This window comes from Argopecten irradians, chromosome 2 (assembly GCF_041381155.1).
Source record: "Argopecten irradians isolate NY chromosome 2, Ai_NY, whole genome shotgun sequence".
In the NCBI taxonomy this organism is placed as follows: domain Eukaryota; kingdom Metazoa; phylum Mollusca; class Bivalvia; order Pectinida; family Pectinidae; genus Argopecten; species Argopecten irradians.
In genome coordinates, this window is record NC_091135.1 from 69,613,146 (window position 1) to 69,757,324 (window position 144,179).

The window sequence follows — 144,179 nt, forward strand, 5'->3', positions numbered from 1 at the left end:
CTTATGAGAAACCATGGCAATAATGTTAGCAATATTTTGTACGTTCTTTCCTCGTCTACCTAGTGAAACGACACTACTTCTATTTAGATAATCACTCGACTTTTAATCTGTTTGTAGTGAAATGTGACTACCTTCATCTTTTCAGTCAAGTTCATTACATGTATTTCCATTTCCTTAAACCATGTAGGGATTGAGTGTATTGTCTAAAGTTCATCGCGTCTATTCTAGTAGAAGCTATATACATATCACGTAGAGCCCGTTAGCGCTCTAATCCAGTAAAAATACGAAAATAGAGGCCTAACCTCCAAATAATTGCAACAGAATTTGTTTTCTGCTTTTTCGGTTGGAGGATCTTAGTATTTTACCATGAAAAAGTCGCCAAAAATCATATGTTCGGAAAGTCGTTTTTTCAACACCTGAAAAATAAGAAAATATAAAGAAATCACACTTTTGACCTCTTTTAAAGTATAATATCTGCTATTTTTGCAAAACTTGAAATATGAAATCCGGTTTATAGTAAGACAACTATAGGTTAGTATTAATTAGTTGAAGTGATACAATAATTACAGTCATTCTAAGAAATAATGAAGGATGAAAACGAACTTAAAACCTTTTGAATTTAGCCAGCATTACCATTTTTGCTTTTTCTAGATGCAAAAAATTACAAAATCGTACCTTGAACAATATCAGTTTATGTTTTATGTCTTAAATGAATTACTTTTTCTTTGATATTAATGCATGATCGGTAATACATTAGCCAGAAAAAAAAGATGTTAACCTGTCGAGTTGACTAATATTGCCAATTTGAAGTGTTTTTTATATCTAGATTTTGGGCAAAACACCCATTGTAGTAGCTAATATTTCGGAGAAAAGAAAAGCAACTGCTTCCAAATATGATAATTTTTTTCTATATATTGTTCTTGTTATTTTGAGCATTTGTTGTAAAAACGGTATAAACATGCACATAACATTTAGAAGTAAAACAATCCCTATCATGAAAATTTGGCGTAGCGGACTCTCACAAAAGTTTGCAAACAGAATTTATTTCATAGTCCTATGAAGTTAAAAAAAATAGTTACAATGTACATCGATGCTTATAATTAATTTTTCAGACTATTTGATAACATGAAATACGTTTAAGCGTACGAATCTATTGATTTTCGAATAGATTATTTTTTTCTAAATCAACACGCAACGTCCACGTCTCTATTGTGACGTCATGATTACGTGGGAATTTCGCACCATTCTCGGATTTTTTCTTCATAGTATATGAAGGAAAAGAATCTGCAAATCAGAGGTTGGATTTAGTAGGAAACCAAATAAAAATTAATTATTCCATTATCTCATTGAAACAGTTTCGGTTAATGTAACAGTTGTACGGTTCAGCAAAATAATGTACAGGCTTTGGCTGAACTTTTAGTTTGGCTGAAAACAGGCATAAAGCCTGTCTTGGCTTGTAAAGATGCCTCTTATCTGTGGTGGGTCCCCTTAGTGGTACAGTTAGATTTGTTAACGTATATATACATTAAAAAAACAAATCAGCAAAATAAAGTACACTTGGCTTGTTAGAGCGTCATTGTTGATTCAAAAAACGTATTGGATAATCAGGACTTGCATGGAAATTAATAAAGTCACCACACCATCTACTAAGGCTTTAATTTGTACACTCTGGAAGTAGGTTTGATTCGCTTTTTTTAACCTTAAATAACACCTATATAAAAGTATATATCGAATTTTTTAATCTACAAAACATGGGTCGTATGCATTTTGCTTAATGTGCAGAGTTCATTTTTGGACAGGATCCCTTTTAAAATCTACTGTTTTTGTGGTGACTTTTGTGAGGGGTTGCCTGCAGTATAAAAACCACGGTAACCAGCTTTTTTTTTTTTAACAATGCAAAAAAATTGGATTTTAAAGCAGTTTTCCTGGACAGTCCTTGTCAACATTAGATTTCTCCCAGTGGGAAGTTTTTAAATTACACCCCCTCATATTTTATATGGAGGTCTAAAGAGTTGTTTTTTCTCTTGTATTTATTGAAGATTGTATGAACACACTTTTGTTTGCGAATTTAAAATTGCTTCCAAGCATCACTGTTACATGTACCTGTTATAATAAGGACAGCAAGAGTGATAGCAGTTAATGCGCTGAAATATCTTTATAATCACCTTTATAAAAGTTGTAACTGAGCCTATGGTCCCTTAGAATTTTTAAGATAGGTTGTTATGTATACTGTACCTGGTCGGTTCTAACATTAAAAAAAAGTCTCTTATCGATTGAGCAATGTACAACTCAAATTTTTTAATAACACCTTGTAGATTTAATCACAAACCGGCAGTTTCATCAACTTTTTGGTGGTGTTTTTGAGCCTTAACCATTTTCTAAACTGCTACAGTATTGAGCATCATTTTCCATCTTAGACGCACATTCGGATACGCTCTTAACCATTAATCTCGAACCCATTCTGTTGAATTTATTTATTCAAATGTGAAGCCTGCAAATAATTCTCTACTAGATTGAAATCACCAATTTTAGGACATACACCTTTTTTAATTTTTTATGCATATAATAAAACAGGGGCTTTCTGCTTAACAAAAATCTCCATGGCCATTCGGTCTAACTGTACTGTACACTGCTATGGCCATTCGGTCTAACTGTACACTGCTAGGCTATGTGGCCATTCGGTCTAACTGTACACCGCTACCTCTCTGTGTTGATAGTGACTGAAATCGTCTTAGAGTGATCTCCCTTCCAAAAGTCACTTCCACCGTAAACACCGTCACCTGAGTGGAGATCACATCCTACTTGAAACAGTCAGCTGACCGGTCTCTTCTCCACACAGCAAAAATGCAGCTTTGTATTCTCGGTTTGGTAAGTATTTATAACATAAAATGATATACTTCCTAACCGTTACGTATAAATGGTAGTCAGTACGTATCGTCACTCTTGTATCTGAGATCAACCGTGGTAACGTTAACGTTACAATATTATACGTTTTAGGCCTACTGACAGACTGTTTTATGTTTATTAATTATTTTAGGACCTACGTTTATATAGAGTCCAATCTAGTCCAACAGTTTACAGTATGAGGGTTCATCTCGTGATCAGCACCCGGTGTGATACATTATTCACATCAGACCAGCTGGCTTACGTCTATGAACATGTGTTATTCCTACTAGTTGGGCGACACCTGAAGGAGTGTCGCGGATGAAATGAAGAGAAGAGAAAGGGAAGATAACTCTTGTTGTTACTCTTAAAGGCCCACTACCTTTCCGAAACAAATTTTTTAATTTTCTTAAAAACATCAATAGCATCAGAAAATATGCATTGATGGCCTAAGATGAGGTTACAAAACCAAGTAAATGCAAGATTTACTCCGTAATCTATGCTAAAAACATTTTATTTACTTTAATTATTTTTTGTAGAAGATGATGATGATGATTATAGTATTAACGGAAATTTAACAACTTTTGCGACTCTACAAAATTATTGATCAAGTTTTACATTCCCATTTAAAAAAAATAGAAGCCGTTTCGGAAAGGAAGTGGGCCTTTAAACACGACCAATTCCATTAGGTTATGAACAAGAGGCCGATGGGCCTTAACGGTCACCTGACTATTGGCACAATACAACACCTCAAAGAATAAAGTAGTGGCACACAGTTAAGGCAATCCAAAAAAAAAACCTCTTTTATTAGAAGAAGTCCTGGTCCTGATATATTTAATGAATTAGACCATGAATGAAGGTCCCTTGATCCCCATCATGCTGCAAATCCGATATCCAGTCTCAAGGTAGTCATTCATGTTACAGGCTCAATATCAGGTCTCTATAGGCCTGTAAGTTATTCACAAGAAGTTATTTAAAAGATTTTAGCCTATTTGACCTGAATGAAGGTCAAGATAATTTATTTGAACAAACTTGGTAGTCTTTCATCCAAGCATGCCGCAGACCCAATATGAGTATCCTGGGCCTTTTGGTTCTTGAGAAGAAGTCGCTTAAAGATTTTAGCCTTTTTGACCCCTTTGACCTTGAGTGAAGGTCAAGGTCCTTCATTTGAACAAACTTGGTAGCCATTCATTATAGCATGCCACAGACCCAATATCAGATCTCTAGGCCTCTTAATTATTCACAAGAGGTCGTTTAAAGATTTTACCCTATTTGACCCCTGTGACCTTGAATAATGGTCATTGTCCTTCATTTGAACGAAGTTGGTAGCCATTCATCTCTGCATGTCACAGGCCCAATATCAGGTCTCTAGGCTACAAAGTACTTATTCATATGAAGTCGTTTAAAGATTTTAGCCTATTTGACCCCTGTGACCTTGAATGAAGTTCAAGGTCATTTATTTGAACGAACTTGGCAGCCCTTCATCCAAGCATGCCGCAGACCCAATATGTGTACCCTGGGCCATTTGGTTCTTGATAACAATTCGTTTGAAGATTTTAGCCTTTTTGACCACTGTGACCTTGAATGAAGGTCAAGGTCATTCATTTGAACAAACTTGGTTGTCCTTCATCCCAGCATGCTACATGCCAAATATCATTACTCTGGGCCTTTTGTTTGAATGAAAAAGTTTCGCACTGCAGACTGCGGATGACGGACGATGCATGATGACAATAGATCTTCCTGATCCTTCGGGTCAGATGACCTAAAAATATACCAGAGCTTGAAGTCATTTAAGGGTTTTAGTCTATTTGACCCCTGTGATCTTGAATAAAGGTCAAGGTTATTTATTTAAACAACCTTGGTAGTTCATTGTATAATATATACTGGCAGTTAACCTGAAAGATACAATTTAATTGATTGTCTAGGTAAAAACACCAATAAAGGAATGTAATTAAAAAAATGAAAAAATCCTTTAAGCTACATCCTCAAGACTCCATGGGTTACTATCACTGACGTAATATCCACTCTTGGACTATTTCATAGTAAAATTGGAGCGACTTCAGAGGAAACAAACTGACCAATCACAGGCTTGCAGAAATCATTTTTGGCTACATACTCAATACCCCAGGGGTTACTATCACTGACTTAATATCCACCCATGGACTATGGCCTCTGGGGGTCAGTCATTGAAAATTTGCTAATAGGATTCAATGGCCATATCATACTGATAATTCTGACAACATTTGACTCATTTTCTATTACAAATGACCAAATAATGTTCAAAAATGTGTTTTCCCTATAAAAACTATAGTAAACTTGACCCCCTCCCTCCCCACGGTTCATATATAATTCATTATTATTGTAAAGGACCTTAAGACCTTTCCATCTATGAAGAGTATTTGATTCTACCATTTCCACAATTTTAGATGAAGGTTTTTGAAGTTTAAGCCTATCCTATTTGACCCATTTTAGCCCCACCCCTCAGGCCCCTGGGGGTCAGTTATGGAAAATATGCTTATATGATTCAATGACCATTTCATACTGATAATTCTGATTCATTTTCTATAACAAATGACCAAATAATGTTCAAAAATGTGTTTTACCTAAATAAACTATAGTAAACTTGACCCCCTCCCCACGTGATTCCATCTATGAAGAATATTTGATTCGACAATTTCCGGAATTTTAGAAAAAGGTTGTCGAAGTTTTAGCCTAGTTGACCCCTTTTGGCCCAACCCTCAGGTCCCTAGGGGACCATATAATTCACAATTTTGATTGACCTTTGGCCATGAAAGGTCTCTGCAAAATTAGATTAGGTCACTGGAGACTTCATCTCAGGTGACCTCAAAACTGAGTCCTGCATAGACTTCCTTTCAAGATTACAGAGAAAGTGACACCCAACTTCAAACCAACACATATGTACATTGAACTACATTATACAATTCCTTTGATGTAGTTAAATGATCTAGTTATACTGTGCCTGCAGTTTCATTGACCGATTTGCCAGGTGTAATATAGCCATGCCTCTACCCCCAAACACATGTGTTTGTATTCAATGTCGGAACAAACAATGCGGTTTGATTGACAGCTGGCGATCAGTTAATTATGAAATAGTGCAGGGGTAGATATTATGTCAGTGATAGTAATCCCTGGCGTATGGAGAAGGATTAGGCTATTACTCTGCTATTTTCTGAAATAAAGGGAGAGACTTAAAACTTGAATGTGGCATTTTATAATTGTCCCTATGACATACAATTAAGCAAGGAGTTCATCATAATTGCTATTGCTGCCTGGAATATGCATTTTCATGAATAATCATGCAAAAGTCTCTGCTAGCTACCCCCATTTCATCGAAAAATAAGTAAAAAAATTGGTAATAACAGACAATATCGACTGGCTGGCACTCAATTTCTTACAAATACATACATTTTAGAGAACAAGAAATGTTAAACAGTTTTTTTACAGAGAAAAAAATCCAAAATAAAACTACTGCTATAATCAAGTTAAATTAACCAGAATTCATTTAATTTGGATTATATTGTTTCATAATGACACGGCATCAAAGATTTGAAAAAATATCGTACTTATAATATACCTTAAAAAATAATAAGCCAATTACCTCCCTATATTCAATCCCAATGAAAACTGTTCATATGTGAACATTTAAAGAATATAAAGTTTTTGATTTAAAACCCACGTACCCTTTTACAAGTAAGTCAGTTGTCATTTTCAACCCTTGATGGTATACATGCATTTAATCATACTTACATAAGATATTTAACAATATAAATGCTTTAATTAAGAAATGCCATGGAAATGTATAATGCTAATTGGAATTTCATGTTGGGCAATTAGGGTAATGGGTTATATTAGGTGCCAATCTTTCTAATTATCATAACATTTATGAGACCTTTTATGAGAACTCTATTCGTGGGGCCACAGTGGCCGAGTGGTAAAGATGTCCTGACATATTACCACAAGCCTTCCACCTCTGGGTCACAAGTTTGAATCCTATGTGGAGAACTTGCCAGGTACTGACAGTTGGTTGATGATTTTTCTCCGGGTTCTCCTGCTATCCTCCACCATCAAACCCGGCACGTCCTTAAATGATCCTGGCTGTTAATAGGACGTTAAATTAATAAAAAAAAAGAGAACTCTATACTTCATCCGAATTGTACATCTGAATCGGAACACATATGGTACCAGGTAATTAAATTATTTTAAACCTTGATACTGCTGAAGGATATGAAAATCAGTTAAATAAATCATCACATTAAAGGATCTATGTGTAGGTTTTATACATACGCAAAAATGAATTACTTGGTACATCTGTACATCTTTCATGCTCCTCTTTTGTTTTATTAATCATATTTAATTTTTATATTGAGGAAGATTACCGATATATATATATATATAGGTACTTGTATTTAAAATAGTTACCGTTTCCAAGTGTTATTCGTCACAGAGGAAAAAAATGTCAACAGCCAGCAAATCATAATTTAAAAGTCTATACCTTAACCAAAATGGCTTTTCAATTTATCAATTTTTGTTTAAATTTTTTTTTGATTTAGAAAATTTTTGAAAACATTTTCTCAAATTCAAATTTATTTGGTTTCTCTAAAGCTGATGAAGCTGTTACAAGTTTGACATTCATTACTTTATTGTGAGTGTTATAACTAGGTCTCTTTTACCTCGATACTGTATGATATTTAAAAAAAAACCCAGAAAACTGTTGTTATTTTGGAAATAAAATGTCAAAATATCCTTAAAGGCTCGTGGTACTTCAAATTTTATAAATTTAAGTTTAATAAATTTCAAATGATGTAGCCATGAGTGTAAGAATTCTATTTATCACATAACTAGTATTAATCAAAACATAGTCAAAACTTCAGTGATTCTGACAGGACAGTGGCGTAGGAAGATGAAACATAATGAGGGGGCAAAGGTCCTCAATATTTCATACCCTCCCCCAACGCCCCACAACCACAGGAGATACTCGATATACTTTTTTCATATATCGTAACATATAATCATTGTACACATCTATAGACAGTGGCGTTGCTAACAGGAAATTAATTTGGGGGGGGGGGGGGGGGGGGGGGGGGGGGGGGGGGGGGGGGGGGGGGGGGGGGGGGGGGTCTCCCCCAGCAACAAAATTTATTATTTAGAATGGCAGAGATCAGTTTTACAATGTATTTTGTTGAATTTGCGAGCACCTTAGACACGAGAGTTTCGTGTTTGGGGGTCCGAGGGTTTTCCCCGGGAAAAAAAATTACGATTTAGAATGGATGAGATGAGTTTTACAATGTATTTTGTTGAATTTGCGAGCACGTTAGGCACGAGATTTTGATGTTTGAGGGGGTCCAGGGGTCTCCCCCGGGAAAAAGTTTTACTATTTAGATTGGCTGAGATGAGTTTTACGATGCATTTTGTTGAATTTGCCGTAGGCGCAAGATTTTGGTTTTTGTCCGGGGTCCGGGGGTACGATTTTGTATTTTTGATAATTTCTAAGCGTTCTTAACATGGTAATTTTTCAATTTAAAGTTACTTGCATTTAGAAATGATAATTGTGAGTGTCGTCTTACCATTATGCAACCCAGCTCGATCTGAACATACCGGATTCAATCGACACATTGTTGTGTAACTCAAAATAATAATCAACTGGTTGTCTTGCTTTAGACATATAAACAAATAAATCTTTTAAGAAGCATTTTTTTTAAATAGTATAATCCCTTGATGGACATTTTTAGTCTAGTTCGTGTGTATTGAATTTTCATTATTAAAGGTTTGAACATTACATGCTTGAACGTTTTAGGAAACATTTCTCTAAAAAGTTCAAAAATGTGTAGGAGGACACTTTTTTTCTTTCAAATGTGAATTTTTATAACATTTCACTCCTCGAAAATGGGGGGGGGGCAAAAAGACATGTTAACCACCCCGTCCTGGGGGAATGGGGGGGGGGGCAAATTTCCCCCCTGCCCCCCCACTCTAGCCCTACGCCCCTGCAGGAAAAAAAGGGTCTCTCGGGGGGGGGGGGGGGGGGGGGGGGGGGGGGGGGGGGGGGGGAAGGGGGGGGGTCTCCCCCAGCAACAAAATTTATTATTTAGAATGGCAGCAGAGAGATCAGTTTTACAATGTATTTTGTTGAATTTGCGAGCACCTTAGACACGAGAGTTTCGTGTTTGGGGGTCCGAGGGTTTTCCCCGGGAAAAAAAATTACGATTTAGAATGGATGAGATGAGTTTTACAATGTATTTTGTTGAATTTGCGAGCACGTTAGGCACGAGATTTTGATGTTTGAGGGGGTCCAGGGGTCTCCCCCGGGAAAAAGTTTTACTATTTAGATTGGCTGAGATGAGTTTTACGATGCATTTTGTTGAATTTGCCGTAGGCGCAAGATTTTGGTTTTTGTGGGGTCCGGGGGTACGATTTTGTATTGTGGGGTCCGGGGGTACGATTTTGTATTTTGATAATTTCTAAGCGTTCTTAACATGGTAATTTTTCAATTTAAAGTTACTTGCATTTAGAAATGATAATTGTGAGTGTCGTCTTACCATTATGCAACCCAGCTCGATCTGAACATACCGGATTCATCGACACATTGTTGTGTAACTCAAAATAATAATCAACTGGTTGTCTTGCTTAGACATATAAACAAATAAATCTTTTAAGAAGCATTTTTTTAAATAGTATAATCCCTTGATGGACATTTTTAGTCTAGTTCGTGTGTATTGAATTTTCATTATTAAAGGGTTTGAACATTACATGCTTGAACGTTTTAGGAAACATTTCTCTAAAAAGTTCAAAAATGTGTAGGAGGACACTTTTTTCTTTCAAATGTGAATTTTTATAACATTTCACTCCTCGAAAATGGGGGGGGGGGGGGGGGGCAAAAAGACATGTTAACCACCCCGTCCTGGGGAATGGGGGGGGGGGGCAATTTCCCCCCCTGCCCCCCCACTGGCCTACGCCCCTGCAGGAAAAAAGGGTCTCCATGGTGCTTAGTTTTTAAAGCGCACCTTGACCTCAATAAATGACCACCAGATCAGAGTCCAGGGGCACCAAGAAGATATCAACAACTTCTTTTTACAAGGAAAAATCTTACAAATTTTCTTGAACAATTGTTTATTTAATTCTAGACCTACTATTGAATCCTTGAGAGAATAGCCAGGGCTTAAGCTCTGGGTCAAAATTGGGATTACTTTGTTTAGTTTCAATTCTGTTTTATGTAAGAGTGGCGAAATCAGGCTTGGATTCGACGTGTCAACCGAGATAATCATACAACATCACAGACGTCATTAATATCTACGACACCACAATAACGTTCGTCTTACAACATTTATGACATGACCGTATATAACATTGCTAAATGGGTCAGAGTGATATTATACATGTATGCTAATTTTCACAACACGGGTCAATCTGATGATTCCTGTCGGCATCCTAATTATTACGCAGTAGTTGTCTATCACTATACACAACACAGCAAAATTGTGAAATGAATTTTCATTAACATTATTGACCTCACCCACCCAGTCTGTACAGTAACTTAAGCCTAAGCAATTATTATGTGTCATGTAAAACTGCAGTGCATACAAATGTCCATATCTACATGTAATAATGTTGATCATATCCATTGTCAAACTACATTGTTACCATTTTTTTTTGTTTTTTGTTTTCTTTAGTTGTCTAATATTCAGATTACTTAAAGTCGTTTCGGTACCTTCTGAAAGTCATTTCGCCATGTTAACTTTATGATACCGAAAACACTTCCGCATGTACCAAAATGACATGTAACGAAGCTGCGTATGTGAGAGCCTACGGACTACCGAAACGACATGTGCATTACTTAATGGTTTTAACTACTAGCAATTTAATCATATGATCAAACAATATATTAGGGAGATACATATATCCAAAACGGCAGCTGCCTTTATATTCAAACGGCAGCTGCCTCAAAGGATCTCTCATGCCCCGAAACGTTATATATAGCGCCACGGTACGTAAAACTCTTCACTTTCACTTCGCCTCAAAGGCAGTACAATTGTCAGTTTACGTGCTGTTAAGCCACGATTTAGAACGCATGCATGGTTCTGTTGTCAGACAGTCACTCGCGATGATGATGATCATAAACAGACTGTAAAACAGTACCTTAACATTATATTTGCAGGCCTACCAAAAAACAATCAAATATATCTGATAATACTAATAACCACCGTTAATGATATTGATGTCTATCACAAGTAAAATGAACAATTACTTACCTGAGAATGCCGGATTTAACTTGAACATCAAGGCGGCTTCATCGTTTTACTCAACCGGATACAAACAAATACACATTCCTCATAGGGGGCGCAATAGTCTGCGCCATGATTTTGTGTGTGTTCGAGACAGTACAAACAGATCCATTTCACTGTTGCACTTTTTGGGCGCATTTTGTAACATAAATGTGATGATTAGTGCATAAATTGTTTTACTCATTTTAATGATGTTTATTCACTTCTACAGAAAATTTCAAAAATATCACTCATTTTTAAATGGTACATTTGCCGGTCCAATCGTTCAGGAATAGTTTCCGAATGAAGGCGCCGGGGACCACCGCAGAATATCTCGTCTGTTGTGGAATTTTACAGAGAATCTGCGAAATACCATCAATATTCAAGGCTGTATTGTGGCTGTTTGTATGTAACATTTCCAAAAAAACAGAAATACCTTTTTTGTTCAGAAGTTGTCTTATATTCAGATTACTTAAAGTCGTTTCGGTACCTTCTGAAAGTCATTTCGCCATGTTAACTTTATGATACCGAAAAACACTTCCGCATGTACCAAAATGACATGTAACGAAGCTGCGTATGTGAGCCTACGGACTACCGAAACGACATGTGCATTACTTAATGGTTTAACTTACTAGCAATTTAATCATATGATCAAACAATATATTAGGAGATACATATATCCAAACGGCAAGCTGCCTTTATATTCAAACGGCAGCTGCCTCAAAGGATCTCATGCCCCGAAACGTTATATATAGCGCCACGGTACGTAAAACTCTTCACTTCACTTCGCCTCAAAGGCAGTACAATTGTCAGTTTACGTGCTGTTAAGCCACGATTTAGAACGCATGCATGGTTCTGTTGTCAGACAGTCACTCGCGATGATGATCATAAACAGACTGTAAACAGTACCTTAACATTATATTTGCAGGCCTACCAAAACAATCAAATATATCTGATAATACTAATAACCACCGTTAATGATATTGATGTCTATCACAAGTAAAATGAACAACTACTTACCTGAGAATGCCGGATTTAACTTGAACATCAAGGCGGCTTCATCGTTTTTACTCAACCGGATACAAACAAATACACATTCCTCATAGGGGGCGCAATAGTCTGCGCCATGATTTTGTGTGTTCGAGACAGTACAAACAGATCCATTTCACTGTTGCACTTTTTGGGCGCATTTTGTAACATAAATGTGATGATTAGTGCATAAATTGTTTACTCATTTTATGATGTTTATTCACTTCTACAGAAAATTTCAAAAATATCACTCATTTTTAAATGGTACATTTGCCGGTCCAATCGTTCAGAATAGTTCCGAATGAAGGCGCCGGGACCGCAGAATATCTCGTCTGTTGTGGAATTTTACAGAGAATCTGCGAAATACCATCAATATTCAAGGCTGTATTGTGGCTGTTGTATGTAACATTTCCAAAAAACAGAAATACCGTTTTGTTCAGAAATGCAAGGACCTTTTATATGTAAAGTTCTAGCATGTCAGCTTTATTAGTTAATTTCCTAGGACGAATTAAACAGAAACCAGTGGTCAAAATGTCGATTTGGAGGTTTTACACCAAAATATCTCATCATTTTGAATTTTCACAGCTAAGGTCATTATTTCAATCGATAGATCACGCCGAGTTTAGCTTACATTCAAAATTTCAGCAAAAAATATTGTTGGGTTTCCTTATTACTCAAATCGCGAAAATAAGCAGGTTGATTGGTTTATTTAGCCGTGTTAACATTTCGTTCTAGAACGAAAACTCTGTTATAACAGAGTTGTCGTTCTTTCTCTTCATTTCATATTGCACGATGACAATATGTGATAATATTATTTCCATGTAAGAGTTTTTCAGTTAGTATAAATCTATCCTATACATGTATAATATATGTATGTAGCAGGTTTTAATTGTGCATAGCGTTACAGTCAAGTTGCAGTTCAAGTTTCTTGAAAAACGTACATATTTTGGACAAATACTAAATTCTCATCAAATAAATATTTTAAGTTTCCTTTTGTATCATTTTCCTGTAAACGACTGTCAGTTCTGACATAATATAGATTTGATCCTCCAATATCAAACCACAATAAATTGAGCTTGCAGACACCAAACATGTAATTTTAATGTACGTAAATAGTCATTCAATTTTCAAACCAAATTTGTGACGTCATCTTTTGCCAGTTATCCACTATGAGGTACTCAATTTAGGAATTTCACTGCTGACGTCATTTAATGACACAAATTCACAGAGTGACAAATTTTTTGGTCTCTGGAATCAGACTGCGTATCTGGTCCGTTGTGTGTTCGTAAACAATATTAATTTACGTTTTCGACTTCTTCTCCAAAATTGATGAAGCAGTGTCAATGAAATTCTCCACAAATCTTCTAAGGCATTTTTAAGGCCAATCTAAACTTTGAATTATTATATGACCCCAACACCGCAGAGGACTGTGGGAGGGGCCAGATGGGGGTAAAATTGACTAAAATTTCAGAAGTCGTCTTCTAAATTCACAGACTGGATCAAATACTCCTCATAGATTAAAAAGTCATATTTATAAAACCACTGACTGACTGATTGGCCAATATATAGTGTTTATATGTCCTTGTTTCATTCTGTATCCAAACTCAGGTGACCGTTAAGGCCCATGGGCCTCTTGTTTTTCACATTTACATGTATGCATCAATTACTTTATTATATAAACAGCAATTTATTTGCATATATTTTTGTTATGACAGGTTGCAGTACCAAATATGATGAGATTGTCAAGGAGGCCGAACTTAATGAAGAAGATGTACGCCACAATCTTAAAGGATCACAGCCAATCATCAGTCTGGGTTCATTGATTAAAGATAATCTTATTGCTGGAACCAGGCTAGATAGTGTTGTACGTCTAAGAGCTCCTATGGGAGATGAAGAATTTGCATATTTGGAGGAAAGTTTGACTGTCTTAAAACAAACAAAGACCAAAACAGTGTATGGTGTGAATTCTAGATTCAGTCTATGGCATATTTTTGGTAAAATACAGAATTATAAACAAAGAAGGAGACTGTGTTTATGTTAAACCAGGAACATTGAAGATTTATCATCGGAATCATCGGGAATGTAAATATTTTGTTGTACCAAATATTTTGATTATTGAATCTTCAAGGGTCAGGGCAAAACAAGTCGTGTGTACATTCGTAAAATGTACAGGAAACTACAGGTTATTACCTAACTTGCTCTTTAAGTTTTTCACTGAGCTCAGCTGTATCTACAATGTAAAATGTAAATGTTGTGAATATGGTATATATCAGGGGTTTCATTATCTTTCAAGAGAGGCTGTACAATTGCACCTTTCAAGGGGTGCCTTTCTATACTATCTGTATGGTATCTAATGAAATTTAACACAAATCAGGCGGTACCACCTGATACTGAAACCCCTGATAAAGTGAACTGCGTTCAAGTGTCCGGATTAGACTCCTCCCTCAAATGTTGTAACATTTTGTTACGACAGCCAATGAAAACTCTGGGAAGTTGCCTCAATAGGTTAGACGCATGTGGTGTAGCGCAAACAATGTTGACTTCAAAGAAATCTACTGATTTGACTTGGTCACACCTTTTTACCAAAGCTTTGTTAGCATACACTTGGCGATAAAAAGGTTTCAAACATGTTTTTTAATTCAATCGTACCATATAACCATCGAAAGACTACAACACTATAACTTGATAGCTTCGTATATATGAGGCCAAAAAATATGACTGGTTATGGTTACATGGGGTCAGTAGGTAGGGATTTTTTTTATTGGAGATTTGACTAAGAAAGAAGATATAAACAGCGCACTAGCTCTGATTGAGTAAAACTATATATATATAGTAGTATCATTTTAGATACAGAAAATAATAGGGTCATGGCTAAAAAAACTAGGGTAGGTCTTGTAACCTAAACAGACATTTTTTTTTTGCCTTATGGAGATGTTTCATGTGGAAGCAGACATCCCACGTCTAATTGTTATAGTTGTTTGAATTGTAATAGTAATTTTTAACAGTATGCATGTAAATTTCTATTCAAACCTATGATAATTTGTGCTAAAAACACTCTATTGTAGTTCAAGAAAGCATAATTTGACGTTTGGAATATACATGTACATGTATTAAGTAACGACTCTAGCTCATGTGATTTCAAATAAAATAGTATTGTAAAGTTGAGATACTGAAATACCAAATTTACACTCACTTTAACCTGTGACTGTACATGTGGCTTTGTATATTTTGTACATGTAGGTCATGAATATATACATGCATGTATTTTATTTTACGATTTTGTGTGCCAAATTGTTGCGGTATTAATTGTGTAACAACTATAACAGGTAAACCCCGCCCTCAGTTAGATTATCGCTGTTACTAAACTCCGCCCACAGTTTGACTGATGCTATTCCGGAGCGATGAACGCGCATACGACTGGTTGAAAACTATTCACGTGATTTGTGGTTTGAGACGAACGCATTTCACTGTACATATATAACAGTTTAACATTGTATTTTTAACTTAAATTTTATTTTTATATCATCTTTTTTTCAGACACAATTTAAACATGGACGGTTACATTTCACGCAGAAAGCGTATTGGCATTCCCCCAAAGAAATGCAAGTACAGAATACTCGAACAAAATGAATCCTATACTTGTGGTGACTCTATGCCCAGTATCAAGCAAGAGAACATTAGTCCTTTATTTGAGGAAAAAGTTGTAGAAGATGGTCATCAGCAGCAGGATCATAAACTGTTGTGCTCTGGACCTGGTAGTGATCCCACCGCTGCCACCACTGTGACAAAAACTGAACCCGGATACGGTATTCCTAAGAGACTTGAAAATGAATCGGATACTTTGGAAGACGTTTGTGAAACTATGGATACCTTGTCGTTTTATGACGGCTTCCGATCAGCATTATCAAGTGTTGTGACTTTCCCATACCAAATGAACTCCTGTTCGGAGAATATTCAAATACTGGAACTCTACCCTTCCGTCAGTCAACCTACAGTGAAGTTGTCAGTGACAATAGGTCGAAATTTAAAGGCTAGACTTTTCGTTCATCAGATTGAGTTATCCAGAGATCACGAATTTTGGATTGGACTTCCAGATGTGTTCGATACTCCGATGAAAGTAACTGCTCTTTTGGGAAAACTGAATGACTATAGTGTTTGTATAGGAAGTCCGGATGAGTGCTTCCAAAGCATGGTAGAAATTGGAGATCATATAAAAAATAACGCAGGAGATACCACAGCCTATAGAGAAGGAGACTTTAAAGCAGTGAAGGGGGTTGTCGCCTACTCTTCCACGATTCGTCACATTGTATGCAAGTTTTTAGTACAGGGTGCAAGATGTCAACCATGTTCAAAGGTAAGGCACATGTTGGATGGAAGAAAAAGACGTCAAGACGAAAAATTACGTCAGCTTGAAAACAGTCCTGTAACCGATATTGATTACATAGAAAAGAAATCGAGACACGTCGACATGGATCGAAAGGCACTCATCGATAAACTCAAGCAACAGAAAAGAATGATAACAAGAATTCAAGATGAGTTAAAAAGACAGCAAAAGTATTGCGGGCAAGAGGTCGAACCCCAGGATCATGATCATGAATCAACACTCATCGATAAAAAGAAGCAACGGAAAAGAAAGACTAGAAGAATTCAAAATGAGTTAAAAAGACAGCAACATCAATTCGGGCAAGAAGTCAAACCTCGGGATCCAGATCATGAAACAACAGACATCGATAAATTGGACCAACAAATAGGAAAGATTACAAGAATCCAAGATGAATTAAATGGAGAGCAAAAGCATTTCGGACAAATGGTCAAACCCCAGGATCCTGATCATGAAGCACCCTTAGACCTAAGATTTTGCTTAGTCAATAAAAAGTAGTGTAACTTTTTGTAACGCCATCTGTGATTGGCTAATTAAGTGTGAACTTATTACTGTTTCAGACCAATGGCCGTTTTTGTAACGCCGTCTTGATTGGCTAATTAAGTGTGAACATGTGACTGTTTCAGACTTATGACCGTAACAGGATCTTGGGGTCAGGATTGGATCATAAAACAATATTAAGTCCAAAACTGTACGTCAATAGTTTAGACTTAATTAATTAGCCAATCAAGGATGATGTTACCAAACGTTACATCATTTCAGTCTGGCTAATTCGTAAGCTTAAGTCTAAGATTGTGTCATGATCATGGAGCAAGGAGTAAAGGAGAACTGGGGAAAAAGTCTCTTTCAAACAAAAATAAATGAGAAAAAAATATTAATAGGATTTTCTGAAAAAGTATGATTGTCATTTTATAATTTTTATACCCCATGCAACTACAAGCTTTTAATGTTGTTTGTGTCCAAAGCTTTAATATAGTATCCATCTTACGATATGAATGCCATTCTGACTTTTATTTAAGTACAACTATTACAATAATCAAAAATCAATGAGAAAAAATATGATTTTCGTTTTATATTTTTAGCTCACCTGGCCCGCAGGGCCAGTGAGCTTATGTCATGGCGCGACGTCCGTCGTCCGTCCGTCCGTCCACATTTCCTTTAAATCGCTACTAGTCATAGTTCTGCATGGATTGTAACCAAATTTAGCTACAGACATCCTTGGGTGAAAGGGAACAGAACTTGTATAAATTTTGGCTCTGACCCCCCGAGGGCAGGAGGGGCGGGCCCAATAGGGGAAATAGAGGTTAAATCCTATAAATCGCTACTTGTCCTAGAGTTCTGCATGGATTGTAACCAAATTTGGATACAAACATCCTTGGGTGAAAGGGAACAGAACTTGTATGAATTTTGGCTCTGACCCCCCGGGGGCAGGAGGGGCGGAATTAGAGGAAAATCCTTTAAATCGCTACTTGTCCTAGAGTTTTGCATGGATTGTGGCCAAATTTGAAAATTTGGCCACAAACATCATTGGGGGAAGGGAAACAGAACTTTTGGCTCTTACCCCCCTCTGATAGGTGGGGACATCGCTAACAAACTCTTTTTAACTTCAAAAATGTTGTGACTTTTGTTAAAGTTTTACTGTATTAAACTTTTTTTGTAGGTCCTGTCATGTTTCGAATCAAGGGGTCATTTTTACTAACATTTATAGTTAACATGGTCTCCCGTGCAGGGGGAGGGGAACCTAATTTTTAAAGGGTCTGGATATTGGTTTCACAAACACCTTGGGATGTTTACAAGTTTGTTTTGTTTTTGGAATGAACTATAGATCTTATTTGTTTTGCATTTGTCATTTACCTTTATTTCCTTCTGTAATTTATCCAATTAGGAATATAAACATTTGTTTAACTTTTAAAACAAGAAACTAATTGGGCTTTTGTTTTCTCATATCGTGGTGATTGCGCCACACTTAAAGTTTTTGGGAAAAACCACAAGGGCGGCAAACAGTTAAATAAGGGCATTGCTGTTGTAATATTAGGGGGGACGGGTTTTTACAAGGTAGGGGGGGGCCGAGGAGGGCCTGTATCGGCTCAACCTGGTTTTGTAATGGTGCCAATAAGTATAATGTTCTGGAATTTACAGGTTACATTGTTTCTTTTTTCTGAGAAGGAATATATTGGGGAATCATTTATTATTTCTAATTCCCCTTATTAGGGGTGGCCCACCCCAACCCCTACCTGCCCCCTCAGGGGGGGGTCAAGAGCCAAAATTTTATTACAAGTTCAACTGTTTCACCCCTTCCGTCTCGTTCTGGTTCCCGGATTTCTCAAAAGATAGATTATGTGGCATTCCAAAAATTTTGGTTTACAATTTTTCCATGCAGAACTTTAACATAGGACAATAAGTAGGCGATTTATAGGATTTACTTCTCTAATTTTTCCCCTATGTTATGGTTACCGGCACACCCCCCATCACTTAATCCCACCTGGGTGAGGCGTTTGCATAGAGCCAAAATTTATTCCCACTAGTTTTTCATTTTCATCCCTATCCACCCTGAACCCAAGGATGTGTTGATGTATTGCGCCAAATAGTATTGCCAAAATAATGAATCATCTCAATCCATTGCAGAAGAAATTAAAACTCGTGGGAACAAAGTAAGCGATTTTATAGGATTTACCTCTTATTTTTTCCCCTAGTTGTGGGTCACCGCCCCTCCCTCGACTGTTTGGGGGGTACTCAGTAGCGCCACTAAATTTATAACAAGACTTCATGTTTCCCTTTACCACCCAAGGGGGATTTTGTTTTGTGGGCCACAATATTTGGGTCTTAACAAAATCGCATGGCAGAACCTCCAGGGGGGGGAGGGGCTAACGTTAGCGGGAAAATTTCATGTAGGATTTTACCCCCTATTATTTACGGGGGATAATACATATCAACGAGGCCATTTGATTTGATTTATACCAAACAAACGCAGCTTTTACTAATATAAACATTCAGATTGTATTTCAGGGTAATAGGAAAGGCGGGAAATTAACTCCCTCGTTAGTTTCACTTCCTGTTCTATTATCTTTCACTCAACTTTTTTTGCTTTTTCTTTACTATTTCCCTTTAAAACATAAACATTACGCACCTCGATCCCCCCAGTGCCAATTTTAAGTACTATTGGCCCATTGTCGTTTTAGATTTTATCCCCCGAGATAAATAAATTTACTACACCTTGTTGTTAAACAAAATGGTGGGTTTTGGGGTTTATTAATTTAAAAAACGGTCATATTAAGAACTAGGCAATCAAGATGCAGGGTTTCAATAAGGAAGGAAACGTTGTAGTTCCAGGTTTTGTGTGGTTGGGGATAGGAAGAAGGTGTCGGAGAGAGTAGCCGGAAGGAAAATAATATAAAAAATAAACCATCGGAACCAGTGGGTTCAGTTAAAAATACTTTCACTTAAACTTTAGTTACGGTGATAAAAAAAGTGCACTGAATTATGGGACCACAGGAGTATAGAATTGGAACAGGGGCGGATTAAATGCTCCCCACCTGTAATAACAAGTTCGTTCCCACTCAATCTGCTTTAATTGTAAAAAAGAGATTTATCACAAAGGGAACCCCCAACAAATTTTGTTTTTTTGATTTTGGGAGATTATAATTTTTTGTATTAATTGTTTTACAAGCTCGATATATTACACGATTAATACAACCATAGTTTTGCTATTTGTTTTGTATAACCCGTAAAAATGTATCTTAATGGGAAAAATAATGGGCCTTTGGTTTAACCGTTATTTTTTTTTGTATTTATCCTACTAACACTAGTGGTGAACAATGGAATAAGTTCGATTGGACCTAAATGACCTGTTTCGTCGCGGCAGCCGTAATTTTTACATTTTTATCTTTTACGTTTTTGATTGTACAAATGTTAAACAGTGGGGGGAGGGGACGCGCCGGTCCCCGGTTAACAGTGGGATGATAAAACATTTTTATACAGTTAGTTTGATTCGTATAACATATAGGCTTACTGTCCCCCCTTTCCCTGAGGACCCGAAATGGTTATTTGTTTTCTTCTAGGTCACAACTATTTCGAGAGCAGCTGGGGAGAAATAGAAGATGTTATTTTCTTCATGTCTACCTTTTACAGCACATAATATAACCATGAAAAACAATTTACAGAAGCGATTCTTATTCTTTAATGATACAAGCAAAGGATGACATTATATTAAAAAAATAATATCATTATTAGCCGTCCCTTTACTGAAAATAAATCCCACGGCACTAATGCTCTATAATAGGAAAAAGTGAAGTACTATATGTACTTCGTATTTGGGGCGGTGACACATCTCAAATGACAAAAATAAATTTAATTTATATAATGGCCTTTTTTATTTTTTGTAGTAAGTTTAGGGACCCTACATAAAACCTTGGTATTACATCGGATTTTATACAATAAGCAGCCTAATGGTAACATGAACAGTTTAGATGGATTGGTAAGCTAATCTAGTGCTTAATAATGGGGCTACTAGTTCGGTTGAGTTTGAGGACCAATCAAGCTTAAAATATATCCAATTAAAACGCATGACGTTTTTTGAATAAAATCTAAGTTATGTTTGTATACCCAATTTATAGTTACTACATTGTAACTAGAAATGAATACTTATAACACACTATTGTTTAGGCTTTATAGTATTGGACGAATCGAAAAACCCAAAGTAATAAAACACTTATAGATTCAAATTGAGATGGGAGTATACAGTTGGTTGTTACATTATTGTACAACCAAGAGTAACTTGGGGACTATGTGTTAATCATAGACAAATTTTTTTTTATTTTTTTTATATGCGGATTAAATTTCAATTCAGTGATTGTGGGGAAAAGCACCATAAGTCGCGAACATAAAATTCCCTGGTGATGGCACACACTATCACTATAACTAACAGCTCGGAGTATAAAACCTTATGCCGGAATACACCTTTTTTTCATCGAATCCGAGGTTTTCAAAGGAGGATAACAAACCTATTGAGTAAAATATTAAATTAAATAAAACGAGTAAGGGCTGTCATTATAATTCGGTTTACAACAAACCCCACCACATAATTGTTGCTATGTTGAAAACACAAACAAACAGGAGAAAAGGGGGTTCGGGAAAAATATTAACCACAAGGGGGGCTTCGCTGCTCTTTTTTAAAACATAGAAACAAGCTAAACACCTGATGTAAAATACAAAATATCATGAAGTTTGGTGTTATGGATTATCACGATTGTTGAGATGATCTAGTATTGAATTTCCGGTTGTAGTTGTTGGCCAATGTTTCCGTGGATGTTTTTGTTTGTCCGTTTATAATATGTAACTCCTAGGGAGATACTTACCAAGGTGACAGTTTACATTATGTTATTCCAACTGTAAGATTTGGAGCAACCAGGAAACGCTTACACTGAATATTGATAAAGACTTTCCTGGCAAGCAGAGGAATCTTCAACTAATAAATTATCGTCCACCCTAAGCCTATAAGACATGAAACCCACGCTATAGGAAGCCTAAATAGTAGTTGTTGTTAACGATCTTTTCTTCTCAGTAAAGAGGTATCTTCGTCTAAAAAATATTAAATCGTGACACCAGCTAGGGGACTTGACCAAACCAAATGGAGCCATTACAGATTAGTGATTTAGAAACGACGAGGACAGGAAAAATACACACTCTAAATAATATACGGGTGCAATCTACATTGTATTTAGCTATCGAGGCAATGGATAGGTGGGGTCATCAGTAATTGGCGAGATGGTCGGGCCAGACTGGTTCAAAATGCATACTGGCTGTGTTAACCGGCGACATGGTTTCAATCTTTTGCACGGGCGGTTTTTGGAAGGTGTACCAAAGGGGTGGGAAGCGAAAAACAATTTCGGTTTGATAATCAAATTATTAGTTTTCCTGGGGGGGCCCTGTTTGGTATGGTGCGCGATTTTTTACCAAGGAAAGAATTTCGAACTGAATTGGGGGGGCCTGTAGTTCAACATGTTTGAGCAACGTGGGTAAATGGGGGACGTAGAGATATGTAGTGAGTAGGTGTTTTTGTAGTAAAGTAAGGGCTAAATTAACCACCTCTTGCAACTTGGGCCGTATTAATAAGTGGGAGGTGTTTTAAAGTTTAGCAGGGGACGCTGCCTTAAAAAAAATGCCTTTTGTAAGGAAAAACACATCTTCGGGCCAACAATGTTCAGGTTAGATGTTTCTGAGGGTTTATCCTCTAACCTATTACCATCTTTTCCATGTTATAGTAGGTATATAGCTGAGGCATACATTAATAGGATGATTGGGTTTTTGGTCACCGGTAATCGTAATGATATAAGGGAAGGAATAAAAAAAAATTCTTAATAAAAACCATGGGGAATTATTAATATTTGAAATTCTGGGACGAAATTATAAGGATGCTAATATCTGTTATATTTACGAGTACATGGCAACTCAAGGGGAAAGGCTCCAAGATCTGTCCACTGACGAAAAACCATCAGTGACGGAGTTATCATGTTCAGGTTGTTAGGGGAAGCAGAAAGGAACTTCGGGCTCTTATACACGTTATCTTGTATGATAACAGATAATCCATAACAACAGGTCAATGCTCGCACATTACCCAGAGGCATCTAATGGTCAGAATACGTCCGTCCAGATCCCACAACAGGCGCTTTAAAAGCATTACGGTCCTACGCGCTATCACTGTTCTTCTGTGATTTGTACAGGATAGGAAAGAAAATAAAACAACTTACAATTACACATCAACACTCATGAATATGCCATTTACAGTCGCAAACAATCTTATATTTACATATTCATCGATGAACAAACAATCTTATATTTACATATTCATCGATGAAGACCCACGACTGATTGCACTACGTACGCTACTATGCTACAGTTAATAAGTCAATCGCGACATTTCGTAGTAATTTCCGTCAATCTTCGGATATATACATGTATTTCCGAAGACTGCCGGAAACTTCTCCGAGGTGTGCTCCGATTGTTAATAAGTGTAACGAAATGCAACCAACCACGAGAATCCGACGATGTTACAGATTGTGACATAATAATAACATTACAAAAATAAAAATTAAAAAGTCTAAAAATAAACAAAAACATCAAAACTCAAATGCCAAGATAAAACAACCATCCCTTTGGTATTTCTAAATGAATGACAATATCGTTTGGTCGATACATTTTCGCGAATTTACTTTTCATTGATACTGTCGTAAAAATGGATCAGTGAAAACATCTAAACAAGAATGTGTAAATTATGTATAATACCCTTGACCTGGAAATTAAGAATACGTAAAATCTAATTTGCCTCAAAGAAATGAAAACGCTAAATATTGACCCGCAAAAATTATCAGCATCACGATATATTTACATTCTGAGTGTTTCGCCACTAAATTAACCAACCAACTGACGAAAACAAAACATTTGCCTATGAAAACACTATGAATACACTATGAATACAACGATTCTCGTGCATCGATCAGCTGATTTCAAACAATACGCCAGTTTCATATCTAAAAAAATAATCCCCACAATATTTTAATGCATAATCTCTAACGTGTTGTTTCTTGATATAGAATCAACTAACGTTTACTGTAGTAAGTCAACCAAATCTTATTTTAACTATATTTCTTGTTTATCTTTTGTCATTTGCAAAAATAGGTCGACCGGAAGGCGGAAGCTTGAAAACGCGACGTTGTGGAACGACTTTGTCATCCAGCTGTTCCATTAATCTCGTTTCTCGTCGTATATGGGTGTCATAGTTTTAAATATAATATAATAGCTTTTCAATAATTTTTATTTCAATAAATTATTCTAATGTAAATATATAGATTGAATGTATTTTTCTAATTTTCATAGCGGCTATGAATATCAGAAGCTATTCTACATATCTTCCGAGGAGCGCTAACGCGTGTATATGAATGCCACTTGTATTAGTCCGAATTATTCAGCATTGCTTGTATACACAGGCATTAGATTATATATATAATTAGCAGAAGAATTCGGGCATTAACACAAAATGACAGCTTTCACCAGGAAAAAACTCTAAACCACGCAGTGGCATGCAAACCAAACCTTTATAAAAATAAAAACCATTTTTAAATAACTAAATTTAGATAATTCATATAAAAATTGCATTCGACAAAGTTGGAACATGAAACATGCATCTTTAAAATGTCCAAACAAGTTTGAATATGGCTATCAAAACAACAAGCATATACTTCAAATTATCATACTAGATTTACTATATACAATATGCAATATAATCTACGTTAGAATTAAATGTTCGATGTCGGTGCACACAATTTCCAGTCACGCTTCACCAAGTTCTCACATAAAGAAATAATGACGATGATTTCAAATGCGATTGTCTCCCTTTCCACCACGATTGTCTCCCTTACATAAAAGTTATAAAACTACACGTGCATTACGTCTGACTTGTGGTCAGTTTCCATTGTTGTCCTCCATTATTTGATCCCATTGTCCGTCACGAGTATTGGTCAGTAACGACATGTAATATATATATGACCCTACAACCATCCCGTTCATCAGCTTCCCTCCTAGGGGGAGATAACCCACCCGAGTGAATCCCCCGACAATGCCTAATATCTTCATCATAGCCTCGTTGTTGCAGAATGGGGGATCAGAGCCAAAATTTTATACAAGTTCTGTTTCCCCTTCCACCAAGGATGTTTGTGGCCAAATTTGGTTACATTTCATTCAGAACTCTATGACAAGTAGCGATTTAAAGGATTTACCTCTATTTCCCCTATTGGGCCCCGCCCCTCCTGCCCCCGGGGGGCCAGAGCCAAAATTTATACAAGTTCTGTTCCCCTTCCCCCAAGGATGTTTGTGGCCAAATTTGGTTCTAATCCATGCAGGACTCTATGACTAGTAGCGATTTAAAGGATTTACACCTCTACTTCCCCTATTGGGCCCCGCCCCTCCTGCCCCTGGGGGATCAGAGCCAAAAATTTATACAAGTTCTGTTACCCCCTTCCCCCAAGGATGTTTGTGTGCCAAATTTGGTTACATTTCATTCAGAACTCTATGACAAGTAGCGATTTAAAGGATTTACCTCTATTTCCCCTATTGGGCCCCGCCCCTCCTGCCCCCGGGGGGCCAGAGCCAAAATTTATACAAGTTCTGTTCCCCCTCCCCAAGGATGTTTGTGGCCAAATTTGGTTCCAATCCATGCAGAACTCTATGACTAGTAAGCGATTTAAAGGATTTACCTCTATTTCCCCTATTGGGCCCCACCCCTCCTGCCCCTGGGGGATCAGAGCCAAAATTTATACAAGTTCTGTTCCCCTTCCCCCAAGGATGTTTGTGGCTGATTTTGGTTACAATCCATGCCAAACTCTAGGACAAGTAGCGATTTAAAGGATTTACCTCTATTTCCCCTATTGGGCCCCGCCCCTCCTGCCCCTGGGGGGTCAGAGCCAAAATTTATACAAGTTCTGTTCCCCCTCCCCAAAGGATGTTTGTGGCCAAATTTGGTTCCAATCCATGCAGAACTCTATGACTAGTAGCGATTTAAAGGATTTACCTCTATTTCCCCTATTGGGCCCCGCCCCTCCTGCCCCTGGGGGATCAGAGCCAAAATTTATACAAGTTCTGTTCCCCTTCCCCCAAGGATGTATGTGGCTGATTTTGGTTACAATCCATGCCAAACTCTAGGACAAGTAGCGATTTAAAGGATTTACCTTTATTTCCCCTATTGGGCCCCGTCCCTCCTGCCCCTGGGGGGTCAGAGCCAAAATTTATACAAGTTCTGTTCCCCCTCCCCCAAGGATGTTTGTGGCCAAATTTGGTTACAATCCATGCAGAACTCTAGGACAAGTAGCGATTTATAGGAAATGTTGACGGACGGACGGACGGACGGACGGACGGACGACGGACGACGGACGACGGACGACGGACGCCGCGCCCATGACATAAGCTCACCGGCCCTTCGGGCCAGGTGAGCTAAAAATTGCATTCGACAAAGTTGGAACATGAAACATGCATCTTTAAAATGTCCAAACAAGTTTGAATATGGCTATCAAAACAACAAGCATATACTTCAAATTATCATACTAGATTTACTATATACAATATGCAATATAATCTACGTTAGAATTAAATGTTCGATGTCGGTGCACACAATTTCCAGTCACGCTTCACCAAGTTCTCACATAAAGAAATAATGACGATGATTTCAAATGCGATTGTCTCCCTTTCCACCACGATTGTCTCCCTTACATAAAAGTTATAAAACTACACGTGCATTACGTCTGACTTGTGGTCAGTTTCCATTGTTGTCCTCCATTATTTGATCCCATTGTCCGTCACGAGTATTGGTCAGTAACGACATATAATATATATATGACCCTACAACCATCCCGTTCATCAGCTTCCCTCCTAGGGGGAGATAACCCACCCGAGTGAATCCCCCGACAATGCCTAATATCTTCATCATAGCCTCGTTGTTGCAGAATGTGTCTATGTACATGGCATCAAAGCCTAGTCTTTGAGAAAATTCTATGATGGTCCGGAGACAGAAAAGTCCTATACCTTTCCGCCTTTCCGACGGGTGCACCAGGATGTAGGGGTCAACAGCGCCACTTGACCCTCGGTAAAATTTACTAACGGTCAAGATAAAGGCTGCCAACATTGTCCCCGATTCCTTACTAACAATCGCGAAACAGTCCGAATCACCCACCTCATTTCGGAACTCATCTTCATTTCGGAATTCATCGAGTCCAAATCCATCACTTTGCTCTGCGCATGCCTGAATTATATTATACGTTTCCGTTAGTTGGTGTCCAGTCATATAACTGACCATCACGTGACGTCCGTCAGGCAGGCGAGTCGGGAAGTGGTAACATAGCGGCAAGCTGCGCGCGACGGGCATCTTTGTCATTCAGCATGCCGATTCTCAGTGGTCTTCAAGAGCATCAAAATGCTTTAAATGGTCGACTTCCTTGCCTGCAAAATAAAAAAAAAAAAATGAAAAAAATTACTACTTAGTGTAAACGTCATGATCGAACGACATTGGTTATTAAAGAAAGAAAATAACTGAGAAAAGTCTGCTAGAAATTAAAATGTGAAAACCCTAATCACCTACGTTTGCTGATCGTCCCAGAAACTGGTTTTACCAACTCAATGCACAATCAAATCGCTTACCAATTGCCCATTGTCAAGGCCCAATGGAGTACAGAGAAGTTAAGTCGAGAGGGAAGATGCTGTATATTAGCCTTGGGAAGTCCGACAAGAAGATGCTATACTGTATATTAGCCTTGGGAAGTCCGACAAGAAGATGCTATACTGTATATTAGCCTTGGGAAGTCCGACAAGGTACCTACCCACTCAATGTACACCAATGTACATACATCGTAACAGTTATACGTAAAGGCGAGTGTGTTAGTCGTGGAATAATTGTGGAAAATGGCAGGAGGGCAGTGTTCGGGAAACATCACGGGACAAATGATGCGTGTGTTTAACATGATCGTTATCTACAGTTGTCCTGTCTACATACCAATTTGGATGGAGACTTCGGTTGCTACTCTATCGGTCAGCGCCACCTAGTAGAGACGTGGGCTATTAGCCTACCAATCAACGCCACCTATTGGCGACGTTGGTTAATTTCCTAATGTGATCTTTATGTTTTCTACGCAACCTTGGGTCGATAATCAGCATGTACTACTAAAAACGACATTTGTGGTGTAATAGGAACATGTTCAATCTCTTCCAGAGTGCATTGCGGTCCCCACATTTCACGAATGTAGGGACCGCAATGAACTCTATTGGAACATAAATGGGGTCTGTAACATAAAACAACATCACATGAACACGAGAATTGGTAACAGCATTAACGTGCATTTCTGCCCTATTTACTAGTCTTTGTAGAATAACTTTACAAAACTGTTAAACAAAATCAAATTCCATGGAACATTTCTCCTGGAATATGTAATATTACTGTCAGGTCATTGTGAAAGGTTACATCTGATCTTGGTTGACACGAGAGCTTTTCAATGCATAGTTACTTCGTGTTTGATACAAGTACATGTATATACTAAATCCGTTTTCGGGTCTCTTTATAGCTTGAAATTTTGACCACACTTTTGCCGTCAGTTAATGGCATGAAAATCTAATATTCGTTGTTCTTATAATTACTTAATAGTATTTTACTGTTAACATATTTGATTGTAAACATAAAAGGATCAGGCACAAGTTATTCCGTCCCCTAACATTATAATACAATTAACATATTCATGAGGATTAAGAGATCTAATACAGATTTAACAATTCAAATATTATTACTGTAATTAAATATAAAATTCTGTGGTATGTTTAAAGCTGACAAGTATGTACTGAATATTGGCCATGTTTATTATTTACTCCGTAAACAAGTTCAATGAACAATTAAGTTTACTTATATTGTCGGCATAGTCAACAAAGCAGGATCAACTTCCCCGAATTTCCGTGTGTGAAGATTTTTTCTAAATTAAAACTTATTAATGCTTTTTTATGACGAATTTTAAGTTCACGAGTTTTTAACTTAGATGGAATGTTCAATGTTCATGAAATTGGGCCCATCAAACCTACATGTAACTTATGCCTGAGGACAATCAGCAGTACTAAAGGTATTTTGAAGTAGCAGAGAAACCTAATTAAAAAGCAAAGCAAGAAACTGAAAGTTGTTTCTATAATATATAAATGGTAGCGATGTTTAATTAAACAATTCAACACTAGCGAAAAAGATTTTGTCGAACTTGATAGTCAAAGAGTTATGAACATGGCAGGTAATTAGGTTTATTTAAATGCAGCAGACAAACACCTGATTTGAGCACAAGAGGTTATCAACACTAAAGGCAGACAAGGTCCATTTAAGCAATAGAAGCAAGCGGACGGTTTTAGACAAAAAAGAAAACAGAAAAAAAAAAGAATTGAATTTCCATATCCCAATTAATCTATTTTCAAACAATCGGCTATTTATATTTTCATAAAGGCTGGCGCGAAATGGGCATAGAATACATGAATACATTGACAAAATTGGCGAGGATTTAACCTGAAATGCATACTTTCATACATATGTAATATTATATATCGTTAAAATTTATACACATGCACAGATCAGCACCACTAAAACAAGAGGCCCAGAGGGCCTGTATCGCTCACCTGGTTTGTAATGCCAAGTCATGTTCTGAATACAAGTTCATTGTTTCTTTTCTGAAGGAATTTGAATATTTACCTCCGATTTCCCATATTGGGCCACACCTCTCCTGCCCCTGGGGGGTAAGAGCCAAAATTTATACAAGTTCTGTTTCCCTTCCAAAAAGAATGTTTGTGGCCAAATTTGGTTACAATCCATGCAAAACTCTAGGACAAGTAGCGATTTATAGGATTTACCTCTATTTCCCCTATTGGGCCCCGCCCCTCCTGCCCCCGGGGGGTCAGAGCCAAAATTTATACAAGCTCTGTTCCCCTTCCCCCAAGGATGTTTGTGGCCAAATTTGGTTACAATCCATGCAGAACTCTAGGACAAGTAGCGATTTATAGGATTTACCTCTATTTCCCCTATTGGGCCCCGCCCCTCCTGCCCCCGGGGGGGTCAGAGCCAAAATTTATACAAGTTCTGTTCCCCCTCCCCCAAGGATGTTTGTGGCCAAATTTGGTTACAATCCATGCAGAACTCTATGACTAGTAGCGATTTAAAGGATTTACCTCTATTTCCCCTATTGGGCCCCGCCCCTCCTGCCCCGGGGGGTCAGAGCCAAAATTTATACAAGTTCTGTTCCCCCTTCCCCAAGGATGTTTGTGGCCAAATTTGGTTACAATCCATGCAGAACTCTATGACTAGTAGCGATTTAAAGGATTTACCTCTATTTCCCCTATTGGGCCCCGCCCCTCCTGCCCCTGGGGGGTCAGAGCCAAAATTTATACAAGTTCTGTTCCCCCTCCCCCAAGGATGTTTGTGGCCAAATTTGGTTACAATCCATGCAGAACTCTATGACTAGTAGCCATTTAAAGGAATTGTTGACGGACAGACGGACGACGGACGGACGGACGGACGGACGGACGGACGACGGACGACGGACGACGGACGCCGCACCATGACATAAGCTCACCGGCCCTTTGGGCCAGGTGAGCTAAAAATGTGCACTTTATATATGTTAGAGATAGATGAAGTAGTGCCGAGGACATGGGGAATCTTGCCACGTGAGATTGGCGCTTTAGAGGTGTGCCGAGGACATGGGGAATCTTGCCACGTGAGAGTGGCGCTTTAGAGGTGTGCCGAGGACATGGGGAATCTTGCCACGTGAGAGTGGCGCTTTAGAGGTGTGCCGAGGACATGGGGAATCTTGCCACGTGAGAGTGGCGCTTTAGAGGTGTGCCGAGGACATGGGGAATCTTGCCACGTGAGAGTGGCGCTTTAGAGGTGTGCCGAGGACATGGGGAATCTTGCCACGTGAGAGTGGCGCTTTAGAGGTGTGCCGATTGTTAACATACATACTATTTCATACTTATAAACATCTCTATTCTGACGTCACGGGTAGGATATCGTTTCATACCAGATGATGGTAGAATTTCTGTGTCAAATAATAATAATTCATACTTATGTAATATTCTATCCATCTCTAATCTTACTGGCGTCACGGTAGAATATCCGTTCATACAAGATGAAAGTAGAATTTCTGTGTCAAATGAAACATTATATTTTTCCATTTAAATTCTCCTTTCACGCAAATAATTGGTTTAGTGGAGACAGTATATCCCGTATTTTATGCGAGGTTTTGAGAACTCATATACACCATCCAAACTTCTTACGAACGCTACATCAGGACTCATATATCAACGTCAACAAAAGAATGACGTAACACGGTCGGAATCGTGACATTTTTAACGTGTCCTATATTAGAGTTGCATTGTCTATGACTTGCTCTTGTCATAAAAAATAAAAACATTTAAAGTGTTCTACATATCTTAAACATTCCATATTTACCGACTTTTGTCAAGTTCGTATTCACGAAGTTATTAAATAATTCACTATATAGATTGCTTTTGCTTGTGTACACGTTGAAAATAGCTCGGAAATGTCCGAGCTGTTCCGGTCTTTTCCGATTTGGGATTCCGATATTACCCGAAAGTTTTTAAAATGTCAGACATTGATCTGGAGCCGTTAACAAAATGTATTATATTTCTATTTCATCCAACATGTCCTCTTATCTCAATATAGTCTGTTGGTACTTTTATGGATTTGAAACATACATGCATATATGCTTCCATATTCACACATTACATATTTTTACACTAGTTTGTTAGAGTGCAAATTACATGAAAGATAACATAGAGAAGTAATTCAGTTGACACCAAGTATTACCGAAAAAGACCAAAGTTGGATATCTTGCACCTTTATACAAAGTTGTTGTGCTTACTGTATACATGTACCCCATGGATGTTTATCCAAATATTACGTTGAATAGATCTTTATAACATGGAGATACATATCCGATAATAACCTTATAGTTCTAACTTCATTTCAATGAAATTTTTAAAAAAAAAAATCATACAGTTTAAGGAACCATTTTTTCTAGAAAACATCAGGCCGATATACATGGACATTGTATATGGGAATCAGTGCATGCCCAAATGGTGATACGATGATGATGATGATATCCTGATGATGATGATGATTTAAAAACAAGTTAAAACGAGACATACATTAATGCATTTGGTAAGCCTCAGCTATATATTTATATCCTCTATATTGATAATAATTGATAGTTTTCGGAAATCCCAGAATTTTCATGCAAAATATTAAGCAAAATTATGAAACTTTCAATGTAAATAAATAACTAAACTCTCAGTCACATTTTCTCAACATTAAACAAAGAATTAATACATACCCTGATTTATAACATCAAAACTATTTCCCTGCAGTGTTTCACTAAGCTGCCTTTTTCAGAGAAGCATGTCATCCCGAAATCCCCATTTAATATAATACCGCTAATACACGTGTTTCCCCGTAATTTATTTTACCTTTCGGAAGCTAAGTATGAGAATCCTTTAACAGTATACATGTGTATAGAAAACACGTGTCCCCACAACACGTGTCACTCTATCAGTTCTGGCAATATTCCAAAATATTCACATAGCCTTCACGTTAAATCTAGACAGTATACAGATGCGGGCTATGATATCTAACTATGCACATTAATGGAGATTAAAAAGGGTTGTTTAAAGGTTGAAACTTTGCTTAGTAAACAATACGCTGTGTTTTTAGTTAGTTCCACTGTTATGTATGACACTAAATACATGTAGTTATGAGATAAGGGAGACAACTCCTATAGCTTTTTTTATCAATACATCCTATGAAGGTCATATCATTGATTTAGGTTATAGAACTTTCTAGAATATAATCATGTATAAACAAATATGTTTGTAAACATGTTGATTTTAAGTAGATATCTAGAATGATCTATTTCCAGAAAGTTATGTGTGTGTTTACTTGTTTACTGTTTTTAGTTAGATATTTCTAGAAGTAGGAGGTTCTCCAATATTCTTGAATTACGGTTTAGCTATATATACTCCAGCTGCCCAAGGCTAATCAGAACTGTAATGAGACCTGTGATAAGACATATCAAGAATTGTACAGCGCCATATAAGATTCTATTGGGAGAGCTATTGTGACTTTATCTGTGGATTATTACAACACTTTGTGTGGATTTATTCATATTGCCTGGAACTTTACAAATCATCGGTGGACATTCAATTTCCTTGTGGATTTTGTGATTATTGTTAATTTGAAACCCGGAAGGATCAAGGATTATACCAGGACATTCGCATACAGATAAGTAACACTTTAAATCATCGTACTACTCTTGTACCACCACCAATTACTTTAGACATTGTAAACCATCTCTGTATAATATTGTATATATAATTAAATTGTGTTTTGAATTTAGCTGCTGGTTTCTCATTTCTGTTATTCGTTCATGTAACAGGAATTGGGGGCTCGTCCGGGATCGATATTCAATTTGTGAAATCTAACTTTGAAAAATTAATTAAGAAATTTTCAAAATTTGTGTACAAACTTTGAGTTTACATTTGAAACCAACAGCTAGATAAATATGACTACTATGCAGGTAGAACAGTTTGTTAAAGCGCCATCCCTGGAAGTTCTTTTGCAAGTTAGTAAGAAGGATTTACTGTTATTGGGTAAACATTTAGGCCTAACTATCAAAACTAATTTGAGGAAAGCTGAAATTAGGAATGTAATTATAAGATATTTTGTTGACAATGGCAAATTTGACTCTAGTGCATTAGATAGTATAGAGGAAACAGTCAGTTCAGAAATTCAAATTAGACAAATGGAACTTGAACATGAAATGAAACTAAGACAAATGGAAATAGAGAAGGAAATGAAAGAGATGGAGTTAAGAGAAAAAGAAAAAGACAAAGAAAGAGAGTTAAGAGCAAAAGAAATTGAAAGAGAATTAAAAGAAAAAGAGATCGAGAGAGATCAGATGTTAGAACTAGAGAAGCAGAAAATTCAAGCTGAAACAGAACTTAGAATGAAAGAATTAGAGCTAGCTTCTCAAGACAGTTCAAGTAATCTAACTTTTAGGGGTTTACAAGGAAACCGAGGTTTTGATGTCAGTAGAAACATTAGGTTAGTTCCTCCTTTTCAAGAGAAAGAAGTTGACAAGTATTTTCTGCATTTTGAGAAAATAGCTGATAGTATGAAATGGCCTGAAGATAAGCTTACAATGCTTCTTCAGAGTGTCTTGATTGGTAAAGCTAGAGACATTTATTCTTCTTTATCTGTAGATGAGATTTCAAATTACCAAGTAGTCAAGAAAGCTATTTTGAAAGCTTATGAGTTAGTTCCTGAGGCTTACCGCCAGAAATTTCGAAACTCGAGAAAGAGAGATGAACAAACTCATGTAGAATTTGCCAGAGAAAAGGAACAATTATTTAATAGGTGGTGTGATTCTAAAGAAATTGATGAGGATTTCGGTAAATTGAGGCAATTATTGTTGATAGAGGAGTTTAAACGTTGTGTCCACTCAAACATAAAAACTCATTTAGATGAGAGAAAAGTTGAAACACTTAGTGAAGCAGCTACAATGGCTGATGATTACGCTCTCACCCACAAAGGCTCATTTGTTAAAAACAGTTCTCAAGACAAAAACAGTACCACAGGTACTAGTAAATTTGGTCAGCCTAGGAACCCAACCTTTAGTGGCCCTTCTAACGACAAACCTAAATTAGGTGATAAGACTAAGTCTGATTCTAAAACAGATCATAGGGCAGGTGTGGGGTCTCCTTCTGGTCCTGTTTGTAATTACTGCAAGAAAGTAGGGCATACTATGTCTGAATGTTATTCTCTCCAGCGTAAGGAGCAAAGGCGTAAACAGTCAGTTCCTTCTGTGTTAGCTATGTCAAAGCCTAGTCAGAAACTTAGTGATATTGTGGAAGATTCTAAAGTGTCTGTTGAGATTAAGAGCTCAGAGTCTGATAGCGTCTTGGAGAAGTACTCTCCCTTCATTTCTGAAGGTTTTGTTTCACTTACTAGTGATATTACCAACTTGAAACCTGTGAAGATTTTGCGAGATACTGGGGCTTCTCATTCTTTGATATTAGATGGCGTAGTGCCTTTGTCTGAGGAGACCTCATCTGGTAGTAGTGTTTTGCTTCAAGGTGTAGAGTTAGGTTTTGTTAATGTGCCTCTCCATTGTGTTTATTTAAAGTCAGACTTGGTTACTGGGCCTGTCACCCATTGGTGTTAGACCGGAACTTCCGATAGAGGGCGTGTCGCTCATTTTAGGCAATGACTTGGCTGGAGAGAAAGTTAGGGTAGATCCCTTAGTGTCCAGTATTCCAGATAAAACAGATGATGCTGAGACTATTCAACAGGAATTTCCTGGTATTTTCCCTTCTTGTGCTGTAACTCGTTCAATGAGTAAGAAGGTTTCTGATGTTGCAGTAGTTGAGGATCATTATAGTCCAGGGTTAGGTGACACTTTCTTGGCTCATGATATAGAGGATGTCGGGAGCAAGTGTGATCTTTTGAGCAATCCTGTAGACTTTGATAGTGATAGAGTTGTTCCTAACAAGGGTACTTCTTTGTCTGACATGATGAGCAAATCATCTTTGTCTAGAGAGGAGCTTATAGTAGAACAGGAAAAAGATCCTGAAATCTCCTTACTGTGTAATCGGGCCTTTGAGTGAGGAAGAGGCGGAGAAAGTCCCGGTTTGTTACTTCCGTAAGTCAGGCGTGTTGATGCGCAAGTGGCGCCCCCCTGATGTGTCTCCCGAGGAAGACTGGAAAGTTGTCAATCAAATAGTTGTCCCACCGAGGTATAGGCAAGATATTCTGAGTTTGTCTCATGACGTACCTATGGCAGGGCATTTAGGTGTGACCAAGACTTATAACAGGATCTTAGATCACTTCTTTTGGCCCAAGTTGAAACGGGATGTGGCTGATTTTTGTAGGTCTTGTCATACTTGTCAGGTGGTAGGGAAACCTAATCAGAAAATCCCTGTTGCACCTTTGCACCCCATTCCAGCATTTGAGGAACCATTTAGTAGAGTCATTATAGACTGTGTAGGTCCTCTACCCAAAACTAAGTCTGGGAATGAGTATCTTTTAACTATTATGTGTGCTTCCACACGCTTTCCTGAAGCCATTCCACTCAGAAATATTAAGGCCCCTAACATAGTCAAGGCTTTGGTTAAATTCTTTACATTGGTTGGTCTTCCAAAAGCTGTCCAATCGGACCAAGGTTCGAATTTCATGTCTGGTATTTTTCAACAAGTCATGTACCAGCTCCAGATCAAGCAGTATAAGTCTAGTGCTTATCATCCAGAGTCTCAGGGTGAGAGACGTTTTCGTCAGACATTGAAGAATATGATGAGATCTTATTGTTTTGAAAACAAAAGAGATTGAGACGAAGGTATACACATGTTGTTGTTTGGCGTCAGAGAATCTGTACAAGAATCTCTTGGCTTCAGTCCCTTTGAACTTGTGTTTGGACATACTGTACGTGGTCCTTTGAAAATTTTGAAAGACAAAATTTTGGACGAAGATTCTAAAGTTAATCTCTTAGAGTATGTGTCTAACTTTAAGCAAAGGTTGACAAGGGCATGTGGACTGGCAAAAGAAAATTTGGCCGTTACTCAAACCAAAATGAAAACATGGTATGATAAAGATGCCCGTGCAAGAAGTTTTGATCCAGGTGACAAAATTTTGGCTCTATTACCAATACCGGGTCAGCCTTTGCAAGCTAGATATTTTGGACCTTATATTGTTGAGAAAAAGGTTGATGATGTTAACTACATTGTACAAACTCCAGGGAGGCGCAAGAAAACTCAATCATGTCATGTTAATATGCTTAAGAAATATGTAGATAGAGAAGGGAGCAAGATCTCTCAACCTATTGCTACTTTGGCCTCTGTACCATCACAAAGTGAAAGTACAGCTGATATTTGTAAATTAGACTTAGATGGTGGTGTACAAGATGTAGGTTTAGACTGTGGTGTTAAGTTACGGAATTCAGATGTGCTCGCGAACTTGGACAAGAAACTGTGTCATCTATCAGAAAAGGAACGCAATGAACTGAAAGATTTGATACTTGAGTTTAATCATTTGTTTCCGGATACACCAGGCAAAACGGATGCTATCTATCATGACGTGGATGTAGGCGATGCGCCACCTGTCAAGCAACATCCTTACCGTGTCAATCCTTTGAAAGAAGAACACTTAAAGAAAGAAATTCAATACATGTTGGACAATGATATTATTGAACCAAGCAAAAGTGAATGGAGCTCTCCATGTGTTCTGGTACCAAAGCCAGACAAGACATACCGGTTCTGTACTGACTTCAGAAAAGTAAACTCTGTCAGTAAAACAGACTCTTATCCAATTCCAAGGATTGACTCATGTATTGACAAAGTTGGCAAAGCCAAGTACGTAAGCAAGTTTGACCTGTTGAAAGGATATTGGCAGGTGCCATTAACAGAAAGAGCTAAAGAAGTGTCGGCATTTGTAACCTCACAAGGTTTGTACCAGTACAAAGTTATGCCGTTTGGTATGAAGAATGCCCCGGCAACATTTCAACGTCTTCTTAACAGCGTAATATCAGACCTGGAAGGCTGTGGTGGATACATCGATGACGTCATCAACTACCACGACACGTGGGAAGACCATCTACGCGGGATTCGTGAATTCTTCGAAAGACTCACTACCATGAAATTGACTGGTAAACTTATTGAAATGTGAATTTTGTCATGCAACTGTTGAATTTTTAGGCCATGTTGTAGGACAGGGGCAGGTTAAACCTGTTCAGGCCAAAGTAGAATCAATTATAGATTTTCCATCTCCTGGAAGCAAGAGAGAGCTGATGAGATTTCTTGGTATGGCTGGATACTACAGAAAATTTTGTCAAAATTTCTCTGTTATAGCAGCTCCACTTACTGCTTTGTTAAAGAAAAATGTCAAATTTGTTTGGTCAGACGAATGTAAGTCTGCATTTGAGAAATTGAAAGCCATACTATCAAACTCACCAGTTCTGACTGCTCCAGATTTTAATAAACAGTTTAAACTGTTTGTTGACGCCAGTGATGTAGGTGTTGGTGCTGTTTTGATGCAAGAAGGTACTGAACAAATTGACCATCCAATTTGTTATTTCTCGAAAAAGTTTGACAAACACCAGAGAAATTATTCCACCATTGAGAAAGAATGTTTAGCATTGATTTTGGCCTTAAACCAATTTGATGTGTATCTATGCACTACAGTTGTGCCTGTGTTGGTCTTCACCGACCACAACCCTTTGACATTCATTGGGAAAATGAAAAACAAAAATCAAAGAATTCTCAGGTGGAGTTTGACTTTGCAAGAGTACAATCTTGACATCAAACACATCAAAGGGAAAGACAATATTCTAGCAGATGCTTTATCAAGGATTTAAATATGACTTAATATTTGAAGAAAGTTTCCTTTTCAAGAAAACTTTCTTTTCTTTAAGGAGGGGTGTGTTATGTATGACACTAAATACATGTAGTTATGAGATAAGGGAGATAACTCCTATAGCTTTTTTATCAATACATCCTATGAAGGTCATATCATTGATTTAGGTTATAGAACTTTCTAGAATATAATCATGTATAAACAAATATGTTTGTAAACATGTTGATTTTAAGTAGATATCTAGAATGATCTATTTCCAGAAAGTTATGTGTGTTTACTTGTTTACTGTTTTTAGTTAGATATTTCTAGAAGTAGGAGGTTCTCCAATATTCTTGAATTACGGTTTAGCTATATATACTCCAGCTGCCCAAGGCTAATCAGAACTGTAATGAGGCCTGTGATAAGACATATCAAGAATTGTACAGCGCCATATAAGATTCTATTGGGAGAGCTATTGTGACTTTATCTGTGGATTATTACAACACTTTGTGTGGATTTATTCATATTGCCTGGAACTTTACAAATCATCGGTGGACATTCAATTTCCTTGTGGATTTGTGATTATTGTTAATTTGAAACCTGGAAGGATCAAGGATTATACCAGGACATTCGCATACAGATAAGTAACACTTTAAATCATCGTACTACTCTTGTACCACCACCAATTACTTTAGACATTGTAAACCATCTCTGTATAATATTGTATATATAATTAAATTGTGTTTTGAATTTAGCTGCTGGTTTCTCATTTCTGTTATTCGTTCATGTAACAATTTATCCTTGAAGTAGAAACACAAGCCTACTTAGCTTAATTGACAATCGATTACTGACTTCAATGACACTTCCTGGATGGATGCTGTATAGGAAGATAATGGAGCACCAAATTGGATGCCTTCTGATTATGACAAAACTGCTGTCTATAAGAAGGAATCGGATCAAAAGTTGGGAAACACCATCCTCGATACTCCAGGGGTTACTGTCACTGTCGTTATATTCTCGATACTCCAGGGGTTACTATCACTGTCGTTATATCCTCGATACTCCAGGGGTTACTATCACTGTCGTTATATCCTCGATACTCCAGGGGTTACTATCACTGTCGTTATATCCTCGATACTCCAGGGGTTACTATCACTGTCGTTATATCCTCGATACTCCAGGGGTTACTGTCACTGTCGTTATATCCTCGATACTCCAGGGGTTACTATCACTGTCGTTATATCCTCTATACTCCAGGGGTTACTATCACTGTCGTTAAAGCCTCGATACTCCAGGGGTTACTATCACTGTTGTTATATCCTCTATACTCCAGGGGTTACTATCACTGTCGTTATATCCTCGATACTCCAGGGGTTACTGTTACTGTCGTGATATCCTCGATACTCCAGGGGTTACTATCACTGTTGTTATATCCTCTATACTCCAGGGGTTACTATCACTGTCGTGATATCCTCGATACTCCAGGGGTTACTATCACTGTCGTTATATCCTCGATACTCCAGGGGTTACTGTCGCTGTCGTTACATCCTCGATACTCCAGGGGTTACTGTCACTGTCGTGATATCCTCGATACTCCAGGGGTTACTATCACTGTTGTTATATCCTCTATACTCCAGGGGTTACTATCACTGTCGTTATATCCTCGATACTCCAGGGGTTACTGTCACTGTCATTATATCATTGATAATTCAGGGGTTACTATCACTGTTGTTATATCCTCGATACTCGAGGGGTTACTATCACTGTCGTTATATCCTCGATACTCCAGGGGTTACTGTCACTGTTGTTATATCCTCGATACTCCAGGGGTTACTATCACTGTCATTATATCCTCGATACTCCAGGGGTTACTATCACTGTCGTTATATCCTCGATACTCCAGGGGTTACTGTCGCTGTCGTTACATCCTCGATACTCCAGGGGTTACTATCACTGTCGTGATATCCTCGATACTCCAGGGTTACTGTCACTGTTGTTATATCCTCGATACTCCAGGGGTTACTATCACTGTCATTATATCCTCGATACTCCAGGGGTTACTATCACTGTCGTTATATCCTCGATACTCCAGGGGTTACTGTCGCTGTCGTTACATCCTCGATACTCCAGGGGTTACTATCACTGTCGTGATATCCTCGATACTCCAGGGTTACTGTCACTGTTGATATATCCTCGATACTCCAGGGGTTACTATCACTGTCATTATATCCTCGATACTCCAGGGGTTACTATCACTGTCGTTATATCCTCGATACTCCAGGGGTTACTATCACTGTCGTTATATCCTCGATACTCCAGGGGTTTCACTGTCACTGTCGTTATATCCTCTATACTCCAGGGGTTACTATCACTGTCGTGATATCCTCGATACTCCAGGGGTTATTTTCACTGTCGTTATATCCTCGATACTCCAGGGGTTATTATCACTGTCGTTATATCCTCGATACTCCAGGGGTTACTATCACTGTCGTTATATCCTCGATACTCCAGGGGTTACTATCACTGTCGTTATATCCTCGATACTCCAGGGGTTATTTTCACTGTCGTTATATCCTCGATACTCCAGGGGTTACTATCACTGTCGTGATATCCTCGATACTCCAGGGTTACTGTCACTGTCATTATATCATTGATAATTCAGGGGTTACTATCACTGTTGTTATATCCTCGATACTCCAGGGGTTACTATCACTGTCGTTATATCCTCGATACTCCAGGGGTTACTATCACTGTCGTTATATCCTCGATACTCCAGGGGTTACTATCACTGTCGTTATATCCTCGATACTCCAGGGGTTACTATCACTGTCGTGATATCCTCGATACTCCAGGGGTTACTATCACTGTCGTTATATCCTCGATACTCCAGGGGTTACTATCACTGTCGTTATATCCTCGATACTCCAGGGGTTACTATCACTGTCGTTATATCCTCGATACTCCAGGGGTTACTATCACTGTCGTTATATCCTCGATACTCCAGGGGTTACTATCACTGTCGTTATATCCTCGATACTCCAGGGGTTACTATCACTGTCGTTATATCCTCGATACTCCAGGGGTTACTATCACTGTCGTTATATCCTCGATACTCCAGGGGTTACTATCACTGTCGTTATATCCTCGATACTCCAGGGGTTACTATCACTGTCGTTATATCCTCGATACTCCAGGGGTTACTATCACTGTCGTTATATCCTCGATACTCCAGGGTTACTATCACTGTCGTTATCCTATCACTCACTGTCGTTATATCCTCGATACTCCAGGGGTTACTATCACTGTCGTTATATCCTCGATACTCCAAGGGTTACTATCACTGTCGTTATATCCTCGATACTCCAGGGGTTACTATCACTGTCGTTATATCCTCGATACTCCAGGGGTTACTATCACTGTCGTTATATCCTTGATACTCCAGGGGTTACTATCACTGTCGTTATATCCTCGATACTCCAGGGGTTACTATCACTGTTGTTATATCCTCGATACTCCAGGGTTACTTCTACTGTCGTATATCCTCGATACTCCAGGGGTTACTATCACTGTCGTTATATCCTCGATACTCCAGGGGTTACTATCACTGTCGTTATATCCTCGATACTCCAGGGGTTACTATCACTGTCGTTATATCCTCGATACTCCAGGGGTTACTATCACTGTCGTTATATCCTCGATACTCCAGGGGTTACTATCACTGTCTTTATATCCTCGATACTCCAGGGGTTACTATCACTGTCGTTATATCCTCGATACTCCAAGGGTTACTATCACTGTCGTTATATCCTCGATACTCCAGGGGTTACTATCACTGTCGTTATATCCTCGATACTCCAGGGGTTACTATCACTGTCGTTATATCCTCGATACTCCAGGGGTTACTATCACTGTCGTTATATCCTCGATACTCCAAGGGTTACTATCACTGTCGTTATATCCTCGATACTCCAGGGGTTACTATCACTGTCGGTATATCCTCGATACCCCAGGGGTTACTATCACTGTCGTTATATCCTCGATACTCCAGGGGTTACTATCACTGTCGTTATATCCTCGATACTCCAGGGTTATCATCCTCGATACTCAGGTTATATCATGTCGTTATATACCGTTATCATCCTCGATACTCCAGGGGTTACTATCACTGTCGTTATATCCTCGATACTCCAGGGGTTACTATCACTGTCGGTATATCCTCGATACTCCAAGGGTTACTATCACTGTCGTTATATCCTCGATACTCCAAGGGTTACTATCACTGTCGGTATATCCTCGATACTCCAAGGGTTACTATCACTGTCGTTATATCCTCGATACTCCAAGGGTTACTATCACTGTCGTTATATCCTCGATACTCCAGGGGTTACTATCACTGTCGTTATATCCTCGATACTCCAAGGGTTACTATCACTGTCGGTATATCCTCGATACTCCAAGGGTTACTGTCACTGTCGTTATATCCTCGATACTCCAGGGGTTACTATCACTGTCGTTATATCCTCGATACTCCAGAGGCTACTATCACTGTCGAGGATATAACGACAGTGATAGTAACCCCTGGAGTATCGAGGATGGGATTACAGTAAGAACATCTAAAGAAGGATAATTCTGGATGTTTGTTTCTTTTTGTTTTTCGTCATATTCAATTATTCAAATAGAGTGACATTTCAGGACGCACAAGGTTTTGGAGGCGAAGAATAGCAGGAAAACAAGGAAAAAAATCCTGATCACTATGTTGTAACTGTTGGGATTCCAATTCGAAACCCTAACCAGCGTTTATAATACACAATGGTAGTTTACGAGAATTCCTCTATCGCAAGGCGACACGGACACACGAACTCTTCTGACGCCAACACGGATTATACTCAAGTTTTGTTAGTTTAACTTCAAGGGTCATATAAGAACGTGCCGGGTTTGGTGATGGAGGAAAGCCAGAGTACCCGGAGAAAAAACACTGACCAGTGGTCAGTTCAGACGTGGGAAACTTACTTTTAAAATGGTGATGTAAACATAACATTCCAAACAAATCTCAAGTAGACTCTGTCATATTTGACAAACATAAACATCATGTATACGGACGCATATAGTATATACATATTCATATTCAATAAGATAAACCACAGCTGTGCCATCTCCGATCCCGTTGACAAACCCGCCATTCACATAGTATTAGTAACCGTATAATGTTTAAACTACGATATAAAAGGTTTTGTGGAAAATTTGAAAAAATAATAGAATGAATTGCAGTAAGCAAACTTCAAACAAAACTTTGTTATTTTGAGTTTAACGTCACTGGGGTAGCGCTGAAAAAACTCTATTTTTTCTGATAAATGAATGAATTGAAATGTTTATATTTTTAGTTTTGTTGTTTAATTTATCTGTTATGCATTGTGTGTTTATGGGAACTAAAGTCTGGTAATCAAATTGTATGGTTTTTTCCGACCTCTTTTCTTTGAGATTGAATAAAAAGTTACGCTGACATGCATCCGTCTGACAAACTCAATACGCATTGACCTACTGTACTAGACAAGTAGCTCTAGATCTTAGCCTCTTATAGAAATACTGTAACAGATGTTAAGTACTCAAGACCAGGGACCGATGATTTAAATAGCACGAAAAGAAATTTAATACGTGTGTCCTTGTTAAGTTTGATTTCTTCACGGATAACGATATCTTTTCACCACGCCTCCCCATTGACGAATATATCCGTTTATAAGTATAATCGAAATAAGCATAAGTCTACTGCAGTTAGTGTGTAGACTGTCGGTCGATATCAATAAATGACTCATTCGCACGTGCGTCATTCGTGCATATCTCGAGTTCAGTTACTCAGTTACTATATTTACAAAACAGATACAATATAATATTTACAAAACAGATACAGTATGATATTTACAAAACAGATACAGTATAATATTTACAAAACAGATACAGTATGGTATTTACAAAACAGATACAGTATAATATTTACAAAACAGATACAGTATAATATTTACAAAACAGATACAGTATGATATTTACAAAACAGGTACAGTATAATAATTTACAAAACAGATACAGTATAATATTTACAAAACAGATACAGTACAATATTTACAAAACAGATACAGTATGATATTTACAAAACAGATACAGTATAATATTTACAAAACAGATACAGTATAATATTTACAAAATGTTTTAATCAATAGCCATGCAGAAAACCATATGCATTGAATGGGCCTACAGATAGAGGTTACAAAACGCAAGTATAATGCAAGATTTACCTCAGTAATCTATTCTAAAAACCAATTTTATTTTATCTTTAATTTTTATTTTATTGTAGAAGATGATAGATGATGATTATAGTATAGACCGAGAATTTATCAAGCTTTTTCGACTCTACAAAATTATATGGATCAAGGATTAAAAAATTGCCTAATTAATAAAAACTAGAAAGCGTTTCGTAAAGGAAGTGGTGCCTTTAAAACACTGCGGTAAGACGTCGCCCTCATGCACCTCCGCAGTATAGGACCCAATTCCATTAGTTATGAACAAAGAGGCCGATGGGCCTTAACGGTCACCCGAACATATTGGCACAGATACAAACACCTCAAAGATTAAAGTAGTGGCACAACAGTTAAGGCAATCAAAAAAAAAAACCCTCTTTTATTAGAAGAAGTCCTGGTCTCTGATATAATTTAATGAACTTAGAGCCCATGAATTGTAGGTCCGCTTTGTTCCCATTCCAATAAATTGCTGCAAATCCGATATCCAGTCTCAAGGGTAGTCATCTCATTGTTTACAGTGCTCAATAACAGGTCTCTATATGGCCTGCTAAGTTAATCACAAGAAGTTATTAAAAGCATTTTAGCCTATTTGACCTGGAGATGAAGGTCAAGATAATTTATTTGAACGAAAATTGGTAGTCCTTTCATCTCCAAGCATGCCGCAGACCCATATATGAGTATCCTTGGGCCCTTCTGGTTCTTGGAGCAGAAGTCGCGTTAAAAGAATTTTAAGCCTTTTTGGGGGACAGCCCTTTGGACCTTGAGTGAAGGTCAAAGTCCTTCATTTGAACAAACATTGGTAGCCAATTCATTATAGCATGCCACAGACGCCAATATTCAGCAACCTCTAGGCATCTTAATTATTCACAAGAGGTCGTTTAAAGATTTTACCACTATTTGACCCCTGTGACCTTGACAAAAGGTCATTGTCCTTCATTTGAACGAAGTTGGTAGCCATTCATGCTCTGCTTGTCACAGGACCAATATCAGGTCGTCTAGGCTACAAAGTACTTATTCATATGAAGATCGTTTAAAGATTTTTAGCCTCAGTTTGACCCCTGTGACCTATGGAATGAAGTTCAAGGGTCATTTATTTGAACGAACTTGGCAGCCCTTGCATCCAAGCATGCCGCAGACCCAATATGTGTACCCTGGGCCATTTGGTTCTTGATAACAATTCGTTTGAAGATTTTAGCCTTTTTGACCACTGTGACCTTGAATGAAGGTCAAGGTCATTCATTTGAACAAACTTGGTTGATCCTTCATCCCAGCATGCTTACATGCCAAATATCATTACTCTGGGCCTTTTGTTTGAATGAAAAAGTTTCGCACTTGCAGACTTCTGGATGACGAGAAGACGATTGCATGATGACAAGTGTAGATCTGTCCCTGATTGCACTGTCGGGTCAGAATGGGACTTAAAAATATACCAGAGCTTGAAGTCATTTAAGGGTTTTAGATCTATTTGACCCTGTGATCTTGAATAAAGGTCCAAGGTTATTTATTTAAACAACCTTGGTAGTTCATTGTATAATATAAACTGGGTGTCAGTTAACCTGAAAATATACAATTTAATTGATTGTCTAAGTAAAAACCACCATAAAGTAATGTAATTAAAAAATGAAAAAATCCTTTAAAGCTTACATCCTCAAGGACTCCATTGGGTTACTATCACTGAAGTAATATCCACTCCATGGGACTATTTAATAGTAAAAATTGGATACGGACTTCAGAAGAAAACAAACTGGGGACCCATCACCAGGCTTGAAGGAAATCATTTTTGGCTATCAGTACACAATACCCATGGTGTTACTATCACAGACTTAATATCTCACCAATGGACAATGGCCTCTGGGGTCAGTCATCTGAAAATTTGATAATAGGATTTCGAGATGGCCGATATAATACAGAAAATTTCTGACAACATTGTGACGTCATTTTTTATACAAAATGACCACATTCTGTTCAAAAAAGTGTTTTCCCCTATAAAAACTATAGTAAACTTGACCCCTCCCGAGGGGAAAACTTGAGACCCCACGTTTCATATATAATTTCAAGTAATTATTTGTTAAAGAACCTTATGATCTTTCTATCTATGAAGAGTAGATTTGATTCTACCATTTCCAGAATTTTTAGATGAAGGTTTGTTGAAGTTTAAGCCTATCCTATTTGACCCATTTTTAGCCCCACCCCTCAGGCCCCTGGGGGTCAGTTATGGAAAATATGCTTATATGATTCCAATGACCATTTCATACTGATAATTCTGATTCATTTTCTATAACAAATGACCAAATAATGTTCAAAAATGTGTTTTACCTAAATAAACTATAGTAAACTTGACCCCCCCTCACCCACGTGATTCCATCTATGAAGAATATTTGATTCGACAATTTCCGGATTTTTTAGAAAAATGTTGTCGATGGTTTTAGCCTAGTTGACCCCTTTTGGCCCAAACCCTCAGGTCCCTAGGGGACCATATAATTCACAATTTTTTTTGACCTTTGGCCATGAAAGGTCCGCTGCAAAATTAGATTAGTGGTCACTGGAGACTTCATCTCAGGTGGACCTCAAAACTGAGTCCTGCATAGACTTCCTTTCAAGAATTACAGAGAAAGTGACACCTCCAACTTTCAAACCAAACAGCATATGTAACATTTGAACTACATTATATCAATTCCCAATTGATGTAGTTAAATTATCGTAGGTTATCCTGTGCCTGCAGTTTCATTGAGACCGATTTGCCAGGGTGTAAATAATAGCCATGCCTCTAACCCCCAAACACAATGTGTTTGTATTTCAATGTCGGAACAAACAACTGGCCGGTTTGATTGACAAGCTGTGCGATCCATTAATTATGAAATAGTACAGGGGTAATGATATTATGTCAGTGATAAGTATATCCCTGGCGTTATGGAGAAGGATTAGGCTATTTACTCTCGCTATTTTCATGAAATAAAGGGAGAGACTTAAAACTAGAATGGGTGGCACTTTTTATAATGTCCCTATGACATACAATTAAGCAAGGAGTTCATCATAATTGCTATTGCTGCCTGGAATATCGCATTTTCATGAATAATCATGCAAAAGTCTCTGCTAGCTACCCCCATTTTCATCGAAAAAATAAGTAAAAAAATTGGTAATAACAGACAATATCGAATGGCTTGGCACTCAATTTCTTACAAATACATACATTTTAGAGAACAAGAAATGTTAAACAGTTTTTTTACAGAGAAAAAAAATCCAAAATAAAACTTCTTGCTATAATCAAGTTAAATTAACCAGAATTCATTTAATTTGGATTATATTGTTTCATAATGACACGGCATCAAAGATTTGAAAAATATCGTACTTTATAATATACCATGTAAAAAATAATAAAGCCAATTACCTCCCTATATTCAATCCCAATGAAAACTGTTCATGAGATGTGAACATTTAAAGAATATAAAGTTTTTTGATTTAATAAAAACCCATCGTACCCTTTTACAAGTAAGTCAGTTGTCATTTTCAAACCCTTGATGGTATACATGCATTTAATCATACTTACATAAGATATTTAACAATATAATGCTTTAATTAAGAAATGCCATGGAAATGTATAATGCTAATTGGAATTTCATGTTGGGCAATTAGGGGTAATGGTTTATATTAGGTGCCAATCTATTTTATTTATCATAACATTTATGAGACCTTTTATGAGAACTCTATTCGTGGGGCCACAGTGGCCGAGTGGTTTAAAGATGTCCTGACATATTTACCACAAGCTCTTCCACCTCTGGGTCACAAGTTTGAATCCTATGTGGAGAACTTTGCCATGTACTGACAGTGTGGGTTGATGATTTTTTCCTCTACGGATTCTCCTGCTATTCCTCCACCATCAAACCCGGCACAGGTCCTTTAAATGAACCTGGCTGTGTAATAGGACGTTAAAATTAAATAAAAAAAAGAGAACTCTATAACTTCATCCGATTTGCTACATCTGAATCGGAACACATATGGTACCAGTGTAATTAAATTGAATTATTAAACCCTATGATACTGCTGAAGGAATATGAAAATCAGCTTAAAATAATAATCATCTACATTAAAGGATCTATTTGTATGTTTGTATTACATGACGCAAAAAAATGAATTACTTGGATACATCTGTAACATCATTTCATGCTCCTCTTTTGTTTTAATTAATCCATATTTAATTTTATATATTGAGGAAGGAGATATCCGTATATCATGTCTAATATATATAGTTATATAGTGTACCTTGTATTTAAAATAGTTACCGATTCCAAAGTGTTATTCGTCACCGAGGAACAAAAAGTCAACAGCCAGCAAATCATATATTTAAAAGGTCTATACCTTAACCCAAAATGGCTTTCAATTGTAATACATTATTTGTTTAAATTATTTGTTTTGATTTAGATAATTTTTTGAAAACAATTATCTCAAATTCATAATTTATTTGTTTTCTTAAAGCTTGATGAAGCTGTTACACAAGTTTGACAATCATTACTTAATTGTTATTGTTAATAACTAGGTCTCCTTTTACCTCTATACCTGTAAGATTATTTAATAAAAAACCCAGAAAACTGTTGTTTATTTTGGAATAAAAATGTGCAAAAAATCCCTTAAAGGATCGTGGAACTTCAAATTAACTATAAATTTAAGTTTTAATAAATTTCAAATGATGTAGCCATGAGTGTAAGATTCTATTTATCACATAACTAGTATTATCAAAACATAGTCAAAACTTCAGTGATTCTGACAGGAACAGTGGCGTAGGAAGATGAAACATAATGAGGGGGCAAAGGTCCTTCAATATTCATACCCTCGCGTCCCCAACGCCCCACAACCACAGGAGATACTCGATATACTTTTTTCATTAATCGATAACATGATAATCATTGTACAGCATCTATAGACAGTGGCGTTGCTAACATGGAAATTAATTTGGCGGGGTCTGGGGGCGGGGGGGGGGGGGACAGGGGGGGGGTCTCCCCCATGCAACAAAATTTATTATTTAGAATGGCAGAGTATCAGTTTTACAATGTATTTTGTTGAATTTGCGAGCAACTTTGACACGAGAGTTCTTTTTTTTTTTATTTTTTTTCGTGTTTTTTTCTCTTTCGTTTTTTTATTTATGTTATCTTTTTTTTTTTTTAGTGTTTTGGGGGTCCGAGGGTTTTCCCCGGGAAAAAAAATTACAGATTTAGAATGGATGAGATGAGTTTTACAATGTATTTTGTTGAATTTGCGAGCAACGTTAGGCACGAGATTTGATGTTTGAGGGGGTCCGAGGGGTCTCCCCCGGGAAAAAGTTTTACTATTTAGATTGGCTGAGGATGAGTTTATACGATTGCATTTTGTTGAATTTGCCGTAGGCGCAAGATTTTGGTTTTTGTGGGTCAGGGGTACGAATTTTGTATTTTGATAATTTCTAAGCGTTCTTAACATGGTTAATTTTTCAATTTAAAGTTACTTGCATTTAGAAATGAGTAATTGTGAGTGTCCGTCTTACCATTATGCAACCCAGTGCTCCGATCTGAACATACCGGAATCATCGACACATTGTTGTTTAACTCAAAATATAATCAACTGGTTGTCTTGATTAGACATATAAAACAAAATAAATCTTTTAAGAAGCATTTTTTTTAAATAGTATAATCCCTTGATGACATTTTAGTCTAGTTCGTGTGTATTGAATTTTCATTATTAAAGGTTTTGAACATTACATGCTTGAACGTTTTAGGAAACATTTCTCTAAAAAGTTCAAAAATGTGTAGGGAGGACACTTTTTTCTTTCAAATGTGAATTTTTATAACATTTCACTCCTCGAAAATGGGGGGGGGGGGGGGCAAAAAGACATGTTAACCACCCCGTCCTGGGGAATGGGGGGGGGGGGGGGCAATTTCCCCCCCTGCCCCCCCACTGCCTACGCCCCTGCAGGAAAAAAGGGTCTGGGGGGGGGGGGGGGGGGGGGGGGGAAAAGGGGGGGGGTCTCCCCCCAGCAACAAAATTTATTATTTAGAATGGCAGAGATCAGTTTTACAATGTATTTTGTTGAATTTGCGAGCACCTTAGACACGAGAGTTTCGTGTTTTTGGGGGTCCGAGGGTTTTCCCGGGGGAAAAAAAAATTACGATTTAGAATGGATGAGATGAGTTTTACAATGTATTTTGTTGAATTTGCGAGCACGTTAGGCACGAGATTTTGATGTTTGAGGGGGTCCAGGGGTCTCCCCCGGGAAAAAAGTTTTACTATTTAGATTGGCTGAGATGAGTTTTACGATGCATTTTGTTGAATTTTGCCGTAGGCGCAAGATTTTTGGTTTTTTGTGGGGTCCGGGGGTACGATTTTGTATTTTGATAATTTCTAAGCGTTCTTAACATGGTAATTTTTCAATTTAAAGTTACTTGCATTTAGAAATGATAATTGTGAGTGTCGTCTTACCATTATGCACCCAGCTCGATCTGAACATACCGGATTCATCGACACATTGTTGTGTAACTCAAAATAATAATCAACTGGTTGTCTTGCTTAGACATATAAACAAATAAATCTTTTAAGAAGCATTTTTTTAAATAGTATAATCCCTTGATGGACATTTTTAGTCTAGTTCGTGTGTATTGAATTTTCATTATTAAAGGTTTGAACATTACATGCTTGAACGTTTTAGGAAACATTTCTCTAAAAAGTTCAAAAATGTGTAGGAGGACACTTTTTTCTTTCAAATGTGAATTTTTATAACATTTCACTCCTCGAAAATGGGGGGGGGGGGGGGCAAAAAAGACATGTTAACCACCCCCGTCCTGGGGAATGGGGGGGGGGGGGGCAATTTCCCCCCCTGCCCCCCCACTGCCTACGCCCCTGCAGGAAAAAAAAGGGTCTCCATGGTGCTTAGTTTAAAGCGCACCTTGACCTCAATAAATGACCACCAGATCAGAGTCCAGGGGCACCAAGAAGATATCAACAAACTTCTTTTACAAGGAAAAATCTTACAAATTTTCTTGAACATGGTTTATTTAATTCTAGACCTATTGAATCCTTGAGAGAATAGCCAGGGCCTAAGCTCTAGGTCAAAATTGGGATTACTTTGTTTAGTTTTAATTCTGTTTTATGTAAGGTAAGAGTGGCGAAATCAGGCTTGGATTTGACGTGTCAACAGATATAATCATACAACATCACAGAAGTCATTAATATCTACGACACCCACAATAACGTTCGTCTTACAACATTTATGACATGACCGTATATAACATTGCTAAATGGGTCAGTGATATTATACATGTATGCTAATTTTCACAACACGGGTCAATCTGATGATTCCTGTCGGCATCCTAATTATTACGCAGTAGTTGTCTATCACTATACACAACACAGCAAAATTGTGAAATGAATTTTCATTATCATTATTGACCTCACCCACCCAGTCTGTACAGTAACTGAAGCCTAAGCAATAATTATGTGTCATGTAAAACTGCAGTGCATACAAATGTCCATATCTACATGTAGATGTAATAATGTTGATCATATCATTGTCAAACTTCATTGTTACCATTTTTTCTGGCTTGTTTTCTTTAGTTGTCTTATATTCAGATTACTTAAAGTCGTTTCGGTACCTTCTGAAAGTCATTTCGCCATGTTAACTTTATGATACCGAAAACACTTCCGCATGTACCAAAATGACATGTAACGAAGCTGCGTATGTGAGCCTACGGACTACCGAAAACGACATGTGCATTACTTAATGGTTTAACTACTAGCAATTTAATCATATGATCAAACAATATATTAGGAGATACATATATCCAAACGGCAGCTGCCTTTATATTCAAACGGCAGCTGCCTCAAAGGATCTCATGCCCCGAAACGTTATATATAGCGCCACGGTACGTAAAACTCTTCACTTCACTTCGCCTCAAAGGCAGTACAATTGTCAGTTTACGTGCTGTTAAGCCACGATTTAGAACGCATGCATGGTTCTGTTGTCAGACAGTCACTCGCGATGATGATCATAAACAGACTGTAAACAGTACCTTAACATTATATTTGCAGGCCTACCAAAACAATCAAATATATCTGATAATACTAATAACCACCGTTAATGATATTGATGTCTATCACAAGTAAAATGAACAACTACTTACCTGAGAATGCCGGATTTAACTTGAACATCAAGGCGGCTTCATCGTTTTTACTCAACCGGATACAAACAAATACACATTCCTCATAGGGGGCGCAATAGTCTGCGCCATGATTTTGTGTGTTCGAGACAGTACAAACAGATCCATTTCACTGTTGCACTTTTTGGGCGCATTTTGTAACATAAATGTGATGATTAGTGCATAAATTGTTTACTCATTTTATGATGTTTATTCACTTCTACAGAAAATTTCAAAAATATCACTCATTTTTAAATGGTACATTTGCCGGTCCAATCGTTCAGAATAGTTCCGAATGAAGGCGCCGGGACCGCAGAATATCTCGTCTGTTGTGGAATTTTACAGAGAATCTGCGAAATACCATCAATATTCAAGGCTGTATTGTGGCTGTTGTATGTAACATTTCCAAAAAACAGAAATACCGTTTTGTTCAGAAGTTGTCTTATATTCAGATTACTTAAAGTCGTTTCGGTACCTTCTGAAAGTCATTTCGCCATGTTAACTTTATGATACCGAAAACACTTCCGCATGTACCAAAATGACATGTAACGAAGCTGCGTATGTGAGCCTACGGACTACCGAAACGACATGTGCATTACTTAATGGTTTAACTACTAGCAATTTAATCATATGATCAAACAATATATTAGGAGATACATATATCCAAACGGCAGCTGCCTTTATATTCAAACGGCAGCTGCCTCAAAGGATCTCATGCCCCGAAACGTTATATATAGCGCCACGGTACGTAAAACTCTTCACTTCACTTCGCCTCAAAGGCAGTACAATTGTCAGTTTACGTGCTGTTAAGCCACGATTTAGAACGCATGCATGGTTCTGTTGTCAGACAGTCACTCGCGATGATGATCATAAACAGACTGTAAACAGTACCTTAACATTATATTTGCAGGCCTACCAAAACAATCAAATATATCTGATAATACTAATAACCACCGTTAATGATATTGATGTCTATCACAAGTAAAATGAACAACTACTTACCTGAGAATGCCGGATTTAACTTGAACATCAAGGCGGCTTCATCGTTTTTACTCAACCGGATACAAACAAATACACATTCCTCATAGGGGGCGCAATAGTCTGCGCCATGATTTTGTGTGTTCGAGACAGTACAAACAGATCCATTTCACTGTTGCACTTTTTGGGCGCATTTTGTAACATAAATGTGATGATTAGTGCATAAATTGTTTACTCATTTTATGATGTTTATTCACTTCTACAGAAAATTTCAAAAATATCACTCATTTTTAAATGGTACATTTGCCGGTCCAATCGTTCAGAATAGTTCCGAATGAAGGCGCCGGGACCGCAGAATATCTCGTCTGTTGTGGAATTTTACAGAGAATCTGCGAAATACCATCAATATTCAAGGCTGTATTGTGGCTGTTGTATGTAACATTTCCAAAAAACAGAAATACCGTTTTGTTCAGAAATGCAAGGACCTTTTATATGTAAAGTTCTAGCATGTCAGCTTTATTAGTTAATTTCCTAGGACGAATTAAACAGAAACCAGTGGTCAAAATGTCGATTTTGGAGGTTTTACACCAAAATATCTCATCATTTTGAATTTTCACAGCTAAGGTCATTATTTCAATCGATAGATCACGCCGAGTTTAGCTTACATTCAAAATTTCAGCAAAAAATATTGTTGGGTTTCCTTATTACTCAAATCGCGAAAATAAGCAGGTTGATTGGTTTATTTAGCCGTGTTAACATTTCGTTCTAGAACGAAAACTCTGTTATAACAGAGTTGTCGTTCTTTCTCTTCATTTCATATTGCACGATGACAATATGTGATATATTATTTCCATGTAAGAGTTTTTCAGTTAGTATAAATCTATCCTATACATGTATAATATATGTATGTAGCAGGTTTTAATTGTGCATAGCGTTACAGTCAAGTTGCAGTTCAAGTTTCTTGAAAAACGTACATATTTTGGACAAATACTAAATTCTCAAATAAATATTTTAAGTTTCCTTTTGTATCATTTTCCTGTAAACGACTGTCAGTTCTGACATAATATAATTTGATCCTCCAATATCAAACCAAACAATAATGGATTGTTTTGCAGACACCCACTAGATTTACATGTAAGTAAATAGTCACAATTTGTATACAACGTCCGCTTTTTCAAAAACAATTACTGTGACGTCATATAAAAGGGGGCGCAGTGTATTAAACGATGGTCATGACTCAATATTCTGTGACCCGAGGTCAACAGACAGCCAGTTTGTGAGCTGTTTACAGAGGTGAATGTGGGAACCGCAATGAACCCTGGAAGAGATTGGCTACATGTACATATCATATATTCGACCCCAAATAGCAACATGCAAGGGCGCTTAGAAATTGAAACAAAATAAGAGAGTGCTTAATAGAACCAAATTTTGATTAGCTAGCATATAGCCTTTAATAAAATTATTACACAAGATAAGCCATTAATTAATTTGCAAAAGAAATCAATAGAGAAAACCACACAGTTTTCATATTTTCAATCTGTGTTTATAATTAATTCAATGTAATTAAAATTAATGTCTAAAGTGGGTGAGGGTGGGGTGCTAATATATATAGGGATGGGGCACTTATTGCATAAAATATGGTAGTATGAAATAAACTGGTGATAGATGCTCTCACACTCAATTTGCTTTTATGACAAATGTAATAGATTATGGCCGGGTTATATTTGTACTTATTGAATGACAACTTTTAGTTTAAAACTTAAAATGGCAATTACAATTGCAATGTGTACTATAGAAAAGATTTGACTTAAGACCTATAGGGTACAAACATACTGATGATATATATATATAAATTTCAGTTCTTTGTTTTCTTTGTAAATCTGTCATTTTACACTGCAGATGCAAACCCAATTTGACCTTGAGAGTACAGTGTTTCCATATCACTGTAGTACTATAACATATGTGTTGTTGATTCTTGTTTTTTAAAAGCCATGTTTATGTAATCTCTCTACTGTACATTGTATATCATTTGGCTATGAACATTTCAAATAAATATCAAAGACTAACCTAAAATGTTGCGTGAAATTATGATTAGAAATTCAAACAATATGGTATTTACCGGTATATATTGCAATTAATTCAACACTTACATTTTTGATCATTTACCAATTTATATAATTCAATTTCATATAATCAATTTTCAATTTGATAATTTTAGTTATCTGTTAAGGAAATAAAGACTTGTGCCAATAGCTATAGCCATAAATGTATTGTTTATTCAAAATATTTCTTATGACTTTATTTCTTACAATCCCATTTGTTGTAAATAAAAATAAGTTACTAAAATCTTTTTGCCGAACATCAATGCAAATTCTTGCAAAACAATGAAAAACTAAAATTCATCCTTTCTTTTTGAAGGTGCTTCTGTTTGGTTTTGTACAAGTTGCCAAGTTACAACAAGACCAACCAATAAAACATGTTCACATGATCTTTATGAACCACCTAGGTAAGTACATATTACATGTGAACCACCTAGGTAAGTACATATTACATGATTGTGAACCACCTAAATAAGTACAAATTACATGATTGTGAACCACCTAGGTAAGTACATATTACATGATTGTGAACCACCTAGGTAAGTACATATTACATGATTGTGAACCACCTAGGTAAGTACATATTACATGATTGTGAACCACCTAGGTAAGTACATATTACATGATTGTGAACCACCTAGGTAAGTACATATTACATGATTGTGAACCACCTAAATAAGTACAAATTACATGATTGTGAACCACCTAGGTAAGTACATATTACATGATTGTGAACCACCTAGGTAAGTACATATTACATGATTGTGAACCACCTAGGTAAGTACATATTACATGATTGTGAACCACCTAGGTAAGTACATATTACATGATTGTGAACCACCTAGGTAAGTACATATTACATGATTGTGAACCACCTAGGTAAGTACATATTAATGATTGTGAACCACCTAGGTAAGTACATATTACATGATTGTGAACCACCTAGGTAAGTACATATTACATGATTGTGAACCACCTAGGTAAGTACATATTACATGATTTTATGAACCACCTAGGTAAGTACATATTACATGATTGTGAACCACCTAGGTAAGTTACATATTAAATGATTATGAACCACCTAGGTAAGTACATATTACATGATTGTGAACCACCTAGGTAAGTACATATTACATGATTGTGAACCACCTAGGTAAGTACATATTACATGATCTTTATGAACCACCTAGGTAAGTACATATTACATTATTGTTTACCTTGGTAAGTACATATTACATTATTGTGAACCACCTAGGTAAGTACATATTACATGATTGTGAACCACCTAGGGTACATATGTACATGAGAACATATAAGTACATGATACATGATTATGAACCACCTAGGTAAGTACATATTACATTATTGTTTACCTAGGTAAGTACATATTACATGATTGTGAATCACCTAGGTAAGTACATATTACATGATTATGAACCACCTAGGTACAGTAAGATTACATATTACATGATCTTTGTGAACACCTAGGTAAGTACAATGTTACATGATTATGAACCACCTAGGTAAGTACATATTACATGATTGTGAACACCTAGGTAAGTACATATTACATGATTGTGAACCACCTAGGTAAGTACATATTACATGATTGTGAACCACCTAGGTAAGTACATATTACATGATTGTGAACCACCTAGGTAAGTACATATTACATGATTGTGAACCACCTAGGTAAGTACATATTACATGATTGTGAACCACCTAGGTAAGTACATATTACATGATTATGAACCACCTAGGTAAGTACATATTACATGATTGTGAACCACCTAGGTAAGTACATATTACATGATTGTGAACCACCTAGGTAAGTACATATTACATGATTATGAACCACCTAGGTAAGTACATATTACATGATTGTGAACCACCTAGGTAAGTACATATTACATGATTGTGAACCACCTAGGTAAGTAACATATTACATGATTGTGAACACCTAGGTAAGTACATATTACATGATTGTGAACCACCTAGGTAAGTACATATTACATGATTGTGAACCACCTAGGTAAGTACATATTACATGATTGTGAACCACCTAGGTAAGTACATATTACATGATTGTGAACCACCTAGGGTAAGTACATATTACATGATTATGAACCACCTAGGTAAGTACACCTAGGTAAGATTACATGATTGTGAACCACCTAGGTAAGTACATATTACATGATTGTGAACCACCTAGGTAAGTACATATTACATGATTGTGAACCACCTAGGTAAGTACATATTACATGATTGTGAACCACCTAGGTAAGTACATATTACATGATTGTGAACCACCTAGGTAAGTACATATTACATGATTGTGAACCACCTAGGTAAGTACATATTACATATTTGAACCACCTATAAGTACATATTACATGATTGTGAACCACCTAGGTAAGTACATATTACATGATTGTGAACCACCTAGGTAATGATTACATATTGTGAACAGGTAAGTACATATTACATGATTGTGAACCACCTAGGTAAGTACATATTACATGATTGTGAACCACCTAGGTAATTACATATTACATGATTGTGAACCACCTAGGTAAGTACATATTACATGATTGTGAACCACCTAGGTAAGTGCATATTACATGATTATGAACCACCTAGGTAAGTACATATTACATGATTGTGAACCACCTAGGTAAGTACATATTACATGATTGTGAACCACCTAGGTGAGTACATATTACATGATTGTGAACCACCTAGGTAAGTACATATTACATGATTATGAACCACCTAGGTAAGTACATATTACATGATCTTTATGAACCACCTAGGTAATTACATATTACATGATTGTGAACTACCTAGGTAAGTACATATTACATGATTGTGAACCACCTAGGTAAGTACATATTACATGATTGTGAACCACCTAGGTAAGTACATATTACATGATTGTGAACCACCTAGGTAAGTACATATTACATGATTGTGAACCACCTAGGTAAGTACATATTACATGATTGTGAACCACCTAGGTAAGTACATATTACATGATTGTTTACACTTCCATACAGTATACTCACAGGGCACCTGTTGTTGGAGTATAACGTATGTAAATTTTACTACAAAGAACCCCACCATTAATGGATCCCACATTGATGCACAACCAATACTGGTAATATGATTGTAAGAACAATAACAGTACAGTTAATTGATAAACTGTGCATTTGTTTTGTTTTGTTTGTTTTAGATGTTGGATATGATGGCCTCCTGCCTGAACAGATTGGCTTTATTAACAATATCCTCAACAAGTATTTCAATGTGTACTTCCCACGCGCCATTCAAGTGGCCACAGAACTGCTCGGCCTTGGGTACTATGAGAAGCTTATTCTACATGACGCAACCCTGGCTTATCTACATGGATTTGTCCGCACCCCTGGCATGGTCCAGTACCTGTACAGTCTGGAATTATAGATGTGTTATGTCATGGAGTATCTCACACTGGCCGGCATGACTTGTCTATCTCTGTCAGGTTGTATACCTAGGACCATGTCTGTCTATCTTGATGTTATCAGATGTTGTTATCATGATGTCAGAAGGGTTTATGAATCTCTTGTCAGAAGTTGTTTACAGCATGTCTTGTCTATCTCTGTCAGAAGTTGTTTACAGCATGTCTTGTCTATCTCTGTCAGAAGTGGTTTACTGAGCATGTCTTGTCTATCTCTGTCAGAAGTGGTTTACGAGCATGTCTTGTCTATCTCTGTCAGAAGTGGTTTACTGAGCATGTCTTGTCTATCTCTGTCAGAAGTGGTTTACTGAGCATGTCTTGTCTATCTCTGTCAGAAGTGGTTTACAGCATGTCTTGTCTATCTCTGTCAGAAGTGGTTTACAGCATGTCTTGTCTATTTCTGTCAGAAGTGGTTTACTGAGCATGTCTTGTCTATCTCTGTCAGAAGTGGTTTACTGAGCATGTCTTGTCTATCTCTGTCAGAAGTTGTTTACAGCATGTCTTGTCTATCTCTGTCAGAAGTGGTTTACTGAGCATGTCTAGTCTATCTCTGTCAGAAGTGGTTTACTGAGCATGTCTAGTCTATCTCTGTCAGAAGTGGTTTACTGAGCATGTCTAGTCTATCTCTGTCAGAAGTGGTTTACTGAGCATGTCTAGTCTATCTCTGTCAGAAGTGGTTTACTGAGCATGTCTAGTCTATCTCTGTCAGAAGTGGTTTACTGAGCATGTCTAGTCTATCTCTGTCAGAAGTGGTTTACAGCATGTCTTGTCTATCTCTGTTCAGAAGTGGTTTACACATTGTCTATTCTGTAGAAGTGTTTAGTCTTGTCTATCTCTGTCAGAAGTGTTTTACAGCATGTCTTGTCTATTGTCTGTCAGAAGTGGTTTACTGAGCATGTCTAGTCTATCTCTGTCAGAAGTGGTTTACTGAGCATGTCTAGTCTATCTCTGTCAGAAGTGGTTTACTGAGCATGTCTAGTCTATCTCTGTCAGAAGTGGTTTACAGCATGTCTTGTCTATCTCTGTCAGAAGTGGTTTACAGCATGTCTTGTCTATCTCTGTTAGAAGTGGTTTACATCATGTCTTGTCTATCTCTGTCAGAAGTGGTTTACAGCATGTCTTGTCTATCTCTGTCAGAAGTGGTTTACAGCATGTCTTGTCTATCTCTGTCAGAAGTGGTTTACAGCATGTCTTGTCTATCTCTGTCAGAAGTGGTTTACAGCATGTCTTGTCTATTTCTGTCAGAAGTGGTTTACAGCATGTCTTGTCTATCTCTGTCAGAAGTGGTTTACAGCATGTCTTGTCTATCTCTGTCAGAAGTGGTTTACAGCATGTCTAGTCTATCTCTGTCAGAAGTGGTTTACAGCATGTCTTGTCTATCTCTGTTAGAAGTGGTTTACAGCATGTCTGTCTATTCTGTCAGAAGTGGTTTACAGCATGTCTTGTCTATCTCTGTCAGAAGTGGTTTACAGCATGTCTTGTCTATCTCTGTCAGAAGTGGTTTACAGCATGTCTTGTCTATCTCTGTCAGAAGTGGTTTACATCATGTCTTGTCTATCTCTGTTAGAAGTGGTTTACAGCATGTCTTGTCTATCTCTGTTAGAAGTGGTTTACAGCATGTCTTGTCTATCTCTGTTAGAAGTGGTTTACAGTCATGTCTTGTCTATTTCTGTCAGAAGTGGTTTACAGCATGTCTTGTCTATCTCTGTCAGAAGTGGTTTACAGCATGTCTTGTCTATTTCTGTCAGAAGTGGTTTACAGCATGTCTTGTCTATCTCTGTCAGAAGTGGTTTACAGCATGTCTTGTCTATCTCTGTCAGAAGTGGTTTACAGCATGTCTTGTCTATCTCTGTCAGAAGTGGTTTACAGCATGTCTTGTCTATCTCTGTTAGAAGTGGTTTACAGCATGTCTTGTCTATTTCTGTCAGAAGTGGTTTACAGCATGTCTTGTCTATCTCTGTCAGAAGTGGTTTACAGCATGTCTTGTCTATTTCTGTCAGAAGTGGTTTACAGCATGTCTTGTCTATCTCTGTTAGAAGTGGTTTACAGCATGTCTTGTCTATTTTCTGTCAGAAGTGGTTTACAGCATGTCTTGTCTATTTCTGTCAGAAGTGGTTTACAGCATGTCTTGTCTATCTCTGTCAGAAGTGGTTTACAGCATGTCTTGTCTATCTCTGTCAGAAGTGGTTTACAGCATGTCTTGTCTATCTCTGTCAGAAGTGGTTTACAGCATGTCTAGTCTATCTCTGTCAGAAGTGGTTTACAGCATGTCTTGTCTATCTCTGTCAGAAGTGGTTTACAGCATGTCTTGTCTATCTCTGTCAGAAGTGGTTTACAGCATGTCTTGTCTATCTCTGTTAGAAGTGGTTTACAGCATGTCTTGTCTATCTCTGTAGAAGTGGTTTACAGCATGTCTTGTCTATCTCTGTTAGAAGTGGTTTACAGCATGTCTTGTCTATCTCTGTCAGAAGTGGTTTACAGCATGTCTTGTCTATCTCTGTTAGAAGTGGTTTACAGCATGTCTTGTCTATTTCTGTCAGAAGTGGTTTACAGCATGTCTTGTCTATCTCTGTTAGAAGTGGTTTACAGCATGTCTTGTCTATCTCTGTTAGAAGTGGTTTACAGCATGTCTTGTCTATCTCTGTCAGAAGTGGTTTACAGCATGTCTTGTCTATCTCTGTTAGAAGTGGTTTACATCATGTCTTGTCTATCTCTGTTAGAAGTGGTTTACATCATGTCTTGTCTATTTCTGTCAGAAGTGGTTTACAGCATGTCTTGTCTATCTCGTTAGAATGGTTTACATCATGTCTTGTCTATTTCTGTCAGAAGTGGTTTACAGCATGTCTTGTCTATTTCTGTCAGAAGTGGTTTACAGCATGTCTAGTCTATCTCTGTCAGAAGTGGTTTACAGCATGTCTTGTCTATCTCTGTCAGAAGTGGTTTACAGCATGTCTTGTCTATCTCTGTCAGAAGTGGTTTCATGTCTTGTCTATCTCTGTCAGAAGTGGTTTACAGCATGTCTTGTCTATCTCTGTCAGAAGTGGTTTACAGCATGTCTTGTCTATCTCTGTCAGAAGTGGTTTACAGCATGTCTTGTCTATCTCTGTTAGAAGTGGTTTACAGCATGTCTTGTCTATCTCTGTCAGAAGTGGTTTACAGCATGTCTTGTCTATCTCTGTCAGAAGTGGTTTACAGCATGTCTAGTCTATCTCTGTCAGAAGTGGTTTACAGCATGTCTTGTCTATCTCTGTCAGAAGTGGTTTACAGCATGTCTTGTCTATCTCTGTCAGAAGTGGTTTACAGCATGTCTTGTCTATCTCTGTTAGAAGTGGTTTACAGCATGTCTTGTCTATCTCTGTCAGAAGTGGTTTACAGCATGTCTTGTCTATCTCTGTCAGAAGTGGTTTACAGCATGTCTTGTCTATCTCTGTCAGAAGTGGTTTACAGCATGTCTTGTCTATCTCTGTCAGAAGTGGTTTACAGCATGTCTTGTCTATCTCTGTTAGAAGTGGTTTACAGCATGTCTTGTCTATCTCTGTTAGAAGTGGTTTACAGCATGTCTTGTCTATTTCTGTCAGAAGTGGTTTACAGCATGTCTTGTCTATTTCTGTCAGAAGTGGTTTACAGCATGTCTTGTCTATCTCTGTCAGAAGTGGTTTACAGCATGTCTTGTCTATCTCTGTCAGAAGTGGTTTACAGCATGTCTAGTCTATCTCTGTTAGAAGTGGTTTACAGCATGTCTTGTCTATCTCTGTCAGAAGTGGTTTACAGCATGTCTTGTCTATCTCTGTCAGAAGTGGTTTACAGCATGTCTTGTCTATCTCTGTCAGAAGTGGTTTACAGCTTGTCTAGTCTATCTCTGTCAGAAGTGGTTTACAGCATGTCTTGTCTATTTCTGTCAGAAGTGGTTTACAGCATGTCTAGTCTATCTCTGTCAGAAGTGGTTTACAATGTCTTGTCTATCTCTGTTAGAAGTGGTTTACATCATGTCTTGTCTATTTCTGTCTGAAGTGGTTTACAGCATGTCTTGTCTATTTCTGTCAGAAGTGGTTTACAGCATGTCTTGTCTATTTCTGTCAGAAGTGGTTTACAGCATGTCTTGTCTATCTCTGTCAGAAGTGGTTTACAGCATGTCTTGTCTATCTCTGTTCAGAAGTGGTTTACAGCATGTCTTGTCTATCTCTGTCAGAAGTGGTTTACAGCATGTCTTGTCTATCTCTGTTAGAAGTGGTTTACAGCATGTCTAGTCTATCTCTGTTAGAAGTGGTTTACAGCATGTCTTGTCTATCTCTGTTAGAAGTGGTTTACAGCATGTCTTGTCTATCTCTGTTAGAAGTGGTTTACAGCATGTCTTGTCTATCTCTGTCAGAAGTGGTTTACAGCATGTCTTGTCTATCTCTGTTAGAAGTGGTTTACATCATGTCTTGTCTATCTCTGTTAGAAGTGGTTTACAGCATGTCTTGTCTATTTCTGTTAGAAGTGGTTTACAGCATGTCTTGTCTATCTCTGTTAGAAGTGGTTTACAGCATGTCTTGTCTATCTCTGTTAGAAGTGGTTTACAGCATGTCTTGTCTATCTCTGTCAGAAGTGGTTTACAGCATGTCTTGTCTATCTCTGTCAGAAGTGGTTTACAGCATGTCTTGTCTATCTCTGTCAGAAGTGGTTTACAGCATGTCTTGTCTATCTCTGTTAGAAGTGGTTTACATCATGTCTTGTCTATCTCTGTCAGAAGTGGTTTACAGCATGTCTTGTCTATCTCTGTTAGAAGTGGTTTACAGCTTGTCTTGTCTATCTCTGTTAGAAGTGGTTTACATCATGTCTTGTCTATTTCTGTCAGAAGTGGTTTACAGCATGTCTTGTCTATCTCTGTTAGAAGTGGTTTACATCATGTCTTGTCTATTTCTGTCAGAAGTGGTTTAAGGCATATCTTGTCTATCTCTGTTAGAAGTGGTTTACATCATGTCTAGTCTATCTCTGTCAGAAGTGGTTTACAGCATGTCTTGTCTATCTCTGTCAGAAGTGGTTTACATCATGTCTTGTCTATTTCTGTCAGAAGTGGTTTACAGCATGTCTTGTCTATCTCTGTCAGAAGTGGTTTACAGCATGTCTTGTCTATCTCTGTCAGAAGTGGTTTACATCATGTCTTGTCTATTTCTGTCAGAAGTGGTTTACATCATGTTTTGTCTATTTCTGTCAATTGTTCGTTATTATACCCCTGCAACAAAGTTAAGGGTGGGGGGTGGTGGGTACTGGAATCGGGTTGTCTGTCTGTCCTTCCATTTGTCTATCCTTCTGTCTGTCTGCCTGTCTGTAGACAGGAATTTGTCTGGTGAACTCATCTTAAACTACCTGACAGATTTTGATGAAATTTGGTACACAGATACCTGGCATAAAGGGGAGTTTTAAAGTAAACAATAAAGGGTTCTGAATCTGCAATGTTCCCTATTAATGGAGTTATTACTTTATTTGTGCAGTGGTGTATATTAGTCGTCCTGTCGGGTGACAGTTCTAGTTTTTAGTTTGCTGTAGTACATCTAAAGATTATGTAATTGAGAACTTTAGAGATAATTTTTAGGACTCACAAACGGTGTATGTATACAAGTACAAAAGCTGCAATTGTACTGTTTCACTCATAGGAACTTTAAGAACCTGATACAATGTATATCAGTTATGATTATGAAACATTAGAAATGGAACTGACTAGAAATCAGTAATTTGAAATAAACATTAATTGTACCAAACAATCTTAAAGTGTACACGGAATGGTTTGGTATATAAGGCTAAATAAATGTGTCATTGTATAAAATTTAGAATGGAGAAAGTACGAGTTTCATAGCGAATACGGTATTAGAGATAATGCGACTTTTCTCTAGAACACACCTGAAGCCCAAAGCCATTGACCCCGATTCGGGACCCCTGACCTGTGATGTCACGAGGACAACGGGACCTACTCTACTCGCATAAGATAAAGTGGCGATTTTCTGTGTCTGCCATCTAATATAAACAATCTGTTTGTAAATATCGATTTTTACAGACACAAGTACCTGTGTACATGTTCGATACCTATTTAATATTATCCTCAATCACAGATATGAGTTTGGAATACGCTTAAAAATAGGGATTTATACCATGCATGTACCTGTCGTAGATAAATGAACATTTCTGCGCGATTTCTGCACAATATTATACAACATAATGTGTATAATAATCCACGTACGTTGTAAATCTACGGTTTTAGGAACCACATATACATGAATATTATGTAAAGGATTCTTGACTATGTTATCCAAAACCCGACTCGGGTCGTTGTACTGGTCAAACCCGCTTCACAAATTTCTGACTTTTTCATATAACCTACCCATACGAATTAAGTTATGATTCTAAACAGAATTTTTTGCATATATGTAAATGCATCTACTAATTGCCTTATATCTGAAATCGATCCATTTTTTTTGACGAATTTATACATTCAGCTTTCATATAGTACAATACATCCGACGACTTGTTGATATTTCGCTCAAATTCATTTATTAGTGTCTTCAATTGAAAAAATAAATCATGCACGAGTCAGACAAAAAAAAGACTGAAGATGTCTATGTATAATCCAAGTTGCAGATATCAAGTACAGAACAAAATCAGAACTGTACTTCCGAATAGCCAATGTCGTGCTGCGTTTATCTCTTTACCTGTATACTGCAGTAACTAAAACGCGTGGTCAACCGAGACTAATGAGGGGGCTAATAACCAGATTACGTAAGAAAGGTGTTTAGTGACCTGTCACGCTTCGTTGATTAGCTCACGTCAGGTGTCAAAAGTAAGATCACAGGTAAGTTAGCGATGGACCATCATTTAATTGTTGTATAATGTCATATTTGTTTACACTTATAGATCCTTGGTTTACAGTAAAATATACCGTTCGAACATAACATATAACAAGAGTATAAATCACTAGATGTATACATAATTGTATATTTCAGAATGACCAATGTATACATTTGTCTCGTATATATATTTCTAGTTATGTATATGTATTCTTATAACAGAAACTACAAAATTATTTACAAATGGCATGTCGAGAAAGAACAATGCAAATATGATGCACAATGTCAGAATTTTGATATTTCTGGTAGTTGCTAGATTTTGGATATCCAATTCTTTGTGAATTTTGGTCAATATCGATCATTATATAATACTAATAATGATAATCTATATGACCAATAAATGTACTGTTGAATATTGTTAAAATAACACATGTTCTCATACATGTACTCGTACATGTAGCTATAAAAGGAAGATAGACTCGTTACAGCTATAAATGAATTATGTATTTTAAATTCAATTTCTCAAATGGTTTATTTTTTTACCCCCTCCCAATTTATGTCTATGATATTTACGTGTATTGAACTATGAAATACATTTAACACCTTTTCTTTTCGTTATGCTGATTCTTGAAATCCATAGGCCAAGTGAATTTTTATTTATACAGAAACATATTCAAATGGATAATTATATGACCATCATTTTTCAAATTCGTCTCTTTTTATATGACATTATGAAAATTGAATATTCCCCAGGTTTGAAAATTTAGTAAGCTGTTAAAACAGAGATAAGATCTCTACTTAAAAGTTTTTACACAAGGTACACCTGGCTTATACCAGAAACATAAATAACTTATAATTTCCGCTAATCTGCTTATGTATTTGGCATGATTTCAGTTGCAATATTTCCTATTTTATATATAATTAAATTTTCACCATAACTGTATACTGTATATATATCTGTAAAATTCTCGTAACCCCATTTTAGGAATACATATGTCCACCTTTGTGCTATAACCCCACTACCAAACACCTCACTGCCGTTGTCCTCGTGACGTCACATCCGGTTATTCCCCAAATCAGCGTGAGCGGCCGATTCCCTGATTAGCAGTTGATATACAGGTAAAAATCGAGCACTTCAGAGGGCGGTATCTCGGTACTGAAGCGGCCGATTTTGATGCGGTTTTCAACATTCTTGTCAGGAGATCAAACAGAATAACATATCTAAATATCATTTTCCATTCCGTGTACACTTTAAAACACTTTGTCTAGCATAAATGTACATTTTTGTTTTATTGACATAATTTGAAACGTTGTGATTCACATTCAACATTAAGCAAGTTGACCACTAAATATGATTTATGTTTTTCTTACCTACTCTTTCATCTAAAATGTTCTTCACAATATATCATATACTATTTTATCGGTGCTTACAACATTGTTAGATTGTGAGAAATAGAAGTGGATAAAATTTGTCTTACTGCTTTATTATTATATATGAACTGTACTGTACTTGAATCTATAACTTCTGCTTTTAATGTGTCACTTATAATACAAAAAACTTATCAGCTACATGTTTACTGAAAGCAAAACAAACTAAATAACTTTATTGTTACAGTGTCCGAACAATACCATGAAGGCAAGGTTTATAGATGCAGTGAAGAGTGGAGTTATCACGTGGCATGCTGGTCCAATGAATATGCAGTTTGAGACATTAGAGCCCTCAATAGTCAAGTTTGGTTTACAACTCAGTTCAGACCTGGATAAACGCTTCAACATCACCAGGAAACATCGCACACTTAGCCAGAGGGATGTCCCAGGTAGGTGTCAGTCTTAGTCAGATCCCAGGTAGGTGTCAGTATTGGTCAGAGGGATGTCTCAGGTAGGTGTCAGTCTTAGTCAGAGGGATGTCCCAGGTAGGTGTCAGTATTGGTCAGAGGGATGTCCCAGGTAGGTGTCAGTATTTGTCAGAGGGACTTCCCAGGTAGGTGACAGTCTTAGTCCTAGGGACATCCCACATAGATGTCAGTCTTAGTCAGAGGGACGTCACATATAGGTGTCAGTCTTATTGTCAGAGGGACATCCCAGGTAGGTGTCAGTCTTAGTCCGAGGATGTCCCAAGTAGGTGTCAGTCTTAGTCCTAGGGATATCCCATGAAGGTGTAAGCCTTAGTATGAGGGATGTCCCAGTTAAGTGTCAGCCTTAGTCAGAGGGACGTCCTTGGTAATTGTCAGTATAGTCAGAGGGACATCAGAGGAGGTGTCAGTCTAGTCAGGGAATCAGAGCAACGTGCAGGTCCAGATCGTAGTGTCAGTCTTAGTCACAGCGTAGTTTAAGGGAGTCCAGTAGTGTCAGTCTTAGTCAAGGGACGTCCTAGGTCAGTTTAGGGTCCAGGTAGGTGTCAGTCTTAGTCAGAGGGACGTCCCAGGTAGGTGTCAGTCTTAGTCAGAGGGACGTCCCAGGTAGGTGTCAGTCTTAGTCAGAGGGACGTCCCAGGTAGGTGTCAGTCTTAGTCAGAGGGACGTCCCAGGTAGGTGTCAGTCTTAGTCAGAGGGACGTCCCAGGTAGGTGTCAGTCTTAGTCAGAGGGACGTCCCGGGTAGGTGTCAGTCTTAGCCAGAGGGACGTCCCAGGTAGGTGTCAATCTTAGTCAGAGGGACGTCACATGTAGGTGTCAGTCTTAGTCCTAGGGACATCCCATGTCAGTGTCAGTCTTAATCCTAGGGATATCCCATGTAGGTGTCAGCCTTAGTATGAGGGATGTCCCAGTTAAGTGTCTGTATTAGTCAGAGGGACGTTCTTGGTAGGTGTCAGTATAAGTCAGAGGGACATCAGAGGCAGGTGTCAGTCTTAATCAGAGGGACGTGCCAGGTAGGTGTCAGTCTTAGTCAGAGGGACGTCCCAGGTAGGTGTCAATCTTAGTCAGAGGGACGTCCCAGGTAGGTGTCAGTCTTAGTCAGAGGGACGTCCCAGGTAGGTGTCAGTCTTAGTTAGAGGACGTCCCAGGCAGGTGTAAGTCTTAGTCAGAGGGACGTCCCGGGTAGGTGTCAGTCTTAGTTAGAGGACGTCCCAGGTAGGTGTCAGTCTTAGTCAGAGGCACTTCCCAGGTAGGTGACAATTTTAGTCAGAAAGACGTCCCAGGTAGGTGTCAGTCTAAATCAGACGGACGTCCCAGGAAGGTGTCAGTCTTAGTCCTAGCGACATCCCAGGAAGGTGTCAGTCTTAGTCAAAGGGACATCCCATGTAGGTGTCAGACTTAGTCAGAGGGACATTCCACATAGGTGTCAGACTTAGTCAGAGGGACATCCCAGGTAGGTGTCAGTCTTAGTCAGAGGGACATCCCAGGTAGGTGTCAGACTTAGTCAGAGGGACATTCCACATAGGTGTCAGACTTAGTCAGAGGGACATCCCAGGTAGGTGTCAGACTTAGTCAGAGGGACATCCCAGGTAGGTGTCAGACTTAGTCAGAGGGACATCCCAGGTAGGTGTCAGACTTAGTCAGAGGGACATCCCAGGTAGGTGTCAGACTTAGTCAGAGGGACATCCCAGGTAGGTGTCAGTCTTAGTCAGAGGGACATCCCAGGTAGGTGTCAGACTTAGTCAGAGGGACATCCCAGGTAGGTGTCAGACTTAGTCAGAGGGACATCCCAGGTAGGTGTCAGACTTAGTCAGAGGGACGTCCCAGGTAGGTGTCAGACTTAGTCAGAGGGACATCCCAGGTAGGTGTCAGTCTTAGTCAGAGGGACATCCCAGGTAGGTGTCAGACTTAGTCAGAGGGACATCCCAGGTAGGTGTCAGACTTAGTCAGAGGGACTTAGTCAGAGGGACATCCCAGGTAGGTGTCAGACTTAGTCAGAGGGACATCCCAGGTAGGTGTCAGACTTAGTCAGAGGGACGTCCCAGGTAGGTGTCAGACTTAGTCAGAGGGACGTCCCAGGTAGGTGTCAGTCTTAGTCAGAGGGACATCCCAGGTAGGTGTCAGTCTTAGTTAGAGGACGTCCCAGGTAGGTGTCAGACTTAGTCAGAGGGACATCCCAGGTAGGTGTCAGACTTAGTCAGAGGGACATCCCAGGTAGGTGTCAGACTTAGTCAGAGGGACATCCCAGGTAGGTGTCAGACTTAGTCAGAGGGACATCCCAGGTAGGTGTCAGACTTAGTCAGAGGGACGTCACAGGTAGATTTCAGTCTTAGTCAGAGGGACATTCCACATAGGTGTCAGTCTTAGTTAGAGGACGTCCCAGGTAGGTGTCAGTCTTAGTTAGAGGACGTCCCAGGTAGGTGTCAGACTTAGTCAGAGGCACTTACCAGGTAGATTTCAGTCTTAGTCAGAGGGACATTCCACATAGGTGTCAGTCTTAGTCAGAGGGACATCCCAGGTAGGTGTCAGTCTTAGTCAGAGGGACGTCCCAGGTAGGTGTCAGTCTTAGTCAGAGGGACATCCCAGGTAGGTGTCAGACTTAGTCAGAGGGACATCCCAGGTAGGTGTCAGTCTTAGTCAGAGGGATGTCCCAGGTAGATGGCAGTCTTATAGTGGGAGGAACGTCAAAGATAGGTGTCAGTTTACCATTTTATATTTAAACTTGCCTGCTTGATTTGTTTACTCTTAACCCCAGGTATGAGCCAGGCCCTAATATACCTCTTTTTGATTTGTTTACTGTTTACCCCCAGGTATGAGCCAGGCCTTCATACCTCTGTTTGATTTGTTTACTATTTACCCCCAGGTATGAGCCAGGCCCTAATATACCTCTGTTTGATTTGTTTACTTTTTACCCCCAGGTATGAGCCAGGCCTTCATACCTCTGTTTGATTTGTTCACTATTTACCCCCAGATATGAATCAGGCCCTTATACCACTGTTTGATTTGTTTACTATTTACCCCCAGGTATGATCCAGGCCCTAATAACTCTGTTTCATTTGTTCACTATTTACCCCCAGGTATGAGCCAGGCTCTAATACCTCGATTTGATTTGCTTACTATTTACCCCCAGGTATGAGCCAGGCCCTAATACTTCTGTTTAATTTGTTCACTATTTACCCCCAGGAATGAGCCAGGCCCTAATACCTCTGTTTGATTTGTTCACTATTTACCCCCAGGTATGAGTCAGGCCCTAATACCTCTGTTTGATTTGTTCACTATTTACCCCCAGGTATGAGTCAGGCCCTTATACCTCTGTTTGATTTGTTTACTATTTACCCCCAGGTATGAATCAGGCCCTAATACCTCTGTTTGATTTGTTCACTATTTACCCCCAGGTATGAGCCTGGCCCTAATACCTCTGTTTAATTTGTTCACTATCTACCCCCAGGTATGAGTAAGGCCCTAATACCTCTGTTTGATTTGTTTACTATTTACCCCCAGGTGTGAGCCAGGCCTTCATACCTCTGTTTGATTTGTTTACTATTTACCCCCAGGTATGAATCAGGCCCTAATACCTTTGTTTGATTTGTTCACTATTTACCCTCAGGTATGAGTCAGGCCCTAATACATCCTCGATATTCCAGGGCTTCCGATCACTTACGATCTCTACACCCCTGGACTATCTCATAGTGAAATTGAAGGCAGTTCAGCCGAAAACATTTGACCAATCACAGGCCAGCAAAGATTTCCTTTGAAGACTACAGAGAGAGCGATGACTAATATCAAAGCCACACAGTCGACCACAGTGTACCGTTATACGCTCTTTTGATGTACATCAAATGACTAAATTACATGTTCTATTCTGTTGCCTCCAGTTTTACTATGAGATGATCCAGGGGTGTAGAGATCGCTAGTGATCGGAAGCCCTAGAGTATCGAGGATAGCCCTAATACCACTGTTTGATTTGTTTACTATTTACCCCCAGGTATAAGTCAGGCCCTAATACCTCTGTTTGATTTGTTTACTATTTACCCCCAGGTATGAGCCAGGCCTTCATATCTCTGTTTGATTTGTTTACTATTTACCCCCAGGTATGAGTCAGGCCCTAATACCTCTGTTTGATTTGTTTACTATTTACCCCCAGGTATGAGTCAGGCCCTAATACCTCTGTTTAATTTGTTCACTATTTACCCCCAGGTATGAATCAGGCCCTTATACCACTGTTTGATTTGTTCACTATCTACCCCCAGGTATGAGCCAGGCCCTAATAGCTCTGTTTGATTTGTTCACTATTTACCCCCAGGTATGAGTCAGGCCCTAATACCACTGTTTGATTTGTTCACTATTTACCCCAGGTATGAGCCAGGCCCTTATAGCTCTGTTTGATTTGTTCACTATTTACCCCCAGGTATGAGCCTGGCCCTAATACCTCTGTTTGATTTGTTTACTATTTACCCCCAGGTATGAGCCAGGCCTTCATATCTCTGTTTGATTTGTTTACTATTTACCCCCAGGTATAAGTCAGGCCCTAATACCTCTGTTTGATTTGTTCACTATTTACCCCCAGGTATGAATCAGGCCCTAATACCTCTGTTTGATTTGGTCACTATTTACCCCCAGGAATGAGGCAGGCCTTAATACCTCTGTTTGATTTGTTTACTATTTACCCCCAGGTGTGAGTCAGGCCCTAATACCTCTGTTTGATTTGTTCACTATTTACCCCCAGGTATGAATCAGGCCCTTATACCACTGTTTGATTTGTTCACTATCTACCCCCAGGTATGAGCCAGGCCCTAATACTTCTGTTGAATTTTTGTTTACTATTTACCCCCAGGTATGAGCCAGGCCCTAATAGCTCTGTTTGATTTGTTTACTATTTACCCCCAGGTATGAGCCAGGCCCTAATACCACTGTTTGATTTGTTCACTATTTACCCCCAGGTATGAGCCAGGCCCTAATAGCTCTGTTTGATTTGTTCACTATTTACCCCTAGGTATGAGCCAGGCCTTCATATCTCTGTTTGATTTGTTTACTATTTACCCCCAGGTATGAATCAGGCCCTAATACCTCTGTTTGATTTGTTTACTATTTACCCCCAGGTATGAGCCAGGCCCTAATACCTCTGTTTGATTTGTTCACTATTTGCCCCCAGGAATAAGCCAGGCCCTAATACCTCTGTTTGATTTGTTTACTATTTACCCCCAGGTATGATCCAGGCCCTAATAACTCTGTTTCATTTGTTCACTATTTACCCCCAGGTATGAGCCAGGCCCTAATACCTCTGTTCGAAGAGATGGGAGTGGAGGCTGTTAGTGTGGGTGTCAACACAGTTACCTCCCCTCCTGCTGTTCCACCTATCTTCCGATGGATGTTTAAGAACTCAAGTGTCATTGGATTGTGGCACCCAGGTAAGTTGTTTTTATATTTTATACACATATGTTCTGTGTTGAGCAAACTTGTACATATCTAAGATATGCCAAAGCTTATATGTATAGCTGCTGTTGGAAAAATATTTTTTAACTTTTTGTTGATGCTGTGAAACAGCATTCTTAGGTTTGCTCGGCGAGCCTGTGCACATCAAAACAATGAAACCACTCTGCGATGAAAATTAAAAGTTGTTTTGTTCATTTCACGTAATACTTGATGGTATGAAAAAATAAAACCCCAATATTCAAAACCACAGACATAGAATTTGTACATACATATACACCATGGATGGAGTGTTTTAAGTGTTCAGTTGAGACTCTATGATATTTGTATTAGTCCGAGATCAGTAGTCTCCCGAAAATCACGAACAACGCGTTAACGCCTTCTTCGCTGTCTTCCACCGCGGCAGACTTTCGGTGGATTTTTGATTGTTGATATGTTTATATAAATTTTATGTAATTCATGCTACTGATCGATTATTGTAATCAAATGTTAGTAAGGTAACTGCAAAAGACAGTTCTTATAATGCTTATAAAAAATGTTTGTGTTGGTTGCATTGACGAACTATATCTGATGATACTATTACGCTGTAAAAGTTAATAGTTTTGAGTATGTGTTTCCTCCCTTGATCTGTCACTGGGAGTTGTGTCTTTTGTTTATCGACAACTGCGTTATATAAAGGGAAAAGTACAAAAACTTACAAAATATAATGATAATATAGATCTATATATGTACGAGCAACTTAAAGTGACAAATGAACTTATATTGCCGTGTAATGTACGGTAACCTTATGAAGACTTGCTAAAGTCCGATGTATTGCATGAAGTTTTCTTGATGTCAGCGTTCTTATGAGTTCAAAAAAAATTTGAGTGTTATAAGTAACCAAATAATGTACCTTTTACTTGGCAAAAGTATATAGCCATGTTTTGTTATAAGTCCAAAGTCAGCAAACCAAAACTCACCATAAAATGTTATAATATCTCGCCAACCAGGTGCTGTTAGGCTTGGGCTTACAAAGACTTGCTATCTGGCCACGATTTATTAGTCAAAAGTCGTCAAAGCAACCCATGTTAGTTTTCTAAAAAGGAAACCAAAACATATTCGGAAATGGTAATATTTCTAATATTATATTTTTCTGAAAATATTCTGAAATGTTAAGTGGATATCAAGATACGGATATGTTAGCTTATTTTTTTTTTGTCTTTGAAGAGACATTGATGAAGTTGATAATTTAGTAATAAATAAAGAATTATAAAAAATGATACTCAGATTCTGAACGGTTTCATTTGTGTTGAAATCATTATTTCAGAAATAATTTAAATATAAAATTTATTGCAGTTATTTCAGGAAAATAAGTTATTCAACTTATTGTTCTTGAAAATTTTAAAATATCCAAAAAAAAATACGGTATACCGTTAATATATTTTGTTAAATTCCAAAATTCAACACTGCACACTTAGCATGTACTAAATTCAATATTAAAATGAAAAACCAATTTCTTTATTCCTTTGTTTGAGTCTTTCATTCACAGCATCTATGAGTGGCCTTTGAACTTTGATTATCTCCTGATATGGTTGTTGAAGGTGCTGGATACCCAGAGAACCCCGGTCCTTTCCCCTTGTATGTATTTTTGTTGTAGATGGGTACCCAGAGAACCCCAGTCATTTCCCCTTGTATGTATTTTTGTTGTAGGTGGGTACCCAGAGATCCCAGGTCCTTACCCTTGTATGTATTTTTGCTGTAGGTGGGTACCCAGAGATCCCAGGTCCTTACCCTTGTATGTATTTTTGTTGTAGATGGGTACCCAGAGAACCCAGGTCCTTTCCCCTTGTATGTATTTTTGTTGTAGGTGGGTACCCAGAGAACCCAGGTCCTTTCCCCTTGTATGTATTTTTGTTGTAGGTGGGTACCCAGAGATCCCAGGTCCTTACCCTTGTATGTATTTTTGTTGTAGGTGGGTACCCAGAGATCCCAGGTCCTTACCCTTGTATGTATTTTTGTTGTAGATGGGTACCCAGAGAACCCAGGTCCTTTCCCCTTGTATGTATTTTTGTTGTAGATGGGTACCCAGAGAACCCAGGTCCTTTCCCCTTGTATTTATTTTTGTTGTAGATGGGTACCCAGAGAACCTGGGTCCTTTCCCCTTGTATGTATTTTTGTTGTAGGTGGGTACCCAGAGATCCCAGGTCCTTACACCTTGTGTGTACTTTTGTTGTAGGTGGGTACCCAGAGATACCAGGTCCTTATCCTTTTGCCCCTGGAGGACTTTCTCGACATGATTGTGCTACCTTCCCTGGTTTTGACCACGCTCTGTGTTTTGGATTCCGCACTGATAACAGTGGACCACCCATGGATATCGCTGTAAGTCACACAAAAAAAAAAGATAATGATTCTAACAGAATTTAATTAATATATTAAAATGGACAGCTGGCAATTGTCATAAATAGATTACTTTTCAGATTATTTATAGAATAGTTAACTTAAAAGTGTCAAAGTCCCACTTTTGCTGTAAGGGCATATTTATAAGTTACTGGCTCAAATTGACAGACTATACCAGTTGGTATTTTCTTTTGTTTCTGCAAAAATGTTATCCATCCTCAAAAATCATCTTGACTACACAATGTCTGTTGTTTTTTTCAACACATTTTTTTTTTCATCTTCAGGAAGTTTTAAGATTGTATGAGATTGCAAGATCACAGTTTCCTGGAGCGGATGTGCAAGCATCAACATTTGAAGACTTTGTTGCAAGTTTAGAACCAATCAAATCCAAGCTGCCAGTGGTAACTAAGGAGCTGGGAGACACCTGGATACAAGGATCAGCGTCCGATCCTAGGAAAGTCGCTGAGATGAGAGCCTTGATGAGAGTCAGAGCTGCATGTCTGGAAAATACTGGTAAGGCAGTGATAAATCTTAGTGAAATAGAAAATCACCGGAACTGCATATTATATCGTGTTAATATAGATGAACTAGAAAATCCTTACTACAAATAAATCAGCTAGCAATAGTCTCCCTCCCCTATCTAGATATAAATCAGTATTTTAGTGGGAAATATATGTAGCTAGGATGGAAAGATTTGACTAACCTATTCTTTCTCCGGGGATAGACATCGGCTATAGACATCGCTAACCTATTCTTTCTCCGGGGGTAGACATCGGCAAGCAAATTATTTCCTTAAGGAAACTGTCAGAATGGGACAGAAATGTATAAAGAAGTGCAATTTGATTCTCTCCTCTAATGATCTTATATGTGTATCTTTTGCAGGCTGTTCCTTGTCAGATGACCGACTGTACAACTCGAGCCGTTTCCTGCTGAAGCTCGGTGAGCACACCTGGGGATTGGACAGTGTGTTTGACCGTATACACTGGACAAATGAACAGTTCTATAAAATGCTGGATAATGGCAGTAAGTATACTAATATATATTCAAAATTATATGACATAAAAATCCATTATTTAAGTATTTGTGATAATAAAATCAGATTTTTTTTTTAAATGAAATTGTTCAAGTATTAATACATATTGAAGAGTTCAAATAATTTCATTTTCGTTCCAGTTTCCACAAGTCAAATATAAAAAACCACTTTAATACCCAGTAACTATAAGAGACCTAGGAAATTGAGCTGGTAAGCAGCTGACATTTTAACAATTCAGGATAGTCAAGTATCCTGTAATGGATGTTGTTTGATTTAGCCCAGAACTTTGTGAATGGAGTGTTGTCCTGGCAGGAACAGAGAGCCTTCTCCTACATCGGAGTAGAGGCCCTGGGAAATCAGCCCCTCGCCAAAAACATGATGGCCGAACTCTCTCAGATTCCTGCAACCAGACCAGATATGAAAGGTAAGTTATGTTAATATAGCTCCTAAACATGGCAGATCTGAATATAACTCCTTAACAACAGCCACAAACACAAGTCCTAAACATCAGTCCTAAATATAACTCCTAAACATCAGTCCTAAATATAACTCCTAAACATGGCAGTCCTAAATATAACTTCTTAACAACAGCCACAGACACAAGTCCTAAACATCAGTCCTAAATATAACTCCTAAACATGGCAGTCCTAAATATAACTCCTAAACATGGCAGTCCTGAATATAACTCCTAAACATCAGTCCTAAATATAACTCCTAAACATGGCAGTCCTAAATATAACTTCTTAACAACAGCCACAAACACAAGTCCTAAACATCAGTCCTAAATATAAGTACTAAACATAATATATTTATTAATTCCAGTATGAAGCTTCAATATGCTTCTGGAGGTTTGATGGCAGATATAAAGTAAAGGGAGGTAACCCCTCAAGTAAAGTGATTAAAATATTTGATTAATCTTCAATCTACTGTTTATGTTGTAGACTACGATGTGGTCAGTTCCATGCTGGACATACAGAGTTGTAACAATGGATTCCAGTTCCAGTTTGACAGAGAGGGATCCTTGACAAGACTTGTACTACCAGGCAATACTGAAGAGGTAATATTGTGATTATATACTGTTTAAGTAGGTCCTTTTCATTCTGTGTTTGCAACATTATTTTCTCCATTCATCTGATATCATTTCATATACCAGAATAAGGCATGCTTTTTAATAAATATGTCTTTTGAACATAAGTATGTTGCTATTCATTGCATTGTGGCAGGGACAAATAGACTGTAACATTGCATGGTATTTTATTGAACTAAACCTATTTCAGTGTGTATTCTTGATCTGTGCCTCTAAAAAGCATACTTGAAATAAATATTTACAAAGATAGTTTTATTTTGCCTTGGGTTCCCTAGACTTGGGCCACACCTACAAATCCACTGGGCAAGTTTATCTACCAGACTCTCAATCAATCAGACTTCGACTACTTCAATCTGAATTATCCCTATGGCAAGAAGTTTGACCTTGGCATTGGCAAGTTCAATATCTCCAAAAATGCTAATGCCTCTAGTCAGCTATGGGAAGTGAGGCTTGTACAGTTATACAAATCAAAGCGTAAGTAAGAAACTCATTATAGCTTAACTGACATATGTATTTACTCCTTTATGGAAAAGACACATAGGTATTTTTACTTCATTTACAAATATTGAATTAAACATAGATTACAAGTGTGTTTAGCCTTTTGTATTTCTCACCTGTACAGATAAAACGTGTGAGTACATGTTACACATGGAGATGTCGGACGCTATCACCCTACAGCAATATGGAGCTCCAGCTATAATATTCCTGAAGTATGATGCTGATATTCCCAAGGCTGCCACTCCAGGTAATTCTCAGACACTTCGATAATATTCCTAAAGTATGATGCTGATACCTCCAAGGATGTCGATACAGGTAATTCTCAGGCAGTTTGATAAATTTACTGAAGTATGATGCTGAGATATCCAAGACTACCGTTACAGGTAATTCTCAGACACTTTGATAATATTCCCAAGTATGATGCTGATATCTCCATGACTGCTGCTCCAGGTAATTCTCAGACACTTTGATAATATCCCTAAAGTATGATGCTGATATCTCCAAGACTGCTGCTCCAGGTAATTCTCAGACGCTTTGATAATATTCCTAAAGTATGATGCTGATATCTCCAAGACTGCCGATACAGGTAATTCTCAGGCACTTTGATAATATCCCTAAAGTATGACTGCTGATATCTCCATGACTGCTGCTCCAGGTAATTCTCAGACGCTTTGATAATATTCCTAAAGTATGATGCTGATATCTCCAAGACTGCCAATACAGGTAATTCTCAGGCACTTTGATAAAATTCCTAAAGTATGATGCTGATATCTCCAAGACTGCCGATACAGGTAATTCTCAGGCACTTTGATAATATCCCTAAAGTATGACTGCTGATATCTCCATGACTGCTGCTCCAGGTAATTCTCAGACGCTTTGATAATATTCCTAAAGTATGATGCTGATATCTCCATGACTGCTGATACAGGTAATTCTCAGGCACTTTGATAATATCCCTAAAGTATGACTGCTGATATCTCCAAGACTGCCGATACAGGTAATTCTCAGGCACTTTGATAATATCCCTAAAGTATGACTGCTGATATCTCCAAGACTGCCGATACAGGTAATTCTCAGGCACTTTGATAATATCCCTAAAGTATGATGCTGATATCTCCAAGACTGCCGATACAGGTAATTCTCAGGCACTTTGATAATATCCCTAAAGTATGACTGCTGATATCTCCATGACTGCTGCTCCAGGTAATTCTCAGACGCTTTGATAATATTCCTAAAGTATGATGCTGATATCTCCAAGACTGCCGATACAGGTAATTCTCAGGCACTTTGATAATATCCCTAAAGTATGATGCTGATATCTCCAAGACTGCCGATACAGGTAATTCTCAGGCACTTTGATAATATCCCTAAAGTATGACTGCTGCTCCAGGTAATACCAAATATCAGGTGACCGTTAAGGCCCATTGGCCTCTTGTTGAGATTTTGTGCTGCATGTCATTTTTTGAAATAAAAAAATGTTTTAATCATCAAATTAATAAGTTTTGGTGGTTTGGAAAATTTGGAATACTTCAAGAAAATCTTTCTACAAAGGCCAGTGTATCACAAATCTGCCAAATTGATGCAGAACTCACAACCATGTTGTGTTAGTACATGTATCTGTTCACTTGCCAATCACATATGGCATTGTTACTAGCCACAATACCTCTCAACTAGAGAAAACTTCTCTTTAGGTCGTTCAGTTGAGCATCAGACTAGTAATCCAGAGGTCCTGAGTTTGATCCTTGGAAGAGGGCATGATTTCATTTTATATTCACATGGAGCTAAATAATGATAATGTTTCCATTTATCTTATAGCGGTTAATGTAGAACTCCAATGGTTTAAGAAGCCGCCCACCCGTATGCCTGAAGCTTACTATTTATCGTTTGAGCCGTCACCAAGACAGGGCCACCAATGGCGACTACACAAGTTAGGACAGCTGATTGATCCACTGAACGTTATACAGAATGGCAGTCAGCGACTTCATGGTGAGGATTCACAATGCTGCCACAAGTCATAATATAAAAATAGCCTGAAATAAGATTGTTGATAAATTATCACTTGACTTTGGTACTTTACATGCTTAAAGGCCCATTACCTTTCCGGATCAAAATTAAAAGTTTCTTAAAGAGAATACATATCGATAGCCTAAGATGAGGTAACAACACCAAACATATGCAAGATTTCCTGCGTAATATAAAATAACTGTGGAGATTTAATTCGCTGTTTTGCCGTCTGGGGCAGTGAAAGTCAATACTGCGCGGTATTTAGGATGACGGTGCGAAACATAAGATGACCCACGTTATGGAAATTACCATTTTATTTATTTTAATCAAATTTTTCAGAAGATGATGATGAGTGTAATATAACAGTAATTTAATAACTTTTGCGACTCTACAAAATTATCGATCTTGTTTTACATTCCCAATTTAAAAATTAAAAAGCTGTCTTGGAAAGGCAGTGGGCCTTTTAACATTTACTGTAATTTGAACAAAAATATCATGAGTACTGCATTAAAATGTGGTATCTTGCATAAATAGTTGACTGAGCTAAAATTTTAACATTTAATTGTTAAATTTACGTTTGATGTGCAGTAATACATTGTAATCATAGTAATATTTGATATCATTCCATCTATTATAAGAAGTGTTTGTGGATGATTTACCTTACCTTACAGTTTCTCTTTTGGGATAGTAATAAGACGTTGTTGTCTCATTACTGTTTGTTGTGTATTTTTAGTGGTGAATAACGGCGTTTTCTATCTGGATGATCGATCCTCTGGTATGGAGATACTGTCACGTGACGTAGGGCTGGTGAACGTCCTGACATCAGACGATTATGTAAGCACACTACCTTTACCGCTGTCACCAATTACTGATGTCACCGGGATGGCATTCAATCTCTATAACAATATCTGGGACGTCAACTATATATTCTGGTACCCATATCAAATGTCTGATACCGACTCCAAATTTAGATTTACTCTTAACTTTCCTCGGTGATGATATCTGTGATCACTCTACGTGAGTATGGGAGTGCTATTATTGATGTCTTTAAGTCGAGATAGGTGATAATGTTAACCATCTGAACTTGTAATGTAATATGTTTTCTGTACATGTATCTTGCCAAATTTGGAACTGCCAAAACACAACCTATAACATAATCACATATACATAGTGATGTGTCTTAATCCTAGATTTATCACTGTAATCATAAAAAAATGAGTTATTTGGGAACAAGTTTTGTTTCTCACCGTGTTAGGAATTTATTACATCGTTGAGTATAATGCATAATTGTACTTTTGGAGCTTCCTACCCCTCACAAAAGATCCCCACCCCATATAACATTTTTGATCCCGAAACTTCATGTAAAAATGCCATACCCTTAATTTCTTGTTCAAGTACTTTATGTTATTTGAGGTAATTTCTCACCTTTCGAATCGTATAGCTTCGCTTGGCTTCAAAAGATATCAAGAATCATGATGAAAAAATGTTCCTTTGAAATATCGATGCTGCATATTTAAAACATGCCTTTGGAAATGTAACGATCCCCATCTCATATCATATACCGAGAAGTTGAATGACTGAGCTGCATGTTTGAAATGTGTTAGAAAACCATTATATTCCTTGTATAATCATACTATGGTTAGCAAATCATGTTAGTAGTACAGGCCCTCTGGACCTCTTCTATCTCTTTTAGAGAGATTAAAGTATGTACAAGTGTTGGGAATGACAGTATGAAGTTTTGAAAATGTTACAAGTGTGTATGTCAATAAGCTACCATTATTGTCAGGGTAGAATTAGTAATTACAGATTTGTGAACTAGAACTAATGAACGAGAATGCTGTTCTGGAAGTGATGAGATGTTAAGATAAATATTATTCTATTTTTAGTACTAACATGTTATTACTAGCTAAGGATAAAGTTTTGATGGTATCATTGAATATAAAGAACTATCACATAGTTCCGAGTGTGGTACTGGTTGCTCTAATGCAGTACACTTGTGTTGTCCGAGGATGTATTTCATTGCTAACCCCCTTACTCGTCAAATTTTCGTCAAGATCTGAACAAAGGAATTTGTATGTGTATTAGCTTATTCCTAAATTGATAAGTTGATTTGATCTGAATATCGTTTTACAAAGTTACAATCGTAGATAACTTATTATATAGATGTACACTATATAATTCTGATAATGTTATGTCAGTGTCCATTATTTATACCATCTAACAATAAACACTTATACCCTTATGTTCATGATGGAGATATTGAAATTATATCACTAAACTATAAATAATGCATTCAATATGATGGTTGTATTACGTTCCTATTATATCTGGATTTATAAGTTTAAATTCGTTACAATATCATGACTAGTAACGTACTATTTGGATGTTATGTATATTTAGGATCCGTACAGTCATTTAATTGACTTGATTTATCGACAACTTGCGTTTTGTTATCCTACTTTAGGATGCTTTAGAAAACGCTATTTATGTAGGTACATGTGTCGCGGTGTTTAAATTCACCATATATATAATATGTATTATATATGGTGTTTTAACTACATGCGCTGTGTATTGTCTGAATTTACATGTCCCTGTGTCTGTCTGAATTTACATGTCCCTGTGTCATGTAATGTCCTGTACATGTAAATCTGTGTGTGTAAGTTGTTATGATGACGTATGAGAGGCGAGTGAATGGATTGGTTGAGTGTGTCACATTGACCCTGCATGACCCTGTCCTTGCACGTGCACGCCCACCCTTGAGGAAGCGTGTCCGCACATTACGTGGAAATAGGCACTGGACTGTACATGTGTGCTTTACGGCCACATTACTAAAAGGTATGTTTATTTAATGAATAATTAGAAATAAAGTAATTAACTTATTCTTCACTGTGCAATATAATTAATATACTTTATATAATTAAAACTTCTTTAAATAACTTGTCCATAAAGCTTTATATTATGTATAAAAAAAGGACCGCACGTGGTCGGTGAGGTTAGGGCAATGCATAGAGTCAAGTGACTGTAAATTAAATGTTATTTGTAAATATATGTAACTCGGAAATTAAAATACAATTTAATATTATAATATATTAAATAGATACCTGTTTATATTTTATACCTTACAGTATAAATATAGAAGATATAGTAGTCTGTTCATTTATGTGTCCCTATATATTGTCAGGTATTGTTCTTTTTATTTCAGGGTTATCTGTCTCCGTTTTTGTGTAAATAAACTTTCAACTGTTTATAGCTGTTGGATTATATTTATATATTCGTGAACCAACCCACATACTATCACTCTCGTGACATTGGCGCCCAACGTGGGGCCAATGTCAAAACCTTGCGTTCTTTTCTAGGTTTTACAGGGTACTACAGGAGGTTCATTAAGGATTATGCTAAAGTCATAAAACCTTTAAACGATCTCCTTGTTGGACACTGTACCCACAAAAATGTTAAGGGGCCAAAGAAAAAGATTCCCTGGGTATGGGGGGATAGTCAACAGAAGGCTTTTGATACCATTGTTGGTCTTCTATCATCTCCACCAGTGTTAGCATATGCAGACTTTACTAAGCCTTTCATTGTTAACACGGATGCCTCAATAGAAGGTTTAGGTGCTGTACTGTACCAGAATCAAGGGGGCCATGAACGGGTAATAGCGTATGCTAGTCGAGGATTACGTCCCAGCGAGAAGAACTACCCAGCTCATAAGTTGGAATTTCTTTGTCTCAAATGGGCCCTCACTGACAAGTTCCATGATTACCTGTATGGCAACACTTTTGAGGTACGTACAGATAACAACCCTCTAGCCTATGTGACGACCACTGCAAAGCTGGACGCAGCAAGCCATAGGTGGTTAGCCTCACTCTCAAACTATAATTTTAAATTAGTCTATAGAGCGGGCCGTCTTAATGGGGACGCTGATGGGTTGTCAAGGCGACCATATCAGCTAGAGGAAGTTTTCCCAGATGTTGTGAGAGCAGTTTCCTGTGCTTGTTTGACTACGAGAGAGGAATTGCCATTAGCTGAAACTGTGGTACTCTCAAACACATCATCCCTAGAACCAGAGAATGATACAGAGAATGGCACTCTAGATATGGGTAATGTAAAACTCTCTGGTGTGGATTGGGAAAAACAACAGTCCTTAGATAAACATCTCAGGAGGGTTATACATTTTGTCAGGGAGGGGGTTCGACCTGATAAGAGTGTTCTGAGACACGAACCTGAGGAAGTGCGGCAGTATATGCGGGAGTGGCGGCTGTTTGATCTGCGTAATGGTGTGTTGTATAGAAACACCACCATTGATAATGACCCTATTCAGCAGCTAGTCATTCCTGAGGCATATAGAGAGAAGGTCCTCAGGGGAGTGCATGAAGATGTCGGTCATCAGGGACGTGACCGGACAAACTGGTTGGCAAAGCGTCGGTTTTTTTTGGCCTGGCTTTGATGCCAAGGTAAATAGATGGGTCGAAAGCTGTGGTAGGTGTATTCGTAGAAAAACCCCTACTGTCCCAAAAGCAGAGTTGGTTAACATCCAAAGTTCTCGACCAATGGAACTACTCTGCATTGACTATTTGACCTTGGAAAGGTCAAAGGGGGGCTACGAAAATGTGCTGGTTATCACTGACCATTTCACCCGCTATGCCCAGGCAATTCCAACCAGGAACCAGTTAGCGAGTACCACCGCCAGGGTGTTGTACGAACAGTTCATTGTCCACTACAGCTTTCCTGCCCGAATCCATAGTGACCAGGGTAGGAATTTTGAAAGCAAAGTTATCAAGGAACTTTGCAAGATAGCTGGAGTGGATAAAACGAGAACTACCCCTTACCATCCTATGGGCAATGGCATGGTCGAACGGTTCAACCAAACTTTGCTAAAAATGTTAGGTACAATGGAGGAAGAACAAAAATCCAATTGGAAATCTTACGTGGCTCCTCTTGTTCACGCATATAACGCTACAAAACATGAAACCACTGGATATTCCCCTCATTACCTAATGTTTGGTTGGCACCCAAGACTTAGTGTAGATGCATTTTTAGGCATCGATACAGATTCTAAGACTGTAGGGAGTCGCCAGAATTATGCCCAAAAGCTTAAGCGTCGGTTAGACTTTGCCTACAAAGCTGCCTCAGCTGAAAGTGATAGGAAGGGTAAGAGGTACAAAGATAGGTACGATAGGGGAGTTAGGGAAGCTACTCTAGAAGTAGGTGACCGGGTTCTGATGAGGAACGTAGGTATATGTGGCAAACAGAAATTAGCTGATAAATGGGCTAAGGATCCCTACATTATCCTTAGTATACCAAATGCTGATATGCCCGTATACAAGATCCGGAAAGAGTCGGGACAGGGACCTATTAAAACTGTGCATAGGAACCTGCTCCTCCCTTTCATGTGGCTACCTAGAACTCAGGGTGCTGATGAACCAAGGGAGACAACTCAGAATCAGAATCCCGGGATACAGTTTGACGAGAGTTCCTCCTCCACTACTGACTCTGATAGCTCAGATGATGATGGAAGTCAATCACCCAGGTACGTCATTCCTGCGAGGAGACCCAGGCGCACTGTCGCTGGCGCGCAACGACCAGTGCAACCAAATACTGTTGGTACAGGGAATTCTCCGAAACAGGGTACCAACGGTGTGTGTCGAAATTCTAACGCTGCAGGCATGCGCAGTGTTGGTCAGACACAAGACTCAGTTCCAGCTACAAGGTCCAGACGAGCCTGTAAACCTCCTAAGTTGTATGGAGAATGGCTCATGGAAACCTTGGTGCCATCAAATTCTGGGTCCGAGGTCTACGTTTAGACATTTAGAGCAGTGGGAGAATGTCATAGTGAGCAAGACCACTCCTGATTGTGAAAATTATATTTAATCTCTACAGCTACTAATGTGTATTACCTTATGGTTTACCATTTATTAAGTAGAATTGTAGCATAATTGCAATTTACATTCAATTATAATAAATGTTAGATTATATTCGCATCAGGAATGTTTTGTTTCACTTGGCAGAGGAGAAATTCTAGTTAAGCTATAGATGCTGGATATTACCTTGGGACACTGGCCAAGGTGATAAATTTTGTAAATATTGATTTCTAATACTGTATTGGTAAAAAAAATTTCTGTTCAGTGAGCAGTGATCCTTTAATCCTTGTAGGTAGGGATTGCCCCAATCACTTGGATACTGGATACTGTACTGCTCATTGATTTTCCTATGAATATTTTAACTGTGATGTTTAACATTAGGTGATTTAAATGCCAGGAGTCATTTTCCTTTGCAGGGGAGAATGTCGCGGTGTTTAAATTCACCATATATATAATATGTATTATATATGGTGTTTTAACTACATGCGCTGTGTATTGTCTGAATTTACATGTCCCTGTGTCTGTCTGAATTTACATGTCCCTGTGTCATGTAATGTCCTGTACATGTAAATCTGTGTGTGTAAGTTGTTATGATGACGTATGAGAGGCGAGTGAATGGATTGGTTGAGTGTGTCACATTGACCCTGCATGACCCTGTCCTTGCACGTGCACGCCCACCCTTGAGGAAGCGTGTCCGCACATTACGTGGAAATAGGCACTGGACTGTACATGTGTGCTTTACGGCCACAGTACTAAAAGGTATGTTTATTTAATGAATAACTAGAAATAAAGTAATTAACTTATTCTTCACTGTGCAATATAATTAATATACTTTATATAATTAAAACTTCTTTAAATAACTTGTCCATAAAGCTTTATATTATGTATAAAAAAGGACCGCACGTGGTCGGTGAGGTTAGGGCAATGCATAGAGTCAAGTGACTGTAAATTAAATGTTATTTGTAAATATATGTAACTCGGAAATTAAAATACAATTTAATATTATAATATATTAAATAGATACCTGTTTATATTTTATACCTTACAGTATAAATATAGAAGATATAGTAGTCTGTTCATTTATGTGTCCCTATATATTGTCAGGTATTGTTCTTTTTATTTCAGGGTTATCTGTCTCCGTTTTTGTGTAAATAAACTTTCAACTGTTTATAGCTGTTGGATTATATTTATATATTCGTGAACCAACCCACATACTATCACTCTCGTGACACATGTACCAAGTGAATGTTAATCAATGCATACAGAGATATTCTGTGTGTTAGAAATGAAATGTTTATATACTCTCCTAGTTTTGTATTTTGAAGAAATGAGCTTCATGTATATAAGGCTACACTTTATGACGTTTATAATTATATTATATAATTATCTACATTGTTACATCAATGATTTACTCGAATGTGACAATGCATATTCCTTGTAATATTATACTATACATTGAAGCATTCCATGCATGATCTGAATATGTTGATTATCTTACACTAGACATGTTTATGAGTTTGTAAAATTATCATTGTCTACGCCTAATTATGCTGAATATACCTTTAATATTTCTTTTATTTTGAGTAACATTTCTTTTATTTTGAGTATTTTGGTGGGTTCCATTTACAAAAAACAATTATCTTTAAACATGAATACATTAAGGAGAAATTTTAATTGTTTACTAATTTCTCAAATTATGTTTTGTGTTTTTCGTTACTGATTTTAGTGGATTTCAAACCTTTTTATCCGACTGCATACAACGTCTATTTCACATTAATGAAACAAAAGAGATAAAATCAAACTAGAGATCTAGTTATTTACAAAGACAAAAGACAGTTAAGGTAAACACAAAACGTTAGTTGTATTTTATTTTGGTTGTTGAACATACAGTTATACCATAACATCTAGAATCATGATGAATGCATGCTAAGGTCTATTCAAATGTTGTTGTTTTTAAATACTTATGTATTAAATCTTAGGGAAGTTACTGGACGATTTGAACATGACATACGTTAACTGTGTATAACGTCCACTTTACCATTATTATAATATTAATTATGTTCTAGTCACATATAATGCATTTCATCGATAGTGCTTATCTACCTGCTGCCATTGTTTTTACTCTACAACGATCACATTTAAAGATCGATTTTACACAATAAAATGTCATTTCTTACTTTGTTTGTATTTTGTTTTGTTGGTCATAAGAACAATTTGAAAAAACATGACTATATTATACGTTAAATAATTCATAGATTATTTTTCTGGTTTGGATTGATTTGTATAACGTCCTATTAACCGTCAGGATCTTTAAGAACGTGTTAGTTTTAGTTGGAGGAAAATGTTCCCTTATAATAGTGAGAAACTTGTCCCATTTTAGTGTTATCCCCTTATAATAGTGAGAAACTTGTCCCATTTTAGTGTTATCCCCTTGTAATAGTGAGAAGCTTGTCCCATTTTAGTGTTATCCCCTTATAATAGTGAGAAACTTGTCCCATTTTAGTGTTATTCCCTTATAATAGTGAGAAACTTGTCCCATTTTAGTGTTATCCCCTTATAATAGTGAGAAACTTGTCCCATTTTAGTGTTATCCCCTTATAATAGTGAGAAACTTGTCCCATTTTAGTGTTATCCCCTTATAATAGTGAGAAACTTGTCCCATTTTAGTGTTATCCCCTTATAATAGTGGGAATCTTGTCACATTTTAGGTGTTATCCCCTTATAATAGTGAGAAACTTGTCCCATTTTAAGGATTGGTGTCACGATTTTTAAAAATTTTATCGGGTTATAAAAAATGTTTGCAAACTTTTGTGAGAATCTGCTACGCGCATTTACGCAGTTTGTCACATTTTAAAATTTATCGGGATATGAAAAAAACTATTTTTTCACATACCCAGATAAAATTAAAAGAAATAGTGACATCAGTGCTTAAATGGAAACATAAATAATAAGAATTCCTTGAAAAAGTAATAGAATGGTATATTTAAACATACTTTATTTCACCAGATAGTTTATGAAAAATTAGTGAAATCAATGCTTAAAATTAATTTCATAATTTAAGTTTTAAGCAAAAATGTCTGTAGGGCATTAAGTCTAATCAACCAACCAGTGTAACTTAGCTTATCAAATCGAAATGACAAAGGTTTCAGTAACATAAGAAATGTTTGAGGTAATAACGAATGGTAACATTAAGTTTTTACCTCGATTATTATCTTCCTCGTGGTTTATTTGATACGTTCACTCATTAAGGAAACAAAACGTTACCGGGAACATCAACGGTGATACGTTTTCTTAATTATCAACAAATACCAATACACACGGAAATGATATAACTGTTAGATATATTATTCTTTGCATGTAGTTGCAATTTTAACAATCGTTCATGAAGATAATACAAGTGTGGAGATTGTTATTTTAATTAACAAGACCGAAATAATAGAATTGTGGAGATTGTTATTTTAATTAACAAGACTGAAATAATAGAATTGTGGAGATTGTTATTTTAATTAACAATACCGAAATAATACAAGTTTGGAGATTGTTATTTTAATTAACAAGACTGAAATAATACAAGTTTGGAGATTGTTATCTTAATGAACAAGACCGAAATAATACAAGTTTGGAGATTGTTATTTTAATTAACAAGACCGAAACAATACAAGTTTGGAGATTGTTATCTTAATTAACAAGACTGAAATAATACAAGTGTGGAGATTGTTATTTTAATTAACAAGACTGAAATAATACAAGTGTGGAGATTGTTATTTTAATTAACAAGACCGAAACAATACAAGTTTGGAGATTGTTATTTTAATTAACAAGACTGAAATAATACAAGTGTGGAGATTGTTATTTTAATTAACAAGACTGAAATAATAGAAGTTTGGAGATTGTTATTTTAATTAACAAGACCGAAATAATACAAGTTTGGAGATTATTATTTTAATTAACAAGACCGAAATAATACAAGTGTGGATATTGATATTTTAATTAACAAGACTGAAATAATACAAGTTTGGAGATTGATATTTTAATTAACAAGACTGAAATAATAGAATTGTGGAGATTGTTATTTTAATTAACAAGACTGAAATAATAGAATTGTGGAGATTGTTATTTTAATTAACAAGACTGAAATAATAGAAGTTTGGAGATTGTTATTTTAATTAACAAGACCGAAATAATACAAGTTTGGAGATTGTTATTTTAAAGAACAAGACTGAAATAATACAAGTGTGGAGATTGTTATTTTAATTAACAAGACCGAAATAATACAAGTTTGGAGATTGATATTTTAAAGAACAAGACTGAAATAATACAAGTGTGGAGATTGTTATTTTAATTAACAAGACCGAAATAATACAAGTGTGGAGATTGTTATTTTAAAGAACAAGACTGAAATAATACAGGTGTGGAGATTGTTATTTTAATTAACAAGACCGAAATAATACAAGTTTGGAGATTGATATTTTAAAGAACAAGACTGAAATAATACAAGTTTGGAGATTGATATTTTAAAGAACAAGACTGAAATAATACAAGTGTGGAGATTGTTATTTTAATTAACAAGACTGAAATAATACAAGTTTGGAGATTGTTATTTTAATTAACAAGACCGAAACAATACAAGTTTGGGCAAATTTCTATTCTTTCGAAGTAATGCTTTTTGTCAAGCTGATGTCGGCCATCGTACAATTAATTTATTCCAAAAATATTTCATTGGAAAAGTAGGTTTTAACTGATCTAATTTTAAAAAAAAAATCCTGAAAATCGGTTAACATTTACTATTCTGCAAATAAGACACCAAGGTTATACATTAAATTACATGTATTACTGTGAAATAATATTATAATCATTAAACATATCATGATACACTTTTTTCCTTATATGTAGGCAATGTAAATCAGCAAAATAGAAAATAAGGATGAAAGTATTTTTATTCTTAGTTATCAAAATCTGTGACTATTTACTACACAATACTGATGTGCTAAGTCTCATACTGTTCATTTAATTGGAAAAAAAGACATTTATCAACTACACTTTATCGGCTACTTAAAGCTCTGGAAAGTAACTAGACACCTGCTTGTAAACAAACACCCGGCCGCGCATTAATTCGACCCAGGTTGTGTGTGTATCAGAGCTGTATTTCAAATTACGCATAGGTAGCTACAAAACCATTTATTGATTTATCTTCAATATTCAAGAACTTTCCCTAACATTGGATAGCACTTGGTACACGAAATAACTTTAAAATCACTAAATAGACGGGGACTATTTCCAGCACCGCTCTGATTTTTTGCAAACGCTTGCTGTACCTATAGTCATGCATTGTGTTACATTAACGAATAACAGAAAGGAGAAACCAGCAGCTAAATTCAAAACACAATTTAATTATATATACAATATTATACAGAGATGGTTTACGATATCTAAAGTAATTGGTGGTGGTACAAGACTAGTACGATGATTTAAAGTGTTACTTATCTGTATGCGAATGTCCTGGTATAATCCTTGATCCTTCCAGGTTTCAAATTAACAATAATCACAAATCCACAAGGAAATTGAATGTCCACCGATGATTTGTAAAGTTCCAGGCAATATGAATAAATCCACACAAAGTGTTGTAATAATCCACAGATAAAGTCACAATAGCTCTCCCAATAGAATCTTATATGGCGCTGTACAATTCTTGGTATGTCTTATTACAGGTCTCATTACAGTTCTCATTAGCCTTGGGCAGCTGGAGTATATATAGCTTAACCCTAATTCAAGAATATTGGAGAACCTTCTACTTCTAGAAATATCTAACTAAAAACAGTAAACAAGTAAACACACATAACTTTCTGGAAATAGATCATTCTAGATCTCTACTTAAAATCAACATGTTTACAAACATATTTGTTTATACATGATTATATTCTAGAAAGTTCTATAACCTAAATCAATGATATGACCTTCATAGCATGTATTGATAAAAAAGCTATAGGAGTTATCTCCCTTATCTCATAACTACATGTATTTAGTGTCATACATAACACACCCCTCCTTAAAGAAAAGAAAGTTTTCTTGAAAAGGAAACTTTCTTGACATATCAAGTAATATTTAAATCCTTGATAAAGCATCTGCTAGAATATTGTCTTTCCCTTTGATATGTTTGATGTCAAGATTGTATTCTTGCAAAGTCAAACTCCACCTGAGAATTCTTTGGTTTTTGTTTTTCATTTTCCCAATGAATGTCAAAGGGTTGTGGTCGGTGAAGACCAACACAGGCACAACTGTAGTGCAGAGATACACATCAAATTGGTTCAAGGCCAAAATCAACGCTAAACATTCTTTCTCAATGGTGAAATAATTTCTCTGGTGTTTGTCAAACTTTTTCGAGAAATAACAAATTGGATGGTCAATTTGTTCAGTACCTTCTTGCATCAAAACAGCACCAACACCTACATCACTGGCGTCAACAAACAGTTTAAACTGTTTATTAAAATCTGGAGCAGTCAGAACTGGTGAGTTTGATAGTATGGCTTTCAATTTCTCAAATGCAGACTTACATTCGTCTGACCAAACAAATTTGACATTTTTCTTTAACAAAGCAGTAAGTGGAGCTGCTATAACAGAGAAATTTTGACAAAATTTTCTGTAGTATCCAGCCATACCAAGAAACCTCATCAGCTCTCTCTTGCCTCCAGGAGCTGGAAAATCTATAATTGATTCTACTTTGGCCTGAACAGGTTTAACTTGCCCCTGTCCTACAACATGGCCTAAAAATTCAACAGTTGCATGACAAAATTCACATTTCAATAAGTTTACAGTCAATTTCATGGTAGTGAGTCTTTCGAAGAATTCACGAATCCCGCGTAGATGGTCTTCCCACGTGTCGTGGTAGTTGATGACGTCATCAATGTATCCATCACAGCCTTCCAGGTCTGATATCACGCTGTTAAGAAGACGTTGAAATGTTGCCGGGGCATTCTTCATACCAAATGGCATAACTTTGTACTGGTACAAACCTTGCGAGGTTACAAATGCCGACACTTCTTTAGCTCTTTCTGTTAATGGCACCTGCCAATATCCTTTCAACAGGTCAAACTTGCTTACGTACTTGGCTTTGCCAACTTTGTCAATACACGAGTCAATCCTTGGAATTGGATAAGAGTCTGTTTTACTGACAGAGTTTACTTTTCTGAAGTCAGTACAGAACCGGTATGTCTTGTCTGGCTTTGGTACCAGAACACATGGAGAGCTCCATTCACTTTTGCTTGGTTCAATAATATCATTGTCCAACATGTATTGAATTTCTTTCTTTAAGTGTTCTTCTTTCAAAGGATTGACACGGTAAGGATGTTGCTTGACAGGTGGCGCATCGCCTACATCCACGTCGTGATAGATAGCATCTGTTTTGCCTGGTGTATCCGGAAACAAATGTTTATACTCAAGTATCAAATCTTTAAGTTCATTGCGTTCCTTTTCTGATAGATGACACAGTTTCTTGTCCAAGTTCGCGAGCACATCTGAGTTCCGTAACTTAACACCACAGTCTAAACCTACATCTTGTACACCACCATCTAAGTCTAATTTACAAATATCAGCTGTACTTTCACTTTGTGATGGTACAGAGGCCAAAGTAGCAATAGGTTGAGAGGTCTTGCTCTCTTCTCTATCTACATATTCCTTAAGCATATTAACATGACATAATTGAGTTTTCTTGCGCCTCCCTGGAGTTTGTACAATGTAGTTAACATCATCGACCTTTTTCTCAACAATATAAGGTCCAAAATATCTAGCTTGCAAAGGCTGACCCGGTATTGGTAATAGAGCCAAAATTTTGTCACCTGGATCAAAACGTCTTGCACGAGCATCTTTATCATACCATGTTTTCATTTTGGTTTGAGTAAGGGCCAAATTTTCTTTTGCCAATTCACATGCCCTTGTCAACCTTTGCTTAAAGTTACACACATAATCTAAGAGATTCACTTTAGAATCTTCGTCCAAAATTTTGTCTTTCAAAATTTTCAAAGGACCACGTACAGTATGTCCAAACACAAGTTCAAAGGGACTGAAGCCAAGAGATTCTTGTACAGATTCTCTAACGCCAAACAACAACATGTGTATACCTTCGTCCCAATCTCTTTTGTTTTCAAAACAATAAGATCTCATCATATTCTTCAATGTCTGATGAAAACGTTCTAAAGCACCCTGAGACTCTGGATGATAAGCACTAGACTTATACTGCTTGATCTGGAGCTGGTACATGACTTGTTGAAAAATACTAGACATGAAATTCGAACCTTGGTCCGATTGGACAGCTTTTGGAAGACCAACCAGTGTAAAGAGTTTAACCAAAGCCTTGACTATGTTAGGGGCTTTAATATTCCTGAGTGGAATGGCTTCAGGAAAGCGTGTGGAAGCACACATAATAGTTAAAAGATACTCATTCCCAGACTTAGTTTTGGGTAGAGGACCTACACAGTCTATAATGACTCTACTAAATGGTTCCTCAAATGCTGGAATGGGGTGCAAAGGTGCAACAGGGATTTTCTGATTAGGTTTCCCTACCACCTGACAAATATGACAAGACCTACAAAAATCAGCCACATCCCGTTTCAACTTGGGCCAAAAGAAGTGATCTAAGATCCTGTTATAAGTCTTGGTCACACCTAGATGCCCTGCCATAGGTACGTCATGAGACAAACTTAGAATATCTTGCCTATACCTCGGTGGGACAACTATTTGATTGACAACCTTCCAGTCTTCCTCGGGAGACACATCAGGGGGGCGCCACTTGCGCATCAACACACCTGACTGACGAAAGTAACAAACCGGGACTTTCTCAGCCTCTTCCTCACTCAAAGCCCGATTACACAATAAGGAGATTTCAGGATCTTTCTCCTGTTCTACTATAAGCTCCTCTCTAGACAAAGATGATTTACTCATCATGTCAGACAAAGAAGTACCCTTGTTAGGAACAACTCTATCACTATCAAAGTCTACAGGATTGCTCAAAAGATCACACTTGCTCCCGACATCCTCTATATCATGAGCCAAGAAAGTGTCACCTAACCCTGGACTATAATGATCCTCAACTACTGCAACATCAGAAACCTTCTTACTCATTGAACGAGTTACAGCACAAGAAGGGAAAATACCAGGAAATTCCTGTTGAATAGTCTCAGCATCATCTGTTTTATCAGGGATACTGGACACTAAGGGATCTACCCTAACTTTCTCTCCAGCCAAGTCATTGCCTAAAAATGAGCGACACGCCCTCTATGGGAAGTTCCGGTCTAACACCAATGGTGACAGGCCCAGTAACCAAATCTGACTTTAAATAAACACAATGGAGAGGCACATTAACAAAACCTAACTCTACACCTTGAAGCAAAACACTACTACCAGATGAGGTCTCCTCAGACAAAGGCACTACGCCATCTAATATCAAAGAATGAGAAGCCCCAGTATCTCGCAAAATCTTCACAGGTTTCAAGTTGGTAATATCACTAGTAAGTGAAACAAAACCTTCAGAAATGAAGGGAGAGTACTTCTCCAAGACACTATCAGACTCTGAGCTCTTAATCTCAACAGACACTTTAGAATCTTCCACAATATCACTAAGTTTCTGACTAGGCTTTGACATAGCTAACACAGAAGGAACTGACTGTTTACGCCTTTGCTCCTTACGCTGGAGAGAATAACATTCAGACATAACATGCCCTACTTTCTTGCAGTAATTACAAACAGGACCAGAAGGAGACCCCACACCTACCCTATCATCTGTTTTAGAAGCAGACTTAGTTTTATCACCTAATTTAGGTTTGTCGTTGGAAGGGCCACTAAAGGTTGGGTTCCTAGGCTGACCAAATTTACTAGTACCTGTGGTACTGTTTTTGTCTTGAGAACTGTTTTTAACAAATGAGCCTTTGTGGGTGAGAGCGTAATCATCAGCCATTGTAGCTGCTTCACTAAGTGTTTCAACTTTTCTCTCATCTAAATGAGTTTTTATGTTTGTGTGGACACAACGTTTAAACTCCTCTATCAACAATAATTGCCTCAATTTACCAAAATCGTCATCAATTTCTTTAGAATCACACCACCTATTAAATAATTGTTCTTTTTCTCTGGCAAATTCTACATGAGTTTGTTCATCTCTCTTTCTCGAGTTTCGAAATTTCTGGCGGTAAGCCTCAGGAACTAACTCATAAGCTTTCAAAATAGCTTTCTTGACTACTTGGTAATTTGAAATCTCATCTACAGATAAAGAAGAATAAATGTCTCTAGCTTTACCAATCAAGACACTTTGAAGAAGCATTGTAAGCTTATCTTCAGGCCATTTCATACTATCAGCTATTTTCTCAAAATGCAGAAAATACTTGTCAACTTCTTTCTCTTGAAAAGGAGGAACTAACCTAATGTTTCTACTGACATCAAAACCTCTGTTTCCTTGTAAACCCCTAAAAGTTGGACTACTTGAACTGTCTTGAGAAGCTAGTTCTAATTCTTTAATTCTAAGTTCTGTTTCAGCTTGAATTTTTTGCTTCTCTAGCTCTAACATCTGATCTCTCTCTTTTTCTTTTAATTCTTTCTCAATTTCTTTTTCTCTTAACTCCTTTTCTATTTCTCTTTCTCTCATTTCTTTCTCTTTATCTATTTCCATTTGTCTTAGTTTCATTTCATGTTCAAGTTCCATTTGTCTAATTTGAATTTCTGAACTGACTGTTTCCTCTATACTATCTAATGCACTAGAGTCAAATTTGCCATTGTCAACAAAATATCTTATAATTACATTCCTAATTTCAGCTTTCCTCAAATTAGTTTTGATAGTAAGGCCTAAATGTTTACCCAATAACAGTAAATCCTTCTTACTAACTTGCAAAAGAACTTCCAGGGATGGCGCTTTAACAAACTGTTCTACCTGCATAGTAGTCATATTTATCTAGCTGTTGGTTTCAAATGTAAACTCAAAGTTTGTACACAAATTTTGAAAATTTCTTAATTAATTTTTCAAAGTTAGATTTCACAAATTGAATATCGATCCCGGACGAGCCCCCAATTCTGTTACATTAACGAATAACAGAAAGGAGAAACCAGCAGCTAAATTCAAAACACAATTTAATTATATATACAATATTATACAGAGATGGTTTACGATATCTAAAGTAATTGGTGGTGGTACAAGACTAGTACGATGATTTAAAGTGTTACTTATCTGTATGCGAATGTCCTGGTATAATCCTTGATCCTTCCAGGTTTCAAATTAACAATAATCACAAATCCACAAGGAAAATTGAATGTCCACCGATGATTTGTAAAGTTCCAGGCAATATGAATAAATCCACACAAAGTGTTGTAATAATCCACAGATAAAGTCACAATAGCTCTCCCAATAGAATCTTATATGGCGCTGTACAATTCTTGGTATGTCTTATTACAGGTCTCATTACAGTTCTCATTAGCCTTGGGCAGCTGGAGTATATATAGCTTAACCCTAATTCAAGAATATTGGAGAACCTTCTACTTCTAGAAATATCTAACTAAAAACAGTAAACAAGTAAACACACATAACTTTCTGGAAATAGATCATTCTAGATCTATACTTAAAATCAACATGTTTACAAACATATTTGTTTATACATGATTATATTCTAGAAAGTTCTATAACCTAAATCAATGATATGACCTTCATAGCATGTATTGATAAAAAAAGCTATAGGAGTTATCTCCCTTATCTCATAACTACATGTATTTAGTGTCATACATAACAATTGCCTAAAGGCATGCCTGACTGAAAATCAAATATATATTGCATATCGCTTTAGAGGGTCCCATTTTTCAAACATGTCGAAGTTAGCCGACACTGTAACATAGTTGCCGAGAACACCATTTGACTACCGAAACTACGTAATGTTTTTCCGAACTTTTCTGAGAACGGGTCGTGCATCGTACAATAACGTCTAAGGCGACCAGTTTGAAATGGAGGCATGTTTACAAATATCGACTATCAACAACTGTGGTACCAAAGGTATTAAGAAATCATTACTAATATCTTTTGATATAACCTAATTTCAACTACATTTGCAAATACTAACAATATCGGGGCCAAATCTAACTTGACATTTTGCTGCGAGTTACGTATAGTGTGCCTTTGAGGGTTCGTGCTAAATATGATAAAATCACGGGCAAAGACAGACGTACGTAAACATACTTACAGTCCTCTAATAAGGATGTCATTGTGGCATTTGCCCAGCACAGTCCACTGAAGACATTCATTATTGACATCACTTCTCTTTCATTCGAGCAGCTCCTCAGGTCAGCATGGGATAGTCTGGCCTGGGCAGCGATATCCCTGGAAACAAAAACGAACACAGAAATGAAGAATACTTATGCATATTTTTCAAACAATTTAGTAGACTTGCTCCATGGTTCATAAAATATTTTTTAGCTATAGTGTCTACTGAATTCTGGATTGCATTTAGATGAGAAGCATTTACCCTTTGAGCTCACAAATACCAAGGTCATGTCCTGCAAAACAATAGTAATAACAATTCCTTTCGTGCCAAGGAAATTGAAAGTAACTAATGTTTGCAAAAGCGTAACTTAAGAAATGCATGTAAATCAGTTTTGATACTATTTATGAAAAATATATGAATATTAGTTTATGGATACTTTGATAAGAAAAAAATATTTCACAAGATAAATACACGAAGAACTCATTTAAATTATGAAACTACAAAAATGTACGTTTGGGAGCCGCATAACATCAGAATATTTAGTATTAAGACAGAGATGTTGACGTTATCAACAAATTTTTTTAGGAATATAAATAATGTGAAAGACATGTTGATAGTGCAATAACAAAAACACACTCCATTGATGACAGTAGCTTAATGATGCTCCACCGCTGACAAATGGCATTTTTTCGCTATCAAAAAGTACTTACTTTACACCATTACCACCATTGAAAAGTTTGAACTTTCTAATTTTATTTCAAGACAAAAATACAGAAAACAATGCAATTAATTGCATCCCGAAAAAAATCCATAACTCTATGTTCTATATGGAATGAAATATTGATAGCGCAAGCACCAAAACCAAAATAAATTACTTCATATTATTTTTCGTGTTAATTATTGTTAAATTGATGAATATCGTTTATGCTCTGTCGACAGTGGAGCATCTTTATCACATATCCTTAGTGGGATAAAACAGCATACCTGCACATTCCTTCAACAAGGGAATACATAACGTCATGCGTCACGATCGTGCTATTCTCAAAAAGACTTCTGGTTGCTATCGATGCTACTCCATATACATTGTAAACGTTGTCCAGTACCCACTGTAATTCAGCATATGACGTACAGGCCAATGGAGTCATCTCTGGCCTATACGGACCAATGGGCAGTGGGTGTGCTGACGTATACACCAGCAGGAGGACTCCAGCGATGGGATAGAATGGGTTTACAGAATCACATAGCCCAACATCTACAAAAACAGGAAGATTTTTATAGATAATATAACTCACCAACCAGTCTAAACCTGTCCATAATGATGTTCAGTCGGAATATAATTCTGTCAGCATTCTTCTCTGGTTTATCATCAAGCTAAACAGGCAATTTGGTGAACAATAAATAAGTCATGTGAGGATTACAGTTTGGTGAACAATAAATCAGTCATGTGAGGATTACAGTTTGGTGAACAATAAATCAGTCATGTGATGATTACATTTTGATATTCGACAACCTTTACTATGTTCCGTCTCCCACACAAATTACCGTAAATGTTGAAAATCTCAGTAAGCATTATGTCGTTTGAGAACATTTTTCTATTGTAACTGAAATTGTATATTAACTCATTCGTGATCATCTAAACTGTCGTAAACTACTTTACATGTTGGATATCGGAGGGCATGAATTATGCCCATGTTTATGTACATTTGTACTTACAATATGTATTATATCTGATTTTACCTAAATGAAATGATATTAAGACGTGGCATTTCGCTGAATACCGTAAGATGGATACATAGCTTCATTTAAGCATTGAACGTCCTTCAGTTGGCATTCATAGCCAATATGAATGCAAACTGGATAGAGGCAAAATTCCATGAAGCGCGCTTCATGTTGAATTTACCTCTGTCCAGTTTGCATTCATATTGGCTATGAATGACTACTGAAAGACGTTCAATGCTTATATTTACATTTGGTTACAATTTTATGATGAAATCCCAAGGAATTTTACATCTATAATGAATTAATCATTCGTTATCGTCATGGATGGAACAGCCATTTGAACAGCCGTCTTCCGTGATCGCTGGCACGACAATGTGACGTCACAATGATAATGACGTCATAATAATCGCTTGAAGTGCATGGTCTATATGACTGCCAACTGCGCTTGGTAAGGTTACATAGTGGGACTGCAGTGAAAATGTAAATATTTAACAATGTTAAATTTGGTGACTAACATGTTTCTCCATTAATGAAACGATTTCACGATGTAAATGTTTTGTGATTATAAGACATCTGTGGACGGGTATATCTATGAAGTAGAATGGTAAATCTTTACGAAACGTCAACACTTTGACCAAGACTTGAACGCCGAGGGATATCTCAATGCTGGTAATCGTCGTTGTTTTCCAAAGCTCCACCATTGCGAATAAATCCTATTGACATACGTGACACGCATACAACAGAGGATGCTTTTGTTACACACTATTCAAAGCAGCGCTCACTGCATCAATGACTATTTATTTACATTAGGTATAAACATCAACATACACACAGCTCAGTCAGCTAGAGTTTCTCCTGTTCTGGAGCATTCTTATGTTCGAATGGCTCCCGACAGAAGACCTTGAATTGTTCAAACTAGCTCGATGTCCGCTATTACACATTGTGGTTGAACGTCATGCATGCCGAACCCAGGCCCATGCTAGAGGAGTAAAGTAAATTTTGTCTAGAACTACTCAATTCGCTCATACAGTAGTGGGTTTACCTGACAATGTGCACGTATTTGTCTAAACAATAATTTCATCAACACATCAGTGGTTATGTATAACATTTATTTAACGTACGTAGGGTATGGGTACAGGGTACATATTCTACCTGCTAATCGTATTGCTATACGAATAACTTAACTCTGTTTGTTTGTTTGACTAATTAACGTCCTATTAACTGCTATGGTCATGTAAGGACGGCCTCCCATGTATGCGGTGTGTTGCGTGTATGTTGTGCGATGTGCGTGTTTTGGGAGTCAACATTTTATAAGGGATATAGAGCAATGCACTAATGCCATGTTTTGCTTCGTTGTTATAGAACAGAATGAATCTCACTGAATTGTCCCTTTAAGCGTTGATGTTACCATCTTTTATAATTTATCGGGTTATGAAAAACAGTGTTTGCACACTGTGTGAACCTGTAAATAATTGTTTTTCATAACCCAATGAAATTAAAACAATAGTTATACATCAATGCTTATAATTAATTTTAGCCTATTTAATAAAATAAGATAGTTTTAATGTACGATTTCATTGGATTTTGCAGGGATTATCAAATCAATACATAATGTCAATGTTTCTATTTTGACATCATGATAATGTCGCAATTTTCATATTTTGTTTTCAATAGTGATTCTATAAAAAGGAATTGACCAATCAGAAAGCCAGATTAAGTATGAAAACAAAGAAAAAATAATGTATTAATTTATTAAATTGTTGGTAAAAACCTATGCGCTTGTTAACATACAATTTATATTATATACCTTGATTTTTTTGCTGATGGCCCCTTATCACTTTACAGAAAATAACACTGCAGCAAGGTCGCTTATGTAAATAAAAACAAAACTGCTAATTGCAGCCTATCGTTTCAAGGAACAACGCTACACGTTCACAAACAAAAGTACATATTACTTTTAGAAATAGACAGAAATATGATAACATGAAATCCCCCATGGACCATTTGCTTAGTACTTTTAAATACTATTTCATAATATTGTACTGTAATGTATTGAGAGATTATCAATTATCTTTTGTTTCGTAAAGTGGATTTGTTGTCATTTTTGTGTCTGCTTCATTGCCCTTTATTATACGATATCAGATACAATGTCTCGATCAATGCCTCATATTAGTCAACATAAAACACTGTTCCATGTAAGTGGTACCTTAACTTGAAATACTCGTCTTTCACTTTACAAAAATAACAAACCATTATCAGCGATTGGCATCTTTACTTTATATTATTCAGTCATCAAATCATGAGGAAGCCAATAAAGCTTCGTGTTTTATCGTGTTAGTCCGAAATCGGAGAGTTCGAATGTAACGCCAGGTCCGAGTTCAAAGAATAGATTCAAAATATGAGCGAATCTTTTAAGGCTACCGACGTCTCCACATGCAGCACCAACGGACTCCACAACATCAAATTGGTTCGAAATGCAGGTTTCCATTTCAATCATGACCCTGAAAAGAAACAAATAAAAAACGTAGATCCGGTTAGTACTCTTTCTATTAAAAAATCTTGATTTAAATTTGTATTCTACTGGTGTTTTATTTAGAGAGCGTATCAATCAAGCCATTGAATAAAGTGTCTGATGGGGTATTTTGGTCACACTGTTTGTAAGTTTTATACATACAGACGGGGAAACCAATATTCATCTAATAAAATATATCCATTTAATCAAACGTTTAAGAACATGACAAAGAATTAAGGTTGACAATTATATTTTCCAAAACAGATAAATAAATCACAATGTCATACTTATTCATGCGAATGCACCATGTAGCAGGTATCATAGCGCTTGTAACATGTCCTTACAGTGGGACCAATAGTACTGACCTATATCTTGTTGAATTGAAAGGCGAGATTCGGTACAACACAATGTATATGTAAATAGTAATTAAATTCCATTATCGTTATAAGAATATGTGCTAATGTTGTCCTACGTTATCAATCTAACGAATTGATTAATCATATGGAATAAACCATAAACGGATAGATATAAAATAAATTATTTAACTTTTCATAAAACTATCGGACTTTTTATCACTTATCATTACAAAGTAGTATTTACAAACACTCTTTAGATATCCTCAATGATCAGTCTACTCCTAACGTATACCTCTTTTGGCAGTTGATCAGTCTACTCCTAAGGTATACCTCTATTGGCAGTTGAATGTTTATATTATTTGATATACTTATTATTCAATTTCTTTCCTCCAAAAGTGCGAAAATTTCATAAACAGAATCATTTACATAAACAATTAAATCAAACATGCATGCTAAATTCAAAATTCGTTATTTGAAGGTATATTATATACAATGTGGGTATGTCGCTTTTATTACCTTTTGTATACTTTCGGACCTGCTATCATGTCTTTCGATGGATCAATGGGTTCCTGTTCGCATCTTCGCAAAATCGGTGTCACCTGATCGGAACAACTGGTGTGCCAGCCATAGTTAACGGCGGTGAATCCTGAAAGTACTACATGCATTGTTTTCTAGTTAATAATGTCCTAACAAGGATAGATGATATTGTACGAACAGGTCGGTTTATTAGTGTATTTCTGCTATCTAGCTAGTGTTATTTTTTTTCTTTACATATAGCCATATTAATATCAATGATTTATATAGGATCTTAAATGAGTGCTCATTTCATATGACATTTTATGAAACGAATCTTAGAAGATGTTTTTGCCAGCTTTCGAGACAAGTTTCATAAATTATCATATGAAATGAATACACATTTAAGATACTTTTTATCGCATAATTACTGCAGCCTTCATTTTGAAGAAACATATATTGTGAAAAGCTAGTGGTGGCCCCAATTTTGTCTTGTTGTATTCGAATCCTGACGTCACGTCATTTTTCCTGACGTCATTTTACTATTTCTGTCATGACGTCACAATAAATTTCCCACCAATGACAATAGCCCAAGGTCATATAACACTAGTGACCGGCACATATTGTGATAATGTTATTAAAAGTGCTATACGCTCTCAATTTCAATTCGATCCAAGTCAATGAATGTATTTGAACTCACCTATCAAAAATATGAATAATGTTATGTTATCAATGGAAATGAATTTTTCTTTAAATTAATACATACAGTCTTGAAGAAAGGGTGTCATCGTTCCAACCGCCCAGCACAGTCCACTGAATATGCCCATATTTGATATAACTTCATTCCTATTGGGACAATCTGCCACGTCATCAATAATCCGATTGATTTCGATAGGGATACTCCTGTATAAAAGTGAGTATGTTTACCACAGACCTATAATTACATGTAACGAAAGCAATCATATGAATTGTATTGAAGTTCATTATTCATTTTTGGGTCATAGTCTCTAATGTGAGTTATCTCCCTTCCAATATTTCCCCTGCGAGACGTTGATAAATAATTCATGAATTATTCATGAATAAAATCCATCAATATTTTTTTAATTATTCATGAATATTTTCATTCAATTCATGAACTTAAAACTTCATGGATAATTTAGGACAAAAGATGTTGTGAACATTTATGAAACCTTTCATTTGTGAATTCATGAACATTCATGAATCTTTTATTCATAAAATAATGACACATTCAGGAATCACATTTATTCATGAAATCATGAACATTCATGGACAATATATTCATATGAAAATTATTCGAAGATTATTCTTGAACTTAAAACCATCATGAATGATCATAAATGTTTATTCATGGTAAGTCATGAGGTATTCATGAACTACAACTCGCGCAGCTGTGGTGACCTTACATAAAATTTCGTTGGATTTCCACTTAATTCCAGTGAAATTTCCAGTAGAATTTCAGTGGTATTTTCCGTGGAACTCTAGTGGAACAATGGTAAAATTTGCCAGATTTTTTATTGGATGGAATTCCACTGGTTTCTTGTGATATTTTCAATAAAATTCAAATGGTAAATTTCTATGGAATTTTCTATCAATCCAATGGAAATGCTATTCAAGAATTCTGAAATTCTTACTCAATTCAATATTTTGATGAAACAAATTGTGATGGCAATATGTATAATCCAGGTATTAATACACACTCAAGCAGACACAGCAGCCATTTTGGATTGTGACTGTTCTGGTGAGAAAGTTAACTAGAAGTCATTTTAATTCATTTTGAATATCAGTTATGCATAAAACTTCATGAATAATTCTTGACACATTGGTCTCAGAATTCAACAATCAAGAATGTTTTATGAATTCATAAATTGAAGAGTTCATGAGAGTCATTTGATGAATATTCGTGAATTTTTCTCCATGAACCACAATCTGCTTATATTCTTGAAAGTTCATGAATCATTCATGAACATTCATGATGCCATGAATACCATCTCGCAGGGGTTTTGTAATTGTATGTTATTATTACGTAATTTCATTTCAACTATAATCTCAAAAATACTTATCTTACATAGTGTATGACTCTTGTAACCCATTTGTGACATCTGTGGAGAATAGTTGTGTAGGTTTTGTCTGCTATTTAATCCATTTGATTGTATCTTAACTGCTAATATTATTTAAAATAATTCTTATTGCAAATACTGATAGTGACCCTTAGATAAAACAATGTCAGGCAATTAATAGAGGATATTCCTTGTATCTTGATGAACTACAGTTATATTTCATTTCAAGAGATGACATATAACTGTTATTCATCAAGAAACAAGGAATATTCTATTTATTAGCGCTCGATTTATTACATTTCTTTACATTTCCATTTTAGGTCTAACCTAGGCCAACTGGTGCTTGGTTTAATTTTATAATTTTATGTAATTAATTAGTTATGTTCTGATTGGTCAAAAATACCATATATATATTCTCACCATAAAACCTTTTATTTCACTCTGAAAATGTAATAAAGAAAAAACAATGGCGGAAAACAAGAGTGATTTGCAGACAAATTCCTTGTTTAGAGCACTTTTACATTTACGTTGATTTAACTGCATGGGTGCGGATAACAAAATGTACTTTGATTGTGGCACTTCTGTTTACTCGCCGACGGAAAAAGACCCTTTAAATCTAGAGTTTATTTAGATGTTTTTTTATTAAATAAATCAATCAGAGAGTTACATTCGACCCTTATTATGTTTATATATCAAAAGTCATAAATTCCAGTACTTTTTAACAAGGGACATGTTCTAGAGAACAAATTAAAGGCATACCTGCACATTTCCTCAGCAAGTGAATATATGTCATCATGTGTCACGACTGTGCTGTTCTCAAATTGAAGTCTGGCTTTTTCCCCCGCAGTTGAACGGAACCTAAGTTGCAACGCCATCTGTAGCTCAGTATACGAAGTACAGAGAGGCGATGGAATTGGAACTTGTTTCCGAAACAGAAAGCTAGACCATGGTGTACGCTTCGCTGATGTAGTCACCAACAAGAAAACCGCAGCTATAAGAAAAATGGTAGGCATTTGTAGCATGGAATCGGAAGATTCGCAACGTCATATCGGATAAAATAGCAGAGACAACATGGTATTGTGAAATGGACTAAGACTAAAACTACATACTTCCGGTTTTTAGTACCAACGAATTTTATCCCTTCAGAAATGTATTTTATGAAAAACAAACAAACACACATTGAGAAAATATGCCAATAATGCTGGTTTGAAACTCTCAATATTTGCTCCTCGGGTGTTTACCTTGACCAGGCTAGATGGAAACTTGTCGACGAAATTTTAGGAACTTCTCACGAATTTAAATGTTACAATGAAAGTTGAGCGGCGAATTAGTCATACTGTCATGGTGTTGAAAACTGCTCTGCACTGGAATATAAACTGTGCGTCTTGACGTAGTCTCTAAGTCGCTTGTACATCCCTTCTGGCCTACAGAGGGTGGTAGAACTTGAAGGGCAGTGCGAAAGCATCGCATGTATTGTTGGCACCGCATATTTCAATGTCACAACTTCAATGTGTAGAATAGATTTTTTCGATCCTGTCTTATTTCCCATCTTTGTTTTTGACATATAGAGAGAAGCAGACTAATGTGGAGTTTTCGGTGTATTTTGAGGCTATTTTAGACATTATTCAGTTGCACGACATTCGAACTAGACGCCATGTTTGATTTCCATAATTATCATGAAGTGGGAGTTTGTAGTCTCCAAACCCGTCAATGTGACCACTGGGCAATCTGAATCACGGGAACATTGTAACCACTGGGCAATCTGAATCACGGGAACATTGTAACCACTGGGCAATCTGAATCACGGGAACATTGTAACCACTGGGCAATCTGAATCACGGGAACATTGTATCCACTGGGCAATCTGAATCACGGGAACATTGTAACCACTGGGCAATCTGCATCACGGGAACATTGTAACCACTGGGCAATCTGAATCACGGGAACATTGTATCCACTGGGCAATCTGAATCACGGGAACATTGTAACCACTGGGCAATCTGAATCACGGGAACATTGTAACCACTGGGCAATCTGCATCACGGGAACATTGGGAGTTTGTAGTCTCAAAACCCGTCAATGTAACCACTGGGCAATCTGAATCACGAGAACATTGTAACCACTGGGCAATCTGAATCACGGGAATATTGTAACCACTGGGCAATCTGAATCACGGGAACATTGGGAGAGTGTAGTCTCAAAACCCGTCAATGTAACCACTGGGCAATCTGAATCACGGGAGCATTGTTGCATTATGACAACGCCCCTTGTCCGTACGACGATCGTGACGATACATGTCTATGACCATTTGTTTCGCTAAAACAAGTAAACTAAAACAGATTTGTTAAACCTTTCAATTCCAATCACGGATAGGTTTGAATGGTTTATCAAAATCTAAAAGTCAAGTACAAAGGTAAATTTGGAGTTGTTAATGTCATAGTGATGAAATGAATCTCCTAATATTTTGCACAAATAAAAAAAGTAGATAATAAAAAGAAAAAAAAATGTTTTAATTTATCATTTTAATTTAAGTAGTAAAGTTATCCACTAAGGGACAACCGTAGCTACAACCAGTCAAGAAAATCAAGAGGCATCACCACAAGCTAATACTAGCTTCCTTCGATGCGAAGTTCAGCCAAAGTTCAGCCAAAGTTGATTTTTAATCAATATCACAATTGGTAATCAACAGTTTATTTTTAAAAAATAATCTTTCTATTTGATTCTCAAGTTTAATGAAAACATTTTGTTACATGTAACTAGTGTGAAACCATACACCAAAACCAGTTTATTTACAACATATTAAATAGAGGCCTAACCTCCAAATAATTGCAACAGAATTTGTTTTCTGCTTTTTGGGTTGGAGGATCTTAGTATTTTACTATGAAAAAGGTCGCCAAAAATTATATGTTCGGAAAGTCGTTTTTTCAACACCCGAAAAATAAGAAAATATAAAGAAATCACACTTTTGACCACTTTTAAAGTACAATATCTGCTATTTTTGCAATACTTGAAATATGAAATCGGGTATATAGTAAGACAAACTTTAGAAAAGTACAAATAAGTTGAAATGATACAATAATTACAGTCAATCCAAGAAATAAAGAAGAATGAAAACGGTTCAAAACCTTTGAATTTAGCTGGCAATACCGTTTTTGTTCTCTTTAGATGCAAACATTTATAAAATTTTACCCTGAACTATATCAGTTAATGTTTTATGTCTTAAAGGATTAATTACTTTTTCTTTGATATTAAAGCATGATCAATGATACATTAGCTAGAAATTAACTAAATATCAACCCGTCAAGTTGACTGATCGTGCCAATTTGAAGAGTTTTTATACTTAGATTTTTGGAAAACTCCCATTTTGGTAGTTAATATTTCGGAAAATACTTGTTATTTTGATAATTTATTGTAAGGCAGGATCGGACTTTAAAAAATCAGGATCGGACTTTAAAAAGGCAGGATCGGACCTTCAAAAGGCAGGATCGGACTTTAAAAAGGCAGGATCGGAATAATGTCCAATCCTGCCTTATTAGAGTCCGATCCTGCCTTTTTAAAGTTCCGATCCTGCCTTTTTAAAGTCCGATCCTACCTTTTTTAAGACAGATCCTGCCGAAATAATGTCCGATCCTGCCCTTTTAAAGCCCGATCCTGCCGAAATAATGTCCAATCCTGCCTTATTAGAGTCCGATCCTGCCTTTTGAAGGTCCGATCCTGCCTTATTAGAGTCCGATCCTGCAGAAATAAAGTCTGATCCTGCCTTTTTAGAGGCCGATCCTGCCTTTTTAAAGTCCGATCCTGCCTTTTCAAAGTCCGATCCTGCCTTTTTAAAGTCAGATCCTGTCGAAATAATGTCCGACCCTGCCTTTTTAAAGCCCGATCCTGCCGAAATAATTTCCAATCCTGCCTTATTAGAGTCCGATCCTGCCTTTTTAAAGTCCAATCCTGCCTTTTTCCGATGATCCTGCCTTTTTAAAGTCCGATCCTGCCTTTTTAAAGCCAGATCCTGTCGAAATAATGTCCGACCCTGCCTTTTTAAAGCCCGATCCTGCCGAAATGATTTCCAATCCTGCCTTATTAGAGTCCGATCCTGCCTTTTTAAAGTCCGATCCTGCCTTTTGAAGATGCGATCCTGCTGTTTTAAAGTCCGATCCTGCCTTTTTAGAGTCCGATCCTGCCTTTTTAAAGTCCGATCCTGCCTTATTAGAGTCAGATCCTGCAGAAATAAAGTCTGATCCTGCCTTTTTAGAGGCCGATCCCCCCTTTTTAAAGACAGATCCTGCCGAAATAATGTCCGATCCTGCCCTTTTAAAGCCCGATCCTGCCGAAATAATGTCCAATCCTGCCTTATTAGAGTCCGATCCTGCCTTTTGAAGGTCCGATCCTGCCTTATTAGAGTCCGATCCTGCAGAAATAAAGTCTGATCCTGCCTTTTTAGAGGCCGATCCTGCCTTTTTAAAGTCCGATCCTGCCTTTTCAAAGTCCGATCCTGCCTTTTTAAAGTCAGATCCTGTCGAAATAATGTCCGACCCTGCCTTTTTAAAGCCCGATCCTGCCGAAATAATTTCCAATCCTGCCTTATTAGAGTCCGATCCTGCCTTTTTAAAGTCCAATCCTGCCTTTTTCCGATGATCCTGCCTTTTTAAAGTCCGATCCTGCCTTTTTAAAGCCAGATCCTGTCGAAATAATGTCCGACCCTGCCTTTTTAAAGCCTGATCCTGCCGAAATGATTTCCAATCCTGCCTTATTAGAGTCCGATCCTGCCTTTTTAAAGTCCGATCCTGCCTTTTGAAGGTCCGATCCTGCCTTTTTAAGTCCGATCCTGCCTTTTGAAGATGCGATCCTGCTGTTTTAAAGTCCGATCCTGCCTTTTTAGAGTCCGATCCTGCCTTTTTAAAGTCCGATCCTGCCTTATTAGAGTCAGATCCTGCAGAAATAAAGTCTGATCCTGCCTTTTTAGAGGCCGATCCCCCCTTTTTAAAGTCCGATCCTGATTTTTTAAAGTCCGATCCTGCCTTTTTAAAGTCAGATCCTGCCGAAATAATGTCCGATCCTGCCTTTTTAAAGCCCGATCCTGCCGAAATAATTTCCAATCCTGCCATATTAGAGTCCGATCCTGCCTTTTTAAAGTCCGATCCTGCCTTTTGAAGGTCCGATCCTGCCTTTTTAAGTCCGATCCTGCCTTTTGAAGATGCGATCCTGCTGTTTTAAAGTCCGATCCTGCCTTTTTAGAGTCCGATCCTGCCTTTTTAAAGTCCGATCCTGCCTTATTAGAGTCAGATCCTGCAGAAATAAAGTCTGATCCTGCCTTTTTAGAGGCCGATCCCCCCTTTTTAAAGTCCGATCCTGATTTTTTAAAGTCCGATCCTGCCTTTTTAAAGTCAGATCCTGCCGAAATAATGTCCGATCCTGCCTTTTTAAAGCCCGATCCTGCCGAAATAATTTCCAATCCTGCCATATTAGAGTCCGATCCTGCCTTTTTAAAGTCCAATCCTGCCTTTTGAAGGTCCGATCCTGCCTTTTTAAAGTCCTATCCTGCCTTTTTAAAGCCAGATCCTGTCGAAATAATGTCCGACCCTGCCTTTTTAAAGCCTGATCCTGCCGAAATAATTTCCAATCCTGCCTTATTTGAGTCCGATCCTGCCTTTTTAAAGTCCGATCCTGCCTTTTGAAGGTCCGATCCTGCCTTTTTAAGTCCGATCCTGCCTTTGAAGGTCCCATCCTGCTTTTTTAAAGTCCGATCCTGCCTTTTTAGAGTCCGATCCTGCCTTTTTAAAGTCCGATCCTGCCTTATTAGAGTCAGATCCTACAGAAATAAAGTCTGATCCTGCCTTTTTAGAGGCCGATCCTGCCTTTTTAAAGTCCGATCCTGATTTTTTAAAGTCCGATCCTGCCTTTTTAAAGTCAGATCCTGCCGAAATAATGTCCGATCCTGCCTTTTTAAAGTCAGATCCTGCCTTTTTAAAGTCAGATCCTGTCGAAATAATGTCCGACCCTGCCTTTTTAAAGCCCGATCCTGCCGAAATAATTTCCAATCCTGCCTTATTAGAGTCCGATCCTGCCTTTTGAAAGTCCGATCCTGCCTTTTTAAAGTCCGATCCAGGCTTTTTAAAGTCAGATCCAGCCGAAATAATGTCCGATCCTGCCTTTTTAAAGCCCGATCCTGCCGAAATAATGTCCAATCCTGCCTTATTAGAGTCCGATCCTGCCTTTTTAAAGTCCGATCCTGCCATTCGAAGGTCCGATCCTGCCTTTTTAAAGTCCGATCCTGCCTTTTTAATGTCCGATCCTGCCTTTTTAATGTCCGATCCTGCCTTTTTAAAGCCCGATCCTGCCGAAATAATGTCCAATCCTGCCTTATTAGAGTCCGATCCTGCCTTTTTAAAGTCCGATCCTGCCTTTTGAAGGTCCGATCCTGTCTTTTTAAAGTCCGATCCTGCCTTTTTAGAGTCCGATCCTGCCTTTTTAAAGTCCGATCCTGCATTATTAGAGACCGATCCTGCGGAAATAAAGTCCGATCCTGCCTTTTTAGAGTCCGACCCTGCCTTTTTAGAGTCCGATCCTGCCTTTTTAGAGTCCGACCCTGCCTTTTTAGAGTCCGATCCTGCTGAAATAAAGTCCGATCCTGCCTTTTTAAAATCCGATCCTGCCTTTTGAAGGTCCGATCCTGCTTTTTTAAAGTCCGATCCTGCTTTTTTAAAGCCCGATCCTGCCTTTTTAAAGTCCGATCCTGCTTTTTTAAAGCCCGATCCTGCCTTTTTAAAGTCCGATCTTGCCTTTTAAGAGTCCGATCCTGCCTTTTTAAAGTCCCATCCTGCCGAAATAAAGTCCTATCCTGCCTTTTTAAAGTCCGATCCTGCCTTTTTAAAGTCCGATCCTGCCTTTTTAAAGTCCGATCCTGCCTTATAAGAGTTCGATCCTGCCGGAAAAAAAAAATCCGCTCCTGCCTTTTTAAAGCTCGATCCTGCCTTATTAGAGTCCAATCCTGCGGAAATAAAGTCCGATCCTGTCTTTTTAGAGTTTGATCCTACCTTGTTAGAGTCCGATCCTGCATATAAAGGAAACAAATTACATCTCACACTGTCCTGCTTAACTATAATGGAAACTATTGAGTAAAAGACATAATACAATGTAATAATATTAATTATAATTGATATATAAACGTAGAAAATATAGTACAAAGAAAAGTCCGTTTCTGCGCAAATTTGTATACCGTTTTTTTTTTTTTTTTAATTCAAGCCACTTTACTTTTATCTTTTGTAGTACATTAAACTTCTCCTCATAGTCCATACATACCGGTATTGGTTGTATAAAATAAGGTGTAATAGACGTAATAACTAAGGTTTTCATATAATATTTTACATTTCGGTAAAAACTATAAATCAAAAAGTCTATTTCTGCCCGATCCTGTAAATCGTCGTTTTGGACCATTTAACACTTATCTAAGCTAGCGCAATGTACATTGATAAATTTTCCCTTTTCAGTTCATACATATATCAATTAGTTTAACTAATAATGATATAGTTATTCTTATTAAATCTAATTAAAAGTAGAGCACGATTTATGAATGTTTATATGTACGAAAGACCTATCCTGCCCGGCCGTATATATAGAGTCTATTTTATCCGAACTGCAAATTGCAATTGATCTTTGCGCCGTAAGTATTACGTGGATTTTGTGAAAATACCTATATATTTCACATTTATTTATCAAGATCATATTCATATTAACTATTTTGAATATTTTTCTCTGATTTAAATTAGCAATCAGTTTTAGAATTAACCGATCCTGCTCGGTAATTTTCTGTCCGACCATGCAAGAAAAATATTATTTTTCATACTTTTTTTGTCAAATCGGTAATTAATAAAACTGATATCTACACTATAATTTAATACATATTTATCATTTTAACGACTATTTTGTACTCCGATTCTGCCCGATTCTGCCCGATCCTGCCCGATTCTGTCCGTTTCTGCCCGATCCTGCCCGATCCTGTAAATCGTCGAAACCTAAAAACGGTATAAATATGCGCATCTTATTTAGTAGTAAAAACTTCATATAACGTTAATTTGGCTGAATATCAAAATATGTCTAAGTCAATAAATTTGCAATACAAAAATCTTAATTTTGCGAATATGCTTTATTCGTTTGTCATAAAATTTTGCCAGTAAATAAATCAGAACTGTGATGATTTTCAGCTATAACATTGAAATTGAACATTTATTTTATTCCTTTATCTCATTGAAAATTATGTAACCCCCCATACGGTTCCATTATGGAAAAATGAAAAACTGACCTATTCAAATATTTGATCAAAAATCACTTCAATTTCACTTTATAAGAACGTTCCATTATGGTGGTAATATCTGCCAAAGGATTTTGCGATCTGATTAGTCACAAAATAGATATTCACATTTTTGATATTTCAACTTAAGGACTTAGCCAATTAGAGAAGTTTAGCCAAATTGGCACTAAATGAGGATTTGATCGACCTCACGTCTTTTATTTTTGGGGATATCTTGATATAGTTGTCTCTTTTAGGTGAGTTTAGTCTACATATAATCTGAATTAATAACTAACTAAACACTTGAGACAGTACTTACTGAATAATTCTTGAATAAAAAAGACATATTATTCAATTTGGACTTTGGAAAAGGCCAAAATACCAACTTTGAGCAACCATGTTATCTCAGGTAGTAAAAGTAAAATGTTTTACTTTTAAAGCCTTTAATCAACAAGTTTTATTTAAAAAGATTCCACCAAAATGAGTATCAATGGTATTGTTGATAATAACAATTGTTTGTCTTAACAATCCAACAAAAGCATATTTGGCTGTTACAAGGACATAATTATGCAATTTTCATGCTGTCATACGTTTTCCCTGTGTTGATTTCAACTTAGATTTTTGGCAATCTGTGCTGTCCTTATAACGTTCTTGCAATACAGTAATTTTCTAGTATCTCATGATAACCATGTAAGTTTACATTTGGCTTTAAAGTTGGCAAATTATGCAAATATCCCTTCTTTTTGACTTTTTGGGGGTCAAGAAAAACACTTTCCCAAATTTTTATTCGTGGCGACTTTTTTTCTTGAATTAAACAAAGTCAGATCTGTATGAAAAACAAAGAAAAAATTTTGTTGCAATTATTTTGAGGTAACACCCTATCTTTACTGGACTAATATAGTATCTGCACGACTGAAGGAAAAAAAACTTTCATTATATGTTATGATGAAATGTTTGTTGATATACTGGATATTTTTAATTCATAGAATGTGTTAGCAGATTGAACTAAACATCCTAGATATATGATAAATTAATCTTTCTGTTTACAATATATGTACGTAACCTTGGACGTGGTGTTTTTACATTTTCTTTTAAACAAATACTTTCGAATCTAAATCAAATTGTGCATTCAATAATATGTACATCCTTTATGTGAGCAAATGAACGCTATCGGTACGACCGGTATGCGTATAGGCAATGAAATAACTCACCAAACAGTCTGACGCTGACGTCCATGGCGACAATGACAGGGAAGCGCATATGTATTCGTGGACGCTTTAGTACCAACGGATATTCTCCGATATATCAACCATATTTATATTCTCTAATGCTATTTTATAATGACAGTTTACAATTTTGTCTCCGTACGGTCTCTCAATTACGTTTCAGTTTAGGGACTATAAGTGGACAATCATCGACATACAAGGACGATTATGGAAATGTAAGATCATATAGAAGTGATAAATGATCTGAAATGTCAAAGCTGTATATTATTTAAACATCTGAGTGTTATTACAAACAAACTCCCGTACACCGATGTAAGGTTGGCATGTGTAGAAAAAAAAACAATTGTCAATACATGTACGTATTGATAGTTTGATGGTGGGAGAATATACTGTATTGCTTCCTCTAAAATATAAAACAAAATGTCTTCTTTGAGATGTTGTAAAGCGCACATGTGACAAAGATACGGTTTTTGAAGATCTTGATCGAAACAGATCCACGGATAACAACAATACCGGCAAAATCTCCCCTTCCGATTGTACAACAATAACAGATGAAGCGCAAACTGTCAGTTTGTTACTTATCGCAAATTTAAGTAATATTTAAACCAAAGTAGCGAGTCGTGAATTAGCGGTATAATAAACAATTTATGTCCCCGATGGCAGTGTGATATGAAGCTTTATTACACCTTCGGGTAAATAAACCTCCATATCACACTGCCACCGGGGCCTTTCAATATGATTTAATACGATATATAATGGATGCAGGCTGTTAGCCTCTATATCCATATCAATATTACAAAAATTTCAATAATACATTGATTACTACTTCTGGTAAAACTTGTTGTTTAATTGTTCTTTGTTCTACATTCTCTTTCTATATAGTATATATATAAATTTTATACAAATATAGCATTTTGATGAGGTCGATACAAGGTTATATCGACCAAAGAAAAATATTGACAGAGGACGTAGTCCGAGGTCGATATTTTTTAATCTGTGGTCGATATAACCATGTATTGACCGAAATCAAAATGCTATAATTGTTTTATTATTTTTCTGTTTTTTTTTTTTTTTTTTTTTTTTTACATTTTGAAATTGAAATGACTGTGAAACCAAATAAGCATCGCATTGTAAATTCTGCTTCGTGATGAGCCCAATGATGTAAATGACCATAATTCTTTAAATGTCTGCATTAATAACAATATTTGTTTTGCTATGAATTGTCCAAACATCTAAAATGTTAATTGCTATCTGTCAAATGTACTAAATTGCTAAGTTCCCGTGACAGCTGAAAGCCCATGAAGTTTTTTCATTTTAAAATCACCATTTCTGGGACATTTTCTGAAACAAATCACAATTTTAGTACTGTATTTTATGTTAATATAAAATTAAGCCATAGAGACCAGTTTTCGTCCTGCCTACAGCACCGAACTAGTGACTATGGTGACACCTTGCGTGGATAGATTATAGATGGTGTATTTAGTGTAAAGGACATAACAGTCATCATGTTGATAGTTTTTGATATTTTTTTTAAAGATGATGTTATTGATTACCCGAATCGGCAGTAAAATTAAACATGCCCCTCCGACAGAGCATAAATTATATTCATCATTTGAACAATAATTGGTGTTTAATCGTGTATGTATATGCCTAATTTACACAAAAAATAATATGAAATAATTCTTTATTATATACTAGGCAGGGGGGGGCAACTGTCCCCCCGTTCCCCAGGACGGGGGGGCAAACATGTCTTTTTGCCCCCCCATTTTCGCCGACTGAAATTTTCTAAAAAAGCTTATTTGAAAGAAAAAAGGGTCCTCCTGCACATTTTTCGTACTTCATTCTAGAAAATTTTCCGCTGCGCGGCGCATTTCCTAAAAGGTTCAAGCACATAATGTCAAACCATAAATTGTAAAAATTCAATACACACAAACTAGACTAAAAATGTCCATCAAGGTATTCTATGTACTATTTAAACATGCCCCTCCGACAGAGCATAAATGATATTCATCATTTGAACAATAATTGGTGTTTAATCGTGTATGTATATGCCTAATTTACACAAAAAATAATATGAAATAATTCTTTATTATATACTAGGCAGGGGGGGGGGGGCAACTGTCCCCCCGTTCCCCAGGACGGGGGGGCAAACATGTCTTTTTGCCCCCCCATTTTCGCCGACTGAAATTTTCTAAAAAAGCTTATTTGAAAGAAAAAAGGGTCCTCCTGCACATTTTTCGTACTTCATTCTAGAAAATTTTCCGCTGCGCGGCGCATTTCCTAAAAGGTTCAAGCACATAATGTCAAACCTTAAATTGTAAAAATTCAATACACACAAACTAGACTAAAAATGTCCATCAAGGGATTCTATGTACTATTTGAAAAAATGTCTCTTAAAAGATCAATTTGTTTATATGTCTTAGCGAGACAATTAATTCATTTTTTTTCTGTTACACAACAATGTACCGATGGTGTGAAGCCAGTATATTCAGATCGAGTAGGGTTCCATAAGAACGCTTTATAATCATTAAACTTTATCGTAAAACTCATCTCAGCCATTCTAAATCGTAATTTTTTTCCCGGGGGAGACCCCCCGGACCCCCCCCCCCCTAACACCGAATTCTCGCGCCTTTGGGCGCTTGCAAATTCATCAAAATGCATCGTAAAACTCATCTAAGCCATTCTAAATTGTAATTTTTTCCCGGGGGAGACCCCCGGACCCCCCAAACACCAAATTTCTCGTGCTTTCGGGCGATCGCAAAATCATCAAAATACTTAAAACTCATCCCGGGGGTCACCCTCAGACCCCTAATAAAACACCAAAATCTTGCGCCTTCGACGCCCACACGCTAATTTGGCCAATTTGCGTATTCGTTAATTTCCTTTTAGCGACCCCACTGTCTATAAATGTGTACAAGGATTAAATTTAGTGATATATGAAAAATGTACATAAAGCATATATTATATGGTTTGGGAGTTGAATTAATCTCCTCCTGTAGGTGTGGCGGGGGGGGGTACAAAATATTGAGGACCTTTGCCCCCATGACGTTTCATCTTCCTACGCCACTGTAGTGCCACGGAATGTTTTCGGGATGCAATTAATTATTTTTCATATTTTTAACTTGAAATAAAATAAAAAGCTCGAACTTTGCAATGGTAGCAATGGTGTAAAGTAAGTATTTTTTGTAACTGAAGAAAAATACTAAATCGTCTGCTCCTGTTTTTGATAGTGAAAAAATACCATTTGTCAGCGGTGGAGCATCTTTAAACTGTTTCGAAACGTTGTGAATGCGTTTATTATTAATAATATAGCGATAATGGTGAAAAGAGAGAAATGGATTTATCTGTTCAAGACAAACAATTTTGGGCGTAAATACATTGGACCCTATCTTACGTAAATGAAAGTATTGACAGTACGTCTGTTGTAATCACCACTCATATCACCGTACCGTTATTGTACAAGGATCCAGAAAACAAATCACATGCCTTAAATACATAACCAGCTCTCAGAGTTCATTAGTTCTCCAGAGATGTATGTTCTTTTACGTTCTATTAACAGTCATGGTTATTAAGTGGATAAAACCTGGAGTATTTAGAGAAAAATCGCCGATCTACTGTCAACGTACATGTATATGACAACACATGTGATTCGAAACCGCAACTCAGAGCTACATAACCAGAATAATATAATATGAGAAATATGTGACCATTTTTACGTCATTAATAATAACAATAATATTAGAAACAATTTGCTTTCTCAATTTTAATAGCAATTATAGACTACATAATAAAACTGCATTTACATATGAACTCACATGCGCGAATGATCGAACACTCAGGCTCTGTTTTACAGTCTGAAGTTAGACAGTGTAAAAGTGACACCCGGGCCTGGATACGTCAAAAGTTCAAATAATACAGCCATTCGCTTCACACTACTAGAGGTACTGCCACAGAGCGGCACGTCACCCAACTTGTCTATATCTGTTAACCAACAGCTGATATGTTCCGGCATGATCCTGCAATGTACTTAAATTGTTTCATTTGTAACAGATATAATGTAATGAAACTAGTGAAAAATGTGTACAGCTTGATCAAAATATTTAATAACAATGGAATATTGCTTATAAAAACTGTAATTTAAACAAGTATACATGTGACATCAGCGGTCAAAGTATGATGTCAGCGGTTAATGTATGGTAAAAGTGTGATGTCACCGGTTATTATTTATTTGACAAGAGTTGCTATTGTGTAATGATACGACAACGACCACTGAGCACTATGGTGACCCTATCGGTCTCAATATAAAGTGACCGTTTCGGCTTCCTAGTTCCGTTTATTAAACGGAACTAGGAACTAGGAACTCGCAACCAACTTCAGCCCTCCGTTTCGGCTTTAGTATATTGTGACCATTTCGGCTTTAGTATTTTGTTACCATTCCGGCTTTATTATATTGTGACCATTCCGGCTTTATTATATTGTGACCATTCTGGCTTTAGTATATTGTGACCATTTCGGTTATTGAACAGTGTTTACATTACCGGCTGTACTCTCTCCGTCCTGCCAAAATGTCCATGTCTTTAGAGATCTCCTCCCTCTTGCATTTCCACAAAATCGGATGTAAGTTAGGTACGCATGCACTCACCACATGGTCGTATCCAGTAAGCACTATACAAAATTAAAATGTGTCGGTTAAATACTTTTCCACAACAAAGATTTAATCAGTCATTTAAGTTTCATTTTCTAAATGGCCTATCTGCACTAGATGGTTCACCAAGACCTAAAATCCCCCAAAATGATTAAAGTATAAAAACAAACGACATAAACAGATTAATTAGATAGATATATATATAATTGAACGACTAAAATATATGGTTTAAAAGACATACACGACTTCTATCTTTTCAAATAAACGGACAGCTTCCTTTATATCTTCTCCTGTTGTAGATAGAAATCCCGTATCAACAATATAAATGTGAAATACTGACAACTTGTAGAAAACAACATTTTTCACGTTGCACTTATTAGATTTGTTTTATGTTGACAATAATACTGACGTTCCTTTCCAAGCGATGTGACCGATCCATTGTCTGTACAAATACCCCCAAACACATGCATGTTGGCCAATGTCATCTCCATGTCTGTGCATATCAATCTCACATCGTCCATCAGCTGCTTCACATTGTTGGCCATAACCCTGTAGGTCATCAAAAGAGTTATAACAAAAATGGCCTCCCATATTGCACTTTGTTCGTTTTAATTTGAATTCGCTTCACGCGCACCAACTGACCTTCTCGGCCTCAAAGTCTGCAAGGCTGCCGATGTATATAAATACAGGAAAGGGATATAACTTTGTAGGATCAAAATGACCATCACGTGACTTCATTTCAAATTGTATTCGGTACATGCAATAAGACTGCGATTATCTTGGCAGACGGTGATAAATGAAGATATCAATACCGAAAAGAACATTGTCCTAATTGCTTGCTGTTATTGATATGTTCCACAAACAATGATGTTTTCGTCGGGCTTATCATTTTTGTGAAATAAAATATTCGAAACCGAACAAAATACCATGAAAAAACTAATTCAGTCAGGAGTTCTAAAAATTCTTAAACAGCGAAAAAAGTTTCAATCAAACTATAAATTGAAATAATCAACAATAACGATGGAGATTGAAAACTTACGCGCATGTTGTTTGTACTTCCTTAATAATTGCAGATTTCAGGACTTTCTCCGGCTTATATATCCGATCTGCAGTATCACTTATAGTATCTTCCATAGACTTGGTTATCTTGTCTGTAAAGACGGCGTACGAGTTACACTCTGTCCTGACTGAGGAGTCGGGTGTTACTGTTTCTGTTGGAATCCCGGATGTCATAAACACAACATTGCTCACGACCCATAGCACTAAACGGAGAAATACATCGTTTTATCTATAGAATCGTTAATATGTCCTGAATTGAACAAACAAAAAAACAAAAAAAAAACATCACGACACGGCAAGTCATCAAATAGAAATGATACAGTTGTAAAGAGTGAATAGCTCATTCTAATTACTATACGCTCTCTATTTTTTATTAACAATTTTCTTTGTTTTCATACTAAATCTGGTTTTCTGATTGGCAAATTATCTTTATTCATACCACATTGAAATAAAAATCAGAGAATGGCGTGAAAACCCGATGTTATCGTGACTTTGACGATGAGTATTGATCTGAAAAAAAATTGAGAAAAAACCAATGGAATAGTGCATTTAACTGTATTCTATTTTATCAAATAGTCTACAAAAATAATTACAAACATTGGTGTCACTGTATTAGTTCCAATGGTTAATGAACACGATTTTTGTCAAAATTCATTACGCAGATTCTCATAGTGGTTTTTCATACTTTTATGAAATTAAAAGGTAACAGACAAGCGACACTGTATCTGATCGGTGTGGCTTGATCCGTACCGAACAAAACTTAATGATAGATATAACAAACCATTCGTAACTTACTTACTCCGAACCTTGGAAGCAAAGCCCATTGTAGAAGTCAAACCAAACATATTTCACATCAATGTCAAACGTTCTCGTATTGTTCTATCTGCTAGTTTAAATATATACTAACATATACGTAATTTTTTTATTAAAAAAATAAATCTGATTAATGAACTCACACCATCTGTTTGAATAACCAGAGGCGTTTGTCTACATGTATGCCTGATATATTTGCAATTGCGTGGTATATTACCATATAACCTAACTAAACCGAAGTATCACCAGGCAGTAATTGACAGCCTAAATGTGGCCATTTTGACGTCACTAAAGTTGAGATGGAAACCTCAACTGATCACTATGAAATTGCTATTCTATCTTATTGATTATCGAGATCAGGGAAAATAAATTTATTTGTTATTATTAAATGTTATTATCTTAAAACAAAAAAAACTAAAGCGCAATATGAAGATTGTCTGCAAATATCTTGCATCTAAACCATAGATGCCACATACGGATTTTTAATACTTTAATGAGCAAAATGATATGTTTAAAGTTATATGTGGTGTAACTGGGCAAACATTTTCACTTGTTTTTTTTTCTCGGTAATCTATTGAAAACTATAAGGTTTAATGAATTAAGCTGTGGAAATCCTTCAAATAGGCAGACAAACATGTATGATGCCTTATAAACGTTAGTTACAACGCAGAAATTATACACTGTAAACGTCTATATAAATGTTTATGTCTTACTTCCGTTTAGATGGAAACATACCTGTAGAAATCTCTTTACAATTACTAATGAAACTGTAAAAATGTGAAATGAATTTGTAGACCACTGTACTGGTTCATTTGCTGCACTGAAGATGTAAGTATGTTTTTTAAAATTATTTTAGCTCTTATTTGTACTTGAAATTAAGACATATGCATCGATAGTATTGTAATTCTCAAAATGCTGGTAAGTTTTGTTGGTAACATTTCAGAAACTTTTCTTGATTCATGAGTATGAACAATAAGGCATATTTAACTTTATGTTATTTTTATCATTTCCATTGTTATCGTCACAACCAATGAACAAGATAATTCAGAATATATATCCGGTCCTATGTGCTGTCTCCTCTCTTGTCGTGACTACTTATTACGGTTGATGGTGACTACTTATTAGCAGACGGTTGATGGTACAATGATAAGTACATTATAGATAATTACAACATTCCCGTTCTCCATCTTCTATAAACATTTTATCATGTTAATGAGCCAACCATTATCTCAATAAACTGTCACAATAATTATTCTTAAGTGTATTAACATTTCAGTTTGGCTTTATGATTCATAACAGCAAGCAATTTAAAATTATCCAGTGTCGGCTCAAAACTTCCCAATTTCAATATCTCGCTATCCTACATGTGTATAATAGATGATGACACTTACACGTACCGTATATTAAATATTATTCTATAGTCGAAAACGACATGGTCCTTTTTTCAGTTGAAATGAAGCCAGTATTTTCTTGGTAAAAATGACTGTAAACTTTTAAGTTAAACATGTCACAGTTTTCTAATGAGTGAATGACTACATGACACAAAGAGTGCCCCCCTATTCATTATCATTATTCCAAGTCGCTCTCTCTCTCTTTAATTTCTTATGAATACAAATCAACATCAAGTCCTGATAGACATACTTGAATTGCTATTATATAAGATTTAAAGATGCTACACCGCCTACATAGCATAAACGATATTAATTATTTTGACAATAAGTTATGATTACTGGTGTAAATTAATTTTTAATTAGCACAAACAATCTTATAAGATAAAGAGTTTTGCCCGTAGTGTATACGTACTCCGTATATCATGCCATATGGGGCCAAGTACCTTAGCTTTTTTTCCTGTCTTTGACGGAGAAAAATGGCATCACTAGGTGGTGTAGAACCGGTAAATATATTTGTTTTGATGTTTATGTAATTATTTGAGATATATTGGCTTATATTTACTGTGGTAAATAATCTGGAACACGTCGGGTTTTGAAAGCTACTATTTTTATATCACTTGCATGTTTATAGCATTTTACATAACGTGTTCTGAGCATGAAGCGGTGACTAGGGTTTATCTTTGAGCAGGAAATGTAACCAATCATTGATATATGAGAGGGTCTATTATCGTGATTCTTCTCGTGGTATCATGAGAAAGGTTGTCAAAGGGTTATATCAATTGCTTCATGAAATTATGTTTGAATCACGATACGAGGGTGGGTTTGGGTTTGTTAGTTTAACGTCCTATTAACAGCCAGGGTCATGTAAGGACGTGCCAGGTTTGTTGGTGGAGGAAAGCCGGAGTACCCGGAGAAAAACCACCGACCAGCGACCAGAACCTGGCAACTGCCCCACATGGGATTCGAACTCGCGACCCAGAGGTGGAGGGCTTGTGGTAATATGTGGAGACATCTTGTTACGATGTAATCAACCAAAGGAAACAAATATTATAATAAAGAATATATTTTATAATACATATAAAAGCACCAACCCCTCCAGATCCTGAGAGCTGCGTGTCTGTTTTGGTCATTTCAACTCCAATCACATCTGCATAGCTACCTTAATGATTGTCCAGGATTGCAATAAATATATAAATGATATCAACTCATATTATTTAATTAAAACATTTTATATGATCAGCAAATGTTAAATATACCATTGCAGTTAGTTCTGATGGTGAGTATCAAAACTCTCAGTTCTTCATGAAAGATGGTTTTGGATGTTAACATTCTATAACTAATAATGTATTTTATTTTCGTTAAATCTACAGTAGAGAACAGCTGCATTGAGTAGTTGTTTATTTATGATTATATTAGTTGATTTAAATGTGTTTATTCCCCATTCTTTTGGTAAAAATGTTTATACTCAATTGTTTGTCATATACCAAAACCGGTATTTAAATGCAAAAAAAAATTGTCATTTATTGAAAAACGTCTATAAAATGTTCTCATATATCGGAATCAATGGCATGATTATGTTCCAATATTTATCCAAACGTAAATAACGTATATAGCTAAACTTTGATAAAACAGTTAAGCAAACTAAAGACTTGTTTTATTCTATTTAAATATGTTCCACTCCCGACAGGGCATAAACGATACTTATCATTTAAACAATAATTGGTGTTTAATCGTATATAAATATGTCTAATTAACACAAAACATGATATAAAATAATTTATCTAGCTTTCAGTACATGCGCAATTAGTACTTCATTCCACATAGAACATAGTGCCACGGATTTTATTTGGTGGTAATGATGTAAAGTTAAGTAAGTAGCTTTTTATAACTGAAGAAAAATACTAAATTGTCTGCTCCTGTGTTTTTGATTGAGAAAAAATACCATTTATCAGCGGTGGAACATCTTTAATAAACAAATATAGAATACATAGATAACCTCCATTTTCATCCAAACTCCGAATTGAGAATAAAATATTTCATTGCAGTTTAAAGTTTGATGGTGTGAAGGTCACACCCGAGCCTGGATACGTCAAAAGTTCAAATAACACGGCCATTCGCTTGAGACTAGGGGTGCTACCACAGATCGGCATGCCGCCACGTTTGTCTATCTCTGAAAACCAACAGTTGAGATGCTCCGGCATGATCCTGAAAAATAAATACATGTATACTACATCATTAATTTCACGCTATACAATGTACACAAATTTAGATGCACGTCATACAGCGCGCAAAAGGACTTATAATGAAAGTAATGAAACGGCGAACGTTTTGTTATTATTATTATTAGTATTTGTTCACTTAGAGGACCATAACCTCGTAAGAAGGCAGTTTAATGCTTAAATAAAACCTTACCAGCTATAGTATATCGATACTTGACCGACTATAGGAAGTCATTGCCGGCTATAAACATTCCGTCCAGGCCCACGTCGTTAGGGATGTCTCCCCACCGATACCAGATTCATGTCCTGTGGGCAGGCACTCACTACGTGGTCGTATTTGGAAAGCACGACTTGAAAAAGTATCATGTATATAAAGCATTGTTAATATTTTAAATATGATTCGTCAAAAAGGTGATGAGAATGTCTTAAAGGTTAGACAATGGCGTCACCGAGGAAATAGGACAATCAACAGTAACCAAACGTGTCGTGTAAATAGACGTTAAGTTAAATGATTGTAAATCCACAGATAAACGAGAGTTCAACCTATGTCTTTGGCTTTCTTTCCTAATTCACTAACGTAAAAAACTGAGATGGTAACTACCGGTACAATACTAGTGCTATAGTGCTATAGTTATAACGCTTACGTGATTGGATGGATACTTGATTCTTGACATTAAATCTTACGTTCATTAACAAACGTTGTAAGAGACCCTTTATCTGTACATATACCACCAAAGACGTGCATTCCAATTAAATCAATCTTTAAGTCTGCGCAAACCAATTCAATATCATCCTTAATTCGTCTTACGTTCTTCGCCAGAACCCTGAAAATAATCGCAAATAGTTTAATTCGTTAGTTTGTTTGTTTAACACCTTCGAACAGAGAGGTTTAATTTGTGTATGGGTGGTACAAAATTGATGTGGACGGTCAGACGTCAAGACTGGGGTATATTTCTGTTCTCTCGTGTGCTATATTGACAACTAACACCTACTTCACAGTTTGAACACTGGTACGTATACAACATGACAATTAATACCCGTTATCCATACCACCCATTTCCCTCACGCCACTGACACAATGCTATGTATTAAATCCCTTGTTATTTCTTTCCATTTTGCATAAATGTCTAGACTTTCAAGTGTATAGTATCATGCTTTTTATATGAATGTATGCGGGATGCGACCAAATGCTAAAATATTTCAAACGGAATGTTGTTCTGTAGTCATTTGATTACTGATAACGAGGGAAAACTCACGTCCACGTTGCTTGTAATTCCTCAACGACTGTAGAGTTCAGAATTCTCTCCTGTTTGTGTATTCGTTCGCCAATCCCACTTATAGTTTCTTCCATTGACTTGGTTATCTTGTCTGTAAAGACGGCATACGAGTTGCACTCTGTCCTGACTTGTGTGTCGGATACTAGTCTTACCGTTGGAATCCTTGATGTCACAACCATCGTAATGCCCACAAGCCAAAGTACTAAACATGGACAGATCTTATCAAGCCTAGATATCACTTGTATATTGCACCATGGTAACGGCACAAACCAGGCTAAGCTAGGGAAAACATATAACATGAAACAAACTTAAAACTAACAAGCATGAAGATATATTGAGTATACTTCATTGGTGATAGGCAGTAGCGTAGGAAGATGAAACGTAATGGAGGGAGGGGTCAAAGGTCCTCAATATTTTGTAAATCCGCGCCCCGCACCCATAGGAGGATATCAATTCAACACAGAACCATATTTACTTTATATACTTTTTCACATTATTTTTCTTAACATATCATTACATATAACCCTTGTACACATCCATAGACATTGGCTCAAATTGGCCAAATTGGCGTGCGATTTTGTGTCTCCCCCGGGAAAATAATTACGATTTAGAATGGCTGAGATGAGTTTACGATGTATTTTGATGATTTTTAAAGCGTTCTTAACATGGTATTTTTTCAATTAAAAGTTACTTGCATTTAGAAATGATATATGTGAATGTCGTCATTGCAACCATGCTCGATCTGAACATACCGGCTTCACATCATCGGCACATTTGTGTGTAATTCAAAATGATAATGAATTTATTGTCTTGCTAAGAGATGTAAACAATTTAATATCAGACCATAATACTGGAAGTTTTTACAATTTCCAGGAAATCATTCGTATATATAAGGTAAAATCTAATTTCCTTCAGTACCATAGCATTGTGTCAGCAGTTAAAAAGTTCCTATCATCCAATGAAATCCCAAACATTAAACTACCATATCCATACATACCGATAAACATTGAATTATTCTTGAGAAATCAAAAAGGTGCTAAAGATTTTTATGATATTTTCATCAAGAGTAATACCGAGCCAACTGGTAAAAAGAAGTGGAATGAACTTTTTGATTTAGATGACACAGCATGGGCTTTGATATACAAAACTCCTTTCACTGTTACAAAAAATAAAGCTGCAGTGGCTTCAATACAAAATTAATCATCATATCCTAACTACTAACACCTTTCTCTTCAAATCACATATAGTTATATCGCCTTTATGTACTCTGTGCAACTCTGAGAATGAAACTATTTCACATGTACTGCGGGAATGTGGTGAGTACAAAATTTACTAGAAAGCCTTAAAATTTTATTAGACGCCCTTTTTATCCCATTCACTTTCAATAGGCAATCGTTTATTTTTGGTCTGATATCTGAAAACCTTGATAACTGTAAAGCTGAAAATGAAATTCTCCTCATAATAAAAGAATATATCTATAAAATGCGGTGCTTTCACAAGTCACTTAACATAAATGGGGTGATTTGTGCTTTGAAACAATTTTATGATTTGCAAAAATATATTGCAAATAGTAAAGGTGAATTGGAAAAGGAAAAATTTGAAAAAGAATGGGAAACATGGGGAAAACTTTCTAAACTATAGTAGGTATTCCTCTCTTCAATAACCACTCTCCATTGCTTCCTCAGTGTTCCTGATCCATCTTTAATAAATAAGCAGATGTAGTATTCATATATCATTAAGTTAAATGTGTATATATTAATATTGATAGTACCATCCCTCTTTCTTCCTTCCTACTCATCCCAGATTTACCCTTTAAGCTCCCCTTTCTCAATTTCCTATTTTTTTCTCTCTTTCTCCTCTATACTCTAATTTTCACGAAAAGAAATGTAATTAAAGGAGTAAGAAATGATAATTTTACTTTACAAATTATATATAATTCTCACTACAGGAAGAGGAAAGCAAATAATTATCTGGATTCTACACTGTAGCTGAGAGGTATAATGTATGTCCATGCATTAATCATATTAATATTCTACACAAGTTTAGTGTACAAACAAACATATTCAGTGCTTCTTGAAACAGGGTTCAAGCAGACAAGAAAAGGCAATTAAATTGAGGACATTTCATAATTATACAAACTCTTTAGTTAGTTCCAAATTAGTCCAAAAATTTACATTTGTGTTGGCTTAACTCTATCTCAGACCATCTGAAAACTTAACAGCTCACAATGCCTCAATTTAAAAATAGGCCTGTCATATTAAATATAGTATTATGACGTTTCAAATCCTTCTTGTTTTTAATTATTTTTCCTCTGTGTGAACCCTGCAATATACAACAATGTGCCTTTTAAATTTAAAATATGAAAGCATGAAAGTGGATATGATGAATGGATCCCCTCCTGTGTGAGGGCTACTTAATGTATCATTTCCCTCCGATATGAAATAATAAAAAAAAACAATTTAATCTTTTAAGAAACTTTTTTTTAAATAGTAGAATCCTTGATGGATATAGTTCATGTGTATAAAATTATTAAAGGTTTGAACATTACGTACTTAAACGTTTTAGGAAATGCGCCGCGCAGCGGAACTACACCCCTGCTAGGATTGCTATATCCAACAGAAAGCTTAACGATGAATATATGTTTATACTCACATAAGATTTTAGATGTACACATCATCGTTACTGTGTTAGCTTCAAGTGTTATGAAATCGTACTCGCTGCAACCTGATACATCGGTTTGCGCGCACGAATTTATTGAAATTATGGCCAGTGATTGATGGTGTTGAACCATCTGCTCCAAATAGCCTAAGGCGACTCTCTCCTAATAGGGTTCGATTGTTTACAATAAGTGAATAGGTTTATCACAGTCTATCACAGTCATATAAAAATTTAAAAAAAAACAAAAAAAAAAACACACATTTTTTTGTACAAATAACGTGAAAAAAATGTTTAAGGTTATGGAATCCTACATTCATCATCTATTTGTCCTGTGTAGAGAAGATATGAGTACACGTTTTAAAGCAAATGGGAAATTAATACTTCCCCACGCACATGTTTAAGCTAATATAATGTATGCGGGTTCAATTATCATTATCTCCTCAAAACCGTAACAAAATCACTATCTATTCCATATGTTTACGGTTTTCTCTAAAATTAAAACATTTTCTTTTTGTTAAAAATTTTTTTCTATGAATTATTTGTTCTTCTATATATACTGTCATTGTCAGCTTCCTAGATTCAACAGCCCATTCAATTGGAACCCATAGTCTGTGGTGTTGTACATATTTGTTCATAAGTGTGAGTTATTTTATTGATAATGTCATTCCTGTGAAACTGATTGTATTGTAGAATGTTATTAGTTTTTTTCTGTTTCGTAGCTGGAATCTCTTGTCAATATATTTCGTTAATTATGCCTTTTGACATGCATGTGAAAGACAATACGACAGCCAATGTATATTTGTGCCATGTCGCATAGGACCATCGAAAAGCTTGGGATTGCTGCTCGAAAGGTTTATAAAAATTGATATTATTATTAATTGAACATAATATTGATATCGCAATATACAGCTTTATGCAAATGTACATTATTTAATAATTAACTAGAATAGATTTTTATGTTATGGAGATATAACACAAACATCTGAGTGTACTCTCATTATAAATCGCTTCGCGGTTTATTTAGAGTGCACTAAGATTTTTGTGTTATATCTCATAAACATCAAAAATCTATTCAAACCAATCCTTATAATTTACATAAATAATCTCCTCAGTATTCACAATTGATGTTTGCACCCTTTTGTCTATGAAATCATTACGCTGTTATCTCAGTCAATCCGAAGCGACGCCATTTTTTTCCTTTAACGTAGACCGCCCCTTCTGTGACGTCATACGTTTGTTACGTCGCTATCCGAATCCAGCAAACATATTTTATTTCTCCGTACTCATCTATTACAACTCGCTTGTGAAATCGGCATTCGAGCAAGTATTTCGTCTAGAACCTTTTCGAGTGTTTACTTGAAGTGTATCACTCTTAAGATGTGCCAATCGGTAAAAACTAACAAGGGTAAATGAATAACATAAAATGTTGAAAAGTGCTACGGATTCGCCTATTTGTTAACATTTTCAGACCAAAATTTAAGGGGTAATAGGAAGCAAATCGGTCATATTTTGAAAAATAATGCGGCGAGTTATACTTTTTATTGGCTTTTCGTATTGCAAATAAGCCAATCTTCATGGAAATTCTAAAAAATCGATTTTTCTTGAGATCATTTTTTCAGAAAAAAAGAAAACATGACTATTTTGATGCATTTTTTTACTAAAATTGGGTCCGGACTTAATTTTAAAATAACGATATTTCGTTTGATTGTGGGAAACCCAGCTTATTTGATATAGCTATGAATTCTATAACACCTACTGAAGGTATGAACATGTTACAGGCATATTATTTATATGTTAAGGGAAGCTACAGGGAGGAAATATTATTTATTTAAAAATCCTTAAAATCCGGATTGTTAAGTCATTTGTACATATTTTAAACAACCCCGGAAGAAAAATTAACTCGGTGACATATGATTTTTATGTGGTTTTTGTGATCAGGGTATACCTAAAATCAAAATATCAAAAAATGAACGAAATCCATGAGAGGAAACCAGAAGGGAGGGTCTACCTTAAGTGCTGACAAAGTTAATTCTTAAGCCAATGGAAATGCTCGTTACAAGCAAAATTGAATTATTCTACATAGCAATAAAGTTGAATTGTTATCTAATCTTGCTTGCAAAACGGATTTTCGTTGGCCGGAAATTATTTTTACACCCCATAAAATTATTGCTTTTGGCGGCGTAATGATTTCTAGTGGAAAAAAGTCCATCCAAAGTGGAATCACAGGTTAAAGATTAAATTATAATGATTACCTTGAATATATTTATGTTATGTTATGGAGATATGATATTATTTTTTATTTCTTCTTACTAATTCCTAAGTTTCTAATTGGCCGGTTGGTTTTCTTCATACCTCTATAAATAAAAAATATCAGAGAATGGCGCGAAAACCTGACGTTATCGTGACTTCACAATATATACATGTATATCGACGTTGCGTATAGATTTGAAAAAAAATCCCTTGGGACATCAATGGATTGGTACTTTAAAACGTATTTTATTTTAACAAGTACTACTAGTAGTATGATAAATTAATTAGAAGCGTTGCTGTCACTTTTTGTTCATTCAGGAATGAAAGAAATTTTGTTTACAAACTGTGTGAATTACCGATTAAATAAAGTGAAATCAATGCTTAAACAAACTTTGAGTGAACTCAAAATAAGCCACGAAGGAATAAGCGTACACTCAGATAGGTGTGTTATTTGATTTATCTCCACATTGGTCGAAATTAACTGTATGTATTCCGGAAATAGCGATCGCCAAAACGAGAGATCTTCTTGAAGAAAGTGACCTAATTATTATCAACTACAGTCAAACCTTGATGTATCGAAGTTCAAGTAACTGAAAGAAAAACTTCGAAATACCGAGACTTCGAATTATTCATCTTGTTTTTCGTAATTGGAATAAGACCGATGTTTTTTACCATTGCCAACTGGGTCAGTTGTTTACATATCGTTTACGTTCCGTAAACTTTATAATCAATGTACATTGTATTTACTACAAATAAAACAGAATAAAACAAGTATAAAATCAATTACGTGTATTGTTATTGTTAGTAATAGGCCTACATTATAAACAAGACTTACGTGCAGTACCTCATGTACATACTGTAACTTTGGAAGCGACAGCTTCTATTACGGATTGAATATAAAAACGAAAACACGCTATAAGAACGAAATTAATAAAGAGGAACAGAAAGCACGACAATATCGACACAAGTACTTAGAATGATCGATTTACTCTTGTATGTTCTGATTTTCAAAATGGCCGACATAGATATGTTGAAATTTTAATATCTTTAAAATTATATGTAATTGATACAGAATTTGATTTTTTGTTCGATACGTATATTCTCAGGGTTTCTGAATAAAAATGTGTTCGTTAGTAATTGGTTTTCAAAATGGCCGACATATTGTTAGTGTTTAAATTCTACTATCTGGGAAACTCATTGATATAGAATCCTAAATTTTGCTCTAAACATATATTTTTAGGGTTACTGAATGCAAATATGAACGTTAATAATTGGTAAAAGCTGTTATGTCAGTCATCTTGTTTTTCAAAATGGCCGCCGCAGATATACTTAAAATTAATATCTTCAAAACTAATTGACGTATAATCCTTATTTTTGTAACAAAGCCTTTATTTACATTGTAAATGAATGCAAATTAATATGAAAATTATTTAATGGAAAATGCGTCCAGACATCTTGTTTTTCAATATGGCCAAATTTTATAATTTTATAATTAAAAGGGTAGATAGATAAATAATCTCTAAGATCTTGAATTCATGAATAAAAACTATTTACAGATGGTATTTTTATAGCCCTCCATCCGGAACAAGGGGCAAAGGATATAGTTTTGTGTCGTGTTGTCCCATCAGTGTGACCGTCCCTTTGTTAGTACATTCCGCATCTTATCTGCCTGGATGTTTCTCGTCATGGTTGATAACTTGAATGCATTTTGATCACATATATTTTTTTAAATTATCACACACATATGTAAAATATCACATATATATATATTCAAAACATCGCACATTTATCTCAGTATATATTGAACATACATGTATATATATTTATCACATTATATATATGAAAAATATCGAACATATATATATTTCTTTTGTCCACACGGTTGGAATTACTTCTTTGTCCCATATTTACCATTTGAAGTAATTCGTATCCAACAGACTTACGTTTGATTGGATCCCGTGTCATCTGGAAAATCCTGTTGATATTACTTCTTTCACCCCTATTTCTTATCATATATATATATATATATATTGATAATCCTTGTGCTGTATAGTTAAACATTTATCTACTTTGCCCTGCATTACTGTTCGTATCATATTATGTAATCGTATTCGTTTTGTATGTCTTGATAAAGGGGCAGATCGCCTCGAAAATTTGACAATTTTTTTTGTCCACACGGTTGGAATTACTTCCTTGTCCCATATTTACCATTTGAAGTAATTCGTATCCAACAGACTTACGTTTGATTGGATCCCGTGTCATCTGGAAAATCCTGTTGATATTACTTCTTTGACCCTTATTGAAAATATATATATATATTTGAATCTCTCAAAGTTTGACTTGCCATAATATGACCATCTCTCGTATTCGGATGTGAACTATGGAGTAATTATTCTAACACCACATTAAACGATATGGAAATACTCTAGAGTCAAACCGCGCTTAGAATACAAGGATTCGACACCCGCTCTCCGAAAGCGGTAACTATATGATCATTAGGTCTTCGCGAGATAAATGCAGAAATTCAACAGTACAAACTCTTCTTCTGGAACCAGTTTTATATAGGAGAGGGCTTTATTTGATGTCAGACTGAAAAACAATATACGGCAAACAACAGCGATTCCTTTGGATTTATACCAGCGGGCATAATATTACGGAAAATCACAATATCGAGATTTACTTTGGATTGAACAATCCTGACGACGATATTCCTTCAAAGGGCAATGGAAACAGTTCATAAAACGAATTGTACATACTCGCGAGGAGGAGAAATGGAGAGAATCCTGGCTGTTAAAGAAAGTCTACACATATTTGCTAGTATACATACTAAGCTGGATACACATCCCCTGTGGGAGATCTCTCAATTAAGTGTGAAGTGTGCTTGTTTTTGAGCTATTGTCACTCAAAGATACCAATTTGACAAAATCTTTTGGGGTTTTTGCCGTTTTGGCCGTTTTGAACATATACACAAGAGTTTAAAGCCATAATTTCCTAATGAGATGTTTGATATGTATGGAAGTTTGAAGAATTTATTTTCCTGTAATCTTCTTATAAAAATATACAAGTTTTGATTAATAAGACTCATATTTTTTCGCAGATTAACAACATATGCTACCCCTACCCCTTAATTTTTAGCTACAAAATACACCTCATACATTTTCAGCCATTTTTGCCAAATTTAACCCTTTATAGTTGCGGTATTAAACTTTTGTTAATATTTTGCATATCAATAGGTAATGGGTTGTTCTTTCTAAATTAGGCAGAAAAATGGGGGGTCAGTGTGCTTACGTTTTTGCCCCATTTGAATATGTGTTATTTTTCAGTATTTTAGAGTAAAAATAAAAGTGCTCAAATTACCATTAAATGTAAAAATAAAGTGACAAAAACGTATCACTTCACGCAATAATGCTTAATATTTTAAAAACCACGAACTTAGTAAAGATTAACAGCAAACATTAGCTCGATACAGCTAAAAATGCTGGTGCAGTGATGATTTAAGTAAAAACAATTTCAGTAAAAAAAGGTTAAACTATGGCTCTACTCAAAGAGGAAAAAGACACAATTTCAAAAATGGCTGCCAAATGGGCCATTTCTTAAAATCCCTGTATAAAAAAATCTACTGAAAATAGAAATGTAATTTTTTGACAAAATTTGCATCTGGCAACTTGCTACAGATATTGATAAAATATATTTGAAAACCTCATAACTTCTTTGATCTTTGTCGAAACGAGACTTCAACGGGACTGAAACCTCAGAAGAATACATCCTTAAATTGCGCAATATGGTCCATTTATATAATTAGATGAGCCGCTAGGCCATATACATGTCGTAGAATCAGATCACTAAGGTTTTACCTTTGACCTCCGCTTGATGAAGAATAAAAACTTTTCTGGTCTCTCTCCTGATGTGTATAAAGGACTGGAACATCATTACATTAATTTACATTATACATTTTTAGACAAGGGAATGACGACCTTTTTGGCATATAGGACAGAGCCCTTTAGTTAGTCAAATTAGTGTTATATCATATGAATCCATTTCGTTACAGTGAAATAAAATGTGTAAACTAGCTCCAATATGACATTTAAACATCATTTCATGATAATAACAGAAAGAGAAAACCAGCTACATTTAATATGTACAAAATCATTCTTTAATTTTTATAGCAAGTTGGTCTACATAAAATTGATATTCCAATCTCATCAATATGGCTAGCGTTTCAGAGACAAGTTAAATAAAAGCAACATAATGATAGATATCTCATTCCAAGTGCGTTTAAAATGGTATCAATCAGTACATATTATTAAATAATGCCTGCACTGTATGTAGGGCGTTAGATGTGTACCTACTATCTCAATTGTATAATCGTAAAAGAAGACTTGGGATTTTATCTTTTTATCCCCTCCCTTGACACCGCCTTCCCATTTGAGAGGTTGTCTCTTTGAGGAAAGGTCTTTGTTCTATAATGTGATGCTTAGACCTGAACATAAAGTTAATGGGACGACTAGTTAGGCTATTGTCAGTACAATGTTACCAGTTAGGAGGATTGTTGTTTATCGGCATGCTTTAGAGGGATAGTCCTATAAAAATGAAAAGAGTTTCAGTATCACATGGAGACACAACACAGGTTTACAGCAGCTTCCTAAAACATACATTGTATTTTGTATATCGACACACGTTACAAATTGCTTACAGTGTGAAGCCTGGCTGATAATAAAACGTAAAGCCAAATCAACCAACCAATTAACTAATGGTTTGAAAATTGTTTGACAATAATTAAATTTATTCAAAACGTAAGGAGATAAAAATCCATTAACGTTACCATCAGAGCCCTTTTGAAAAAAACGAAAAGAAAAAGAACTAATTTGACACATTTTGGTGAATATGTCACTCACAAAACATCACAAAAACTATGCTCCTCTATATTAGTTTTCAATATACAATGTATTTGAAAAAAATTCTGGTATCTGTTCATTAATACATAATATATGGATTTGTTTTCAATGACGGTGAAAATGAAGAAAACGTTGGCTTGGTTTTGCTATGTGATATACCGTACCTAGTACATTGTATATATTAATTTTACCAATTACCAACGTTCATATTTGCAATCAGTTTCTCAAAAAATAGAGTTATAGAAAAATATTAAGATTCTATATCAATTAGTTTTCAAGATTTTAGAATTTAAACATAACTATGTCGGCCATTTTGAAAACCAATCTTTTACCAATTACTGTCGTTCATAGTTTTATATAGTTACCCTAAAAATATAGGCATAAAACAAAAAAATGGATTCATTCTATATCAATTAGTTTTCAAGATATTACAATTTAAACATTTATTTGTCGGCCATTTTGAAAAACAAGATGGCCGACCGTTTTTACCAGTCACTAATGTTCCAATTTGCAATCAGTAACCCTGAAAGTATAGGCACAGAACAAAAATAAGGATTTCATATAAATTGGATTATTAGATATTAGAATTTAAACATTCCTATGTCAGCCATTTTGAAAAACAAGATGGCCGACAGCTATTACCAATTATTTATATTCATATTTGTATTCCATAACCCTTAAAGTATAAAAGTATAGAACAAAAAATAGGATTCTACATTAAGATATTAGACTTTTCAGATATTAGATTAGATATTTCCATGGCGACCATTTTGATATAAATAGCCGCCATTGCCGTCACCAGCAAGATCCAGTTGGGGTCCCGTTCTTCAATACCTTGTATTAGGTCATAGTATTGGTGTACCAGATTTCATACTTTTATCATAAAGTCCGAGATTCGACCAAAAAAAGGGTTAAACCTCTGGACTATATTATGTTTTAAAAATGACAACATAAACCATTTGGTAATTACAGATTAAAAAAAACCATGTAATAATATGAATGTTCAAATATTGTCAACACGACTTTAGAAACATGTACAAAGATATCCACCTAACGTTGGTTATATGTAAGGAACATATTAAATTTTACTTCACAACTTGACATTGGACATCTACAATATATACAACAGTGGTAACCACTACAGGTAATCCACATTTATACCGTAGCCGTAGTGTATTCGGAGATCGATGAAGCTAGCTTATCCCAGAACACGATTGTACCATGGACATCTCCCGTTGGGTACTCAATGTAAGAGTCAGTCTCGATCAAGTCAAGTAAAGGAAATGGTAACTCCCGGGCTGGAATGTCCTCAAAGAAAACCAATACAAGAATAGAGTCACCTCCCCTGGAATAGATACTCTCCATCCGCGCCATGTTGAATTCAAACATACACCAGTATGAGTTAAGATAGTTTTTTGATAACATGATAACAGTTTTCCGACTTTGGTGAATAGCATTGGTAATGTTTTGTGCTATTTCGTTTCCTGGTACGAAGTCTCTCTGATGAAGACACAATCGTAACCCTTTATTACCCTCAAGATTCCTCAACAGCTCATTCCTTACAAACTTGAAATCATCTGAACTGTAGGATATGAAAGCATCATATTGATAGTCGTCCTCCTCCTCGGCGTGCACCACTGGTCTATAACCCTTATATCGGGTCTTCGCCATGTAGTAGAGGTACCGCAGTTTCCACCTGTAGCGGTAGATGATACCAGTAACGATGAGCGAAAATGAAAATATGATCAAAGACGAAAAAACTGCAATTATACCAATATAGCTGTCACATGATTTACCTAACTCTATTAACGTCCTGTCAGTAAACGATACTTCACTTCCATTTCTGAAGACACACTTATACAAATGGAAGTCCTGAAATAAGTCTTCGTTGTCAGCGATCCATTTCAGAAATTCAAGTTGCTCACAGACACAGGACATAGTGTTACCTTTCAGGTTCACAGTTAAATTGTCCCGTAAGCGATGTATCTGGTCTCGTTGTTCTGGTTGGATTGTTTTCAGTTGATTGAAGGTAAGGTCCAAAAATTTCAGATTATCCATGTGTCCCAAATTTAGGCCGAACTCAACTAATGCGTTGTTGCTGAGATTTAGAAATTCAAGTCGATGTTGATTTTTCAAAACGGCATGGTGCAATGTTAAAATATGATTGTTTGATAGATCAAGCTTCTTCAAACTTCTTAGATACTGAAATGTCTCTCCATTAAAATCAGTATTCAGTGTTAATCCAAGTAAATTGTTTCTAGCTCTCACAGTTTCGATGATGTTTTCGACCATTATAAAATCTTTCGACATGTATGTGCAGAAGTTATTTGACAAATCCACATATGTTAGGTGTGGTAAATTCGATAATGGACCTTTCCATGAATGAAGTAAATTATTGCTTAGATCAATATATGTTAGGTTGTTGTCTCGAAAATGGATAGTACCAAGTTCAAAATCTATCGCGTTGTGACTGTGATGCAATTCCTTTAATGCATATGGTAATTGGAATTTTGTTATTGTTTTACTGCTGTGGTGGATATTTAACATCGGATTTCTGTTACAGCTCAGTAACTCAGATGAATGTCCGAGGGATATGACGTCATACGATGCTGGCGGAGCTCGCCAGTCATTACAGTCACTACTTCCGGTTTCCTGATTATGCGAGAATCCCTGATATTCCGCATGGATGACTTCTATATTTGGTAACGACGATACTAATTCTATATTGTACAGTCCAAATGATAATTTATTGTCTATAACCGATATAAATGATAAAGAGGTCGGCAATTGTTTAACTGTGCCGATTTCAAGAATCGACAACCGGTTACTATCGATATATAAATGTGTTAAATTAGTCTTTACTAGATCCATTATATCCCTCCTGTGTAGTACCGTACCTGGACCAAAAGTACAATGTAAACGACTGATGTCGAGGTGACGAATGGCGGTATAGGGCATATCACTGGTCACGTTTTCTAGAACTCGAAAGGTCAAGCATTCGTTCTGCGAAATGTTCAGAAAATTTAAATTTTTCATAATACGAAATGTCCCGAGATCAATTTGGCGAATGTTGCAGTGTGATATATCCAATTTTTCAATTACAGATATATTATTAAAGTAATTTGATTTCATTGCTCGTAGATGACAAATTCCTGAACTCCCAGATAAATCAAGAATCTTTAAATGTTTTAGCTGCGAAAACCCTTCTTCAAATCCAACAAGGTCTACTCCATCTATAAGTAATTCTTCTAGGTTGGTTAAACTAGAAATACTTACAGGGAAATACAAATTCGGAAATGAATATTTCCTGTTATTTTGCTTTAGATTTAAGTATCTTAACTTTGAAAGTCCTTGAAAAACTTCACTGGGATACATTGAGCGACTGTATTGCAAGTTGTTTTGGCTCAGATCTAAATATCGTAAGTGGCCCAAGTGCTTAAACGATGAATCAGCAATGGAACCTATTTCGTTATGCGACAAGTCCAAATATTTAAGTTTATAAGGAAGTTCTTGGTCCGAAAGATATTGAATGTGATTCCCCTGAAGATGTATAACAGATACATCGTGTTGGAATCTCGGTATGTGTTGAAGTTTATAGTAGGAACAGTCAGCCACCAAACCTTGTGAAGAGTGATAACAACGACAGAGACACTGATCACAACAATTATGGGACGTATTCTCAGTATCCAGGCCGAAGAGTTCCTCAGAGTAGATTTCCCCAGCAATGGTACTTCTTTCGATAGCTCGGCAATGTGTTAGGAAAATGGTGGACAGCGAAACGAACAGAAATACACCTGAAAAGAAGTAACTGTTCGTTTGTAAAGCATACATCGGTTTATTTATGTTTCACAGACTAATTTGTTCATTTGTTATTTTCATACAGTACACTAATGTAAAACTAAAAGCTAAAATATGCAGGAGAGAATGCTCAACCAGTGAACGTGTGTCCAAGAATATATACCTACATTATATAAATAGACCATGTTAAGCTCGATAGACACACACAATTTGAAAGGCGGTCTAGCGTAGCAGATATGCTGTAGTAGTTGCTGTTAATTTGTTTATAATTTCGCCTTTAGATTCATCACTATCATTCGAAATAAGAAAAAAACAACCGTAGAAATTTGATTAATGAATATGCTATAATGTGCGTGATTAGTTTACAAACAATCTTGTTTTGAACCTTAACAGTAAATAAAAATAAATCTTAGGATAACTCACCACATTGCATTCCTGCACAGTCCATACTGGTCATGACCTGGAACATTGAAGGAGAGCACCATGCATTGATACGTGTGTACATCTATGCACTAACTCATGAGAGGCACAAAACCACAGTATTGCAATGAACATTTATTTGCAGCCTTCCAATATAGGCAATTATGGATGGGGCATTAGGTTTTCACATATTCAAATTATAGTTAGTGGCATCCCTATCATGTCTGACCCATCGAGAACGGACCAGCCTTTCAATTGTGGAAAATGGCCATACTGACAAAACAATCAATGGGAACGCTTCGAGGAACGATTCTTATAAGAATGTTTGTATTAAATTAATCACCACATATCATACAACAATTGTATGTTGTTCATTCGATATGCAAAGACGGGTTGGATTTGACAGATTTTGTTACAAAACAAAATGAATATATGTAAATGCCATTATTATTACCTTGAGCTGAAATTGGTGTTTAGACAAACCTTGTGGACAATTAACATAAACTTTTCGAATAAAATGACCTCTATCATGTATCATCGCACCTCGGACAGAAATGTCCCGAATGATTGGCAGAGAGACGTCACGTGGTGAGGGGGGTCAATGAATTTTATTATGGTGCAATATGACGGCTATCGCCCGTCGCTTCATAATTAAAACATGTTATCTTTAACTAGAAATATTCTTTTATTATTAGTTATACAGTCAGTTAATGACCACTATATAGCCATAGAGAGTCAGTAAGATTTATAGGGGCTTAAAGAGGATCACGTGCAGGCTCTCCTCCAATCATTTAGGGACATTTCTGTCCAAGGTGAGTAATATGGTGGATATTATTTATTTTATCTTGGAATGTCCTATTTATGTAGATATTAGATCAAAACTGTTAAAAAAGAAATTTTGGTTTAGGCCTAATATGAATAAATTTATAGATCTCTTGACTTCAGAAAATAGTAGCATTGTTAAAAATTTAGCTATTCAATATCATTTGATAATTGATATATTTGATGTGTGCATCCTTACGCTGATTTCTTTTATATATATATATATATATATATATAGTGTACATCCTTTTTCCAGAAAAGTCTGTTTACCATTGTCATGTCTGTATTTGTTTTGCACAAAGGCTTTTAAGCCTATTTGCTAAATGAAATAAAGATATTATATATATAATTTACCTGTTCATCATTTGGGTTGAATAGAGATTGCACAGTGTTTTGATTGCGTTAAAGGTGGTATGTATGCAATGGGATACAGACATATTCAATGTAGCGCGTTAGCGCTTTACGTAGAATATGTCTGTATCCCATTGCGTCCATACCACCTTTAAATCAATTAAAACACTGTTCAATCTTTATATTTACATAAATAAGTCTACTTTTACGTCAAATTAAAACGGTGGGGGTTGCTAAGTTTGGTAAGTACGGTAGTCAGGATGACCGAATATATAGTTCCGATTGTTGAATGTTATAGCTGCAGTTTGATTTGAAATATAACAATGACACCTATAAATTATTTTTTAAATCATGTTGTTTTTTTTTCCTTCAATTTGATAATGTATCAATAATGTTCATTTCGAATAAATAGTTAAGATAACCGAGGCGGAACGACTACCGGTATATCATCGTTGTCAGGGTAGTGATGCGGTCCGAAGTGGAGCGAGCCGCCATATTTGATTTTCAACCGAGGAAAGTAACTGTGAAATAGCCTGTTGATCAAATGGTATAACCGTTGAGCTGCTGAATGTTTGTAATGTATGTATCGGTCTACGAACGCTATATAGACTAAATTCTTCATAGTCACGACTTTTGTTTTATTGTACGGATGATAGACAAGTGTTTGCATGGTGTGTGACTGACGTAACTATAGAATTCCTCGAACATTCCTGAGGAAAGCCCCCGGTTGTAGCCTCGACCAGCAATTCTTTTTGTTGTTTATTACCGTTACTATGCTTGAACACATAATCTGTTTTGATGTCAAATACATTTTAATTGGATCTAATAACAACTCTTTATTATTATTTTGAATCCGACAACGAGGAAACTTTGTTTACACTTCATACCGTAGGCCAACCGAGTATGCTAATGACGAGCATGATATTGTCTGTGCCGCCTAAGGATCAGTCTTGAGACAAATAGACCGAAATCGTTTTTTAGATTATTATTAATTCAAAGCAAATCTGTCATCTGTGAAAAGGTTGATGTGAATTAAGTAATTTAAGTTTATTTAGATTATCATATGACGCAAAATCTTACCGAAGCGTGAATAAGAAGTAGTCCGATCCTACTCTGGGTTTGTATTCATACGTCGTTGCATAGGGGCATATGTAAATATATTAACTTAATCAACCGTTCAATTACCAATTAACAGTTCAAACAGTGTTAAAGCCATTATGTGATAATAAACAAATGATGAGGTTCGAACAGGTCATCAAGCCTTTCGCAACAAAAAGGAATTTGTAAGTAATCAATCCGTCGGTATGATCGGGATTACTTTAAATGTTGGATTGATGTCACTTTTGTTTGTGATGCTTTACGGCCAGCCTGATGTCGTAATCGCTTTTGAGGTAGTCCTACTATTTACAAGTAATGTCGAATTATTGTAGCTCAAAAGACTTTTAGACAGATAATTGTTTCGTCTTTAGAGCTACAATCGGTGCCTATTACTGCTAATTAAGCAAAGACATGTTTGTACAAACCATTATTAAAACGTCTGTATGCATTTTATCTTACTTGTTTGATATCACTTACCTACAAAGCAAATATACTGAACTGTATAAAATATCAAATTCACAGCGAGACATTATTTTTTCATATAGAAATATGATGGTCTTTTCGAATGAAAATTATACGGCAAGTCTACAAATTATGAATTTGACGTCTTAATAGTGGTAAAGCAGATATTTAGAATGGTCGTTATGTTTGTTTTTGATAAAGACAATATGTATCGCTCACCTGGTTTGTAATGCCAAGTAATGTTCAGAATACAGGATCATGGTTTCTTTTCTGATGCAAGTTAAACTTTATGTCTATTTTCCCTATTTAGGCCCACACTTTCTGCTCCAGGAGGTATACAAACCCTGTTCCCCTACCTCCAACAATGTTGTTGGCTTGGTTACAATCCATACAGAACTCTATGACTATAGTATCGATTTAAAGGATTTATCTCTATTTCTGCTATTAGGCTCCGCCCCTCCTGCCTCTGGGGGTGAGAAACAAAATTTATACAAAATCTGTTCCTCTTTCCCCCAAGAATATTTCTGGCCAAATTTGGTTAAAATCCATGCAGAAATATGACTTTAGCGATTTAAAGGAAATATTCGCAGAAGGACAGATGGACGGACGACGGA

General features: G+C 36.6%; 5 protein-coding genes, 1 long non-coding RNA gene and 1 pseudogene across 9 annotated transcripts in view; 2 read left to right on the plus strand and 5 right to left on the minus strand.

Annotated features, from left to right (window-relative positions):
- Window positions 1-2,732: 2,732 nt before the first annotated feature.
- On the plus strand, window positions 2,733-59,500 carry LOC138316816 (uncharacterized). The gene is made up of 3 exons (XM_069258474.1): window positions 2,733-2,868; window positions 56,364-56,451; window positions 59,277-59,500. Exons 1-3 carry the CDS (start codon window positions 2,845-2,847, stop codon window positions 59,498-59,500), a joined length of 336 nt encoding a protein of 111 aa, XP_069114575.1. The 5' UTR covers window positions 2,733-2,844.
- Window positions 25,852-32,558, minus strand: LOC138316336 (uncharacterized; annotated as a pseudogene).
- Window positions 59,501-66,007: 6,507 nt separating the features above from the next.
- LOC138316337 (uncharacterized) lies at window positions 66,008-83,882 on the plus strand. Its single transcript, XM_069258022.1, has 12 exons — window positions 66,008-67,474; window positions 67,971-68,172; window positions 73,468-73,617; window positions 75,855-75,997; window positions 76,300-76,528; window positions 76,898-77,038; window positions 77,326-77,472; window positions 77,990-78,105; window positions 78,411-78,609; window positions 78,758-78,880; window positions 80,449-80,619; window positions 81,371-83,882. The coding sequence occupies exons 2-12, from the start codon at window positions 67,986-67,988 to the stop codon at window positions 81,631-81,633; spliced, it is 1,869 nt and encodes a 622-aa protein (XP_069114123.1). The 5' UTR covers window positions 66,008-67,474; window positions 67,971-67,985; the 3' UTR covers window positions 81,634-83,882.
- Window positions 83,883-102,696: 18,814 nt separating this feature from the next.
- Window positions 102,697-115,529, minus strand: LOC138316338 (uncharacterized). Of its 2 annotated transcripts, XM_069258023.1 has the most exons (6): window positions 115,393-115,463; window positions 113,823-113,906; window positions 106,657-106,888; window positions 104,586-104,722; window positions 103,823-103,961; window positions 102,697-102,939 (listed from the first exon to the last, which is right to left on the minus strand). In XM_069258023.1, exons 1-6 carry the CDS (start codon window positions 115,439-115,441, stop codon window positions 102,765-102,767), a joined length of 816 nt encoding a protein of 271 aa, XP_069114124.1. In that variant the 5' UTR covers window positions 115,442-115,463; the 3' UTR covers window positions 102,697-102,764. The 2 variants fall into 2 exon arrangements, with proteins under 2 accessions (XP_069114124.1, XP_069114126.1); XM_069258025.1 differs by lacking the exon at window positions 113,823-113,906 and having other exon boundaries at window positions 115,393-115,529.
- A 3,626-nt stretch (window positions 115,530-119,155) lies between these two features.
- On the minus strand, window positions 119,156-122,007 carry LOC138317076 (uncharacterized). The gene is made up of 5 exons (XM_069258698.1): window positions 121,911-122,007; window positions 121,092-121,314; window positions 120,462-120,601; window positions 119,946-120,072; window positions 119,156-119,423 (listed from the first exon to the last, which is right to left on the minus strand). Exons 1-5 carry the CDS (start codon window positions 121,954-121,956, stop codon window positions 119,255-119,257), a joined length of 705 nt encoding a protein of 234 aa, XP_069114799.1. The 5' UTR covers window positions 121,957-122,007; the 3' UTR covers window positions 119,156-119,254.
- A 3,268-nt stretch (window positions 122,008-125,275) lies between these two features.
- Window positions 125,276-127,349, minus strand: LOC138317077 (uncharacterized). Its single transcript, XR_011207707.1, has 4 exons — window positions 126,791-127,349; window positions 126,219-126,358; window positions 125,728-125,857; window positions 125,276-125,520 (listed from the first exon to the last, which is right to left on the minus strand). It is a non-coding gene; the product is annotated as an uncharacterized lncRNA (long non-coding RNA).
- A 5,162-nt stretch (window positions 127,350-132,511) lies between these two features.
- LOC138316339 (toll-like receptor 4) overlaps window positions 132,512-144,179 on the minus strand; it is a 23,184-nt gene continuing 11,516 nt past the window's right edge. For 2 of the 3 annotated variants that reach the window (XM_069258027.1, XM_069258026.1), the window contains 2 exons: window positions 140,836-140,872; window positions 132,513-140,408 (listed from right to left, as the gene is read on the minus strand). In XM_069258027.1, the coding sequence (XP_069114128.1) occupies window positions 137,770-140,408; window positions 140,836-140,869 (2,673 nt within the window). In that variant the 5' untranslated portion in view covers window positions 140,870-140,872 and the 3' untranslated portion in view covers window positions 132,513-137,769. Of the gene's footprint in view, window positions 140,409-140,835; window positions 140,873-144,179 lie in introns of all 3 variants that reach the window. The other variant, XM_069258028.1, reaches the window with a different exon arrangement.

Excerpts from the sequence above, each read along its gene's own strand:
- LOC138317076 (XM_069258698.1), bottom strand. The coding sequence starts at position 121,956 with ATGTTTGGTTTGACTTCTACAATGGGCTTTGCTTCCAAGGTTCGGA. Across the intron at positions 120,073-120,461 it reads CACATCGCTTGGAAAGGAAC|TGCTTACTGGATACGACCAT; the intron begins GTCAGTATTATT and ends AATTTTGTATAG. Across the intron at positions 119,424-119,945 it reads GGACGGAGAGAGTACAGCCG|GATCATGCCGGAACATATCA; the intron begins GTAATGTAAACA and ends AGTACATTGCAG.
- LOC138316337 (XM_069258022.1), top strand. The coding sequence starts at position 67,986 with ATGAAGGCAAGGTTTATAGATGCAGTGAAGAGTGGAGTTATCACGTGG. Across the intron at positions 73,618-75,854 it reads CATTGGATTGTGGCACCCAG|GTGGGTACCCAGAGATACCA; the intron begins GTAAGTTGTTTT and ends CTTTTGTTGTAG. Across the intron at positions 80,620-81,370 it reads TGGCAGTCAGCGACTTCATG|TGGTGAATAACGGCGTTTTC; the intron begins GTGAGGATTCAC and ends GTGTATTTTTAG.
- LOC138316338 (XM_069258023.1), bottom strand. The coding sequence starts at position 115,441 with ATGCGCTTCCCTGTCATTGTCGCCATGGACGTCAGCGTCAGACTGTTT. Across the intron at positions 113,907-115,392 it reads CGTCAGCGTCAGACTGTTTG|GTTTCGACGATTTACAGGAT; the intron begins GTGAGTTATTTC and ends TACCGTTTTTAG. Across the intron at positions 102,940-103,822 it reads GGTCCGAAAGTATACAAAAG|GGTCATGATTGAAATGGAAA; the intron begins GTAATAAAAGCG and ends GTTTCTTTTCAG.
- LOC138316816 (XM_069258474.1), top strand. The coding sequence starts at position 2,845 with ATGCAGCTTTGTATTCTCGGTTTG. Across the intron at positions 2,869-56,363 it reads AGCTTTGTATTCTCGGTTTG|GTGCTTCTGTTTGGTTTTGT; the intron begins GTAAGTATTTAT and ends TTCTTTTTGAAG. Across the intron at positions 56,452-59,276 it reads GATCTTTATGAACCACCTAG|ATGTTGGATATGATGGCCTC; the intron begins GTAAGTACATAT and ends TGTTTGTTTTAG.